At 37.4% G+C, this 121,896-nt stretch overlaps 1 protein-coding gene across 2 annotated transcripts; it reads left to right on the forward strand.

Annotated features, from left to right (window-relative positions):
- Nucleotides 1-21,120: 21,120 nt before the first annotated feature.
- Nucleotides 21,121-117,517, forward strand: LOC115627258 (acetylcholine receptor subunit alpha-like). 2 transcript variants are annotated; one of them, XM_030522885.1, is made up of 11 exons: nt 21,121-21,175; nt 74,414-74,708; nt 76,567-76,747; nt 84,255-84,370; nt 97,537-97,705; nt 105,489-105,625; nt 108,170-108,316; nt 109,617-109,709; nt 109,777-110,161; nt 110,288-110,860; nt 117,317-117,517. In XM_030522885.1, exons 1-11 carry the CDS (start codon nt 21,121-21,123, stop codon nt 117,515-117,517), a joined length of 2,352 nt encoding a protein of 783 aa, XP_030378745.1. The 2 variants fall into 2 exon arrangements, with proteins under 2 accessions (XP_030378745.1, XP_030378746.1); XM_030522886.1 differs by having other exon boundaries at nt 109,777-110,143; nt 110,279-110,860.
- Nucleotides 117,518-121,896: the final 4,379 nt, after the last annotated feature.

A 121,896-nucleotide genomic window follows, 5' to 3' on the forward strand; every position in this document is an offset into this window, starting at 1 on the left:
GATATTCTTAGGAGTGTTCTGTATAGTTTATTTCTTTATAAAAGGTAGTTTATGGATTGAAGTAATGATGCCGACGAGTTAGCGGATATGTGTTGCCTACACAAGACAATTTCCATGTCCGGACTAACGGCCAGGAAGTTTGTGAGATGAAGAATAACGACTAATGTGTTTTGAAGACGGTTTTGTGAAGGAAAGAAGAAGAGTGGAGCAATGTAATCGAAAATAAAATAAATGATTATTTTTTTAAATAGAAGCGAATGAAAGTATCATCATTGCTGTACAATAAAGTTTCTATATATCATGTGTGAATCGACTATGGAGAAGCTCCACTGTACATACATAACGGGTTTTATTTTGTTTTAATCAAATAAAATCAACATAAATAATTATAAGGCATTTGGTAGGCCAGAGGCGTTTCAAGGATACGCTCTAAATTTTCTGCCGCTACTGCTGTTCTTATTGTTCTCCATATTGTTGTTGTAGCTGTCGTTGTTGCTATTTTTGTTGTTGCATGTAGTAGGCGGTCAGCCAAATGACAGAGCTGTTGTTGTTGTTGTTGTTGCTGCTGCTGCTGCTGGTGCTGGTGCTGCTGTTTTTGGCGCTAATGCTGCCGTTGATGATAAGGCGGTTTGGCGCGCATTGAAATGGACATGATGGCTGATGTTGTTGCCTTTGTTGTTGTTGTTGTTGTTTATGCTGTCGACTTTGCGGCAAAGTTGATGTTGACGTCCATGACACGCTCTTGGCATCTGCACATAAAGAGCAGAACTGATTACAGTCGCACATACATACGTATGTACATAAAACACAATCATCATAAAACATTTGCGTATTCATTGCTTTTCCAAATACTCGTATAAAATTGTGAAATTATCCAAGCGCTGCTCTTTAGCTTAACTTGACTTGTTCATACTTTTTCGATTTATTCTCCATATTTTTCTTTGCCAAATGAATAAGCTAGACACGAATTTTATGTAAATATTTCGTGTTTACCAACCAAATAGTTTATCTGAGTAACAGTAACAGTGAAAAATGTACAATAATTTTTGGCGAAATTTGCAAATAAGCGGAAATCACGAAATACAAATATTATGCATTTAAACAATATATTTGTTGCCTGTAAAATATTTAGATAAATGTAATAAAAATAAATTTATTTTAAATTTCAATATTTGCAATTCAATCTAGCACCACAGAATTTCTGTTTCCAACGCTTTGTGTTGTTCTTTAATTATAATTTTGGAATAATTTGTTACGTGGCTATGTGAATGGCAGACGTCGCATGCCAATGTTTAAATTTGAAATTTAGGAACACTTTCAAAACAATGCAACTGAAGTGTGGTTCATCATAGTTACCATTATTTTCTATCCCGAAAGAAATAGGCGCTTAGCAAACTTTTCACTGCAAAGAGCAATTTTTAATCTCTGAGATATTTGTTAAAAAAAGAAACCTCTAATAACATTATGGTTTCTAAGACCACTGTGGCTTGTAGCCTCTGTATAATAATATTATTTTTTTTTATAAATTTTTGTTCCTTTTGAGATATTTCTGGATCATTTAATAACTATTTATTGAAGTAACAAGTAGAATAAGCAGGCAACTTTAATCGAATAAAGAAAGTGTGTAGACGTTTTGATACTTTTTTTGCATATTGCTTATAAAAATTTATTAAGTATTGGATCAGAAATCCTCGAAATCCAGGAAATCTCCAAAAGCGTGTATTAATCAATTATTGAAATATATTGTTAGACAAATGAGAGATGCAAGAGCGATTGGTATTATTGAATTGCTTAAAATTCCGGCAACTGTAAGCCCCCGCCGTCGAATTGAATTCGGAATAAACGCTATGCTGGATCAGATGCGCTTTTTTCTTTCTGTCAGAATGAGCATTAAACTACCCTTTATAGTTCAAACACAGGGTATTATGACATTTGTTCTTTTTAATTTTTTTTTTTGTTGCCTTTTTTGCCATTGGCAGTGCTATGAATAGTCATTTGTATTATGTAGATATGAATGGGTCCGTTGATGTCAAGCAACTGTCTAGTTAGAGAGACAATAGAGCCTGCCTCAAATGGGCGGCAGCGGGCTTTGGTGGCGGCATATCCCAAAAGCACAGCACATCCATTATAAATTGAATCAAGTGACGCTGGCTGCGTCAAATAGCAGCCGCCATGACAGGAAGTTGCGCGCTGACAGGAAGTGACCCAAACACACACACACACACACACACACCGATGCACAGAGGCCAAACGCATGTTACAAGTGCACACACTCGTGTGCGAGTATATGTGTGCTTAGCAAATTGTTTTAATTATAATGAAAATTTTGTATAGCAATTTTTGTTTCAAGGTAGTTTATTTGTTAGTGCCTGCCGACGCAGGCACGTTAATGTAAAACAAAAAGTTTTTAGTTGAACTTCCGGCGGAACGAGCAAACCAGGCAAGCAACGATGGGGCGGCTGAAGGCTCTGCTCTGTGTGGGAGCTATGTGGCTTCTAAACTATGCTGTTTAACTATACATATAGTATATAACTACTTGTATACATATATGTGGATCCGTGGGGGTGTGTGCGTGTGTGGACAACTTTTTTTAAACAAGCCAATTCCGAAAAGTTCGAATTTGGTTATAAGATCTAGTTATATTTTTTGTAATTAAGTAACTAAGTAACTTAGCTAGAGATAAACCAAATGAACTATCTTTAATGCATAAGCTAAACGGTGTTGAATAGCTCAATTAAAGAGTTTGATAAATTACATATACGTTCATATTAAAAAATATATTAATTTGTTAACATGATACCTTAACCGTTTTTATCAAACATTTCAATTAACTATTTAAAATTTGATGAATTTTTAATAATTCTTTTCTTTTATTTTCCAATCTTTTGGGGGTTGAATTATTAAATTCTGAGTGTTTACAATCGGTTCATATTTACCTTAACCCATTTTATCAAAAATTTCAATGATTTATTATTATTGATCAATTTAAAATTTGAAAAATGTCTAATAATTGTTTTATTTTACACCTTTTGTCTTTACCTGAACCCTTTTCAATAACTATTTAACATTTGATGAATTTCTAATATTTTTTTTATGACACCCTTTTGGGGGTTAAATTTCTGAATTCTTAGTCTTACCTCAACCCTTTTTCTTAAGCATTTTAAAGAACTATTTGAAATTTGATGAATTTCTAATAATTTTTTTTTTTCTTGAACACATTTCAAAGGATTATTTATAATTTGATGAATTTCAAATAATTGTTTTATTATTTTATTTTATTTTATTTTATTATTTTTGTATTATTATTTTTTATTATTTTTGAGGTTGAATCCCGAATAATTTCGTCTTTTAAAACAGTTAAGAGTTATTTTTTTGAATTAGCATTGCAATAAACAATACATAAAGTGTTTTAATAAACAAAGTATTTCACAGAAGTGGATATTCTTATATCTTTGATCTGGTTCAACGCAGTTCTAGAGAGTTCGGAGCAGACAGAGTGGCACTTTGTGCAACGCGTAGGTCGTGTGGGATGTCCAGCACAAAATGACAATGAGAGTGGCAATTATTTAACTTGATTTATTTGCGTCACACACTCCCACACACGCACATAAGCACATATGAGTATATACACCCACATGGAGACTCTCCGCAAGTGTTTACAACGGCATAATGAAGCGGCGGCGAGCAATTTAATTAGAGCAAGGCCCTAGGAGGGCGCACAAGCCGTCCAGTTGTTATTCAGTGCCTTTCAGTGCCCTCTCGAAAGGCCTCTGCACTTTATTTAGTACCTGGACAACGTTTAAATGACAAAGCAAACGAGCCAAGCTCAAGTGCTGGCCGCTACATACAAACAAGCACACAAGCACACAAACACACTCACAAGCAACAAGATCAACAGCAGCGGCAAAAACAACAAAGAAAGCATCATGAAGCGCCAGCTAAGTACGCGCGGGGCTCGCTCATTTATTTATGATGGGAGTACGGGGGGAGTACCACCCAACGCTGGAATGCTGGAGTGCTGGAGTGGTGATGGTCATGCTAACTAGAATTGGATGTCTGTGCAAAATTACGATTGATTCAATGAACTAGTTTCACGAATGCATTATTGGGCTATAGATTGAGGGATACATAAAAGTGAAATTTATCGACAATTACAGGCCAGCCATCAACAACGTGAAAGTGCTAAGCTGGGCAAGTCTCGTGAAAGGCTTCGAAGTGAGTTCCTGGCTGTTCTTGGAGTAGTTTTTCTCCACAAGATCGTTAGACTCCTCTCCTGCTCTCTTAGATCGACTTAATTTTTTTAGTTCCTTATAGCAACAGGGCATTATTTTCCATTCATCTTGCTTAAGCGCATCTACTTTCTCCAGAACTCTCTCTCTCTCTCTCTCTCTCTCTCTCTCTCTCTCTCTCTATTCTATAAGAACTGTTCTCTTGAGCTACCTCCGAGAAATCTCTAACCACTTACCGCTGTGAGTCGGGGTACAGCTTGCTGGACTGGCAATAAAATGTCTCTCACCGGTTTGGAGATTTTGTTTTTTCTCTTTTTTTTAATTATGTTAATTAGCTCTAAACTAGAATTTAGTTTTACTCGAATAATATTTGGAATAGAGAAATATTCCCCCAACGTGTCGAAGGCGTTAATAGACACATATTTTGAAGGCTTTCTTAGCTTTTAAGTTGAAATTGTAACGAAATATTTTATTACATCTGGTTAGTTATATAAATATTGCCATTTTGGCAATTTAATAAAATAAAATAAAGTGTCGAATTATCAAGTATGTCAGAAGCGATTGGCTTTCTCAGGCCTTGGTTTAGGATAACAGCAAAACAAAATAGGGGTGGTTATATTTAGAAATTAGTGAAAAGAATTCGATGTCTTTATTCGATTACATTACTTATTATTTTAATCGCCGATTCGATATAATTTCCTCTGTTATTCCTCACAGACTTATCATTTGCAATGGATTACGTTCATGCTTAATAGTTTTTTAAAAAAGCTATGCGAGACATTTAAGTAAATTCAGAGGCGTATGCCACGCCTTCTTTTGTAGTCAATTTACGCATCTCTGGCTCTTTTCGATTCCAGTTAAAAGTTCTGAACTCTAATTGGATAGAAGTGAAGAAAAGAAAACTGTGCTCAGCCAAGGGCCAGCAGCAGTTGTAGTAGTAATTATTTAAATGATAATTACTACGCCGTACTAGTTCGCCAAATGAATTCCATGTATTTGTTGGGCATTGCGAACCACAGTTCGCGCAAAACTGAAACTGGAAACTGGAGTGGCGCATAAATGTTGCTCGCTGAAGCGCTCGTCACGTTGCCCGACAAGCAGTCAAGTGGCCCTCGCGTTTGTCAATATTAAAAAAAAAAAGGAGAGAAGAAAGCATGCAGAAGTACAAAAAAAGAAATGGGAGGAAAAGAACGGTAAGCTGCAAAATGGAAAATGGGAAATAGAAATAAAAACGTGAGCTGAAAAAAGTGCAGCCTGTTTATGGGCGCAGCTCATAGCGCACAGAGCGATAACAACTTCCACTTGAGTGAGCGCGCGTCCAGCGTTGGCCAAGCGGAAATGAGTTGAGCAGTAAAATTTCAGCTGGCCTCATCATAACAGTCATGAAAAACGCATTAAATAATTGTAAGCAGCAACAACAACAGCAACAGCAACAAAAAGAAAACTGCAATGTGCGGCGTCGGGGACGGCGACGGCGGCGTTTTATAAACGTTTATAAAAAGGACGCGATGGCGCTCCATTCATTTGGCCTCAAGCGGCGCACACTTGAAGTTGTCATCATTTCAGTTTTCCCCGTCATGGCCACTTGAGAGCCTCTGCTCTGTCCCGAAACCCCGCCACCCTCTGCCACACCAGCCTGACTATTTATGAACGTTACTAGGCGGCTGGTGGCACTAATTGAAGTGCATAGCAAATGAGTTGTGACAAGTTGCCAGTAATTTTGCGTTAAGTAAGAACAGCTTATTGAAAGCCGCGCGCCACGCTGCGTATGAGCAATAAATTGTACAAAAAAAATAAATGGCATATCAGCTGAAAAGTAGGCAACAGAACACGCACAACAAAATGCCAACAAATCACAACCGGGCAGACAGGCAACAGCTGCGACCGAAATCACAAGTGCCAAGTGCCAAGTGAAGCCAACAACTGACAGACCCACACACGGACGAACAGACGGACAGACGGGCAGACAGACAGACAGACAGACAGACAGACAGGCAGACAAACAAAGAGACAGACAGACTGACAGACAAACCGACAGTCACTCGGAAGGCAAAAGTCAAGCGGTTGCTGCCGGCCGAGATTGAATTGGTTTCGGTTACTTCGTCGCCCTCGGGTAGGTGTAGGCTTCAGATCCAGCCTCGGGCAGCTGTCACGTGTGCGTCGTGTCTATTGCATGGTCTGCTGAAAAAGAGTTTCACAGTTCCGTCAAGGTCTTTGTCAAGCAGTGGAACGCATATACTACTCGTATGTGTATGTAACACAGAGCACGATTCAATTCCCTGTGCCTTAAGGTAAAAGCGGATTTATGTTGCAAACGATTCACCAGAGAACTCTCAATCACCTGTTCAGCATGATGGAACGATTTTTTATAACTATGTATAACCATCTGGCTGTCTCAATGCAAACGAGTAGATATTGAAGAGAGTAAGGGGAGATCCTAAAGTTTATGTTTCCATTTTATAAAACCCAAGCATGGTATGTATTTATAGTTTCTAAAAAAGATTCACATAATCGCATACGTTTCCAATCTCAGTTGAATTTGATTTTCCAAAGTCCTAAGTTGCTTATGATTTCCATCTTTCTCTACTCAGGTTGTGTTTATTCTGATTTTCATGTGTTTTATCCTACATTATCCTACATGCACAAAATAATTGTAAGTGGTTGCGTTATCTAAGTTCTGCCTTACTTTTGTGAACGCTCTTTCCATTACTACCGATTCCCTACGCATGCAGTTCTATTTGGAGAAACGTTTATTATTATTATTATTTATATTCTTTATTAGAGCAAGAAGACATTCGAATAATAATATTGGTTAGTATTTTATATAGTCGTAATTACTTTTCCGATTGGCTGTAAAAAAGTCAAGTGTATTATAAAAAAATTAGCTCAAGGAATTCATTTAAAGATAAGCAATTGAACAATATTGCATTAGCTTATAAACACAGTGAGTTCTGTTAATAAACAAAAGTTTTACTAGTTCATGAGCAACACTAATACTTAGTCAGGGATTTATTTATATATATGTAAACAGCTTAAAGAATTTTTGTTGTTTTTTTTGTGTTCAATCGAAAAGAAATTTATTTAATTACATATGGTTAAAATATGTTATATATGTTTCCACGAAAAAACGAGCTTTAAATCTCAATTATAATCAAAAGCTAAATTAAATTAGTTTCATCCGAAAATTAACTGGTCTTTGCAAAGAGAAGCATCATTTTTTTGGTAAAATTTCAAATGTTTCTATTAATTTAAGATGTAAGCTTAGCTTTAGAATATAGTATGTGCGTGATTGATTGTTTATCAAATGTTCTCATGAGTATTGAGTGTTAAATAACAAATATACAAGTATGTGCACAGCTGCTTGAAATTATCCACTGGCTGTATTGTTTTTAGGCATAACATGTCGAACGAGACATTTCCAATAGCTTGACTGACGCCATGACCTTTCCGCTCTTAGCCTCAATCAAAATCTCTAGCTGTGCTTTGATTCGAATGAGCTGTTAAATGGGTTGGCTCGCCTGGTCCCAAATGATCACTACAAACACAAACTGACAAGTTATTGGCAAGTGAATTTAAATTTAAGGGCGTCGTCAATTGCGTTTTAGAGGGGAGGTATTTCTTTTGCCCCCCAAAGTATTACATTCCTGCCAGTCGCACCTGTCGTGTATTCAGTCAGTTTAGTGAGTTAGCGATGACGAGCTGGGAAATTGGCAGAGCACAACAGGAACAGCGACAGCATCAGAGCCAGACACAGACAGAAAAGAGACTGAGACTGAGACAGAGACAGAGGCCATAAAAATGCACAGAAAACTTAACTGGGCTACTAACCAGAAACCGACAAAAAATAAGAGCAAACTATGTGAACGGGGCCAAGGGGGTTAGAAGGCGCTGCTCAAATGAATGGCTGGCGAAGGTAAAAGGGACGATGACGACTAGGACATGGACGAGGACGTCTAACAGGCGACGACTGGGCAGCATTGAGAATTCGCCAAGTAGCGAAAAGACGCTGGAAAGAAAGTGCAAAATGCTGACAAGGACAAACACACACACACTTATACACACTCACGCAGACATACAGCCAGAAGCAATCGAAAAGGCAGCCAAGTTGTGAAAATAGACAATGAGCCAAATAGCAAAGCCAAAGGGGAAGCCAAAACGCAAAGAAAGCAATGCGTAAAGCGGATGGCGCAAGCCAAAAGGATAAGAGCACAAAAATGCGAATGAAAAAATGACAAACAAAAAATAAAGAAAAAATGTTTAAGACATAGCAACGCAACGCAATGCAAGGCGCAGGACGCAGAACGCAGAGCGCCAGTAACAAGACACAAGGACAGTGGCAGACGTTTTTGGGTGTAGGCGTGGGCAATGACAATGTGCTCTAAAAGTGCTGGGTGCTGGCTGCTGGCTGATGGGTGGTGGTGTGTGAGTAGGTGGGTGTGGTTGGGTGGTTGGCTCCGGTGGGTCCGTGTGACAGAATCGCGCGCGTCACGTTGTGTTTAGCATAAGTAAAGGGCACAGTGAAATGCTGATTTTGATGTTAAATGTCATATGCATGATGCTGACAAAGATGGCAATGAGCAGGTCCAACAAAAACGTGCCAAGAAACACCAAAGAGAAAGGGAGAGGGGGCGAGAAAGGGAACTGGGGAGCGGGAGAAAAGCAAAGGTATGCGACAGCATCAAGAAGTGCCTAAATGAGTTATATAGCGATTAAGCGATAAACACCTTCAGTCTCGAGGCAGCACTTGCCTAAGCAACGGAGTGGAAATTGATTTTATGTTAAATAAGAGCACAATTTTCCACTGCTTAGCCAACAATGTTCAATCCAATTGTCTTGAAAGTTGGCTTAAAAATTATTGAAATATGCTTCTAGTCGTTAATCCAAACCCATTGTTCCATTCCAAATGTAACAAGATTTCATTTTACATAAGTCAGTCCTTCGTAAACCTTTCATTTGAACAAACATATGTCTGTTTAACTAAAACGCAGCCGTCGTAACTCTCTTTTCTTTACGTTTCTTGGTCATTTCTTTTTGATATAGCTCATCACTGATTTGTGAGTCCACAAACATTTGGTCAACAAAAATATAAGCTAAAGTACACGATTTAACATATATTTGCATTAATTGGGTAGATGTTGCTGGCTCAAGATACCGGACTGGCTAAAGAATCTTCTCCCACCGGGTCTGAGATTCCAATTTTTTTCTTTCCCTTCCTTCTTTTGTACACATTTTTTTATTTTTTAAATTAGCTTTTAAGTAATTCTTAGCTTCTTTTCTCTGTTAAGTTTTTTTGCTTTTTATTTCGTAGATCTATAACCACACTTGGCTGAGCGTCGGGGCATAACTATCCAAGAGTCAAATAATGTTCTTCCACCGAATCGGAGGCGTTTATTAGATATTATTTTTGATTTATTTAGATATCTCCTACTTAGGGCTTCCTAGCTTGAAAGGCTTTTTTATAACTTTTATATTGTGTCCCTGTGTCGACAGTCATTGTTTGTTTATATAAGAACTATAATTAAATACAAATATAACGGCACTCCAAAATAGTGAGTAGCATGTTTCCAACTCTTTCCTCAGCAGCAGACTGTGTTACCGACTTTAAACAAAATTGACGCTTCCATATTCGCAGATTGTTGAACATTTTCGTTTTCAACACGGTCTCAAATCTGTAGGTGAAGTAAAAGTTAATGCGAACATAATATAAGATGTAGGCCAACAGCTGGGAAAATAACGAAAGCCTACATATATGGCAGCAATTTGCTTGCAATTTTGAACTTAAATATCAAGGGAAAGCTAAGCTGTATTAGCAACCAAATGTATAATAATTTTAATGAAAATTTCAAAATAAAACGCATACATAATAAGATTAGCTTTTCAATTGATTATTTTCCAAACAAAAAAAATTTTCCTCACTTCTCGGAAAATTATTCTCAACAGCTGCAAGCTAAAGTAGAATTGAAGGAGAAAGGCAAAAATCATGATTTAATCATATCATGAATAATTGCAACTAAGCTGCAGTGCATGTGTGAGTGTGTGTGTGTGTGTGCATGTGTGTGTGAGTGTGTTGTGTGTGTGGGATGCCAGCCAATAATGCTGCTCAATTTGATATATACAAGTAGATGCTGATGTGAATGATTATGTTGATGATGCAGGCACTTCAAATTGATGACAAAGACAGACACACACACACACACACAGACACAGACACAGACCCAGACAGATACAGACACATACATATGCAGAGACCATAGAGCAAACATTCAAGAGCCAGACAACAGCAAAGCCCTACTCTGATCGGGCCAATAGCTATGGCAAGTCTAAGGCCAATAGCCGAGACCAGCCCACGACCAGCAACTAGAAATGCAAAGCACATTGTTAACCCCACTTCATTGAGAATGCTAATCGCACTCATTACACGAAATATGCATGTAATAATAGCAAAATCAGCAGCCGCAGCAGCAGCGACTTCACAACAACAACTACAACAATAATAGGAAAAGCAAAGACAACAACAAAAGTGAAAACGCGCGGCAGCTGCTGCTGAGCATGCGAATGAGTCTGACAGCGAGATTGTGGCCATCGCTCCAAGTGTGAGTCATACACTTGGAGAAAAGGAAAAAACAAACATTTCAAAACATATTCCCACTCTGCCGTAAAGCTGTTCATTATTATTTACTATACTTTTGTAATTTACCAAACAATGCGCTTTTCAAGAAATTCACATTTTCATGAACAACTGCAAGTTATATGATAGTCTTTGAATTGAAATGGCTTGGAATATGGCTAGGAATATGGCTTGGAATATGGCTTGGAATATGGCTTGGAATATCTATGGGCACTAAGGTTCTCCAGTACCTTATGGTCGAACTCTTAGTTCTACTTTGAAAAGAAGAATTTCAATTTACCAAACAATGCGCTTTTTACGAAATTTACATTTTCATGAACAACTAAAAATTATATTAGTCTTTAAATTGAAATGGCTGGTAATATGGCTTGGAATATGGCTAGGAATATGGCTTGGAATATGGCTTGGAATATCTATGGGCACTAAGGTTCTCCAGTACCTTATGGTCGAACTCTTAGTTCTACTTTGAAAAGAAGAATTTCAATTTACCAAACAATGCGCTTTTTACGAAATTCACATTTTCATGAACAACTGCAAATTATATGATAGTCTTTGAATTGAAAGGTTCAGTAAATGCTAATGGCTTGGGAATATCTAGGGCATTTCTGGTCGTCTTATAATCCCAAGAGAACATCCAAAGTCCAACTCACACTTTGCAAAGAAGAGGCTTTTTAGATGGAGACAGTAGTTCACACAATCTCCAGAAAGACGCTTCTGTGCTACTGTCCTGCACTTTCTAGAAAGAGAACCCAGTATTGAAGAAACAGGTATATTGATTCCAGAATATAGTTCCGGGGCTTGACATAGCTCAACGAGCTGTAAGTAATCCTATTCGTTTCGAATCACGGCGCTTCCATCATCGCATAAAGCATGATTTCAAAATGACTGACCAGTTTATGAATTTTGTAACGGTGGTCTTATGCCTGATAAATGTCAATCTGTCGAGTTTTGCAAAAGAAAAGATAGATATTTGTAGTTCCAAAATGTGGGCTTAAAGAAATCGTCAGACACAAATGGCCATCAAATTTCGCTAGTGAATGGACGACTCTGTGCAATGGTTAGTGGAGATGGCGACTTAGGCAATTGTAACAAATTTTCTTCAGTGCATTGATGCCATAGTGTGTGTGTGTGTGTGTGCGATTATGCTTGTATTTGTCTTTGTGTGCTCGTCCATGTCCAAATCCATGTGCATGGCTTTGTGTCGCTCTGCCTTGCCTTGCCTTGCCTTGGCTTGCCTTGGCTTTCCATGGTTTGGTATGGTTTGCCTTGGTCATGAGCTGAGGTCGTGTCACTGCCAGCCAGTAGCAACAGCAATGGCAACAGGAACAGTAGCAACAACAGCAACAACAACAACAACAATAGCAGCAACAGCATTGCTGAGAACACTGTTCGTGTGTTTGGCTGACATGCCGCGAGCGCCGCCTAATGAGCGCCCATAATGAGCGACGATGGCGATGGCGATGGCGATGGCGACGACGACGACGATGATGGCGCTGGCGATGGCGCTGGCGATTGTGATGGAAACGACGACGACGTGCGTTGTCTGTCCAAGGCATTGCGATAACTATTATTGTTGTTACTGTTAGTACTGTTGCTGTTGCAGTTGTTGTTGCCACGTTGCTCGTCTGGCCCTGAGGCTTGCAAGTGTTTCCTGCTGTGCTAACGGAAGTTGTCAGCTTTACCGCCGCCACGTCAACGAGAAACGAACAACAACAACAACAACAACAGCAACAGCAGCAAAAAATTGAATATAAAAAATATAAAAAAACAAAAAAAAATAGAGGCAAAATCGAAATCCTGCATTTTGCAGCAACACTCAAAAGCCAAGCCCGAGCCTCTTGCAATGCATTTAATATGAAAAGGCATGGCTCGGACGACAGAAAGGGGAAGCGAAAAGCTTTTGCTGTCAAAAAGCGTTTGCAGCTCGACTGCTGACTACTGGAATGAATACCGAATACGAGTATACTGAAGGAATATTCAGCAGATTCAGATCCTGCACTCGCTCTCTCACTCAATCTCTGGCGCTGGTGCTGGCTTGTTTGAGCAGTCGAGCGAATGTTGCAATCGAGCGACAAGGACAATGGCCAACAACAGGACCATTGAGCTACTACAAAGCAATGCGAAGTGTGTCTTAAACGCTGTCAACGTTGGCTTTTTTGCTTCAAGTGCCACATGCCGCAGGCTCCCTCTCTCTCTCTATAGATATATAGTGTGCATGCATAACTATGCGTGTGTGTGTGTGTGTGCCACAGTTTTGGGTGCTGCGCGAGTGTGCGGCTCTTTAAATTGACACTTGGCATCTTTTGTTGCATCAAAAACGTGTCGTCGTCACCATTCGCTGCCACACACCTGCCAACCTGCGCTGTCCCGTCTCCATCTCTGTCTCTGGCGCTGTCTCTGGCGCTGTTGTGGGCCGCTGCGGGCGTCTTTTAAATATTTGACAGCACGGTCGACTCGCCGACTGACTACCTGACTCGATGCTGGCTGGCTGTACTGGGCTGTGGCTGGGCTAGCTGGGCTGACTTCTCCCCAGGCGCACACATGACATTTTCTCAAATTACTTCCGAAAACCTTTTCACGCCTTTTTACGCGCCGCTCAAGCGACCGCACCACCGTCCCGCCGTCCGTCCCACCATCACCATCACCAGCACACATTTTTTATGCGGTACATATTTCATACACTCTACATAATGAGGCATTATGAGTTTGTCATGCAACTTTTAACCGTCTTAGCTGCATGATTAAATTATTAAAATAATGTTTAAGAAGCAACAAAGATTTTCAAATATTACTTCTAGTCCGTAATAAGAGAACAAAAGGCTTTAGTGACAACAGACAAAAATAATATAATGTGGGCTAAATCGCGTAATTTGGCGAAGTCGTTGAGCTCCAGGGGGGAAGTTTTACCAAATTGCACCCACTCAGATAATCCTTTACGAGTTCATTTAGGCAATAAGTTAAACTTTTTGTGTTGGAGGCGAAGCAAAACGTCGGACAGTCTGAATGAAAACTTTCAATTGTATCACCAATGTGTCAGCTTGAGTGTCGAGTAAGTGTTTGTTCAAAACATTTATTTTATTTCAATATTGTGATGAACAACTTTTAGGTTGAAACCTGAAACAATTTCCGTTCTACCTAGTCGTTCAGCATGTAGAAGGAAATCATTCCTCTAATGAAACGGCATCAGATCTTAATACTCACTGACATTTTCCAATATCGAAGGCCAGGAAAAACAATGCGTCCGCTCATTCCACCGACTAGTTATTGTTTGAAAAATACACACATTTTTTTCAAATCAAAACAAATGTCCTAATATTTCTCAAAACTATAAGCAATAATTCTTATCACACGCGTCGCAAAGCAAAACAAATGTACATTTTAATAAATAGTGTTCCACTATCGATAGCTTAAACAAAAATAACTATCAAGGTCCTTCCTTAGTTCTTCACTGGGACTCTGTTTCTTCATTTCCAAAGTGTGAACTCTACGTCTTAACTCTACGCTCCCATTGTGTAACTCTGATGCATCAGAGTTGCGGTTCCTCACGCTTTTTATTCAACCTAATGGCCCTTCCTCGGAAATCTATTTAAAAATTTATATTCTTTACTAAGAACTTACAAAATTGAAGTCCAAAATTGTGCAAATTTAAATTATTCCATTTGGGATTCGTTGATTGGTTAGCACAAAACATATTTAATTTTCTTTGGGGGCGTAGATATTTAATGATTTATATTTGAAGAGAAATTAAACTAAATAAAAAAATATAAATAAATATTTACTTTCTCTTATAAAGTAAGTAAGATCGAGAAAAACATACTAAAATCCTTTCGCTAGTTCCCCAAATCATTTTAATTATTTGTTGCTTATTTATATTTGTTCGCCTCTAGGAATGGGAGTAACTGATTTGTGGTTCGAGTTTGAATTATAAAAACATCAATTGCTTTTCAGCTTTAGTTCTCACAAATCTGTGATTAACTTGAAATCGAAATATGAAGGGGGGAAAGACTGTAATTTCTGCAGAACTGGATAAATTATAGGATTAAATATAATAATATATAAATTCAACACATGCAGCAGATCAGCTTCAATCAAGGTATCACATTTCAATACAGTTGATATGTCTGTTAATCCTGTTAAATACGTTTCTTGAATATGAATTTGAGTCTGAAGGTAAGGAGCTTTTATTTGAAAGGATCAGATCAATCTAAGCTTAACTAACATTATTTAAGAAATGTAAAATTTTCACTACAGAGAGCAGAAATTGAAGCTTTAGAAAAAGAGCATTTCAGCCACGGCAACATCGAGGTTTCCTCTCTTTTTTTTGTTTCTACCTTTTGAAGGTTTGTGCGCGCTTCCGGCGCAATTTTTTTTTTTATATTTGTTGTTGTTGTTTTTTCTGCTGTGCCATTCAGCCAAACGCAATTATATTTTTCGGTAAGTTAAAGCTGTTGTGAACATTTTTGCTTTCGCCTTCGTCGCCCTCTTTAAAACGTATTTGTGTGTGTGTGTGTGTTTGCTAAGTTATTGTTGTTGTTTTTGTTGTTGCTAAGATGGCGATGGCAATGGCACAAATGCGAATTATAATTAAATTTTTGCGAACATCAAGTGCACAAAACATTTTCTACATAATTTGCCAAATGTTGTTAGAGGAAGAGGGAGCTCCTTGAGAGAGACTCTCTGGAACCACTTCCCTGCAACAGCATTCATAATTGAGATGTTTTATAAAATTTAAATTGTAACGAAACGCATATTTATTCAACTGCCATGCACTGTAAAGATGACCCTAATTGGTTTAGGCATAAATCTAGAAGACTTTGTGCGCTGCTTAAGTGCTACGATTAGAAAATTTCGATAGACCCACAAGAAATGGACAGCTGACTACGATTTGCACATATTTCAACGTTATCCGTTATTATTAATTTGACATACTAATATACTTTAATTATTTTATTTTAATGACAATGTGTCATATTTAAGACGTGTCACTTTTTTAAAACTTAATCAATTTACTTTTCGTTTATTTGATTATTTAAAAAGTCTAGTATTTTATAAGAAATTGTTTATATTTTATTAAACAGGCTTACTTCTACCTAATGTGGCAGCTTAATCCAGATGTGCATTAAAGAGAAATGCAAGAATTGTGCGTACGGAACATCTATAGGATTGCACTTGAATCTAATATTTAAATTTTTTCAAATTACTATAGAATATAAAGTATAATTGAAGATTATGATGCAATTTATAAAGATGGAAGCTCGTGGGAAGATCCTGTGACTGATACTTTTCAATCTTCTCTTGCTTGGCCTAGAAGCAATTGTCTCCAAGGTGTTTCTCATAGCTTGCTGCCTTTCTTGTCTTTTATGACATCACCAGTCTTAGGAATAAAGGGAGCCTTGCATAACCTTTAAAGTGAATTGCATTTAATTTAAAATAGATTTACAAATTTTGTTATCTAAAAGACAATTTAGGCCCAATTTTGTTATAAATATTGGTGCGCAACCATCGACGACGGAATACATTATCTTTATCTAATCTTGTGTTAAAAAATAATGCATTAATCAGCAATAACCAAAAGGTATTTCAAGTTAAAAATTGTTTTTCATTTACATCTCTTGGGAGTTCCACAATTCAAATGCTTTTCGTGCAATGAAACGTGGTATCGGAGAATTGATGGATCACTACGTTACACATAAAAAGCAACAATTATAACAGTATTTTTCATTCTGCTTTGTTCTCACAAATCTTGTATGGAAATCTATTGCCATTCCATTATCGAACGCTTTAAAGAGCTTTTGCGCTCTATCGGCCAACTTTAGGCGACATTTGTCAGGTTTTCAGGTTTTAAATGATTTCAACACGTTGTGGTGTGACTCAGTAGCCAAATTGCACTGCATTTTGGTTTATAAATTGCCAGTTTTAAACTGTGTTGCCTGCTTTTAGGCGTACGCTCTAGCTTGCCATTTATGCAGAATGCAGAAATTGGTCGAGTTGCATGCATAATTAGCAACAAAATTTCGTATTTGCAGTCAAGCAAAGCTCCGAATTTCATTGCCTACCTTGTGGCGACACACACACACACACAAGCACACACGCACATGCATAAATATGCCAACATAGATAGATATACATATGTATATGTCTATATCTGCTGTACGAACACGTGAACATGCTTTGTGTTGGTCCGTTAACGCAAATTAAATAAAATGCAATTTGCTCAATTATTTGTCATGTTTGCCTACAAATTTAAGTTCACAGACACACACACACACACACACACACGCACACAAATTGTTAAGTTATGGTTTTCAAATCCACATACAGCGCCGCTCAACTGAATAGAAATTTGTAATTTAATGCATTGAGAATGAACATCGTCGAGGCAACGTTTTGTAAATTATTTTGATTCCCTCAAAAAAATGACCGCATATTGTCATTTACAAACAAACCTGTCAAATTTATTCCACAAATCAATGCTATAGAAAAAGACAATTTCCTATTCAATTTAATTTCCATAGGTTAGTTGAAAAGTTCACAAATATGTGTGCTATATATTTGCCTGTCTGATCGTCTTCGAACCTCCGACTTTCGTTCTTGATTACTGAAAACATCTTTGGAAAATGATCTCCCTGACCCTAAAATTTGGCCTGTAGTGGTAATTTACTTAATCTTTCGATTTCTTTCTAAGAATCTTTTAATCTTTTTCAATTCTGTTTGAATGTACGAGCATGTTTTCTCGAGAGAGTGCCTAGAAAATTATGATCTAAATTTAGATAATTTTCTTTTGGCAAAATGTTGAACCTATTCAGTTAAGCTACACTGTATTTCAGAACATTCATTTGTGTATAGCTTGTGTGTGTTGGTTTATTTTTTGCAATAATTTGGCTCATAAAGCGGCTCAGTTTAAATTGCACAACCAACTTTTATGGCCTTCACAAGCTGCCACTATCAGCTTCTGCACATAGTGCTTTACTTTTCAGTGATAAATCGATATAAAGTCCATATAACATTTCAAAAATCAATTGTGACAATTGCCTGGCATTTTCTCAAAACAAATCAGTTCAAACATTTTTAGAACTATTTACAATTAAATGATAACTGAAAGAAGGTTATCTGCCCAAATTGAACTATTACCAAATTTTGTTTAAAAGAAAGGCAGAAAAGGCACAAAGTTGTTTAAATATGTAACCTTTTTCTTTTCTAAAATATCACATTTGTATTGGTATTCGGGATTCTTCACTTTTTAAATCGATAAAATATTGAAATATAGTCAGATAATATTATTATTGTATTTATTGTAAAGTAGGAATGTTTTTCATATACAATTACAATTTCTGCTTCTTTATAATCGATGTATCTTTGAATTATAAAATGTTTATGAACCAAAAATAGAAGACTACTTTAGACTCAATCGATTTACTGAATTATTTGCAGCTATTTATATATTTTTTAGACTGTTTCTGAATCACATTTTAAAAGTGAAATACTATTTTATTATTTTGTTGAAATTAAATTGCAAAACGGTATTTTTAAAAAAATTGTATTTTTTTTAGTTTAAAATAAAATAGTGGAAGAGTGGAAACTGATTTATTTTATATTTTATTTTTTGACTATTTTTAAAGCGCATTTTGAAAAGAAATGATTATTCTATTGTTTTGTTTGAAAAGCAACTAAAAGTTGATTAAACATTGAAATAGAGTTTTTTTTAGATTGCAATTAAAAAGTAGGAGCTGATGTATTTTCTAAATTACTTGCAGTTGCTTATAAATTTCAGAGACTATTTCTGAAGCGCATTTTAATAAGAATTGATTATTCTGATCCTTTTTTAGAAAAGCAACTAAAAGTCTTTAAAACGTTGAACTGGAATTAAAAAATATTGCAAACTTCAAAGATGTTCTATAAATGTCAAATGGTATTCTTCAAAAATTGGTGCCATTTTAGATTCAAATTCAAATAGTAGTGTAGGAGTAGAAACTGGAGAGCCCCACAAATAGTAGTGCAGGTAATTGAAACTGCACCAAAGCCGTTTATAATCCTATATAGACTGTTTATTGCTGCGCCGAGTTGTTGTTTGAATGCGAAATGTGCGCAGTATTTTAAATTGCATTGTTATTAAGAGAGCGCAATTGTAGTTTTGATTTGACAAAATTAAAATTGTATTGTCGCTGCACTTTAATTGGCAGTGACAGCCAATCAGAGAAGGCGGAAAAGCCAGTACACAAAGCCATGGCAACAGTGATGCGTGTTTGGCATCCCAGAAATGTCTTAACAAAGTCAACTTGAGTTATTAATTAAATTAACAGACAGCCAGAGTGAAAGCCACAGCTCCTAAGCCATTGTAAGCAACAAAAGCTGCTTACGCAAAAACTTTGACCCAGAAACCCATCCCGAAGCCAGCCCGCTATCCCCAAGCCATCCATCCATCCCATCCTATCCATCCCATCCCCCACTCCAATCCGCAAGGATTGGTCAGCACGCAAAGCCGTGTGTAAATCTAAAGGCGCTTTTGAAATGAAAATGAATTTCGTTAAATTAGCAATTAAAATGCACGAAGGAGAGAATTCATTAAATGATTATGCGTTGGACGCAAATTTTTATGAACATTTTTTCGCTCAGCCATATTTTTTGATATATATATTTTTTTTACAATTTAATTTCGTTCAAAGGCGCAGCCCCGCACCCCCCCCCCCCCTTCCCAGGAAACGTAAAATGATAATTAAAGAGAATTTACATTTCTAAAAGACTTAAACAAAAAAAAACAGCAACAACAACAGGAGCAACGGTCAAAGAAAACGGCGCAAAGCAGCAAAAACCGCTCGGATTTGAAAGTTTCTTTATACTTGTTATAGCTGTTGTTGTTGTTTTTGTTGTTGTTGTTGTTGTTGTTGCTGCTGCTGTTCTTGCCACGATACTTGTGGTTGCGCACAATCTTGTTAAAAACTTGGACACAATTTTGTTTTTGTTTTTGCGTGTTCTTTTGCTTTTTGTCTCAGTTTTTGTATTTAATTTTTTGCGCTCCTTCTGTGGAATAAAAAAATATATATTTAAACAAACACTAATTAAATCTGCAACATCGCCTCTAAACTCACTCGCTCTTTGCCTGTTTGCTTACTTTTTGCAGAACTGTGACGATGAATGCTCGGCACAAAACTGACTGGCAAATTAAATGAACCAAAGCGGAGTGCGTGAAGCCATACAGAGAAGTTGGAAAGCGGGAAAACCGGGAAAAGCAGGAAACGCGGCAAAAGCGGCAGCAGATGCGGCGATATAGCAGCGCTCAGGCACCAAAACATTTAAAGAATTTTAATCGAAAACTGCCAAGAAACCAATATATATATTATATACATACATGCATACACAATAAAATATAAAAATATATATATATATATAGAGAGAGAAAGAGAGAGAGAATATATATATATATATGTATAGAAAATAAAACTATATACACGTAAATAGAAATGCGCTCATATATATGTCTGTCTAACTAATTCCAATGTTATAACATAATTGTCGCAAGCAAGTTTTTATCACACTACGAGCATATTCGAAACGCAAACTCAAATAGAGGATCGATGGAAATAATTCTAGGTATATGTATATATACATATTTTTAAAAGGAATCAACTCAACTCAATGGGCAATGATGACGCATTTGTAGCGAGAAACTATGTGGAAACTAATAGTATTTGCAATAAATATGTAAATAGAAGCTGCCAGCTGCATCACAACAACACCAACAACAACGCCAAAAACAACGACGACAACCACAGCAACAGCAACAGCAACAACAATAATAATTATTTTACTGAAGAAAGCAACGACTTCAAAGCAACAATAACAGCCCAAGCAACTGAAATGAATGTAACGCACAATAACAATAATAATAATAACAACAACAACAACAACAGCATCAGCAACAAACAAAGAGGTAGCAAGAGCAGCAAACAGCAACGCCTTAAATGTTGCAGTAAGCAACAACACCAACAACAACAACAACAAGTAGTAGTAATAATTACAACAAATCGAAGCTGCATCTGCGCTTAAGCAGCCCCCACAGCCCCAATTGTTACAACAGCAGAAAACTAACAAAAATAATCAAACCTTAGACGCTGCCAAGGTTGACGTCGCTGCTGTGCCGCTGCCGCTACCGCTGCCATCGCCATTGCCATTGCCGTCGACGCTGACGCCGACGCCGCCGCCATTGCTGCCGCCTTAAACTTACACCCACGCCGAACGTCAAAACAGCGCGCAGAGGGAAATGAGATGAAGTGGTTTCAAGTGACCATAGATATGATTCTTGTGCTTTCATTTATATCCAGTAAGTACACCAAAATACAAGTATCTAACTATCTATTTGCATACTTACAAATGTGTCCATATAGAATAAGTATTATGTACAACTTCCATATCTACTATCGAGAGTGTCGGCCTATTTATCGCAGGCTACCAATTGATATTTCAAATATTATATATATTTATAATTCAAAATGGTGCATTACAAACATACAAATTTCCCTTCTCTATCTACGAGTATGGTATGGTATGGTATTTAGTTTTTTTTTTTTTTTAATATATTTTATCACATTTTAAACAAACATAGCAGCTTTTTTAAAGTGTCCAGCTTACCTTAAATTCAAGGACGTACGCAGGGGGGGCCGTTGCCCCCCCTAGAAGAAAATTTTCCATATAAAGTCGACCACACGTTCATTATTATGACGCACTATTTCGCCTTAAGATGGATCTGCGTTGGATTTGTTGAAGTTTTTTCATCGATCATATGCATAAATTATTTTTTAAATGCATCGGGCATTATTTAATCAAAATTTTAATTTTTTGAAATGAAATATAGAAATTTGTTTTAATCACTGCTTTTACCGTGTCTGAGTTCGATAAAATAGACAAAATGCGATTTTAGATTTTCTAGAATTCACTGCGCTAATCAAACGAATTTCAGATTCCATGAATGTGTAAACATTTTTCCATGTAACTGAATTTTATTTGAAAATGCTTCATGTTTTGTACAAATTGGAAAACTTAGCAGAACCGGTGTTGGACAAAGGCGATCAAGCACTCATTAATACATGTGTATACGAATATGTATGCATGTAATATATACACATTATAACAGCATTTCTGTCCTGTATATTGTATATAAAATATTTTGTGGTAAATAAATTGCTTACAGAAAGCTTCATTTTATTTATGCCGCAACCACTTAAAAGTTGCTCAATCAAAAGCCGCAATTGCCACGCGAGACAATCGCGTACAGACACACAGATTTATATACAGATAGATGTATATATATATATAGATATAGATAGATATATAGATATATAGAGATAGATATATAGATAGATATATATATAGATATATATATAGAGATATATATATATAGATATATATATATATATATATATATATATATATATATATATATATATATATATATATGTGTGTATATATACAAATACACATGCACATATTGCTGTTCACTCAATCAAACGAGGCACTCAAGTGGCCGCTCGTTGAGTAAGTCGCTTTAGGTTCCTAGCACAAAAGAAGGAGCAGCCAAAGTCACAGTCACAGCTACTGTCTCAGTCGCAGTCACTAGCTTCCCAGTTGGTCGGTCAACTATGTATGTGTGTGTGTTGCTATCTGGCTGTGCGACTCTTTATTGCCGCAGATTAATTTGGATTTCCGCAATTGGCGATGCCGTGCCAACAACATAAAAAAAAGACCGGACATACTCGTAGAGACAGACAGAGTGGGACAACAAAATGGTGCGGGGCGTGGCGCTGGAGAGAGGTGAAGAAAATGGACGTCGACACGGCACGGCAGATATACCAAAGCCAGACCAGGCTAGGCAGTCAGACGGACAGACAGACAGACAGACAGACAGACAATTGTATGCCATGTAGGCCGTGCAGAGGCGAAATTGAAAGTGCAAATGATACAAAAACGTGCTAGGCAAGCTTTTGTGGACGTTCGTGCCCACAATCCACACACACACACACACACACATATATATATATATATTTATAGGGCATGGCAATACTCGTAAAGGCCATCTCTTTCTCCACCCCATGTCCATCCCCAACCCCAACCCCAGCCCCACAACCACTCTTGACTTTTCATATCTATGCTGCGTAAATCTCTCGCTTGCGTTGCCACAGATAATGCAACAGACAACAACAATAACAACAGCAACAAGAATAATAGCAACAACAACAGCAGCAAAAGCAATGATGATGACAACGACGACGACGTCGAGGATGAAAGCGAGCCCCACACGGCTTAGCCCGAAAGCGGAATGGTTAGGGCTGTATAACAGATACCAGAGCTTTTGAAAAAGATAACGAAATTAAAAATAATACATACAGCAGACATCAGTTCAGATTATAAAGTATAGTATGGTATAGTTAGCTACACATACAGGTGTACTAAAAGTGTCGCAACCAACATTTAACTTATTATTATTTTCATCCAACACTATACAGCAGATGTAGGTTTTGCTTTTTACAGAGCTAGCCACCCCTTTCGTGATGTAAATTATGGATGATTTATGCGAGCTCTTGATGTTTCAAGGTGCATCATTAGAAAAATATGCTACTGAAGAACACACTACGAATCATAATTATATAGACCAGCTTGAAAATTTTATATTTTATGGAATACTAGCATACTCGCCGCGTCGTTAAAAATGTAGCTTTAGGACGCCTTCCGTACTCAACACAATTTGGATTTATCGGTTTTGAATGCATAATTGTATTTTGTATATAGAGTGAAAACTCTAAAGGGGATACTTAAATACTGTATACACCGATCGAATGTTTTAAAAAAGTGTCCGCCGAAGAGGGAGTCCGGATAAAAGAGATGTCCGTTAAGGGATTGTTTTCATGCTAATTGGTCTATTTGTCCGCTGTTAACTGCATTCAATATTTTCATATTGAAACAAAACAAAAATGTAAGGAAAATCGAAAAAATCATGGAAATTCATAGAGTAATTTATGGGAAAAACCAAAATGCTTAAAAAAAAATGAGAAAAATCGAAAAAAAGTTCTGTTTATCCAATCATTACGAAACTACACAGTATCAGCCATTGGACCATTTTAAAAATTGCCACAAAAAATTGTCTAAAATCTATTGTTTGTAGAAAATCTCGCTAGTTGTAGCTAACAAATTTAGTTTAAGATGAGTTAATATTTGAATAACATAGAATACTTTGCAATTAATTACTTCGTTTACTACAAATGATTTAAACTTTCCTTAGGACATGTTTCTATTTCATTTGATTTAACCGAATTCTTGGCTCAAATCACTAATGGTTTATGTACAGCCCACGAATATTCTTCTGTAACTAAGACTATATTCATATCTAATTATTAATTTAAATATATAATATATTGTCTGCAATAAACAAACCGTTTTGTTGTTGATTATAGTCTTCTGCAAATAAAAACACTTCTAACACTTTTTTTGAGTGTGTGTGCGTTTTTTTCTGGTTATCTCTTGTAAATGGTCTTAAACAGTCCAGGGTATTCAAAAATATATCTATATGATCTCTGTTTGAGTTGTAAGTAATAGATTGATATTTGATTGTTTATCTGCAAGTGTGTTTTTCAACAATGTCTTCGATGATTTAATATTTCTTTTCTGTTTTTATTTTCCTTGCTTCTTCGAAATTAGAGTACCTACATAGTTATACCTTGAACTGCTCCCCCCATCTCCTTATATAAGGTGATATAATAGTAGAAACGCAACCAATTTGCCTTCAAAACCTACACCTTTTCCATGTCGTACTTTTGTGTCCATTGGGCTTAAATATACATTCATTTTAGAAAATAGTGCCAGATGCAGTCCAATTTGCATTATTCTTTGGCCGTATTAATGCTAGAGGAGGTAGAACTGCAAGTGGTTTCAGGATTTTGAAAACTACCCTCAATGCTTTGCAACTCTTAAATACTCATTACAATTAAAGTGCAATAAATAATGAGTATAATATTAATGACAAAATAATAAAGAAAGCCACACCCTGACTAACCACACCATACAATACACAAAAAAGGTATCGGATCAGTGAAATCCCGTAAGCCCCAAAAAAGGTGCACAAAGCCAAAGACAAACAACTTTGCCAAATCATTAATATTCTTGACCAAAAGTTTCTGTGGGCGCTGCCTAAAGAAAATTTGTCATTTCCCTTGAATCCAAACTCAATTGCGGATTAGGAAAGTTTCCAAACAATGAAAATATACAAACGATGTGATGCATTTCGTAAAAACCCCATCAGAGTCAGACAAGTAAGAAACGGCAAATGATGAGTGATGCATAATTGAAGAGCAACATGAAAATGCAGTAATTGTAAAAGTATAAATAATTCAGCACAAATATCAAATAAAAAGTATCAAGTTTTGAAAAGGTACCGATACTATTAGAGAATTCCTCTACAAATTATAGAATATGTTAAACGAATATTACAAAGAACGAAAAAATTAACAATAGTATTTCATCAATAATAGAAAAAACCCACATTAATCATTTATGTTCATATATATAATGCATCATTACTCTAATTATAAGTAAAATAATGTTTTGCGTTGAAAAGCAAGTTAATTGCAATTTGATTATGAATTTTGTATTAAAAATACAACAGTTTTAACTTTAGTCGTTTACTAAACACTTTGAAACCGAAAACCTCTTTTTATTCACGAATTTTAATTCGAAAATATTGCTTGGAAAATATGTTGCACAAGTGTTATGAAAAAAGTGATGTGCCAAAGATTTAATCCATAAATGTGGAGTTCGATTTTAGTATTCAAACTGTATTGTAAGCAAAGAAACAAAGAGAAAAAAAGATATATTCTAATAATATTAATAATAATAATATCTAATAAAAATTACGTCGATTCCTTCGCTTTTAAAAAAAAGTTCATAAACTCAATCATTTTTGTATAAATAGACTAGTTAGCTATGTTTTCCATTTTTTATTTTATACAATTGTGCTTCGAACTCTTCTCCATTATTCTCAGTCGAATTGAAAGTACATTTAATTAAATGTGGCCCCGGTTTTCAGATGAGTAAAGTATTTCATGGTCTATTTTACATTCAAGTGCAATTATTTTGTGCGAAGCGGCATTATCGATACTCGCCTAAATCCATTGAGGGTAACTGCAAAATAAAAACATTCGATATTAATTTTAATTTTACGTTCGAATTCAGCCAACAAAAACAATTAAGGACTATTTCAGAATATTAGCAACCTAACGCGCACAAAGTGGAACTGTAAAAAATCATACCTCCAGTATAAAGATAAAAAAAAAAACTAAAGCTAAAACTAAAACTAAAAACAAAAACTAGCTTAGCTTTCTGTTGCTTTTCTTGGCATTTCAAAGAGTTTAAAGGGAGAACAAATTCTGGTCAAAAGCTTAGACGACCCTCGGCGTGTGAAGCGATGGTTTCTCGGCACTCGTTCAAATGTTGCATGAAATAGACGTCGCGTGGGTCTCTTGGTCTGTGCAATGGTCTCTGGCTTTAACTTTAAATGCTGATGCCGTGCTCTCAACTCAACGACAACTTTTTGTATACGAGTATACGAGCATTTTTCAAAACGGGCAAAAGTAGCACAAGGCATTTGAAAAGCGGCTCCCACACCCACACAACCACACACATTACACAACCATACACCCGCACCCGCACCCACATCTCCAGCACAGCTTCTGACACTGCAACACTTGCCTAAGGCGGCGATTGTGGTTGGTGGGCTGTGTGGGGCCAGTGTGGGGCATCTATTCCGCTGCCGAGTGTTGTTTGGCTATTTGGTTTTCATGCTTTATGCGCCTCGTTGTCCATGTCACGGCATCTGGCCGCACGTCAAGGCCAAGCATTTAATGGCCCGACAATATTTGAGCCGCCTCCGACTAGAAATGAAAGAAGGATCGTGAGTGGCAGCAAGTAAATGAGGAGTTTATTTCTTATCGCCATGGAAAACTTTTGTAAAGAAAGAAGTCTTGAATTCTTAGTTATCTCTGTAACAAACTAGAACTTAAGTTGATAATGTCTAAATAGCAGACCAATATACGTGTATAATTGGGATCTCATTATAATGTGTTGGGCCAAGATATGATGATATCTTCTTTCTCATCTCTGTAACACACTAGAACTTGAGTCAATAATGTCTGAATAGTAAACCAATATACATATAATTGGGATCTCATTATAATGTGTTGGTCCAACATTTGAGACGATATATTATCATCTTTTTTGATCACTGTAACAAACTAGAACTTCAGTCAACAATGTCGGAATAGTAAACCGATATATAATTGGGATCTCTTTATAATGTAACATATAATGATATCTTCTTTCTCATCTCTGCAACAAAATGAACTTTAAGAAGATCTCAATAAAGCTGTCAATAATATCGAAATCTTATCAAGCAGCGTTGACCGAACATTTGATGACCCCGAAGCTCAGCTTCAGTTTGCTGATTTGAATTCTTTTACGTGACTTTGGCGGCCAAGCGGTTAAATTGTCATCACTATTGAAAGCCAAAGATGTGTGCCGCCTGTTTGGCTGTTTATTTGTCATTCATTTGGATTCGATTTTCGAACATTTAGCGTTTATAGCGCTGGCATTATATTACGATTTTTTAATGCTGAGCAGCGAAGCGGCACTGAGCATTAGCCAATCGCTAATTGCAGCAGCTGCCGACTAGGCCGAATGTGCCATCATTTCCCCATCAATCACAAATGGCTCTTGTCTCTTTGTCTCCGCCATTGCTTTCCTTGTTGTTGTTGCTCTTGTTGTTGCCGTTGCCGTTGCCGTTGCACGCAATGGCGCACTTAATTATGCAATTAGGCCATTATCAGCGCACGTTTCTCAAACCATAAAAGTCAAAGACGACCGTGACGACGACGAGGACGACGAGGACGACGCAACATAAAGGCCATTGATGTTCTGATTCTGATTTAAGTTGCCTGACCGGCAAGCCTTTTTCCACAGATACAAACACAGATACAGACATAGACATAAACACACAGAGATCTGGTAAGGCACAAAAGGGCGCCATATTTATGGCCGTTTGTGTTTTACTTTCCGACTCATTCGCTGTGCTGGCCGTGAGCTGCCGATGGCGATGGCGTGCAAATAAAAATTCAAAAGTAAACATAAATCGTAAAGTTTTTTTTCTTCATTTCTATATAAGTGTGTGTGTGTGCGTGCGCTTGTGTGTGTGTGTGTGTGTGACTGGCTGACTGGCTGGCAACGTCGCTCTTTGCCTTAAACAAGCATCGAATTTCTTTCGATTTAAAAAACCATAAATTGCAAACATGAAAAGCCCGCAAGGGGCAAGCAGCAAGAGTGCAGAAGCATTTGGGCAATAGTTGGCTTTGAAATGGAGGGCCAACGTACACACACACACACACACACACACAAACACACGCATATACAAACACCCATGCACAGCAGCAGCTGCGACGGCGACGACGATGGCGGCGGTAACGCAATTTTTCATGTCATCATTTTTGGTTTGCAAGCAGACAGCAAAGCAGCCTCAGCAGCAGCAGCAGCAGAAGCAGCAAACATAAATAAATAGCAGCGAAGCACATCATACGCACACACACACACGCGCACACACACATAAGCACACACAACCATAAACAGACACAGACGCATACATTAAAATGAGCAGAAATGCAGCAATGGCCGATGCAGGCAGAAACGCAGTCGACTGCCACGCTCCAGTTTTCGTTTTTGTGGCCATTAAAACGAGCTGCACAAACACACACACACACACACACACACATACTCTTACACACACAGCACAAATACATTCATGCATCAATGTACAGTAATAACTCAGCAAACAGCAAATCAAACGTGCGAGCAATACTTTTCTGCTTGCCAACAACCTGGACTTTATATCGCGGAAGTATTTTATTTTTGTTAATTTTTTCTATTTACATATTTCTGTTAATTTACTCATTTATTTAGTTTATGGAATAGTATGTAAACGAAATCAAAAGAAGAAGCCGTTAACTGCTTATTTTATTTTAAGTAAGTCGTTAAATCGAGCAGCGCTCAACACTTTTCTGTTTGGCGCAGGAAGTTTAGGACTTTTATTTTTTATGGCATTTTTTAACATTTTATTTCGCGTATATTTCTATTATTTTAGGTTGGGGAATTCTTTTTAAATAATATAAATAAGAAGTACTGTTTTTTGCAGATTTGACCTGCTTTCCCGTGAGAGCTTAACGTTCTTTTCCTGTAATGTTTCTTTAATTTACTTATTTTTGTAATTTTAAAATTTAATACTTGCTTTCGATATTTAAAGTTTATAATCGATGTCAGGACTTCTTAGTGTAATACTTATCATAAAATAGCATTATTCAATATCGTTGTCACGATAAACTACTGATATAGTAGCGTATACATCAGCCCAGAATGCGATCTGAACCCTAGATTGTGGCTGTGGACATTAGTTTCAACTTTTCTGAAAAATTACAATTTCTTATAAATAATGCCAATACTTAGGTTTTTTATGTTATAGATTTAATGGTAACATTTCCCAAAGAAAGTCTAATACTTATGAAGCTTAAATGCATTCCCTGATTCCATTCTGATCTTCGACTAACACTTTCCTATTTTCTTCACGGAAGAGCCGTTCGTTTTTTATTTAAATAAACAATTCAGTTTAATTTTATTTTATTTTTTATGTTTTCACACTTACAGATTCCTTTTTCTTTATAATTTTTCAATTGATATAACCACATCGAATTAAAAGAGGCAGCAATTATTCATATACTTGTACTATATATCTTTTATTTCAAGTCAAATCAACCAGTAAACTGTAATCATTAGAGCGGACTACTATAGTTTTCTAGTATATGCGGCGAAGTAGAAATATTTTGAGAAAGTTCAACTTTTGTCATAAAGTAAATTGTATTATAGTTTTCATGAATAAATCATGATGTTGTGCAAATAAATAGGAAAGAGTTATGGAAGCTTATTTGTTTTCATTATTTTTGCATGTTTTGTTGAACGAATTGGAGTCCCACTTGCCGCATTTACTGTACACACTCGGTGGCACTTACTGGCCGCTCTGTCTTTATCGCACGCGACAACTGTGTATGTGTGTCTGTGTGTGTGTGTATGTGTACTTTTATACTACATTTTTAACTACTTTATCTACTACTAATGTGTAGACTTGGTCGTCGTTGTCGTCATCGTTGGCAGTGCCACTAACTTCAGCTCATTTCAGCTAATGCAGCAGGCCGACTCGCCTCGCCTTGCCCCGCCTTGCCGCTCCTTTTTGCCACAGCTGTGGCACTTACGCGGCACTAATATGGCCAAGCAAAGTGCTGTGGCACTTCTCACAAAAACTGGGCGTATTGACACGCCCGTTTTTTGCAGTGCGACAAATTTACTGCAGCGTCTGCGACTGTGACTGCGACTGCGTCATCATCGTCTGCGCCTCCTTGATGGCACATCTCCCACTTTTTCTTCTCCGAGTACTTAGTCTGGTCTGGTCTGGTCTGTTCGGGTAGGGTCGGGTTGAGCCGGGCCGGGCCGGGCCGGGTCTGGTTTGGTCTCGCCTGAGCTCTGCATTTCAAATGCGTTGCAGCTGTTGCTGCAGCCCGAGGCCTCAAATACCGAACACATAGCACACAGCAGACAGCGCCCGAATTTGGGTCGCCGCTGCAATTTTTGGCATGAATCATGACCGCACAATGTCTATGCTCGACTTAACACACACACACACACACACACACACACACACACACAGTCGCACGCACACTAGCACAAATAAATATCAACATAAATTGCTCATAATGGCAATCGCTCTCTTCGAACTCATCATTTCACTGGAATTACTATTGGCAGCCAGAGACTTAACTATTTCTCCTGGCTCGCCAACTTCTGACCAGCTAAATAAACTAAGCTAACTCATTGGTACGATTGTAGACTTGTCTCATTATATGCAGAGTAAGTGTATTACAAACCGTATATTGCCTCGTCATTTTAAATAGCTGCCATGGGACCGATAAGTATAAAAAGTACTCCCAGTATGCTGACATACGTATTTGATAATGCAGAATCGTAACTGGTATACCAAAGAATTAAGAATTAAGAATTTTTCATAGTGCCCTATTTATGTAATGTCTTTGAATTCAGGCCTATTGTATATTTTGAATGGCTTTTATAGGAACAATCAATCGTTTTTGTTTAGAACGATATCAACCCCGAAGTTGGTATTTATGGGTCTTTTTAAATTGCCTCAGAACAAACTGAAATTTCATTAAGATCGGCTAACTATATAATATAGCTGACGTTAAAGCGAGCGACGCAGAGATCAGATTTAAAAGTAATACAAACTTTTCCATTTGATATCATAGTCATCATATAATTTAGATACCATTACAAAACGTAACAATTCATCAAAATATGTAATCTCTAACACCTAAGTAGCTGCCATTTAAATTCTTGATACAACAAAATTGATTTCTGTTGAATGTCTGTAGCGGGGAAGAGTATTCAAAAGTCGGTCTGGCACAGCTTACACGTGCTACTCGTCTTCTTTTACAAGTAATGCAGAATTGAAGTGCACAATAAAAATGGAAAATGTACCCATAATCCACTCGGAAATCGATGTTACACAGAAAACAAAAATGAAAACAAAAAACAATGAACATTTATAAATGTTCGCTTTGTAATAACTTGATTGAAAAGCGCCTTCTGTGGTCGTAATAATTTTAATTAGATTTTTATATTCAAATAAAACCATAGACTGAATTGTTGTTTGCTAGATTATGAGAAGAAGGATATTTACATAATCTTTTATTATAATTCATAATGATACTCTCGCGATTTACAAATGTCTTAATCAGGAAAGTGCTTGATAAGTTAAGCAAAACCGAAGCATTATGGATTGAGCATGGGTTGTAGATTAATAAAAATACATTCGTTCGATTCATTCAAAACAACAACAATATTCAGATACGCATATCAAGGTACTTTTCGAAGCTATTCATATTCTTAATTAAGGTAACAAACCTTAGCATGTAAATCACACTTAACTCTCATTTTCTGGCTGTACCCACAGTATATCTCACAACAATCAATAAATTTGTATATTTTTGAAATGTTTTCGAATGCTTTATCGAATTGTTTTTAAAATTGTATAACAATATTATAATGAAATTACTCAGGGGAAAATATGCATATTCATTTGCAGATATAAAAACAATGAGAAGTGCAAAAACCTTTTAATATTTAAAGTCTAGAAAAACATTAGAATATTGTTAGCCTGCATACATTATCGTATATCTGCACTAAAAATCAAAAATGGGTTAAATGTGAAATGATTAAATATTTACTTTTTGAATAATTGTGCTTTTTAAATAGTTGTGCCTTAGCATTCCCGAAATCCATACATAAGATTAAAGTCGAGTGTTCCTTAATCAATTGTATTTTTAATTAATGCATAAAGAAGGAGAATCGATCAAGTGGTTTTCTTTTAAGAACGTTTTATTGAAACGATTGAAACTAAGAAACTCCAATGCAGAAATTGTATATCTACACAGATATGGGAAATTAAAATAAAATTCAAGTTTGCTTCGACGCTTATTTGCTCATTTGGCGAGATCTGCAATTTCTCGTTGCCTTGCAAGGACTACATATCTGAAAAGGCAAACAACGAGAGGGAATAACATTTAGAAAATGCAGTTACTTATACAGTTGAAGTGCTGTGTTTGGAACAGACAGGAACTGATTGTGTCGTTACTACTTAGGTTATAAAATACTTTTTCTACAAGTATATGCTTGTTTGATCTTTAGAGCACTCACTCTATGTGGATAAGGGCATAAGTAGTATGTCTGTATGTCTGTTTGTCTGTTTGTCTGTCTGCGCGCTGTCAACAATTCTTATTAACATTTTGCTGAAAACAGCAGCAGCACCCACACGGCTTGGTCTCCAATTCAGTGTGCTTTTATTTTGTGCAGCGTTGCATTCATTCCATTCATCGACTGCAATTGTTACTGCAAATTGCAGAACAATGCACACACACACACACACACACACACATTGCTGCTGATGGTGGTGTTGGTGGTGGTGCTGTGGGTGAAGGCAACCGCATTCCCAGACACCAAATTTAGCGAGTGTGCAGCAAATGGGCAGAAACTAAAAAATAAAATAGAGAGAAAATAGTAAATATAATGCTTGAAGGGATGTGGCAAACACACACACACACACACACACAGACACAGAGACACAATTGCGGTAGTAGTTGGAAAAATTGTTACTGGCATTGGCTGTAAATTTGGCGAAAGTGAAAATAAGTGAAAAGCCGAAAGCTGCCAGCGAAAGTTTTTCTAGCGCTTTCCAAATTGGCGGCCTGCTTTTGTCATTGAGTTTTTGATCCGAGAGCGAGGCAGCGAAGGCGCTTCCTTCGACTTTCACGGTCAAATTCAAATTACTGTTCGCTCATGTGTGCGTATATATGTGTGTGTGTGGGTGTAGCTATGTGCGTATGCGTGTGTGTGTGTGTGTGCAAGTAGTTGCATAAAGTTTCTCTGGCTGGTGCTCAGTTTGTTAGCCGAGTTTGTAAAAGGCCATCAAAAACTTTGAGTATTTTATGCGCGCTTAAGCACACGCTTTTTGCTGCTCTCTCTGTCTCTCTCTCTCTGTGTGTGTATATGTGTGTGTGTATATGTGTGCGTGTGTATGTGTGTGCCAAGCATTTTAACCTTTAATAAACTTTTCAAATGCATGATTGATGTTGTTTGCCAACCGCTGAACCACCGCGTCCGCTCTCAAACTTTTGCAATATTTGCGCGCATTTTGTAAACGACTCGTGTCCGCATTGCCAGCGCACTAATTGTTGTTTGAGAATCCGCCACATAGTACTTAGACACACACACACACACCCATATATAGAATTGCGGTCGATAGCAAAAAGAATTTAAAAAATGTACCACAGCTTAAAACAGCAACATCTTCTTTCCTCTTTGCTCTACTTGTTGTGTGTGTTTTTTTTTTTCGAATTTATGAAGAAAACAAATGCAATAACATTAATAGAAATCGGACCGGACATGAACGTGCCTGATTGATTGATAAATTTATTTAATTTATTTACTGATTTATTTGCTTTGCTTTTATTATTACTGCATACAAGGGAATAGACTACAATACAAATTATATTATTACTATTATTATTATTACTATTAATTCACGACTTTTGCAATAAGTCACGAAATCGGGGAGTCCAACAACTATTTGGTTTGCATTTAGAAGCATTTAGAAGTGCGTGGTAACCTAGAAAAAGTCAAATATCCAGAATGATTTTCGTTTAAAAAGAATTTAATCTACTTTTAAGCTGAATATTCAACGACTTTTCGAGAAATTTTTAATTGAAATCAAAATGTGTAATTATAGTACACACTTCATCGACTACAAATTTATTTTCAGTTTTCTTTTTTCATTGTCTACTTTTGCTTAGAATTTCATCCAAATCGACCACTTCTAAGAAAATGTATTAACGAAACAATTTCACTCCAGTACTACGCCCACAAACTGCAGCATTAAATTCGCTCTTCTTCTTCTTCTTTTCCCTTCTGCTAAGGGCGCATATAACTCATTGACGGAAATTTGTCTGTCGGGCTTGCTCGACTGTAGCGTTCTCTCTTAATAATTTAATTTAATTTAATTTCTATAATTATTCCACAACCATCTACAGAGTATTTTAAAGTCGAGACACTCGACATTTTCTCGTTACATTTCTATTTACAAAAGAAAAATCCCATACAAATAATGAATATTTAAAATATAAATAAATAAATAATATATGAGCCAAAGTCTAGATCGAAGTGTAAGAAAAAAAGGTGGCTTACAACTTAAGGTCCAAAAATGTCCAATACAAATAAAGAATATTAAAAATATAAATAAAAAGAAAATAGTTTATTAAATATAAAACGAAAATATTGAAAACTATTTAATAATAATAAATAAAAAGAACTGAGCTGTGTTCCCCGCACACGCTGGCCTTCACAATACAGAACAATCGTCTGTTGTCAGGGATTTGCTGAAGAAATTCAAAGCCTACTGAAACAAGCTACAACATTGTTTTAACGAGTTATCGATACAAATTCGATAATCTGCTTACATTCGAAAAGTGTGGCCCAGCCCTTTTATTTTATTGGTATTATTTAATATTCATAATAATCTTTTCTTCTATTATCTACTCACAATGAATAAATAAATAAATAAATAAATATGGGTCTAATATAAGCATATACAGTAGCTTTTCTTAAAATGCTGATCATTTGTAGTATGCCCAACTATTAGCATTGATTTAGTGTTTGTGCTTCGAAATGGCAAAAACCTGCAAACAGTTATATTCTCAAGTCCTAGCAAATGATTCCAGAAAAGATAATAGCCAATAATAGCGACAATAAAATTTATCGATTTTTTTGAAAAACTCGTATATGTGTTTTGAAGAGCAGCAAGCTACGTTTCTAATGTCCATAGATTTTACATCCGTTAGCTCTCAGGACAAAAGCAAATAATTTAAAGTTTGAAATTGTGAAAATATCATCGTCCCGCTACGAGAGTGGAAAACTTGCTCCAATATGCCAAACAGTAAGCGTGGGAGTTCTAGTGAAAAGCGTTCGGCTATTCCAGCTAAGAATGCGCGTCGTTGCTATAATTCTACGAAGGTTGAAGATGAGAACAACAACAATGTTTTGCCAATCAAGAAAGGTAAATGTATTTGTCTGCGTCCAGCTAAGAGCTATAAGTGCAGCGTTTGTCAGCACCATTTTCATGGCCGACTCACCTTGAAGTGTCCACAACACCCTCAAGAGATATTTTTGATGGATTTTCGCGAATGCCCATACTGTGAGGCTCCCCAGTCAGACATCAATTTAATATCTATAAGTAAAGAGGAAATTCGACGCTTAGAGAACGCCAAAGCCGGCATTTATGAGGATGAGCCGTAGAGTTTGAAAATTATTTGTACATCTACTTCAATGAACACACACAACAGACACCTTTTATTACAACTATTATCTATAAATAAACGCCACATTCAATGAAATTAAAATGTAAGCACTTACTATGCTGATTTATCTCTTATTGCTTATGATAAAGAAGTTGGGCAGAGAAGGAAGGAATTGGATCGTTCTCAAAGAAAAACGATTTACTATAAATGATAATTTTAACTTATAATAGTGAGTATTACATTTTCTGCTTTAGATTTTGAAAAACCTGCAAATAAAATAAAATTCACAATAAAAGAAATACTTAGTATAAATAATAAATAAAATTATAAACAATAAATAATCTACTGAGATTATTCATTATTACTTTTGCTTCAAAGGCGGATACAAATTTACTTTATTTGCATAGGTTTGAAAACTTCGACTCGCAAGTGGGCAAAAAATCGGACACAAAGCAGACTTAACTTATCTTCAAATCAACACAATTTTCAGATGCTCTCTATTAATGATAGAGAATTGAAAGGAGTCGTGAATCCATTCAACAACCTCTGTACATCAACTGTCACGAGCTGTTCATTTAATTGTTTATTCAAGCCAAATAGTTTTAATCGGTTTTCAAATGAATTTAAAGTAATTCTTTGATAAACATCGCTTTGACCGACAAGTCATATGTATTTTCGTGGCTTTAAACGTGAAAACAATTCTGGTTGGTTGGTGGTACTCGTATTGTTAGGACCACAGCTGTAGATACCGCCAAACCACACATTATAAAATGCACAACCCAATGTCGATTTCAATTTATTTTTGTAGTTGTTGCAGTTGTTATAGTTGTTGTTTCGCATTATATGGCATCGACAAAAATTGCATTACACAGCCCTTGTTTTGCGTTTCTGCGAACGCAAATTGCATTTCCCATTACATTTTGCGTGCATTTTTACGAACGAAACAATTTTGATTTGTTTTAGTTGCGAGAGTTGCAACAAAAGCGCATTGCATTGGCGTCCTCGCACACAATCGGCCGTAAATAGAGGCGTGCCATTCTAAACCCAAATGCATTCAATGGTCATAGGAAATTAGGTTACTTCCCAACCCCTCTTGCCCACCAACCCCACTACGCCCAATAGCCAGGGGTGTAGCCTATCTAAACAGAACAAAAACTGTGCTCTTGGAATAGATTTTTAGGCAGCGTGCATTTATTTTTCGTCACTTTTTTCCATGTACTTCTTACTTCTTCGGACACCTTTCCGAATATAATTACAAAGTAGAGTTCCTTAAAAAATGAATTTCAAAAAAGTGTTAAAAATAATTTATAATCAAATTGATATTGCTGGCTTGGGGTCAAGGCTCGTAAAGCTGCAGTTTTTTCCTCATCAACAGACTTTTCTCTCGATTCCTGCCCGAGCCGGTTGTAAATTATAGTGCTGGCTAGTGCAAAAACTTAGCTCCTTTTCGAGACACACTGTTTCAATTTCAATTTATTGTACATGTTTATCTAAATGGAAAAAAAAGGAATCACATTAAGTGATTATCTAAAAACTTGAACATTGGAAAGGTTGTTAAATTTTGGTAAAATATAAGTCTTCTTTTTATGTTTGTTTTAGTTTCGATTTTATTAAGCAATTCAAATGAACGATCGTTCTGAAAAACGCACCCACTCCGATTCATTAGCCTTTTGGCGTTCTAGAAGCCGAGTAGGAAGAGATTTAAAAATTAAAACGTTTCCATGCCGACTAGTTGTGCGGTTTTGAATCGTGTTTATTCCAATTTGAAGACAATTATCAATAGATTTAATGAAATTTAATTATCACAACAACAACAAATGTTTATAAGCATAATAAATAGTAATATTCAGGTGGTGCTATGAAAACAATTTCCTAGCCTGCATCAGCAATCAAGAACTTTCGGTAACGTGCTTTTCTGTTTTTCCGACTAATTTTTGGGCTTTTCTGATTATTCATTTCGAACAGACCGTAATGCTTTATTTTTGCAAATAAAAATAGAGCAAGAGTAGGAACAGATCACTCTAAGAAGCCAGCTGTTAATCCCGTTACTGTAAAAAATGGAACCTTTTATATTGTGAGAGCGAAAACGATAGTTCCAAATCATAAGAGAAACATATCTTTTTGCGTAGGAACAACAACAACTTTGTACTTTTATTCAAACTATACATGTAATAAATAATTAAAATCGAAGCCAAACACCAACGCATTTCAATTCTGAATATTTTGTTTAGGAAATATAGAATGCAGAGCAGGGCCGATTTTCTCTGAAACTTATGCTCGTTTTAGAGAAGAATGTTGAGACACAATAGTTGCCTATTTGAATTGTTTATATATAAAGAGAATTTGTTTTTGAAAAGACATTTAATGTCTGCCCGATAGTTTGTTGCCTTATAATGCTAGTCATTCAGTCCGAAATTTTGCTGCTGAATATGTTGGTAGAAGCGTCTTGTCTTTTTGCATTATTTTGCACTTTAAACTTTGACCGCATTTTTGAACATTTAAAACCAACAAAAATGGAATAAAAACCGTTGCTTTGTGTAACACATTTAACGCGAAATAAGGCGGATTCTTCTCATTTTCCACAGCACACTAATTAATAGTTTTACGAACGCTGAAAACAAATGCTCCTCTGTGGAGGTGGAGGTGGAGGTGGATGGGGAGTGAGGGTTGGTGGTTTGGGGGAGGGGTGAGGGGTGAGGGGGGATGCTGGCTACGCCCATGCCCGTGGCCATGTGTTTTGATAAATGAAGTTGTGTTGTCGCAACGGCAACGCCAGCGACAAATGTAGAGAATGCAGAAAATGCGGAGGCAACATTAACAGCCAGTTGGCCAGGCCAAGTGTTGCTTGTTATGCCAGCCAAATGAGCCAGTGAGCCAGTCAGCCAGTTAGCCAGCCAACTAGCAGTCAACTGGTCGCACCCCCTCCTTAATGGTGGGAGGAGGGGGCAGTGCCATGCGACACTTGCATTTTTAAGCCACAGAGAGGGAGAGAGGGAGAGAGATAGAGAACAACAACGCGCAATGCTGGAGGAAAGTGGAAAAAATTACGCGCCAACGACGGAAGTATGACAAACCGCAAAGGAAAGCGACGATGGCAAAGATGTAGACCTTGGCAACAACAGCAATAACAACAACCACAAGCAGTGGCGATGACGATGGCAATGGCAAGCAGCGGAGTGACTTGAACGGAAATGACAAAAACGAGCTGCGGCGAAATGAAATGCCACGATGAGGGGGCAGCTGAGTGCGTTAGACTGATGGGCAGGGGGCAGGGGGGGAGGGGTGTGGGACGGGGTGGACGCTGTCGGCTTACGCTACAGCGTCAGCGCTTTTCCTGCAGCTGAAAATTGCATTTATCTTCAACTTGAGCTTCCTTTCTTTCCTTTTTTCCCCCCTTTTGCCCCTTTTTTCTTGTCCTGCTGCAAGTGTTGTTCCTTTTTTCTGCTTTTCTGCTTCTTCTCTGTTCTTTTTGTGAGTGTTGCTGCTCTCGTCCTTTATTTGGCTTGTTTATTTATTTACTTCTTTTTTACTGTGCCATTTTTCACACGCAGCAACGTTCACACACACACACCGATACATCGACACACCCACGCACAGCTATAAAAAATGCCACAAGCGAGCGTCTGAAAAATGTTGCAGCTCTTAGGCTGAGTTTATACTGTGTGTGTGTGGATGTCACTCTGTGTTTTTCTTGTTGTTGTTGGCGTTGCTATCAATGTCGCAATCGGCGCCTAGCACGCTGCTATTACCGCTCATGCATCAGCGTCAGGGTCGCAGCAACGCTCGAGGGCCCCACACGATTGCCAACGCCCACCAACCCTTCCACTTACTCACCCAGCTTGGCAGAGGCACTTGGAATGGTATGTCGAGATTGAGAATGCTTGGACTATATACTTATATATACGTATGTACATACTTGTATTTATATAATCAAATTATGGTGAGCTACTAAAAACTTCAAAGATACGAAAATTTAGTTGCGATAAACAAATTAGAGTCCTCGACTCACCGGCGAGTGTGGTTAGAAAAGTCAAAGTACAGAAGCTTTTAATGAGAAAGTTCGTTTAAAAGCAGGTGAGAAAAATCGTTGTACTTTTAACATTAAATGCAAAAAGGATTTGGAAATAAACAGTTGAAACGAAAAGAGGAAAAAGGAACTGAACAACAGAAGAGTCAGCAAACAACCAACATTTAGCCAATGATGGAAGATTAATATGCCAAGGCCTGCTTTGAGTGGAGTAGGAAATGCAAGTTGGTTTGTGTGTGTGGTTCTTGCAGATCAATAAAAAACAATTAGTTTTTATCTTGGCTAGAGGCTAACTTTGTTAAAACAACCACAATGCAAACTTAGTTTTAAACGTTGCCAACAATTTGAAACTCATTTCAAATTTGACATACCTGCGATTCCTTTTATCCGATTGTTGTAAGGCATTTATGACAAATTGTGTGAACCTAATCGGATTATGTGCAGGCGCGTTTCGAAATTGTTAACTTTTATTCATTTAACAAATGCAATTAAAACATTTAAAAATCGTAAAAAACGCACATGAAAATTTCTGTAAGGCACTGCTGGAATTTATTTTTTTATGAACTCTATATCTCTTTTATCTCATCTTTATTTCGAAAAATGGGAAATCTTTACAACGTTCTTTTTATACCCTGTACCCGTAGGGTAAAAAGGGTATATTAGGTTTGTGCAAAGTATGTAACATGCAGAAGGAAGCATCTCCGACCCCATAAAGTATATATATTCTGAATCAGCATGACGAGAGAAATCGATCTAGACATGTCCGTCCGTCCGTCCGTCTGTCCGTCTGTCCGTCTGGATGAACGCGAGGATCTCAGAAACTATAAAAGCTAGAATAACCAAAGTTGGCATCCAGATTCTCCTAGGTCCGAGAAAGGACGAGTTTATTTTATTTTTTGGAATTTTCCCCCCCTTCCCCCGCTACAGAATTTCGTCAATAGCGTCCACATTTCAAATGCTACCTAAACTAACATATAATTTATATATAATTGTCTACTGTTGTTTAAAAGTTTATTCAATTCGGTCAATTCTAAGAAAAGTTATTAGCGAAAGAAATTCTCGCCAGTACAACCCCCACAAACTGCAGCAACAAGTTCGCTCTTCTTCTTCCTCTTTTTGCTGCTGCTATGGGCGCATATAACTCAGTGACGCAAGTTTACATGGGTACAGGGTATTACACTGTCGGGCTTGCTCGACTGTAGCGTTCTCTCTTGTTTTGATTTCTTTTCATCATTTGAGACTTATTAGAGAAACTTTTTGCAATCCAGTCAAGCAATTAAAACTGAATAAGAATTGCTTTGTTCATTAAGTTGCGGATATGTTTCTAACACACCTAAACAAGTTGAGAAATTATTATTTTCTCATTACGTTTGTTTGCAAATATTTCTTTTTTTGCAACTAAAGCAGAACATTGTTTTCGCGAACAAAGCAAATCGAATTTTTAGGAAATTGGCAACAATAGAGAAAACCAAAAACCAAATAATCGGCGCTGATTCACACATCAACCAACACTCGCATCCACTTTAGTGTATCCTTTATCAGTGTGGAAAATGAGAAACTTCAAGGACTCGCCCACACTCGCCCAGATGCGCCTTACAAGGAAACGAGCGATTCAGGCAGCTGCTTAATACTTTCTTTTCCATGTTTCCGGTATTTTCGCTGTTGTTGTTGTTGTTGTTGTTGTTGCTGTTGTTGCATTGATGTCTTATGCATGTGCACGTTTCCTTTTGTCACGTTAACCTTTGCATAATTCGATGGCAGCGACAGCAGAAACTTCCCGAACGATGTAATGTACGCAATTTCAGCGCCTGACGCGTGCCCTGAATGCGTTGCAATAACGGTAGAAGCAGAAGATTATGAAGGGGAAGCAGGAGGAGAAGAAGAAGAAGAGCAATGGCAACAACAACAACAACAATAATAGCTATTGTGAGAATGATTACTAAAGCAGAAAATGTCGTTTGCCAGTTAACTTCTATAATTTAATTTGATTTGAGCTCATTTCGTTAGCATACTTTTATGGGCAGCCGGAAATTTGTTACAACACACACACACACACATACACATATATGTGCGTGCGTGTGTTTGTGTGGGTTAAAAGTTAAGCTCAAAACAGCTTGCACACTTGCATTAAAACCAAACATGTTCTGACCAACAAGAGCTGTAGCCAAATGCTGTTGTGAAATGCATACCAACTGACAGGCAGACAGCCAGCCAGGCAGACAGCCAGCTAGGCAGCCAACCAACCAACCAACCAACCAACCAAGGCAGCCAGGCAGCTAGGCAGTCGGGCAGCCACGGCTGAGGCACTCAGTGTGCTCCTTTAGGGCCTCATGCATATTCAAAGAGCATTTCATGAACTCATAAGCACGCCACTCACTCATTTTGGAGCTTTTAGGCTGGGCGATATGGATATACCTGGGTGTTTGGCCGAAACTTGTTGTGTGCATGAATAAAGCAAATCAAGCCAAAGGCGCTGGCTAGCTGACAGGTGTAGCTCCTCGTCCTCCTCCTTCTCCTTGTTCTCCTTCTTCTCCTCCTTCTCACCCTCTTCATCGTCCAGAACCATTGTTGTTGTCAGCATTGTTGTTCTCGCTGCTGTCACAGTTAGTTGCACTGTGGGTCTAGCTAGCGAAGCAGTCTCGTATAGTTGCGGTTCCAATTGTCATAACCTCTACCTCAACTGACACACACACTCACACACACACACACAAATTTATAACACACATATCAATTGTGTGTTTCGGTTTGGTTTGCAAATGCTTTACAGGTTGGCTGCGTCTTGCTTTGCCTTTTGAATTGAAACCAGCATCCAGCCCGGACTCTAATTGTCCTCCCAATTGTCTTAACTTTTAAAGACATGTTCGCTTTGCGATATTCCGACTATTTTCGATTGCCTTATCAGCTCTAATACTTACTTACTCATCACAAAATATGATAGCCAAGAAAAAGCATATAAACAGCAATGCGCATTTTTCCCCATTCGTTACACAATGTTTGTAATTTATAAGTACACGTATAAGACAAATGAACAATTTATTTGTACTATTCAAATATTGCTCATTAAAATTCCCCCACCGATTCAGATTCGTTATTAGATATTTTTGTCATTTCTATAGACTTTTTTATTCTTTAGTTTTTTTATACCCTGTACCCAAAGGGTACAAGGGTATATTAGTTTTGTGCGAGTGCACATGGAACACACAGAAGGAGGCTTGGTAGACCCCACAAAGTATATATATTCTTGATCAGCATGACAAGCCGAGTCGATATAGCCATGTCCGTCTGTCCGTCTGTCCGTCTGTCTGTCCGTCTGTCTGTCCGTCTGTCTGTCCGTCTGTCTGTCCGTCTGTCTGTCTGTATGAACGCAAGGATCTCCGAAAGTATAAGAGCTAGAATAACCAAACTTGGTATACAGATTCTCCTGAGACCGAGAAAGGACGAGTTTGTTAATTTTTTCTGATCCCCCCCCCCACTCCCCCCCTATTAAAGATTTTCTATAACTCCCGTAATTCTTAGAATTTTGAAATAAAATTTGGTAGTCACATTTGGTTAGTAATTATATATCCATATACCAAGTTTCATTATGATAGAATGATCGGAAAGAAAGTTATAGCCATATAACCAGGCCCAATGCAAACATACATACATATGTACAAGTACACAAACACGCATAAGGCACGATTCTGATGTAAATGTAAATGTATGTATGCATGCATGGAATATTTTATATTTAATTAGTTAATATTTAGTTAATTAATTAAATTAATTTAGTTAATTAATTAAATTAAATTAATTAATTAATTTAATTACTTTTTTGTGGGGTGGTACAGGGTATTTAAGAGTTGAGCCTGCTCGACTTTAGCATTCCTTTCTTGTTTTAGTTTAATATTTCCGGTAAATACATATATATATTTTTTAACATCGACAGCTTTCTTTGTAAATAAATATATATATTTTAACGACATGTTATGGCAGTCAAATCGCCCAAAGGGCGTCAACTGCACTTTCGACAACGAAGGAATTTTCGGGGTTCTTTAACTTTTTAACTCTGCTTTTTAACTTCATAAAAATTGGTTTCTAAAATTTTAACTCAATTTCATTTATATTTATATTTTCATGGGAAATAATCCTTTCCTAATGGATAACTTTACCCAATGCTTCTGTGAACTAAATATCCATTTTAAAAAGTAGACACACTAAACAGTTTATTGCTGAAAATTACTTGCTCACTGCATCATAATTTTGCGAATTATGTATTATTTATAATAATGAAAAGTATTTACCAAAAAAATGTAGCACTTTCTTTTGTATTGTACTAGAAAATATTTACATTTTACATTTTCAAAGCCATGAATCTGAAATCAAGATAAATTGGCCACCAAATAAACTTAATTTGTTGTATAGTAGAGATGTCGAAAAGATTAGTATTTAGATCAATTCGAAATTGATGCAATTTCCATCATTTTTGAAGATATGGAAAGCTAACACTGACAATAATTCGCAGCTAAAAATATTTACCGAGCTTTTCCCAAACAAAACGAATGCAATTGCAAATCGTTTTCCATTTTATTTGCCACACAACATGCAATAAATTTCGATCTTGAAATTAATTTTGAATCTTCAACAATTTTAATTTTAAACGCGCCTAAAACAAAAACTTCTTTTTAAAAACTTAGGAAAATATATATGCATATATATATGTGTGTTGGCAGGAGAAGTTTCTTACCAGTAATATTAAGAATAAAATAAATTGTAAACATAAATAATTAGCAAATGATTTACTTTTGATTTTAGACGCGCATAATCAAAACATTTAAAACCTAATTAAAGAATCAAATTTTTAAAAACGAAAATTTGCCAGAATTTCACTTCCCAAAAATCATATATAAATCGGAAACGGAAATGGTAATTATTGGGCGTTTATTCGGAACTAGCCATTACTTAAAATTAAATCAAATTAAATTAAATAAATTCTATGCTGTATTGCTCCATTTTGAGGTTAGGATCGCGTCTCTTTATTTAGGACTCAAAAAATATATATGCGTGTGTATTTATGAGAAGTTTGAAGCAAACGCAGCGTGTCTGGGCATGCTTTATGTTTTATGTTTATTGATCGATAATGGCGCAGAAAAAACATAAAAATGTCACATCAAATGCGTGAAGAGGGGGCGTGGCAAGTGTCAAAAGCAGCAGAACAGGAGCAGGATAGGGAGAAGGAGAGGGAGAGAGAGAAGGGATGTGCCATGCAATCATAAATTGTGTTGCCAAACAATTACGAGCATTATTGGTTTGATATTGAAAGCAGCACGCTCGCACACTGACACATGCATGTACGAGTACAACGTGTCCTGAAAGGATTTGATGTGCTGCTGTTGGAACTGCAGAGGCCGTTGTTTGCTGCCGGGACTGGGGCTGAGGCTGGGACTGGGGCTGGGACTGCCTTTGAACGCCAAACCATTTGCGTATAAAATGAAATATGAATAACGCAATAAAAACGTCTTTTAGATGTGCGCGCCAACGGTCGATAAGCAGCAACGGCAACAGCACAAATTTGCATCTCACAGATACTCTCGCACCCGCACGCACACATTGACATGCGAATGATGCCACACACTCAGACACACACACACACACACGCTCCTACTTATGTACATCCACATGACTGCCTGCGTATAGAGTGACAGTTACATTTGTCATTGCGCGCGCGTGCAATTGTTGTTGTTGTAGTTGTTGTTGCTGGTGGCATTTCTTACCATCTCGCATCTGTCAGATACTTTACGTCCGATATGCTGCAACTCATTTTGGTGTACAGCAATTTTTATGCACCACAGCAACAACCATTGCACGCTGTCTGCGCACACTGGTTCCAAATACAACAAACAACAAATGAATTGCTAGAGAGTCCGACCTAGCTGTTGGCTATAACTTCCCCTAGACACAAAAAAAAAAAAACCAACGAAATTGAATTAAAAATTTAATAGAATTACGATTGGACCAACCACTGAGGGGGTGTAGGAATAAAAACACAATCTGGACGTGCTAAGAGCTTAGGGGAATACCAATTGATTGTTTATTCTACCTCTTACACTTACCGAGATCCTTGTGTTCACACAGATGACTCGTCTCAAAAATATTTATCTGCACTTCTTCGCACCTAACTATCATGCCCTTTTACCCTTTAGATACAGGGTATACTCGATATTCAATATTGTTCTCCAAACGAGAGGAAATGGCAAACTGCACCTAATTTTAAAGAGCAATCGATTAGTGACAACAACAAATACTTGTGAAACGTTCTGGCAATCACTTTTGTTCTCATCGGTCGGATGCTATATTGAAATAATTTACTTCGAATTAATTACATTTAATTTAATTAGGTAAATTTATTTAATATTGGTGTGTAAGATGGGACAACTGTTTATTCAAAATAATCACATTTTCTGAATTACTACGTCCATTTTTATTTTAAAACACTTTTAATAAAGAAAAATGTAATCATATTAACAGTATAAATTGCTTCATTACTAGCCGGTTTTGGTTTCAAAGCTCTCTCTCGAGAATAGAAGGAGTTAAAACAAGTTTCTTTTCGTCTCAGACCAATGTTTTTCCTTAAACTGTATCTAGTTTAGGCTAAGCTTGAGACTTAAAGGATTTAAGCTTGCTTTTTGTTCTTGAAGTTATGTAGCTTTAATTGGGCTCAAGCTCAGACTAAACGTTATCAAATCAAGATTTCCGAGATTTAAAACAAAGTCGAACTTTCGACTATATTTAAGGAATCTCACAAAGTGAGTTCGTTCCTAAAAAAATGTCAAAGTTATCACAAAATTAAATAACTGCCGAACCTAGGACAGATCTTAAATGAAGATTAAAGATTTACAAAAAAAATTATACTTTTATACTTATACTTTGTTTAAGGATTTTTGAGGTGACCATACTGTTGTCCCTTTACTGAATCAAGTACAATATGGTTTACAAATTTTCACAATACTTTAATTCGTTTAATATAATACGACTTGAAATGAACATTTATTGCAATTTATAGGAAAATTAGGGTGTCTTGGGCAAATAATTTTCACGTAAATGTATTTACTTATTTTTTATATTTATTTAAAGTAATACCCGAAGAAGATTTCGATAGTAGAAAATGCAGAATGCCTATGGATTTTTTTAAAGGTACTTTTTATTTCTCGTGTTTTTCCTAATCTTGACAAGTTTGTGGAAAAATAATTGGATAGTCCGACTATAGGTTTTTAGATGAAGCCTTCAAATAAATATTGATGAAATTTTAAAATGACTTTTTTAAAAAAAGTTCTTTTGGTAGCGGTTCTGTCACTCAGGGCGTTCCAACCTCCCGACCCATTAGGGTCAATTCAATATACATTAGATTCGAAATTATTTTGATTGTAGAAAGTGCCCTTAAATTTCTGGCCTTGGGATCAGTGTGCTGTGTCAGTGCGAGAGTGGCAGCTCCATTTGTATTTGATTATCAAAGCGCGAATGTCTTTTCTGTGCGAGTTGCGAGCTGCAAGTTGATACAAATTTGTATACGAGTTGCAGTTGCAGTTGCAGTTGCAGTTGCAATTGCCGTTGCCGTTGCCATTGCCTCTTCCCAGTGCCACTGCCTGCATCTGACTGTGACTGTGACTGTGTAAGTGTGTAGCTGTGGGTGTGGATGTATGTGCATCTTTTACCGAAATCTTGCGCATGACGCTTTGCATTTAACAAATGTACATGCATCTATAGTAGACGTGTATATACATACATATGCGTGTAAGTACATATTATGTGGCATCTTTGTTTGCTCATATCAGCAAATTTGCGGAGCATCGGAGCTTGGCAGGAGCTTACGAGCAACTCGTGTTGTGACACCAAAGTAGAGAAAAACCCACTAACAACACTTCGAACAACGTATTTACAGCCACAGAGTTATTTTAAGCAAATAATTGGAAATGAGCATGCGACGAGTGCGAGGCAGACTCCGCTCATTTAAGTCCCAGTCACTGAAAATATTTAAATCAAGTTTTGAAAGCGCTACCATTAGTGGTATAGCATAGCAGGTGTCTGTATTGATAGCTACCACTTTCAAGTTATGGACGATTATGTCTATTTAGGAACCAACATCAACACCTATATACAGTTGAAGAGTAGATTAGTTCAACAAGCCCTCCACAAGCTCCTTAGGCATAGGCATTAACAACATCAGATGCTGCCTTATCTGGGGGTTTTCAAGGGAAAGATCCGCAGCAAAACGTTCACAGAGATTTCCAAACACGGATGAACCATGGTTAAGTCATGTTGTCCGTTCCAACTAAGAGTGTATTTTGGCCAACACAGAAATCAGCGATCGTGTCTTCGCTGGAAACCCTAGTTGCCACTGGCGATCATTTCTTAACGCGGCTAAAATCAACAATTGGTTGTAATGCCCACAACAACAAAAAATAAGAGAATAGGTTCAGTGCATCGTATTTATTTATTATATTTTATTTATCAAGCTCTATTCCAGAAATTTTCTTACATTTTTCATATTTACAATGAAATATTTTTTTTAATTAACACAACCATATAATTCAACATTCAACCGCAAGCATCACTATGGCAGGAATAATAGCTTTAATGTTTTAAATTACATTCAGTTTGTGTTAAGTTCTACCAATCGGTTCTAAACTTAATGACAGTTGATAAGCTTTTATTCTGAATTCGCAAAATCCGTCTGGGCTGGCAAGCTGATATTTAGTTTAACAAAAATGTTGAACGATTCGAAAAACTTTTATACCAGTGAGCTCTACAAATCAATGAGCAACGATTGTGTGTGGGTTTTAATTACTGAGAAAATATTAGTACATGTAATTTAAAGCTAATAACGAACTAACGCTTCTTTTCTCTACCGGTTTCAACAATCGAGTGACTTAGAAAACGGCATTTTTATCTTGATATCTTACCTTTCTGTATTACTTATTGGCGTTCGTTTTATGGCTTTAGTTTTTGTTTAATATAAATAAATAACCATCAATGGAATACTCAATAAAATAAATCAGCACAAATCAACTTAAGCATGCAGTTTATAAATTCGGAAAGCCTTATTTAATTCACCAACAATATCTAGGGCCACAGAATATTGTCAGAGGAAGACATTACTATATAAGTAGTATTCAAAAATCATGCGATAATTGATTGATTGATATGAACATGCGATAAATGTGTCTTGGAAGATTTGGCCGATGCGAGTCTCGTGTAGTATCATAAACGCAAGCTTCGATGTTGAAATGAAATTTCCCTAAAGTACGCGTACTTACGAGTATGTACGTACGGTATGTGTGTGTGTGTGTTTATGTGTGTGAGTGCGTGTGGGTCGCCATTGCCTTGCCAAATGAGGGCCTGTGCGCTGTCATTAATGATAAGTGGCTCAAATTTGCGATAATTTCACAGCTTGCATGCATTTAGTACCTTCTCCCCAATCTCCACCCATCTCCACCCCACACCTCTGGGCATCCTGTGATTGCCCATCTGTCTTCGAGAGCGTGCGATATGGCTGAGCATTTAAAAGCCACAAAATGCGCGACATGTCAAACGGTAAAAACAAATCAATTTGCCATAATCATCGAGCGACATACGCATAAGGAAGGCTTGTGACTTGCCTCGAGTCGCCTCGCCTTCCAAGGCTCGCAAGACGACGACGATGGCACTGAAGGACTAAATGAATGACTGAATGAATGCCTGAATGGCTGACTGACTGAATGGTTGAATGGTTGAATGGCTGAGTGAGTGAGTGGCAGGCGAGTGTGAGCAGACATGCGTATACACTCAGTGCAATTTGGTGCCAATATAGCAGACACGAGCACTTCAAACCCATACGAGGGCTACTCGAGAAATGCCAGAATTTCTCGGGAGGAAGTGCCGAAGACACTTGACCCTTAACATCAATATCATTGGAATAATAAAGCTGAGAAAGTAGCATGCAACTTAAGTGGAAAATAATTCAAAAACAGACGTATGTATGGAGAAATTAAAATATTTGGCAGACAAAAGCAAATTTGTATAAAGAAAAACTTAACTGACCTTTTCTCTGATCTACATTTAATTCATTTTGATTTCCATTACAAATCAATTCTTGAATTACTGTGCTTGCTTTAATTTTTCGAATACTCTATAGGAAAGATTCAGCGAAAAAGTGTTTTACCATACTTGTATATAGATTTTGGATCGATAGGAATGGACTGTGTTGAAATTTGTAAATTCATCAGACAATTATTTTATTGTTTTTATTAAGCACCTGTTCAGTTATTTATTTACTGTTATTTTTCGATAATCTATTTTTAATTCTCATCATCATTTGGACTGAAAATCCTTTGATCCGTGATCGACGCTAAGTTCTAAACTTGTAGAAAATGTATTTAAATCCTATAACAACAAGACCAATAGATGCAAAGAAAACATTCACTATTAATTTAAATTTAAAATTTAAATTTATAAACCCGGGAAATTTCTTTAGCCTTCAGGCATTTCAATTATTGTAGATTGAACATTTCAGATTTGAATTATAAAGTTTACTTAAATGTTTTTGTTTAAATGGTATAACAAATTGATATTTGTAAATGCTTAGCCATAGTCATAATTACCTAGCTTTTTTTAAATCTTGAAAATCTTCATACTCTCCTGTGGCAGACAATATTTCTAGTTGTAGACTGTTCTAGTTCCATAGCCCAACCGTTGCTAAAACCTTTCCAGATGCCGCGTTTTTAAAAAGATACGTATGTTAATAAGTTTTTAAAAATAGAAAAATAAATAATTTATCGGCAGAGAAAGCGACCAATAATGTCAATTTTTGTGTTGTTTTAACACTTTAATAAAATATGTCCTTTTCTATCTAAAAAAATTGACTTATCCGTGAAACATTTTTATTTCCCTTTAAGACCATAGTTTTCAGATCTCTTCTGAATAAAATGTAGCTTGCGCAATGATATTCAACTGACCTCAGAAGATTTCCTCAATCTAGTTTTTTATTTATTGCCTTTTATAGATTTATACATTTTTGATACTTAGAGATGTTAGGTTTATTTATTAGTTGTTATATTTGAATTTATTGATTTGTTGTAACATTTCTCTAACTTGTTCGTGCCTCTTGTTATTATTTTGTTATATAAATACTATTTTTCTTGCTCTTAACAATTGCTTAAATTCACATAAAATCTGTGTAAACTTTTCCTATTTATTTTGAATGTCTTTATTTTGTTGGCATACAATAATTTATTTTATGGACACTATTTTCGTGCAGATGCCATATCGAAAAGTGCAATCCAATCTGTTTGTGATTGAATCACAAATACGAGTCTATACTATTAAGGGCTTATTAATTGTGAGCGATTGGTTGCATCGTATTTTTATCGATAACATTACTGCTGGCTTTTAATACTCTACTTGTGCTATTAAGTTCTATCAAAGCAGACCTCTGTCTATGTCTGCTCACATACTAGTATATATTGGCATATTGGGCGCTCGTTGCGTATCTTCAACGAATTGGCCGCTTCCGTCCGCCCGCCCTTCCTCATTGCCTCCCCTCTCCATCCATGCCATTCCATCCGTGGTGGCAGCAACTGCCACTGCAGCGACACGAATTCGCAATTAAGTGATTTTATGGTCGCGTATTTCAATTTATTGCCAATCGAACGTTGCCAGCGAGTGCGTGCGAATGTGTCGCCATCAATCCGGGCGACTGGAGAGACTGGAGAGACTGGGGCGGCTGGGGGCGACAAGCAGGGACGGGGCCTTCATTGGCCTTCGGCGTCGCTTGTTCGCGGTTGGCGTTGCTGTTGTTGTTGTGGCAATGCTTTGGGTACTGCTCCACTGACTGACTGACTGACTAACTGACTGCCCCACCGACCGACATGTGCTGTTAAAATTACTGCTTTTTTGACGCAGAGCGCACATTTTTTAACATTAAACGAAACGATATTAAATTTATGACACACACACACACGCACATAGTAACTGGCAACGACTTGCAATAGACGTCAGTTTGTCAATGGCTGCACTTCCGCTTCCTGCGTCCGCTTTGTGTGCGTATGTGTGTGTGTGTGTGTGCTTTATCTTGTCAGCCCCAACGATGACAACGATGGCGCTGACAACGACGCGACGACGACTTGATTACGTTGTAGCGTTGAGCGCTAATTCGCGCAATCATGCAACCGCACAACTGTCTCCAATCCCGCCCTGCCTCTGGCCACACCACCCAACCACCCTACCACAAGCATCCGACAGCTGCCACTAGTAAAGTGTAAGCTGCTTTGGCAGCTTCCGTTATGCCATTCATAAAAATGGCACCACCAGAAGCAGCGCCGGCAAAGGGCGTGCATCGCATTTATGCTAAAAGTATTTCATGTTTTCCGAGTATCAATGATAGCAGTCTTCTCACACACACATCCACACACCGACACACACCGACGCACACGCACACACAGACGCACTTGGCGCAATTTGAATGCAAAAGCGGTAGAAGAGTGGCAGTGGCAGTGGCAGTAGAGTCTAAGAGTGGGCGTGCGGCGTGCGGCGTCTTTCCAACAACAACAAACAAGTTCAATATGTGTACACACGCCTGCCACTGCCTCGTTAGAAATGCGTTAACCATGTGTGTGTGTCTAAATTTTTATTTGTATTTGTGTAAAAAGTACTTAGGAGCAACACGACTTACAAGAATTTCACAACATTTTCACATTCTACAATTTTGCACTCAAAAAATTGCTGGGCGTATGAGAAAATATTGCCTAAAAAATGTGCCGAGTCAAGTCAAGCAGTTTGGTGTTGAAGACGTCAAGGACTTGGTTCATATATATTCTCAAACAAAACCCGCCATAGCTTCTGTGGCTTTAACTTGTATATTCTTTAAAGTAGTGCTCAACTAAGTAGGTATAAATTGGGTTTATATTACTGTATAATTGCTATCAATTATGCAACTTACTTACTCATTAACAAAGTTTTATTAGTCTTGTAAGCTGAGACATACAATAATATTTTGTTCCCTGGAGTGAAAACTGGAAAAGCTCAGGGCGGCCTAAGATTCGTACTACATAGTTATATTCGTTAGTTATATTGATTTCGGGACTTTCTCTATACTATATTATTAACAATTCCAACCACGATTGTGCTAGTCTGATTCCTAATCGCCCTAGCCTTACCAGCTCCTCTTGTTACCCATCGCCTCTGCTTACCTTAAGTTGAGTGCTCGACTACCGTCGACTGAAGACCGCCCCAAGCTTTCCTGTCGATCATAAATCCTTCTACTTAGCTTTTTCCTAGTTGCTGCGTTTTCTTTAGCGGTATTTCGTTTCTGGATTCAAGTCGCATGTCTAGCTGTGGCTCCCTGATTGCTTCGCTGTTATTTCCTGCACTCTTTTAACACACTTTTCTATTTCCAAAAAGTGTTAAATCAATCCAACATCCTACATAATCTAAATATTGTCTATTTTCTGATAGGCCAGTTAACAAACTAACCATTTAGTATCTGAATTATAATTCGATTATCCACATATTTTCCAAGTTGAAGACAATAAAATTGTTTGTTTTATAATCTAGCAGATCAGCAAATAATGTTTCATTCACTTAACCATTAAAATCTAAAAACTATATAAAAGATAATTGAAAAATTACACTTGCATTAATACAACAAAAAATAAATTGTTTAAATACAATTTTATAAAAATACTCTGCTCCAAAGTTTATCTATGTTGTTAGATTTTTAGCCAATAAATGGTATGCGATTTTCTTATTCTAGTTGAGACAAGTCCCCATTGTAGTCAGTTAAATGTAAAATAAATAAAATATAAGTACTGGTCGACAAAGGTTTATTATAATACAAGTGTTTGCCATTTTTGAAACAAAACTCACAATTCATTATTACGCTTTATCTATATCCTTATTTCACTTACTTTAGTTTCTAAATAGCAAATACCAAGAGAATGAGAAAGAAATTTTTTAAGCAAGATGAATTGACACCGAGGGGTTTGTTAAAGGCTTCTCTGCTAGAAAGTCTCTTCTCTGTCGGTATACGGTTCACAAATTCATTTTATTTCGTTCAGTTATAAACTTCATTCATTCTTCATAATTCTCTCTAGTTCTGGTAGGAAACGATCAACTGCATTTTTTTTTTTAACAAACAGTTTCTACAGATTTTTTTCGAAATAAACCGCACAACTAACAAAATCTGTAAAATGGATTAGGATTTCAAAGTGTGCGAAGCTCGTAAAGAAAAAAAGGTCATATCCAGGTATTTTTAGCAAAAACACCTAAAGCGTTATTAATGAATTTCCAATCTGTTGTTTTTAATGATTAAATAATAGAATAGAATTGGGATTAATTAAAGAAACTCTGTCGCTGTGTCATAAAAATTGCTATAACTTCAATCGCTACTATGTGTCTCCTGTGAGGAAAAGATGAGAATTAATTGTCCACAAATAATTTATCTATTTTATTTATCTATGTATAATATAATATTAGATATGCTTTTTTATACATTATTATTTATTTAAATTCCGTATGGGATCAGCGAAGCTTGTTGGTGTGCTTTTTTGATATTATAATGTGTTTAATAGCTATTTTATATTACATATTAAATGGTTTGCTTCGGGCGCCCTTCCTGTCAATTCTCGCTCTCTATTTTTCGTTTTGCCCCCCTTTAACAGTTTTCATGTGTATGTGTGTGTGGGTGTGTGTGTGCGTTAAAATGTTTCCGACATTTCCTACTTCCGTTTGAGTTCTCATCTCGCCTTACACTCTGCAACCGGCAGTGGCGCACATTAGCGAGCGTTCGCGCAAATCCCATCACCCCCGGCAGGCTCCCACTTACCTCCCTCCTCCCCCGACTCGGCTCCAGCAGTCAAGCAAGGCTCTCCCGCAACGCACGCCACTGTCATTAGAAAGTTTCATGGCTTTTCATATTGACGCTAAAGCATTTTCTTTGGCCCAACGTCCAACATTTTGACACATTGGCTAACGGGCGAGGAGGCCCCTCCTTCTAAATTGGCAGCGCACAACTCTTGGCTTGTCTTCCTTCTGACATATGGCTATAAAAAATGATGATGAGGATCATGCACGTGCTTACGCTCAATTCATCAGACGACACACCTACAGGAGAACGGGAAAGCGACACAAATGGCGACTATGGCGGCGAACGCGATGGCGCCAACTGCCGTTGGACGTGTTCCAGCAAATGGCGGCAATTCAGCTGTGCATGTGACTGGGTGTGTGTGTGTGTGTGAATGGGAGTGTATGTGGTGGGTGTGAGTGTATAAAATGATACTCGTTTGAGCATTTAAGCTCAGACACATTTACAATGATGGACACACACACACAGACACAAACACACAAACAATAGGATCCATGTCAGATTCACGATAGAAGTGTAAAACATCCACTAGAAACCAGATTCCCTGAGATGCTTTTGTAAAACAATTCAAATCAATTAACGCCACACACATTGAAGTTTGAAGTGAAGTGCGGACAATTGAATCTGTTGATTTGATAAACAACGGAAGAGACTCGCCACTACTGGCCAATCTATTATGCATAAACATGCTTAGCTTAATAAACTGTCTGGCAAAATTCAAACGCCAAATAAATTAGTTAGTTAGATAATAGAAATGTGGCTCGTAAGGAACTGTCAATGCAAATATTTTCTTCTTCTCATGTGTAACATTCTAATTTGAACAAAATACATTTTCAGGCTCACAATAACGAGAGAGAGTATCAAATCTGTTTCAACGTGTATGTAAACCAATTAATTCATATATAGAAACGGCAAAGTATTAATATCAAAGCATTTAAGCTTCAAATGCATTGTTTTCTCGTTTATAATAAGCGCACAAGTTAACCAATTAGACTCACTCAGAAATAAATGTATAAAGTTTGCAATTTAATAAGCTTAGAGGCACAGCAGGTTAAATGCATATCAACAAAATACAATTGATTAGCCCTGAACGAAATTATTTGCACCAACAGTATTCCAACGATTTCAACTAGTTTCTATAGTTAAGGTTTTAATGAATTTCAAATGAAGAAAATTTGCAAATATTTACAAAACTGCTTATCATAAAATATTACAAATTATCACTTAGCTATGCATAAAAAAGCCATGAGATAAGCTTATCAATACAGCTGTAGAATATAATTATACTTGTAGTTAGGTAAGGATTAGTTTAAAAGAATAAAATGCTCGTAAATGTTGGGCAACTGTCTAAAGAGAACTTTCAGATGATTTTACACGCATAATATATATTGGCAGCCAATATCTCACAAATTTCTCTTTAGCACCAAGTTTGAACAACATACTAGACATTTATTATAACACAATATCTATAAAAAGAAAACAATGAATGAGTATGTAGTTTTATTCATAATACTCAGCCCTGAACGGGGGGAAGTCGCAATAAAAACATTTACAGATTAAAATGATATTCTCTTCTTTTAAGTAAGCATTAGCTTTTCAGCTAAAAAAGAAATGTATTTCATTTCTGTTGATTGGTTCTTCTCTTCAATCTCAATAATTTTGGTTAGGGAATAATTGTATTTACATAAATATTTAGCAAAGAGTAGAACCTAAAAGTCGCACCAACTCGAATCTTGAATACTCCTATGCACCCTTTTGCACGTTCTAGCCAAACAACTTGAATGAATGTTGCTGTACCAATCATTCATTTGGCAGCTATACTATACTATATATGTCTAAAACGATTGCTATTGTCATGCTGATCATAGAGTCTGCTACGACTGTTTTTGCCTGCCCCACACACCTGCCGTTTTGACTTTTTACTATTCCCCCTCTGACCCTTCCAATACCTTTCAACTGAAGTCAACACCAAATAAACTTGTATCCTTTACAATTTGAAATATGATTACAAGTATTTCTCACTTATCTACTTGTTAACTTGCAATTATGGGTATGTACGAGTATTATATTTATGTTAAAGTGCAACAATTTAAATGAAATATTAATACTCAGCATGTGTGTTGCATTCGTTTTGAAACGCTTTAATTATTTAAATAATAAAATCTCTTCTGCTGAGACACCGAGCCTGATAAATTATTAATTCAAATACAACAAAAACGAAAAACAATTAAGTTTTGACAAAATAAATGTATTGGAAATGAAAAGAATTTGTTTCTCTTTGAGTATTTAACACCTTTATGGCATCTGTATTTAGTATTCCAGCATTTAATAATCATTTAAGTGAAAATGTGGGCTGATGCCCGCTCTGTTTAACCCTTGGAATTCCTCGATGTGGTTTCATTGCCCATTTTTGTGAGCTCTCAAGAGAAAATAATAATAGTGAAAAAAAGATAGTGCATTATTATTAATCTAGTTTTCGTCAAGTCTCCCTTAAAATGTTTTCATCAAATTAGGGTTTTCTTTGTTATTTTCTCATTTAATATTTGATAATAATTTAAGCTACACTGTACATATTCATATCTCAAAGGGAAAGACATTGGTCTAAAATCTGCTATTTATATTAAACTAGTTTTAGGCAAATAAAAAAATAATTAATTATTAAGCCAGCCATGAAAAAATGTGCAGAACAAAACTATATCCGCGCTTCTTTATGGGCAAACCTGCACTTCTTTTGTTACTTAATAAGGATGTATTCTAATCAGGATACAGATCCTAAGATATACAATTCTAAGTATAACACAAACTTACAAAATACGAACTACAAGAGATCAAAAAGCAACGACGGATTTATGCGCAGAGTAAACAAAACTGTACACTTTTTAATGCAGAATGTTAGCTAAAGCCAATTTACAAATTAAATTAAACAAACTATACCTATACGAGTTTCTAAAGATTTATGGAAAATATATGTGCTATTTAGCGTTAAGCTTATAAATGATTTAATGAATTTTGTTTACATATTCGTCAATAGCTGGCTAAAAATGTACAAACATATTTTGTTGCTAACTCTTTTGATAAAATAATTATTGACTTGTCGAATTGCTCAGCAGTCACTTATTTGGCTTTATGTCTTCGAACACAGCCCCCCTCATTAACTTAATATGGCACCAAGAACATGCCACATGAGGTAGCAATGGTTGGTCCTTTCTCTCTCTCTGTGCAACTCCTCCATTATCTATTATAATAGGCAGCTAACAGCAAAAATTAATCAGTGACTTATACTCGTACATAGTATAACAATTTTTTTTTTTTTATTGCTGAGCTTGCAAATGTAGTCGCTGTAATTTGTTCTTCTAAAATAATAAACGCCACATCAGATTTGCTGCCTTTTTTCCTTTTTTTCTTCTTTTTGATGCCAACCCGCATTATCTCGCATTCAGATGAGCAGGAGTCGTTAACTGTAGCATGAAAATGAATAACTCGGAATAGGCACAATCAATTAATGCAATCGTGCAACACAAATTTGAATATTTTTCGAGTGCTCAGTCAAACAACTCATAAAATCCCACGACCCGACTATCGTTTTTGATATTGGCAGTGGCAGTGGCTGTGGCTGTGGCTGTGGCTGAGGCTGTGGCTACGGCTATGGCTGTCGAGGCCGTGACTGTCGCCAACTGCTACGCAATGAGCCGGAAACCGGCATAGGTCAGCATTTTCGATGCGCACCCTCCGATTCATTCAAGAGCAGCAAAAATATTCATATTTTTTCTGCGTCGCACGCTCTTTTTATGACCTGTGCCCATAAAACAGTCCACCAAAAAGCAACATAAAAAAAGAAAGAAACGAAACGAAAGCAAAGCAAAGCAAAGCAAAGAAAGGGTACATCAATGTTGGGGAAATGTGTGAAAGGTGGTTTTGTAGCGACATTGTGCCTGTTTTCTGACTAAATCCAACTCGTTGTCCACTTGACAGCAGAGCTTCAATATGTTGCCACACATGTGCATAGCTTTAAAACCCAAATAGTAAGTGGAAAGTGAAGTTTTGTTTTTGAGAATAGCAGATATATAATGTCCCGTATAATGGCTTGTTAAAATTTGTTTATTAAGCTTTTTTAAAAAAACTGAATCGGGTTCTTCACTTAAACCATTCCAATTTTTTCCATTACCCCATTTCATTACTAAATAAAACGAGTTGGCTAGTTTCAGAAATAGCTGTGACATTATATTAAATAATAATGGAAAATCAACATTCCAGCTCTGTAGTCTTCCTCTCACAAATTGCTGCTGCTAGCTGAAACAGAGATAGCCCTTAGAAAATCACGTGAGTCCCCAATCCCCAACCGTTTCAATATGTTCCGGGTCATAAAGAGAGTCTGCTACCTACTCTGAGGCTTAATGACTTTAAAATGTAAATAAAGAAGGATCTCGTATATAAATATGCCATAGGCTGAACATAGCAGCCTAACCACCTTAGCATTTATGGAAATGTTCAGCTGCGGTTTTTCTACCACTGCGAACATTCTCAGAGCAATTGTAGAGCATCGAGTTCTCAGAAATTGAAATGAGGAAGAGAAAATTAAATACGACTAGTGTTTATTTGGCCTTTGTAAAGGCGTTTATAATTTAAAGTCTAGCTGAACAAAAGCCACTTTTTTTTAAATATTTTTCGAACTATTAGAATTCGTTTTGTATGTGCACATGCATTAGATACGTAAGCTCATTTCTGAAATGCGAAAATTTATAAAAGTTATGTATTCCAGATTTGAATTAACTAAATAAGGTTTATTTAAAATCTGATAATAATATGAATTTCAAACGGAATATTCGAATTGATAATTGCCGACGTGATGGCCGACTCATTGGTCCACTAACTATGCCAGGCATACGCCTTTGCCAGCACTAGTTTAGAATTTATTATTCACCATTAAATCAGTTTACTTGCCACATAAAAAGCAACGTTCGTCGATTTACAAATAGTCAACATAATTAAATAGGCACTTCCACTAATGTTGCCACGAAATGCGAAAAAATATCCCATTACGGTTATTTATTTCACAGTCACAAACACAATGTAGACTAATCATTAATTAATAGCAAATAAATATTTTCAAAAAATCGCAAATCTCGGATGTCATTTTAATAGAAAAAAAAAAAACGTTAATAGTATTTTTTTGTGACTACTAATTATAGGAAGCAGATTTTGTTAAAGTTGCGTTTGTATTGCTGTGATTTAAATGCCTGTAATTGTATATGTTTTGCCATTATTTTTTACAAATGATGGGAAACCACGCCATGCAATTATATGTGTTGGTAGTAATTTTATTATAATAAATGTATAGATAGTGTGTAATTTTGGGTCTACTTTCAATTGGTATTTGTAAACTGTCTCCCCTCCCCGACTAGCTCCCTACCTAACTACGTTTTTTCTCACAAATTAAAGTCCAGATCTGTGGACTACACTCCACAACTAGGTTTCTGTCCAATGAACTAAAGCCGAGATCTGAGCAGTTCCATTTCAACACTCATGCTGTAGCAATAAATTGCAATCTTCCTCTGCATGGTTCGCCTTAAAGTTTTTAGAAGAAAAATCTGATCTCAATCTGATCTGCATCGAAATCATACGTATATTTTTTGAATGGTTTATATCGCGAGAACATTCATATGTCTGCCATACGTGGGCTCACAAATAAGTTCATTTACCGCACCCTCTTACTTCTAATATTCCCAGAAGCTATTAAACCAAGATGCCCAAAACATTAAACACCTAATTTTTTTTTTCTCCAAAATTAAATCGTCCTGTGAATGCGAATGGCCTGCCATTAAATTATGTAGAAAAATTTAACAATTTGTTGAAACAATCTAAATTCGTTTACACGAACATTATTGCTAATGGCGTGAAAATCAAGTGAAACCCGCATAGTAGCTGTTCGTTTTTGGCACGTTTCTGCATTTTGTTTTGTTTATGCCGCTTACGTATGTATACTTTTGTATATTTCTGTGTCCGCAAAGTGTTTGCTTTTGTTTATGGCCATGTTTGGGTTTGCTTGTATTTTGCAATGCGCCAATATTGACACTGACCTGCCAAATGGCTATACACCGCAGTCGCAGTCACCAGCACAGTTGCACCTTGCCCGAGGCAATGCCAATGAGGTCCAGTACGGTGCATTGCATCGTCGCACCCCAACGCGCACGCATTCCAAACGCATGAGAACGGCAGCAAAACAACAACAACAACAAGAGTAACACTACAAATTCTGACTGCAGAATTCAGTTAACACAGTTCACAAAAATGCGATTCGTTTTGTTAGGCTTGTCCCCTCGTTCCCACACATCCTTCATGCTCCATTCTCCATCATCCATCCTTTCAGCCCACACAATGCTTCTGGCCACTTGGCCACTTGCATGGTGGCGTAACGTGGTGTGGTGTGGCGTGGCGTGGCGTGGCATTCTTGTCGGCTACATATTCTTTATTATTTATACGTTTCGTTGCACGCTGCTGGGATTTGCTGTTAACTGCCTCCAACACTTTTGACTGACCACTTTGCTCTCCACTTCTCTAGCTCTTCAGCCTCTTTCCCATTGCCACTGCCACAGCCACTGCAAATAATTGTTTGTAAATTTTGAAGCGTTTAAAAAGTTACACCAAAAAACGTTGCATACCCTAAGGGGCACCGATTGCACAGTGCTTTCGAAGGAAAATTACTGTTTTTTGTTTCAATAAAACACAACTCTCGACAGCGGAACTAATTCCAGCTATTTAGAAATGAATACTAACATAAAAAAACACACGTAAATATAAATTTTTTCACGTTTTTTTTTATATTTTTATCATCGACTTTTTACCACAGTGTATTTTAGTAGGTAAGTGTAAAGTGTGCACATTTTAATTTCGAGTTTAATTTTAAAATATTAAATTTAATGTGCTACGATATTAAATCACAGTGGTTACGAGAACGTGGGTTTCATTACCGCTAAAAACTATTTGTTTTTACTTATAAAATATAAATATATAAATAGTTTTTAATAATGATTGTTTTCTATATGAATATTATATATATTTATTTATTTTATAGCACATTTTTAGTAGCAAGTAATTTAGAAATATTTTTAGTTATTATAAATAGTGACATTTTCCGCTTTTAAAAGCTTAGATCAATACTAATATTAAAAGTAAAGAACATCTGATTGAATGCACTTACTTCCCGCATTCTTAACGACCATACGTGTATATGTCAAGGACGTAAAACCAACTAGGAATTCTAGCCAATGAATGTCACATTTTAGATTTGAAAATATTTGAATTAACTATTAAAAATATCAAAATGTAATATATTTCTAGTATTTTTAAATCAACTACAAAAAACTTCAAATTCAAGTTAGGAAAAATATATAAACTAACTATGAAATATAACAAGTTTAACTATTTGTTATTTGAAGTGGGCTCATATTAAAATTAAATTGAGAATGACACATTTTAATGATAAAGATTTGACTTCAATATGAGAATATTCATTTTTACTATATCATTTTTTTTTTTAGTATACATTTACTATAATACTCCATTGCCGCCTCCAATGAATAACAAATAGAGACTACAAATACAGAAAATAATTATTATTATGAATATACCCGTTTTTGGATAGTTTCCAGCATTGCCTGAAAAGGCACTCTCACATTCCTGAGTTCTGGCTTAAGATATTCTTATATACACATTATATCTACACCTTAACTTTTGGTTTGCATGCACTTTTGCGATAGACCGGGCGCACTGTGCCGCGTTACGTTTGTTTTTCAATGCCGTTCAATCGGCGCTCGGGCAACTCGACAACCGGACAGCTCGACAACTTGACAATGCGGCAGTTTAAAGTGTGGTACCTGAACTTTTTGCCACTCTCATCGTCATCGTCGTAGTTGTAGTCGTCGCCACAGTCGCGTCTGTGGCATTTGTTTGCAATTTTTTTCGCACCGGTTCTCTCGTTGTTGCACTGTACTGCTGCTACTGACGCTTGTAAACATGCTCCACACAACTTACAACTGGTAAACATGCATTGGAGCAACAACAGCAACAGCAACAACAACAACAACAACAAGCAGAAGGCGCCAAAAGAGCAGCAAAGAAAACAAAACGAAAAAAAAAAAAGAAAGCGAAAGGATGCGGCTTGGCCTTGTCTGTGAGTTGCTCCTGAGCTGCCTGCCCGCCTTGGGCTGCCGTTATTGTTCTTATTGAATTTATGGCGTTGTTTACACAAAAATTGCATGACATTGCAGTTGAGTAAACAGCCACCAATACACCTGCACACAAACGCACACACACACAGACAGACAGACAGACAGGCAACCGGATGTGCAACACACGCAACATCTCACGAACAAACAAAAAAAATAAAAATAAAAATTCGAACGCAACTCACTCGAGCATGTCGAAATTCCTTTGACAAAAGAACTATCGGAATTGTGTTCAAAATTTGTTCAAAATTTGTTCAAAATGACAAAGTTATGATGGCCACTGGCTACCTACTCGACCATATATATGTATATTTATAGCCACATCGCGACAATCTTCTAGCAAACTTTTAAGCATTTAAGCTTAAATACCTTAAATCTAGCACAAATGGCATAGCGTCGCTTAAAGAAATGCGAACTTTTCAGCTGTTCGATTGAGGATCAATATTAAGAATAAACAACACACTCGATGCAATCTGATTTAATATTGCAACTATCTATAAAAAGCGGAGCATTTGTTAGAAATATATAAGTATTCCCCCGTCCAACAAACAATCTCTTTAATTTCTGATTCTTTGCATACCTCTCAACTGCTGTTTATTGCTGCCTGCAAGCACCTTCTTCTATTTATATGCGCTGATCTATCATTCATCAAGTCAGTCACAAATAAACACGCCTCTAAATATATATGAGGGAATTGCATATTATGTTCGAACTATCATTCAATCGTTATAATATGGTTAGCAACAATATTTGTTTATGACAATATTGAAGTGTCCAACAAAGAAAGTTTCTATCACATTTCGAAAGGAATTAATAATTTAAAACTTGTGTGTTAAATGTCTAGTCTAATTAATTTTCAAGTAAGCGATTATTTTTTTATCAATCTAATATACCATAGTATATTATTCTGTATACTATTGAAAAGCTTTAACAAACGGCTTGAATCAACAATAATTATAACACTAACATGATTTCACTTCACTTGATTCGCTATCTACAAATGATTGCAATTTTAATACTTTTCCCATTCCTATATCCTACTATTCTTTTTAAACTAACTTTTGATAAACGAATTAGGAAGGGAAAAAAGACACCAAAACTATTTAAATATAAAGAACAAAGCGATCGAACAAGTTAAACATTTAATAAAATAAAAGTGAAAGAACAACAGAGCTTATTTATTAAAACAAGCTACGAAATCGGAAATAAATTGAAATCGAAGCGGAAATATGTACATATGTACAATTTAAAGCTCCACCCACTCGAACTAGTTCCAAATAAGGGGCCAACCTTGTACGAAAGCACTATTAACCAATATCATTAGCAGCAAGCTAAGGAACGGTTCGAGGGCACACGAAGCTCAAACAAAATTCGCAGGCCACTCTGGCCTAAGTGCTTGCCTGGTTGCCTACTGGAAATCAATTCTCATTTGCATGCTGGCCTTGCAAATGGATAAATGGGCAACTACATAAATGCCAAAGGCGTGCCAATTGCAGCAACTCTGCCGCTTTTGCTGCTGTTGTTGCTGCTTCATGGCCATCATCATAAGAGTTCTGATAAGGACGATGTTGGCGGGCGCGATTATGATTTCGAGAACGTGCAAAATCATTTGCATTTACTTCATTTGCTTGCGCATAAATTTGCGATGAAAACGAACACGAAAATGAAAATGAGAATGAGAATGAAAATGAGAAAGAAAATGAAGTGCAGGCGCGCCTGCAATTATGCAGCGGCCGCTTTAAACTAACCAAAAAGGTCAACAATGGGGCAGCGGTGGAGCGCCGGCGGCGCTCGCTCAAAAAGCCAGCAAAAATGTTGCCACAGCTGTGCAACGCCGCAAAGTATGCAACGCTTAACTGACGTCGAGTTGGTAGCCGAGTTAAGCGTTCAGTTGGCTTGGCCTTTTGTTCGCACTGTGAACTCACCTTGGCTTAGCACACTCTTGTGTGTATTTCCTTTTGCCACCGCCACTCCTGTAGTTGTTGTTGTTGTTTTCCCATTTTTTGTGTACCTATTTTTTTATGCATTTCACTTTCGGACGCACTTCGCATTTGTCTCGCGGCGTTGGTGCGCAACAAAAGGCAAAAAGGCAAAAAAAAAAAAAAAACACGGCTGAGGCAATGAATGCACCGACAAAATTTTATTTTTTTTATTCTTATTTTATTGTCCACAATGCATGAACGCAACCAACGCACGAGGCCAAGTGCAGCTGCCAGCCACTCTGGCTGCCTGGCTGCCTGGTTGCCTGGCTGTCTGAATGGATAGCTGCCCCAATAGCCCACATCCTCACTCACTGCTACATATAATTAAAAGCAATGTGGCGCACGCTGCGTATACGTAATGTGTATTAATTAATGTGCAAGCGCGGGCGCACTCGCTTCGCGCACTCAAGCCCATTGCCAAGAGTCAACTAATCAAAGTCACTGATTTATAAAACGCTGATGTGTGTGTGTGTGTTCGTGTGAGTGTATGTGTGTGTGCTAACAACAAGTAATTACAGTGAAATCTCTCCACTGGACACTGCAGTTCACTGAAAGCGTATATTTAAAATGCATCTGTTTTACGAAACTCCATAGCAAATAATTGCATGTGGAAAACAGAAAAATTAGGATACAAAAGCAGAACATGTTTAAAAATTAAAAGTTTATAAAACGTTTGGAAACACCAAAATTACAAACACTTTTAATGTGGTATGCTGTTTCCATTGTGCTGCTTTGCGAATAAAAACAATCTTAAATGACATTTTTGAGCTGCTTTATATTGTCATACGGCTTTGAATATATTTGAGCAGAGTATCCGCCAAAGATCGCCTATGGTATTACGGTTGGACCACTGCAGTAAAGGTGTTTAAAACATGTTTTCAAATTGACAGTTCTTTGTCAGAAATAAACAAAAATAAATTACTAATTGTGTTGTTCTTAAGAAAGACCTTATAAAAGGTTTATTATTTGAATGGAAAAACTCCTTTGTATTATCTTGTTCTAATGTCGAATGATGACCAGAACATTTCTCAGACAATGCCTTAACTCCATTATCCAGCAGTTCTTTATACTTGTATGCTCATTTCATTCGGCCGCCATGATTTTGCTGGGGAATCTAGGTGATACATCTCTTCAATATTTATGGTGGCCATCAATTCTTCTTCGCCCTCGAATTCTTCTTACCAGTTTCCGGTACATCTTTGTGCCGTTGCAGCAGTCGTAATGAAGCCAGATATTTCCACATAACTTAGTCCACTGTCGTGCATTATTATTTACTGCACACGCTTTCAAGTGACAGTCCGCACTAGTTTCGCCTTTATTTCCCAGCAGCAGCTCATGGTCCGCTTATTAATTGCCTGGCAACGTCATAATTAGTTTGCAACGGTAATGCGATGCCGATTTATGATAGCTTGGCTTACTCCCCTTATCCTGCAACGCGCTTCATCCAATTAAGTTATGATCTCGTCTTTCTTTAGCTTTGTACAATTAGTTGCCCACTTTTTATTGTATTGTTAGATGAACAAAACAGACATATTTGTTGACTTTAAAGCAGACATATAATTATTCTGTAAAGAATTATTTAGTCGCTTATAGTTATGTAATAATGGAACTACAAGTGAGGTGGATGGAAGAGTGCTTTACAAATGCACCACAATTATAAAATTACGAAAACAGAGAGCTATTTTTGCACATAATATTCCTTGACCTTGAATGACCGATAAATGGCTTTATTCGAAAAGAACCCGACATGTCGTATCGATATTTGCAATCGAATTGAATTGTCTGAAGAAAGAAATTATGGTAGATGTAGATAGACGTTTGATTGTAAAGTTTGAAGACTCTGCGTTTAATATTTAATATTGAATGACCGATAAGTGGCTTTATTCGAAAAGAACCCGACATGTCGTATCGATATTTGCAATCGAATTGAATTGTCTGAAGAAAGAAATTATGGTAGATGTAGATAGACGTTTGATTGTAAGGTTTGAAGACTCTGCGTTTAATATTTATTCATTAGTGATCGGTGAGTATTCATCGTCATATGAAACAATACTCTCATTAAAAGGATCTTAGTCCAACCCATATCAAAGCTAAGCTAGATTCTATTCGGTGGAAGCCTGCTCCTTCGTTTACAACAGTAAAAAATTGGGTCCGGAAAGTGCTGTACCTCGAAAATTTTGGAAATGACAAAGTTGTGTGCAAGATGCGTGCCGTTCTCACGTATTTGGGGAAAAAAGATAGTGTTGTTTTATCAAGACAATCAATCAATGAGTTGAAGCTCGAATTGCGTCTTCACAAAACCTGCTCGCCAGATTTAACACCTCTGGAGTATTTCTTTTTTAAAGATGTTTCGGTGGTAAAAGATTTGCCAACAACGATGAGGAGCAATCTGCGGTTGATTAGCTATTTTGAGAAACGCGACAAATTACTTGTTGGAAATGGAAAATTACAAACTAAATAAAATAATAATAAAAATAAAACTCTAAATGTACAAGTAACATAAACCTACAATAATTTATACCTCTAAGCAGATGCTATATCTTGCACTGTAAGCTATTAGTTGGGCAGCAAATTCACAAATATTTATGTGTAGAAACCCAATATATTTTCACAAATCCTTATATATTTCTTTTATTCCTTTCTTATTATTAATTTCTTATTACAAATTAAGTTTGATATTAAATTGTCAAACGTTGTTTTATGCGACGATGGAGGAAGTTTCATTTAAGATATTGGTTTTATTTTTAAACTAGAATATGAAAATAATTTATAGGTAAATAAAATATGCATAGTTTGCCTGAAATATTGGCAAACTACAGTCTCTTTTTGACCATTCTTCAAAAAATTTTATAGCGACGTAAGCTCTCAAGGTCGATTTACATTAAATTCCTTCATAATCATGCTTCGATGAAGCAGCTAAAGTGAATTAAAAGTGGCATAGTCAACCATATTGTTTGTTTTAGAAATAATGTTGAAGGACCCTTCAGGGTTCGAAAAATGTTTTCCAAATTACACAATTATTTTAAGTATGTACAGTTTATTTAACACACAACCATACAAGTATATCTAATCGTGGCAGAGGAGAAAGAAAAGTCAGGACAATGCCGACAAATTCACAAAAAAGTTAAACTGCAGTTAGATGGATTTTCTAACTAAATAAAGAAGTTTAGAAAACTTTCAACATTAATTGCCGTTATTTGTTTTCAGCTAGTTTTTTTCTCTTTGATATTTCGATGCAAATCGTTTTATTTTTGTGACACTCCAAACATCGGTCATTTGGATTTTTCATAAAAATCAAGAGTTATAAACGTAAATCTTAAACAACTGCTAAACCGCTATAAGTAAGTAAGTAAAGTAAGTTTCAATTTACATCTCAATAGTAAATTTATGAATTTTATAATTTATAACTCAATCTACAAATGATTTGTTGGCTTAGTTCATCAAACAATTAGTTGAACTCTTTAGCTATGCTTCTTGTTGGGGGCCAGATTAAGGTTCCATCACACTTAAGCATCTTTGATTGAAATGTGAAAAGGGTAATCAAATGAGGTGCAAATAAACTGTTTCTTCTATTTTTTGTAATATACAAGTATAACTTCATCCTTAAGAACCAATTTAATAAAGCTTGCAAATTTGTATGAAAAATCGCAGCTTCGATGTCATACGAGTACATCACTAACGCAATTGTGTATTCGTATTTGAGTTCTAAATAAACTGATTTCACTGTACGAGTATTTCTGTTTTATAAGTTGACCTCCGCACACTCGCATGTGCCATGTCCATGTTTCCTGTCATTCCATGGGTGTGTGTATTTGTGCGTGTGTGTGTGTGTGAGTGTGTGTGTGTGTGTGTGCCCGCACATACATCGAAATTGCATTTAGGTAAGCTGAGCCAACCGCATCGCAGAGCCAAAGTGAACAAAACAGGGCAACAGTGAACAGTGCCAAAGAGTGCGAGAAATCCTAATTAGAGCGAGTTTTCCCTTCCATGACCCGCAAACCACTGCCCCACTGTTCCACTGCCCCCCACCATCAACACCAACACCAACACCATCCTCCACTTCATCACCATCATCAACAGCTCCTGTTCCACACCACCTACCCCTCACCCCACCCCTCCCCGCCCCCTGGCGCATTGCCTTTTGCATTTAGTTTGCTGCAATTCGAGTATCGCACAAATGGAAATTTAATTGCCAGGCTAGGCCGGCGTTTGCCGCTTTATCATTTAACACTCCCAACCGCAACAGCAACAACTACAGCTTCATACATTTACCGTTGATTTGATTCATTTGGCTTCAACACTGGAATGCTGGACGCAACGAAATGCGAAACGTGTTCATAAACAGACAAACAGACTAAAAACATTAACATGCGCATATACTTATGTTTTTATTTATACATACACACATGCACATGTGTGTGTGTGTGCATTTATACAATATTTCATACATGTGTGCGGGCATTTACCGTTACAATAAACACATTTTGCTGGCAACGGCCACAAGGCGCAAAATTCAACCCCCCCTGGACGAATAATTTCTACCCTCACCAAAAATCTTCAAGGAGTCTTTTCAAAACCAAAATAAGCTTCATTTAATTAAATTGGAAATTTATATTGCAAATAGAGAGAATATTTTAAGAGATTACAAACTCTAGGCAATTTACAGCGCTTACGTAAGCGAATAATAACAACAACAAAAACTGATAAGGAAGCGCAAATAATTGCATTTAAATAAATTATAAAACTTAATATATGTATATATAAAATAATAAAACAAAAACTTTCCGGAACATTTTTTGATTGCAAATGCGAAAAAACAAACTTTTAAATCAATTTCCCGTTTAAGTGTATTTTTGAAAGGAATAACAAAAAGTAAGCAGGATTCTGAAACTGAAATGCTTCGGAAAAAGTTGTACAGAGTTTAAAACCAAACTTAATATAGAATGCGTGCGGTAGGTCGACTGCTATCTAATCAAATATCATTTAATTTTGACGGGATGTCGAGACAATACAAGTATGTACCTAACTAACGCAGTTTCAAAGTTCTTTTTAAAAAGTCCTCTTTATATTTGTTTACTTTAAACGCAAAAATGACAAAAGAAAGCTTTAATGTATGGCGCTTCCTTAAGCAAATATTTCAAAAAAATATATGTATTATAACATTGAAAACATAATAACGAAATAATTGAAATATAATGGGTTTTCGCAAATATTCCCTGAAAATATACTATAATACTAAAAAGAGAGCATACTTTAGTTCAAAAATGTTATTAAAAATTATTTAAAAATATATAGTATAGTAGTATATAGTATGTCTTTATAATCGCAATATCACGTGGGCGCTACAAATATAATCCGCAAATTAAAATGCCCGCAGTGTAGAGTGTGAAGAGAAGCAAGTGAGAAAAAAGAAACAAAAACGCACGCAAAGCAATCATAAAATGTGCTTTTGGTAACCTTAATGCGATTGTCAAGCCACATGTGTGTGTGTGTGTGTGTGTGTGTGTGTGTGTGTGTGTTAGTGTGCGTGTTTACGGTTGTGGCGAATGTAGTCGATTAACGAAACTCACACACACACAGGCACACACACACACACACACCTGTGCAGGGGAAGGTGTGCGACACATTTGTTTAGTTGGGCTCATATAAAACATATGCCTGGCACGTCGGCGGCAACAAAAGCGGCCGCAACGACGCAAAGGTCCGTTTAACTTAACGTTTCCCACGCGTACGCTTCCAGCCGCCTTCATCGCAGTCGCCCTCGTTACCACAACAACAACAACAACCACACACGTGCATTAAGTGATGTGGGGGAGGTGCTGGGCGGTGGATGGTGGGTGGAGCGAGTTAACGCCAGAGAAGTAGCCAAAGGACAACGTGTCTCTCTCATGGATGCTACTTAAACTCTTGTTGTTTCATTCCTTTAAGCGGATACTCCCTCCCCCATATACAACATTAACGCCGATCTTGATGCCCGCTCAACAGTTTTCTGAGATAGATGGGCACAACTGTAAAGTGACAATTAAGAGAGATCAGCACGTGTGATAGCCGAATGAGAAATGGCCAGCAACATAAATACTTAGTTAGTGTAGGCTTTATCAGATACTCGTACTCGCAACCAGTGGTAATTTTTTCTCTGAATCAAAGCTACAACAGAAGACTTAACAACGTTTTCAGATTATGTTCAGCATGCAAACGATGCGTTCAATTAAATACAACGCTCGGAACGTTGGAGAGACAATTAACATCAAGTGTTGGGGAAAAACTGCTCTGAGCAAAAAAGCAATAGAACTGGATTGCATTTTAAATATTTTGGTGGATATGTTAGACATGAGAAGATATTTTATTGTTAACGATTTTCATATAAACTGAGTTTTCGGCCATTTTTCTGTATCCTTCCAATATAGTCAAACAACATTTTAAATTCCGTATAAATTGAAGTATTAATCACTTGTGGTGTCTGCATTTTATGTCTCCTTCTGATTGAGTGAAACAAAATTTTAAAAATCCTTATAAACTAAAATTTCACCCACTTTTGGATTGCATTTTTTTATAATGCATTGTGGGTCTCCTTCTAATAGAGTCAAACAAAATTTTAAAAATCCTTATGAACTGAAATGTTACCCACTTTTGGGTAGAATTTTTTACAATGTTGGTGTCTTTAGTAATACAGGAAAAAAATAATCCAAAAATGTTGTACAAAAAACATATGAGGAATTCTTAGGCAGCTTTTAAAAAATCCGACGGGCTTAATGAAAGTCTCATGCTTTATCTTTTGTTAATACATTTTCCGTTACATTTATTTTCTATGCATCAAATACTTTCTGGCAGTTTTTATAAGTTTCTTAAATTACAGCATCTATTTAATATTATTCCTTCAATGCAAAACGGATAAAATACACACAACAATCTCTTAACACATTTAATTCAATGACATCGATTGACTAACATATGCATTTGTTTAATTAATTATTTACCATTACTTCACATCAAAGGAATTCGTTTGTTAAACCGATAGCCTTGACTCGAATGTTTCAATGTTTCCTTCACACCACTCATTCACGAGTAAGTCACGTTTTTCCGCGATTTGTACTGATTTAATTAATTCTCTACTTAACACGAGTTGACTTTCTATAGTGTTTTTGTATAGTCCTTGTGGGGTCCTTGAAGCTAGCGGGCGGGTGAGGGGGCTGCACTCAAATACTAGAGTGTTGACATGCAACCATCAATCGAACGCTCCTTTCATACTACTACCATGAGGGAAACAAAACTCTACTTACAACGGCTAAAGACACGTTGTTGTCGCAGTTGACTTTAAAAGTCGCCTTTGACTGAACAGTTCCACGTTTTTCGTACCACCTAACCCCCACTCCCCTCGCCCCCTCACTCCTTGCAATCATTTTTGCCGCTCCGTGGCCGCAATGAGCAGAGGGACGACCACCTGCTGTAAATGTGCGAAAATTGCAGAGCTGTTAATGATGCAGGAAATGAGTTAATGCGCCATCAATGGCAATGCCAGTAGCAACAGCTACAACAACAACAGCAAGAACAACAAGAATAACAACAGCAACAAGGACAAAAGGACAAAAGGACGCAACGAAGCGGCAGCAGCGATATTGTGAGCAATATTGAATGTGCCTTCCAGGCTGGCTACTGGCTGGCTGCCTGCCATCATCATCGCCATCCTTCCTTCCTAACTACCTTGCTTCCTTGCCGCTACCATCTCGACGCATCGTTCCCTTCATCGTGGGCCGCATGCAAAGCTCAATCCAAAGCTCCGGCGGCTTGGCTGCCATGCCAAGCAATTGATTGGCATTGCCCAAGAGCTGGGTGAGAGTGCCGAGAGCTGGGCTCAGTACTGCTGTAAAATGTTGCCAATGCCATTAAGCGCGCGCTCTAATCAGCTTATCATTATTACGTGAACGACAGGACGCAGGACGAGGCAGGATGGATGGGACGGGGACGGGGACGGGGATGACAGCACAATAAAACTGCTTGTAGCAGCCAAAGCGCATTAAAATAGTTAAACAGCGACTCTAGTGAGGGAGTGGGGTGGGGGAGGGCATTAGACATAGACAATAACACCAGAAATGGCAATGAGCAGAACACAATGTTGACTGGAGACAAAATAAATCAATTAAAAGATTTACCACACACACACACACACAACCACCCATTCGTAGTATATGCTATGCATGTTATAGGCACGCACATGTATATATGTATATATATATACGCTTCTATATGTGTTTGTTCATGCTAGTATGTGCGCATTGGGACAAACGAAAAGCCAACAGCCAAGCTAATTAGCAGCGTCGAGCAAATTGGTCAGCGCAAGGAAGTGAGAAGTGCACTGAGAGAAAAGGCGCAAAGGTTACACAATCTTTATAGAGAATACAAGACATATGTATAGATTTCGAAAGTCTCATATTCATGCTATTCCATCAATAATATTCAATTAATGCAAAAATACTGCTTATTCTATTCTAATAATATTATTCAACTTCAAAGTTTTGACTAGTAATCGCTATGGGCTGTAAGGATCGCTTCTTATTTTACGCTGTTCAGGTTAAGTCATCTAAGCCTTCATAGTATCTCCTCAATTGTGTACTTTAATTGAAATTTTCCAAATATTGTGCACAATTTCACCCCAGTTGGAGGTTAAATTTTCCAAAGCCAAACATTCATTTCCGATTGGGTCAGCCAGCTTAGAAGTCTCTGGAGAACAAAAAAATTGACTTGATTTTGAGGGTTGCATTAGCATCTAACACCAAATTAAACCGTAATCTTAAGCTACTGGAGTGAGCTCGTTTTAAACAATAAGCTCATTGTATTCGCTCTTAATGAGATTACGATCAAATTTGTGATATTACACTAACCGAAATCTGAGGGTATTCTGCAATTCTACAATTGTTGATACGGATATATATACACAATATCTGTTAATGGCACTGTTATCGCCGGCGCTTTGTTTTCTTTATTCAATATTTGGTGGTTGGAGGTTGATTTATAAATATATAGACATTTTGTTCACATTTGAATAGTGTGAATTGCATATTGATATCAGAAATTTCCAGCTAAAATAGTTCATGAATTTCTACAATATTTATTTGTTTAAGATTTAAATATAGCCAATAACTTTGAGAAAACATATTCATGACAGACATCTGGTTTTCCTGAGTGTAAGCAGTGGGTGGGCACATGGTGGCACATACATACGTTCAGGCTGCGACAGCATAGATTAGGCGGTCAAGCATATTGTACATTTTATCGGCATATCATTAATTTAATGTCGCACATTAATTGTCGTTGTGCATACGCAGCGTTGTGCGGCGAAAGATAAAACGTGCGTTCGCCGAATAGTATGCGCTTGACTAACAATTATGGCAGCTATATTACATGAGACACTAATCCCCACAATCCACTCTCTATATCTGTATCTTCTTCTGCTTTAGGCAGCACAGCGAATCCGGATGCCAAACGTCTGTACGACGATCTTTTGAGCAATTACAACAAACTGGTGAGACCCGTCGTCAATGTCACCGATGCGCTCACGGTGCGGATCAAGCTCAAGCTCTCGCAACTGATTGATGTCAATCTGAAGAATCAAATAATGACCACAAATCTATGGGTGGAACAATCATGGTACGACTACAAGCTCAAATGGGAGCCCAAAGAATATGGCGGCGTTGAGATGTTGCATGTGCCATCCGATCACATTTGGCGGCCGGACATTGTACTCTACAACAAGTAAGTGGATATACTAGATAGCTTAATCTGCGGTCAGACAGGCAAATAATTTGCACACCAACTCGTTCAAGAACGTGTTTTAAATAGAAGTAACATAATAAATGAACTCAAAACTCTACAAAGTTTGTGTGCAAACTATTTGCCTGCCAGACCATAACCTTAAATATTTCATATTTAAAATTTGGTAGCTCGAAAATGCCTCTTTTTAATGACACTTTCATAATTACCTAGGATCTGTGATATATAGTGGAAAGAAAATGGAAAGTCGAAATATTTGTAACGCTTTTAAATGATGTTACATTTTCTTGATATTGGAAACTAAGCATTTGATTTATCTTATTTGCGAAGTTATATTTGTAAAAAAAAGCGGTTCCTCAGCTTTAAAATTATAACTCTAATTATATGCTCATTAATAATTACCAAGCAATGGCAATTAGAATGTCTTTCTTTCTCAAAAACAACAGCGATTTCGAAATGTTGTCAAACAACCCCTATAAAGCAAAACTTAATTAATGAGATATATAATACATACACAGCCCTACAATCGATTAGCTCCCTCCCTCTAGTCTGTCTAAATAATTATGGATCATGCCCAAAATGTGTATACCCTGTATTCGAAGGGGTAACAAATCATGATAACTTTTTGTTTTTAAATATACATATCTAAACTAATGCTCGATATTTATAAGCTTGAATTAATACCCAATGATACTATAATGTTGTATCAACATCGGTACACAATGTAATATATCAGTCATTACAACAATTTCGAAATCAGTCTTAGTACTTAACCCCTTTCTGTTTATTTCTATATCGTACCGAAAACTGATTTTAAGAAGCTCTGTATAGTTCCTCACCATAATTTAAAGATTTCGCGTTAAATCGATAAATTATGCGATATAGCTGCCATAGGAATGATTGGTTTTGTTGAAATTTAAAAGCTGTTGTAGGGAAAAGAACGATTGCAGAGGACTTAAGAGACAGGCACTTAAAAAAAGTCTTAACCTCTAAGAGTAGGCCAATTTTTTGTGTTGCTATTTAATTTCAAGGTACTTATTATTCGCCTAATTTGACAAATTTTCAATTCAATTAAGCAAATGTGGGAACCGAAAAAGCGTTAAATTAATCCGAAACGCATCAAATATAAAAAAAAAACAAACAAAAGTGTTTGCCATTTGAATTGTTAACACAATTCTATAAAAACGCTTCAAGGAAGCACGCAAAATATTCCGATTTATTTCACATTTCGCTTGAGGGTTTTGCCCTTGGCTGGTTTTCATGTCGCTTAAATGCCTTAGGAGTGGCAACAAACAAAATTATAAATTAAATCACATTTAATACCCTGTATAATAAATTAGTATGTTACATTTTAAATTTATTCTTAGTGTGTTATGTTAACAATATTGTAAACTGTCTGTTGTGAAGTTCCACAGACAAGGTTCTGTAAAAAAGCAGACACTTTTATTTCGATTGCAACTCTAAAAATGTGCAGGAAGGCACGTCAAGCTGGTTTAAAGTTAATCAACTAAATCACATGAATATTAGATTCGCTTAATGCCGTTTCATCAGGAAACGTTATTTTTTGGTTTTGTTATTTTATTTCAATAGTTTGTAGAGCCGAAATAAAGAACATGGTTTTTCATTTTGATGCTCTTTGAAGAACAACTTTGTGAGTAAATGAAAACAATATTTAAAAACTTGTTTATATGCATATCGATTTTATTGCCTACAGTTTCTACGGTTTTTATGGTTAACACCAATTCACCAATTTGTTGGCAATACAAAACTCTGAAAAAAGGATATAAACATTAGAAATTGTCATAAAAAAATGTTTCCTTTCATATTTTTTTTTATGTAGTGCCGATGGAAACTTTGAGGTGACTCTGGCCACCAAAGCCACTTTGAACTATACGGGGCGCGTCGAATGGAGACCACCGGCCATTTATAAGAGCTCCTGTGAAATTGATGTTGAATATTTTCCATTTGATGAGCAAACCTGCGTGATGAAGTTCGGCAGCTGGACCTACGATGGTTTTCAGGTAAGTGAATGAATGGGCTCTAGAACACAATTATGTACATTCCCTTCACCCCCCCCAACCCGCAACCCCCCACTCACATCTAACGCCTGAACTACTCCCATCTAATGCCACAGAACCATAAACCTATGTCAATAAGTTGGTTCGGTGCTAGAAGAAGCGACTTATTTCCACATTAACAAATTGCGCATTTCGGAGCTGTCTTACGACCTACGCCATACGCCGTACGCCGTACAGAGTCCTCTTTTATGTTAGTGGCCATAAAACGGAATTCGCTCATAATTCGTCGCCCTCGCATATAATTTCTCTCATTTTACGGCCGTCATACGTCTTCTGGTGTCTTCTGTAACCCGCCGCTGGGCGCTTAGGCCCACACGTGCGGTCCACACACTTTTCCACAGGAATACATATATACATAAATACACACACACACATACACACAATGAAGGGAGTTCATAAAAATGTCTCTGGCGGTTTGGCAGCAAACATCGCATGGCCCAAATGTCGGCACACAGCAATAAGACCAGCCACCCAAATGGACTACGGTTGACAAATACGTTAGGCTTCACACCTGGTAGCCAAGGAAGTCTCCAGTCGCCCACACCTGCCCCTGCTCGCACAAAAGATAACTTTGTGGCAGTGGCAACATGAAATGTGCAATGGCAAATAGCAAATAGCAGATGGCAGATGGCAGATGGCAAATGGCAGATGCTAAATGACAACACAAAAGCATGCAACAAAGCATCGCCATCGACAGCCTTCGGCAATGCTCCAATTCTGCAATCCTCCACTCCTGCAATCCTTCAATCCTGCTTTGTGCCGTTCCACAACACCGACTTGCCAGCTAATGAAGTGGCATTATCTGGCATTAGTTCTCCAGCATCGTTACCCAGCAATTTCAGGCAAATGAGTTAGCCAATGACTTGCAATTCGCACCTCTCCCCCTCCCCCTTCCCCCTTCCCCCTCTTTCCCACCCCCCGCTCATCTTGCTGCGCCATCGCCTGCAAATGCATTTCAAGGATCAGCGAGCTAAATGCACGTTGGTTGCATTACGGCGCCCAAATGAGGGCGTTTCCCATACCTAACTTTAGACGCCGTTTGGACAAATGAAATGTGAACATAAATCTGACAAGCAAAAACGTGGATGTTGTTCTTACAATAATACTATATAGTTTTATTGAAAAAAAAATGAACAATTAAATTCGTCATCTTTTTCTGGTAAAGCATTTGCACCCTAAAGCAGCATCATCTTTTAAAGACCCATCTCTTTATTAAATTGTAAGTTTTCGCAGTTTGTATTCCATTTCCTATTTACGACTTACTTTCCACTATTTTCTTCGACCTTAATCAAGTATAGTTCCAATCAATTAACCTGTTGCAAAGCAACTATTTAAACTAAAGATTTCTTCTGCCGTTTTATTGACGACAATCCAATTTTAAATCCCGAAGAAAGGAGTATCACGGACCTGATTTTCTTGCGCATTTCTTTGGCTACAATCCTCTCTGGTTGACTCCATGTATTATGTATGTTGTATGCTGCAGTCCATTGATTGAAAGCACCGCCAACTAACTACTGAAGCGATTAATTCTTCAGCCCACTCCATTGTGGGCTGTGCCCATGAAAATATCTCATCCTTTCGTCCTGCTCGGTCCACATGATTCTAGTGATTGTGGTTCTACTTCCCAATGCTGTCCAATACTTTAATACAAAAATGTATGCTTCTTTACAACCGTAAATATTATTTCTTGCCACAATTGCTTTCTAAATGGCGAGGCATAGTCTGCTGGCTATTGACGCAAATGGAAAAATATGTATATATGTATGTACATATATACGAATAGTATGTAAACAGCAAACAAGTCAATAAACTTTTGCGAAATGGCCCTTTAAATGCTCATTCATTTCTGCCAAAACATTGCACAAAAATCCGTGCACTAAAATAAGAATATAAGTTACACAAACATGTGCTGATTGTACCACAATGCGTATACGTAATACTTGAACATTAGTATCGTATTCGAATTGAGCTCTTCATGTACGAATGACTTGCAGAAACTAATTGACTTATGTCTGCAGATGTATTTGAATTGAAACTCGAGAAACAGATAGATATACTCGTACTCATATGAAAGGGAAAAAGTCAGTGCAGTAAACTTTTTTTCCAGCTTCGAATCTGGCACTCGCATGAAACTCAATTTTATGAATTACTTCCTATACGGTACTAAATAGTATATAAAACATATATATATATATATATAGATATATATATATATATATATATATATATGATATATATATATAGAGATAGATAGATATATATATATATATATAATATATATATATATATATATATATATATATATATATATATATATATATATATATATATATATAGTGTAATGTATAAAAATGTACAGGGTGCCTTTTACGCTACAGTTTGATGTTTGGTTTCAAGTAACTCTTTAATGCATGATGATGATTCTTTTCTTTCTAAATTATGTATGATAGCTGATAATAAAGGCGTAACACTTTATTACCAAAATTATTTCACAGAAAAATATTAATGTAGGATAAGAATAGGATACGGACTGGGTTTGGTTTATTTATACAAGTACACAAGAATTGGCCTTCACAAATTCGCATCTTAGAAAGGAGCTGCTCTGTGGATTCAATTTTTCAATTAAGGCAGAAAGTAGTTTTCCTATGTGTCGGCACAGGGCCCAAAGAACGCAATACCAACTATTTTATTCTATTCAGTAAACAATTATTTTGAGTGTAACAATTCCAGCACCATCAAATATTTACGAAATGAAAAAAATACAAAGGTTTCAACAATATTAAGTGAAATTAACGAAACAACATTATTAATTAACAAATTTTAAAAAGAAAAAACAAAACAAAAAATTTTGGGTATACAAATAATGTTGCAAAATCAAATAGTTCGATCCATGAAAATTGGCAGTGTTGTTTATATGATTTCTTTTCGATATTTTCTTCAACAATTAATTGTTTGGACAAACTGGAGGCTTTCTATTGCAGCCACTATAATATACCCGTACATAGTAGTGCAATCCAGGGAAATGGCTTGGATAGACTGACTTGGGTATGTCGATTCGGCTCGTCACACTGATCTTTATTGTACGACGCCACTGGACTATAAAAAGCACTCTGTCTTATATACTCGTTATTATGTATGTATGTATGCATGTTGCGATGGTCTGATTTATGTATTTATGTATATCTTCATATAGTTGTGTAGTATGCTTGTGTGCGTGTATTATATGGCAAGTAAATTTGTTTTCAAGTTAAATTAAATTTATGCTGCATACGCTCAGGCGCTCAACTTTTTATTAACCCCTCCACCACCACCAACACACCACCCCCCCCCCCCTCCCACCCACGCACAGAAGAAGTTGATAAACTTATATGCAAATTTACATTCAGTTGTGCTCTCTAGCAAATGCATTCCAAATTAAAGCCAAAGCTCAAATTGTATTATTCTGTATTCTTTGCTCCCTACCTACAGCCCTCTCCCCCCTGCTCCCAACTCTTCCATGGCCGGTCTATATCCGACTCTGTGCTTTTTTGTGGCATCGCCACAGGCGCAAAGTTTGCTATTAACTTTCATGGTCGCCTGAACAACTGAGGAGCACAACAGCACTACACAACTAATTGTCAAACGCCAAGCAAAAGGCGATGGTCGTCGGTCGACCTGTCTGCCTGAAATCGAGTCTGGGTTAGGGATGGATGGATGGAAAGCAAAATATGAAATCGGTTGGAAACATCGGTTGCAAAACCTACTAAGAAATTGAAAATAGAAAAAAGCAAAGAAACAGATTTTCAATTGGAAAACTTCCAGCCACCGAATGTTAGCTTCTTCAAGAATGTCAGCATATACTGGGTACTGGGTCTCCATTATTTAATGTCAACTACTATTATCGGAAGTAATGGGCAAGTTGTAATGCATTGACAATATTTATTTATTTATTTCATCGACAAACAATGCAGTCGATGTAAACGAAAAAAGAAAACCATAAAAAGAAACAATACAATCAATCTGAATATACAACGAACTTCAAAACGAATAGAGTACTAAAGTCGTGTCAACACCGTTGTAATGCAAGCTACAGTCATTTAACTAAAATCAAATAGTTTACAAATGTTGATAAAGCTTCAGATGATATTTTTTCATTTTATTTTTATTTATTAAGGAGAAGGTTAACCATTAATTCTTAACCTAGATGATATTCATATTATTGTTCAAGATATGCTTATAAACAAAAAAGCTTTAGCGATTGAGCTTGATTTCCGCACTCTTCGGCTACAGAATGTACAGAAGAAAGAGCATCGATGAATTGTGTTAAAAAATTTAAAAAATATTAAATCATCGATGGCTAATATATCGATGTCCTTTCTTACATCACTAGTCTAAGTTGCTGCCTGAGTGTTGCCGTTGCCTGCCTCCCTCCCTGTCTGTCTGTCTGTCTGTCTGACTGTCAATGTGGCCCAACATGTTCATTAACTTACTTGCGGCCACACTAGTTTTGGCCTTCACTGCTGCACGCACACAATCACAAATATACATATGTAACATACGATGAGTATACATATCTATTTAGTTTCTGTCGACATCGGGCGACCGCCATCGCTCACATTTTGTCACCGCACTAATTTGCTAAAAAGCCAAGCTCATTTAATATTAACAAGTGAGGCGCTGCAACATTTGACACGCACAGCAGCCAGACGAGGACACACGTTGCTTACATTGTTGTTGAAGTTGTAGTTGTTGTTGTTGCTGTTGTTGTAGTTGTCGTCACTGCCAGCGGCATTGAGGCTCAGCATCAGCTTTTATTGTACAAGTAGTTGTTGTTGTAATTGTTATGTTTGCCTATCAACGCCTCATTGTTTGGCATCTTTTGTGGTGCGCATAAATCAACCACAATAAGCGAGCGATATCAACAAGCCAGCCATTTCATAAAATATTTATAAACTTTACTATGTAGGGGCGGGGCGGGGCGGTGCGGGGAGGGGGACAGGGAAGTAGGATGCTAAGCGAACAGCTGAGACTGCACTGTTCGTACTTTATTGTTATTTTTTTTTTACATTTTTTTTGTTGTTCATTCAATTGAAATGCTGGCTGGCTGGATGGCTGACTGGTAGGGCCCAGCCAAGCCCAGCACGGCCCGGCTTCTAAAATGTGTGACTGTCTGTTTGGCTGCTCCAAATCGTTGTTGTGTGTGTGGCACATGTCCCTGGGAATGCTCACTCACACGCTGTCGGAAATATTTCAGTAAATCGTAACTTCCTTATAGTGAAATTTCCGCTACCACTTAAAATAACAATTTCCGCCTCAACAGTTTCACTTACACATTTACTGCCAGCAGTTTCCACAGCCAGGTGTGCACACACACATCCCCCCACTCCCTTCACTCCTCTCACTCGCTCTCTCTCTCTCTCTCTCTCCAATGTGTTCACATGCTGTTGTCGTTCACTGACTGCCTGATTATTATTATTGTTGTTGCCCGTTCATGTTGAAAGCGTCTTTAGTTAATTTCCTAATTTTATGTCACAACGACGCACGCACGCGCGTGTGTTTTATGTGTGTGTGTAAGGCCAAGGACATAGACGCAATTTTCACACTTGACTTCCGTAGCCTGGCAAATGCCAACACGCCCCTTGGCCACCGCCCCCGCCCCAGCCCACGGCCAGAGCCGCACAAATCGAATTAACGTCACTTTTCAAATTTCACGCTTTTTCTAGTTTCGCACGCCGCCCTTGTTGTGTGCCTTTGAAGCTCGTTCAGCTGTGAACGCGGTGCCCCAAAATGTTGCTAAAGGCAGCTTTGGCATCAAATGCCAGGCAACATGAGACACAAACAAACACACACACACACACACAGAGGCGGCACTCTGGCAGATTTTGAAGCATCAACATATGAACATATGAAGCGCTTACGAGTCGATGAAGAGCGACCCCAACTGGCTAATCAAGCTGCTCGCTTTGGTTCAACTCAACCAGCGCGTGTTAAGCCAATTTTTGTGAACAAAGCAAAAAACCGAATATGACGAAAAAAGTGGAAGCAAACTGCAAAAGTGACATGTAATTGAAGCACTCCAAAACGTCCGAAGCGAAGCGAAACGAAACGAAACAAAACGATACGAAGGCGTTCACTACCTGCCTGCCTGCCTGCCACATCAGGTGTGTGTGTGTGTGTGTATGTGTGTGTGTGAATTTGTGGCACACCAATTGCAGACGATGCCAGTGTACTATGGAAAATAATATAACATATCGCCGATCAAGAGAACTTCCCTTGATCCTTGATATCTTTGTCTGTTATCTTGGCTTCTGGTATGCAGTTGTGGATTGAAGATCTGCCTTCAAAATTGACCCTCCTGCTAGAAAACGAATGCGTACACACATTTTGAATTAGAGCTTCAGACGAAGGGAAGCAGCGTAGGCGCAGGGATAAGCTGTAGATTGCAGATGTGTTAAAAGTAAATCCTGTTGCTTATAAAAGAATCCGTGCATTCATTTTGAATGAAAGCTGTAGCCGACAGGAAAAGGCGAAGCTTTAGATTGAAAATCTGCATGAAAAGTGAATCCGTTTGCTTAGAAATGAATTCATGCACTCGTTTTGCATCGAAACTTTAGCCGCTGTATCAACTTGTATCTATATAAATATATGTTATTTATTTATAATTAAATATAAGTCGTTTTTTCTGCACTAATTTAAAATGAATTTTGCACTGAATTAGATAAAGCTATTAAAAATGCATTCACATTATTGACTCGCATTGGCCACAGTGCGATGCACTTTGGTGTGCTATTGAGTTGCCAGGACGACTGATTCTGCTACTGCTCCTGGTCCTAGTGCTGCTACTGCTGCTGCTACTGCTTCTGCTTGTGCTGGCTGTCAGCTGCACTCGTGCCGAACTAAACAAAACGATGGTGACGTTGATGGCCGGCAGGCAGCTGCAAACTGAAACTGAAATTGAAGTGCGGCAAGTGGAGCGGGAACTGTACCGCAGCGGCAGCCTGTCCGTCTGTCTGCCGGTCCGCCTGTCTGCCCGCATCCTCTTTAGCTCTGCTCTGCTCTGCTTCGCTGCTGTGTCAAGTGAGATTTTCGAGAGCCAGCTGACGTTGTTGGCAGTCAAGCCGCCCAGCTGAGGCCCGAAAATTCCAGTTTCCTCTCCAGAATACACAAAAAAAACAAAAACGAAAAAAAGAAACTCTGAAAACTGAAAAGGTACAGCAAGAGTCCACAAAAAAAAAAAATAGAGTAATAAGAATAGCACTGCAACCCGATTATGTGCACTGTCAACGTACGACCAGTAATTGTCTAATCAGTGCTAACACTGCCCCCTCCTCCCGTTCTAAGAAATCACATGCCCCTCTCACCAAACCCGTATCCGTACCCGTACCCGCACCCGGAACCCGGAACCCGAACCGAACCCCAACCCCAACCACTAAGTCTGCCTCAATTACTCAAAGTTCTGTGCTCTTTACAGGTGGATCTGCGTCACATCGATGAACTGAACGGCACCAATGTGGTCGAAGTGGGCGTGGATTTGTCCGAGTTCTACACATCTGTCGAATGGGATATCCTCGAAGTTCCTGCAGTGCGGTAAGTGCAAAATCCTGCTCTTCAACTTTGTCTGCCTTTGCTCGTAAGCTGCAAAATGCTGCCAAAAATGTTGGAAACAGTCAACAGCAATATGCCATTGACAACTTTTGGCTGCTCCTTTAATGTCAGTTGTTGTTGTTTTTGTTGCTTATGTTGTTGGTGTTACTGATGTTCTTACTTGTCATTCATATGCGAGTTTTTGGCAAAACACAAGCACAAATCTTCCTCTAGTACATTTTTACAGGTCAAGGATGCCGAATGCGTTCGTGCGCGTCTATGTGTGTGTCTCTGTGTGTCTCTGTGTGCCTGTGTGTGTGTGTGTGTATGTGTGTGTCTGTGTGGGCGTAGATGGGCGTGGTCGACTACGTCTTTTAGCCTAACGCTAATATTTACACTTGCCTCGCTCTCTCTCTCAATTTCTACATGTGCGAGTGCGTGCCAACTTTTTAAATTAAAAAACTTTTCAAGCAATCCAAAAGGCAAAAGCCGCTCAACCTGCGCCGCCTGGTCAAACGCATGAGTCTCTCTGTCTGTCTGTCTCTTCAAAGCCCAAAGCAAACGAGTCGACTTCGAGAGCTCTGTGCGCATCCGACTCCTATGTACTCTATTAAACATAGCCAGTAGCCATATGGCACATCTACTCGCATAACAACTCTCTACAATCCATTGTAAATCTGGTAAAGTATACTGAAGCCACTGACAAATCTACTTGTATGTAAGCAGATGGAAGAGTCTCCGATCGATTAAGAAAGTTTATGCATACATATATTCTTAATGAGACAAATCGATCTGTTTATCTGTTTAAATGAGCAACTGGATTTCAGAAATGGCTGAGCCAGCATGCTTTGAACGATTCGTCTTATCATGCTGATCAAGAATATACTGCAAGGTGCTTTCCATTTGAATCTAGCGCCCCCTGGTGGCGCTATCTATATGTCGAATCTGGTGCGTTAGAATCTGCTATCTTTATCGATTGTCCAGTGAGAATTTCATGACATTTCATCGATTGGAAATGAAGTTATTGCAGTTATTTAAGTGTCAGTATGTTTGTGTTATCGGTGCGAAAATGAGCTTCGAACAAAGAGCCAACATTAAATTTTGTTTTAAAATTGGTAAAACTTTTACCGAAACGTTTCAATTGATGGAACAAGTTTATGGCGATGATTGCCTATCCCGTAGCAAGTGCACGAGTGGTTTCAACGTTTTCAAAGTGGTCGTGAGGACATAAATGACGATCAACGTTCGTGATCACCGAAAATTCCATCGAAACTGTGCGTGAATTCGTCAAAAATCAGCCGAAATTATCATTGAAATTGATGGAAATGGAATTGAACATCTCCAAAACATCGATTTATCGCATTTTGACCGAAAGGTGTGTGCACGGTTTGTTCCGCACAAATTGACTGACGACCAAAAAATGCTCAGAATCGATCGACGCTTGTGACCGATTATTTGATCAAAAATCACATTTTAACCATTAACCACTCGCCGTATTCCCCTGACATTTGTTCTGTTTTTTTTTTTAAAAAGTTATGTTTACTTTGGAAAGCACCTTGTATATACCCTTTGTGGACCCTGCCATGCCTTCTTATGCATATGTACATACATATGTATGTATGTATGTAGTTGTTACAAGTTTTGTACGATTTTACAATATGCATTCACACTTCGGTTTCAGGGTATAATGACACAACAGAATGCGGCAGAGTTGCTTAATTGCATAGCCCCGCTCCTCTCCCTCACCATCCTCCTCCAGCCCCAGCTCCAGCTCCCTCCCTCTCGCACAGTCGCACGCTTGTGTGCGCACATCAGTAACGGTAATTTACACAATGAAAGAGAGCGAGTGAACGAGCAAGGCGTTGGCATCTCTTCAAAAAATATAAAAGTGGCCGGTGGGCGGGTATTTAGAGGGGGAGCGCGGGGGAGCCTGGGGGCGTGCCAGTAATGCGTTTAGGCAGTTAAAGCAAAGCTCAAAGAGTTTCGTTTCTTCGCTCACGAAATGTGCCAAAAAAGTTACAGACATAACGGTTTGTTGACTATCAGCTAGCTGGGTGCGAGCTCTCCACATTTTAGAAGGCAAATTAATAAGCAAACTCTTTCTCGCTCCCCCACACACACACACACACACACACTCTGTGGAAAAATACGCACATGACTTTAAAGCTTAAAACAAAATACCCGTTATACTAAACAAAAGCCCAATAGTTTTTGGATAAGGAGACTCTGGGGATACACTTTAGTCGACACAAAGTGGCCAAAAAGGACATTTTATGACGGTTCCTAGACTTTTCTGCAATTACAATAAATAGTTTAACGGTATGCTTAAACGTGCACAAAAACCAACCCTAACCCCCTTTTTTAACCAGGTGCCACTAACTTATCGTTTTTGATTTGGGAACAGAAACTAAGCCCATAAACAGCCCTGATTTATAGCACGTCGTATCCTCTCCACTGTTTGAAAAATAAATCATCTCAAAGAAACAAGGTCCACTCAATTTTGATTTTCAATGCGTTGAAAAAAAGCCAAGCCCAATAAAAAACTGACATTAATTTTATATGTTTGTAAACAAAAAAATTTTGTTACCTTAAAAAATGCTTTGTTTGGAGGCCATAACTAAATATTAGCAGCATTAATAAGTTAATCTTAAGAATCTGACTAAGTATAAACATCGATATGTAAAAAACCAATTAATTTACAATTACATTACAAATTACAAAAATTGCAGAAAGAGCAACATTAAAATTTTTATTTAGCAACCGAGACCTCCAAGACTGTTCCAAAATTGAAAGTATTTGCAAACATTTTCCTCCACTAAGAACCAAAGTCTCAGTTATTTAAAGAGTCTTATGTACATAATTTCTTTACACATCATCTCGAGAACCAATCGGGATAGATGAAGCCTCCTAGAGGCTAAGGCCGTATATGTACATATTTTTCATTGTTTTAGTTAATCCACACTGTTTGTTATTCAGATGGTTTCCATAATTCCTTAGATATATTTTTTTGTTAGTAATATGTGAATAATTTCTTAGGTATCAATTACTTAACAAATGAAACTATCAACCAACTAGCACACTAACTAGCGCTATTTACCAATAGCTCTTTATTAGTTAGTTCACTAGCTATTACTAGTATTCAACTTAATGTTTGTTAAAAACTACCTTCTGGAAGTGTTTGGAAAGCGTTGAATAGCATTCTCCCCCTTAGTATAATTGCCTTTTTTCCCCCATTTAAATTGAATTCAAAATTGCATAAATGCATAAATAAGTCAGGATAAGAAGTCTAATAAATTTGAAACAACAAATCATATATTTTTGAAAAACTAATTCTTAAAGCAGTCCACATGTATTCCATTAAAGTCCATACAATTTGTTAGCGTAAACACTGATCCATCCCATGCTATAAAGAAATGTTATTATTCCTAAGATAGAGATATTTTTCACACTTCACAACAGCATAAAGTCCTTATATTCACATACAATATACATACATATATGTATACATACTATACATCTCTATTTTTATGAGGTACTATCGCATAAAAGTGTACCTAATTTTATATGCCTACTTACGTGTTTTGCGAAGGTCTGACTGTTTGTCCACCTAAGTGTTAAAGTAATTTTATAGTCAAGAAAAAAGAAACCGAAGCGAGTTTAACAACAAAATAAAATTTCGAGCCAAATGCAATAAAAGAAGAAATACGAAGGCAACGCAGCCTCCAACATAAAATAGAAGCAGAAAACATGAAACAGGAGCTGCCACAATCACAATCCTGTTTTTCTTATTTCCCTTCTCCTTTTCGCTGTTATTGTTTTGTGTTGCTAGCGTCGCCGCCATCGCCGCCGTCGCCGTCACGGCACGCACGCCCGCCACAAACATGTCGCGACACGCGTCCGTGAAAGTGTTGTTTATGTGAAGCGGGGAGGGCAGCAAGAGGAGTAGGCATGCAAAGAACAAAGCACAAAGAACGGGCAAATAAAAGAAACTACTGTACGGCACTTTGCTCACCTGCTGAGAGTGCAAAGTGCAAACGCGTGGGTAGCAAGCCAAGTTTTTGCAGACCCGCTCCCGAACCCGAACCCGTACCCGGGCTAATGTCAAATGTCGCGCGACTCGGGTTTCCCTTGAACTATTTCGAAGGTGCGTATGTGTTGCTTTTTCGCCTTGGGGCCCATGGAAAAGGGAGGGGCACGGGGAGGAGGTTGAGGCAAGCCAACAACGCAAGTGGGCAATAAATCAGCGCCAACTTTTGCCAAGCAAGGCCAACAACAATAACAACAGACGGTACGCGATGGCTCCGGCAATGGTAACATTATCTGTCTTGCTCCCGCACACTCTCTTCAACCTCATAATTTCACGATTGAAACGACAGTAAAGAGCCAGTAAAGTAATCTTTTAAAAACAAAAGTCACCATAGAGGATATCTGAAAAAACAATGCTAGCATTCTTTGGTCAGACTGGCAAATAATTTACACACAAATTTGTTACTCGTATACCAAAGCGAATTTTGTTTGAACTCAAACTATTTGCAGGCATAATCATATTTGTATATCGAATTTATATTGGAATCCAAAAGTGATTAACCCCCCAGTTCAATATCGACAAAATAAATATATTAAATAGGTGTACATTAATGGAGCTATAACAACAAGAATAAATCAACAAATTAACAAATTACAAACGACCGTTTATGTTCATAACACAGTTACAAAATAAATACAACAACATAAGTACAAGTACAACAAATTAACAAATTACTCGATTTTCAAGGTGAAGTAGAATATGAGTCAGAAAGGAACTAAAATTCATAAATAGGATTTCTCTGGCACTTTTCAATTCTTAGGCATGTGCTTTAGTTATACTGGACTATAAAATATTTTAGAAGAAGTGGCAAGTTGCAGGATTTGCTGAAATTATTGGATTATGCGCTTTTAAAAACAATTGATTTCCATTTATAGTTAATCTGTATTATATACAGATATATTATATATACTCCCACATTACTAAAATATACATTCTCGTATGTTCTTTTTTTTAAATTTTGTTTTATAGACAAACAGAAAATTAAAATAACAAATTAATCTTTAAATACTTAAATAAAAAAAATATAAAATATAATTAAAAGCGGCGAAGGGGAAGGGGAAGGTTTATTAGCCAGTCCAATGAAGTCCGTCTGAAGTCGTTTATCGACTCACCATTTGAGATACGCTTAGCGATTTTTCTTTCTTTCTTAACTGATTAATGAAATAAATTGACCGACAATAATTAATTTGTCAGTTCCTTTTTGGCGGATTGCGAAACTGTATAGTATATATGAATATATATCCACTATATGGAAAGGACACACACGCTAATGCAAACATTGAATCGATATAAGCCGAAGCGTATGGTATGAATGAATAAATCAACTTTTTAGGTTAACTCAATGAATGGGATTCAGACTCGACTTCAATTGAGCCACATTTCGAATTTTTTTCACAAAATTGAATCGAAAGGACATTTACCATGCCATCCTGTTCCGCCTATAACTGGATCGAAATTCAATTTTTTTTAAACTCTGTATGCATTTATTTTATGCATTTCTGATTTCAGCTGCCGCTTGACGAAATTTTTGTTTTTTTTTTTGTTAAGACCTTTGCGCGGATTTGTGCAGGTTCGGGCAGGTGTGGCGACTATTTTAGGTCAACGACATGGCCTTCCCTCAACACCCCAGCCCCTCCACCTCCATCACACACACACACATACTCCCTTTGGTTGTGGTGGTCGCGCATCAGTGTCAATCAACGCCAATTGTCTGCCAACTCGGATTGTTGTAGCTTTCGCACACTTTGAGTTTTTTACGAACGAACGAAAGGCGTACGTGCTGCGTCTGCCGCGTGCCACGCCCCAAACTAGCTGGGCAGGAGTTGGGGGAGTGGGGGAGTGGCGGAGTGGGGAGATACGGAGGTTGTCGACCGACCGGGCGCAGTTAATTTAACTGTCGATGCGCATTACGAGTGAATCCTACGCGAGCCTAACTGTTATCCACGTTTGGGTTCAAGTCGATGCGGAATGTGGGCGAACGCGTGTGCTGCGTGCTGGGTGCTGGGTGCTTGGTGCTGCGTACTGGGTGCTGGTTGTAGGTGGGCGTGGTGAAGTGGAGTGAAGTGGATTGAGAAGTGACGAGGGGGGGTGCGGCAGCATGGGAAAATTGCGCTACGTGCTGTGAATTATGTTGCAGCATTTTAGGCGCAGCCGATGGCAGACAATAAAATGCGAGCGAGCGCGTTGCCTGTTTGCGGAATGTGTCACGCACTTGTGGCATAATTTACTGCGACGCAACGCGGCACACACATACACACACACACACACACACGTAACTCCTGCTGCTACTGCTGTCAACTTTTTTAATTCCTGCGAATGACTTGAGCCTTGCGCTTTGCTTTCCTTACCACTCCACTCCAATCCACTCCACTCCGTTCCGTTCCTCTCCTTTGTCACCATACGAGTATACGCACACACTTGCCCAAAACTGTAAGCCATTTAGCTTTGAAACGAAGTTTGCAACACTTTGCCAAACACGCCTATACCCCTCCTCTTGCCCTCCCCCTCACATTTCCATTCAAGTAAATGACTTACATTTATTTCTTTCAACTAAAATATTCTCGCACTCGTAATGCGTTTCACCTGACTCGCAGCTAATACCTTTTGCCACATTCCTGTTTGCAAATTTTCAGGGCAGAAGTTCAAGTAACATGTTTTCCACATCAACAACTTCCCTTATTTTTTTCAATTAATTTTAAAATCAAATGTGATATTTTGTTGTTGTTTGTTAGACCTAAGAATGTATGGCGTACGAAATGAGGGGCGTGGTAATGCAAATTATTATGCCCTTTATACTTATATCTATCTAGCTAACCCCAAATAGTTTGAGAGATAAAGTCATGATTTGGTAGTATATGCTTTAATATATACATCGATCTGATAAGTACTCTTTGTAGCTTATTAATTTTTAAATTTAAAGGCAAATTAAATCGGTCCAAATAATTTTCACTTTATTTATTTATATTTAAATATTAAAAATCACGTTCTTGATAAACTTAAAAAAATCAAGTAATTATTTAAAATTGTACTTCTTCTTAGCCAAAATATTATCACATTAATACCAAATTTATATTCGCAGTCAACATTTTGTTTAGTTTATTCGAAATAAGGTTTATTTTACCACGACTTTATGAACGGGCTATAATGACTGATAGATAGACTTGATAAACCAACCTGGAAGTGGAAGATAGGCTCTAGAGCTTACGAGCAATTTTAAGCTTTTAAGTTTTTTAATTTTTACAAATCTGGAAAAACTTATGCTTTTCTTCTACTTTTATTAGATCTTATACTTTTTATAATTTCAATAATTTATGAAATGTTTAATATCTTAGAACCTACATTATAATAATCCAGAAGAGCAGCTTTGGTCACCGAATTACACTCGCGCGACCTTACGAAACTGAGATGGTCTAGAAACAGAAAATAAATCAACCGCAGTCAGCATTATTATCTACTGTAGACCAGTGGCGGCTTACTTAATAAAAATATTTTAAAAATCAAACTGAAGCAGTTAAAAGTTGTTGTTAAATACAACATTTTTTATGGATTTTTTATGAGGAATGATTTAAATGAAAATCATTTTTGTGCTCATAAATTATTTGTAAACATTTATAGCTTAAGTGTAGTTTTGTTAGCAATAATTTCCAAACTCGTATGTAGTATGTATTTATTATTTCTCTTTCAAAAATGTTAAAAATTATTCATCATTTTTATTGCACATTCTATGTTGTGAATTATTTGGCTTGCAGTGTACTTGAAAGTCGTCGTTATTATAGCAATTTGGCTTATCTGCTGTTTAATTGTTGGACTGCGGCGTGTCGCATCGCGTCGCGTCGCGTCACATCGCATCGCATGGCTTCGCGTTGTGCGAATTAACACGCAAAGCACATACACACACACACACACACACACAGAGAGAGAGAGAGAAAGTCAGGAGCCGACACCGCCATGGCCTTTTGCCATTGCCCTCCCGGACAAAGTGTTTGGCCCTAGGCAGCTATTGCTTTTACTTTTATTTGATTGCTTGATTACAGAGCGCATTTCACTGCCGCCCTCCACAGCCCTCCCACCCGCGAGCGTCCCATCAGCATCTTCAGCGGGCTGTCACGGCCCCGGCTCAGCCCAGCTTAGCATGACCCAGCTCATTGATTAAAACCATAATTAAGAAACTTTCAAGTGCTGATGGTGATGGTGGTTCTGTTGCTTCTGGTGGTTATGGTGGTGGTGATGGCCAATGCACATTTACTTCTTCATCCACAGTATATTCACAGAGGTGTGACCTCGTCTTGAAACTTCGTCCGTCACTCCGATGGGCGCTGGAGATGCTTTTTCAAGTCATGCAGTGGAGCGTGCTTATGTAGTTATTAAAATTCTATTACTTACTTGGATATTCGCCGCTCGCCATTCGTCTACCCACCTACATACCTACTACCGACCTACATACCATTGCCTATCGAGCCTGGAGCCTGCTGTTGGCACTGATTTCAGTTGCCTTTTTGCTAAATTGCAAACGAAATCGAAGAGAAGCGCAAACGAAATCGGACAAAATCGGTTTTTTTTCTTATTTTTTTTTTAATAAAATACAAGTATATATAAAGAAGCAGAACTCAAAAGCGAACTTAGCACAAAGTTGTTGGAATCAATCAAGCATTGGACCCTTTTCGACTTGACTAGGTGGCAATGGGTCGGTCCATGCCCAATGGCTCTGGTCGTCCCGTCTCGTCGCAGTTTTCGCTTTGAAAAGCAGCGCATCTCGTTTTTCGGCTCGTCTCGGCTTTTTCCTTTATGTGTGTGGCTCTTTCGTTTTTTATGTTGCCAATCATTTTTTATTTATGCGTTTTGTTCTTTGACTAACAGGGGGCGTTCATGAGTGGGTCTCTCTAGTGAGTGTGTGAATGCCTGTAAGTGTGTGTGTGTGTGCTGGTGTGTGTGTGTGTGTGCTGCCAATCAGCGTTTGGCCATTTCGGTTGCTCAGCTGACCGACTCAGCTGACCGTACAGACGGCGTTCAAGTTGAAATACACTTTATGGCTCGCACTTTTGAATTCTATTTTCTTTCTTCTTATTCTTGCGCTTGTTCTTCCAATCTTAGTGATTTTTTTTCTTCCCGCTTTGCCTCGCTTTGTGTTTGAGCATTTGCCTGGCATTTGATTTGGTCTTTTTATTACGCATACGCCGCGTTGTACGCCAGACAAAGCATTGATGAATTGTTGCCGGCGCGTTCGAGTCAAATCAACTATAGTTTGCTGCCAGCATCATAAGCAACGCACTGTGGATCAGATTATGATTGTAACTGTATAACTTGTAGACAAATATGCCTTCGCTTTAAAGCATGCGTAACTTGCTTATGTGTTCTTTCATCGCCAACTATCGAAGACTGCTGAATTTTGCATTCCTCTTATAGAGAGTATAATATCAAGACTCTCGAACACTTATAATATAAAGAAATATAAATAAAAAACAAGCATTAGTTTATATTTCTTCTTTTGTTTGGCACAATTATTTACGGTGACAGGAGAGAGAAAAAGAAAAACAAAGAAGTAATTATTTTTATTTACTTTATTTTATTACGAAAAAGAATAAAATCTATATAATATAGTAGAGAACTTAAGCTTAATAAAACTTAAGAAATAAAAAATCCTATAAAAATAACAAAAATATCTAATAACGAATCCTACTCGGTTTTTATTTGCCGAACTGCCAGCTGTGCCCCGATTCACAGCAGAGAGTAGTCAGATACGTTATTAGATCTAACAATAACGAAATGGAGATAAAAAAAAGATAGCATTAGAAGATGCAAAGAATTATGATTAGATAAAAAAAGAAAAAATTTTAATTAAATATAATATAATATAATTAAATAATAAAAAATAATTAATTAAATATAATTAATGGCTAAATAGTATGACTCAAATCCTTCAACTAATTTAATGCCTAACTACACACTCTCACTGTTTGCGAAATCCGAACAGCTTGTAGCAACCTTCCTGTTCTGCAGAAGTAATGAATAATTTAAAAAACATTGGCTCTCAGAACTTTAAAAGAAAACTAAGAAAACATTCCAATCGCTGGTTAATTTACTATTTAATTTTTTTAATATATCCATTTTTAATCATTTTTTTAATTATACAAATTTCAAAAAGTGTTAATGAAAAAGTTCGGCTGAACTGCTCTTATCGCTTGGAATTTAATGAAATTTCTCCTTTCAACCAGAACCAGGCCCACTGTGCGGCATTGGCGTCGGTGTGTCCCGTGCCTAAACACACGCCAGCAATCGCATGAATGTGTGTGTGTGTGTGTGAGTGTGCATGTCTGCGCGTGTTGCCTCTGCCTATTTTATGATTTATTGTATGTTTTTCTCTGCTAGTATTTACCCTCATTCACGTTGATGATGCGACCGTTGGTATCAGGACCAATAGCGGGAACAAACTAACCGGCCCGTCATTGAGCTTATTACACTGACCTTTACACACACACACACACACACACAATCACACACATACACATGTATTGGCAATCCAACAATGATGCCAAAGCAAAAATTTGCCAAACTGTTATGGAAGTTTTTGTAGCACACTTAAAGCCATTGTGAAGTTCAATGATTTGTTGCTAGTTGTTTATGTGCCGGAATAAAGATGTCTTACTCTCTCCCTTAGTCTTCCTCGATCTCTCTCGCTTTGTCGCCTTTCCCCCTGGGACATTTTTCTAGCTTTTTTCTTACAGAAGCGAAAAAAGCACAACTTTTCGTCTGTGTTTGTTATGTGAAATAAGCGAAAATATTTGTCAATCTCTCACACCCGCTCTCTTCGTGGATTTTTCAGTGTTTTTAGTTAGTTTTTGCTTATGCAGGCAATTCAAATTCAATTTCTATATCGATTGAAATCCGTTTTGTTTCTCGTATCTCTAATCTAAAGAGATCTTAATTGCACTTTATCTGGCAAGTTCTCTGGTCACCCTCTCTCTCTCTCTCTCTCTATCTCTTCACTTTCTCTCTCTATCTTTGTTGTGTACTTTTGTGTACCATAATGGCACTCTCAAGATCTATCCAAATATTCTCCTGTTCTTTTTTTGTATATTTTATGTTCATCCACACATTATTTTATGTACTGGTATATATAAGTATTCATTGCTTCCCCCATTTCTCTTCCCCTAGTAGTCTTCATATTTTTAACGTATACATTTCTCAATTTCTCTGTAACGTTTCTTTGCTGTGCTGTCTCCGTTCTTTGACAACTGTTTCTTTCGCTCTTTCTTGTAACCTTTGCATTTTTCTCTAATTTTTTCTTTCTGCTTCATGCACTTCCCTTTTCTGTTCTCTGCTTTTGAGTTGTTTCCACTCTTTGGTAAATTTTTGCAGAGCTCTTTGTACAACTTTTTCCGTTTCTCTCATCCTCTTGTCTTCTTGACTCATGAATATACCTTTCTATTCTTTAACTCTCGTACACAATTCTGTTAAGTTATTTTCAGTCATTGTTTACTCTCAGTCTTCTCCAAACATTTAGATTTCTATCAACCTTACTTGTATTTTTTTTTTCTTACATTCCTCTCGACCATTATCCATTTTACGTATATATAGTATGTATCTCCTCTTTTGAGTTGGCTGAACTCTCTGGGAACTATTTTTGCTTTCTATAATGCTTGCGTTCTCTCCATCCTTTTCTTCGTTGAGGTGTCTCCACTCTTTCGTAACTATATCTTTTATTTTTTCTCCTACCCTTTGCATTTTTCTCAATCTTTTCATTTTAACTGGCAAATCCAATTGCCTGCAAATTATATTTTATTGCTGCGGCCTGAGTGAAAAGGCTGCCACAGCAGCCATCAAAACTACCCACAAGATGGCGGCTCATTTCGGTCCGGTCCGGTCCGGCCGCTCCAGTCCAGTCCAGTCTAGTCCGGACCCTATTGGCCTCTGCCTTCCTCTTCCCCACCACCCGCGTTACAGGCTGTTTTGATATGCTTGGCACTTATCGTTAGGTTACTTTTTGTTGTTGTTGTTGTTTCTTGGCCTGCTTCTTATTTCAATTTTTTTCCTTCTGCATGTTTCACTGCCTATTGCCACATGCTTCATTTCTATTTGTTTGTTTGTATGTGAGTGTATGTGTGTGTGTGTGTGTGTGTGCTAGAAAGTCAACTGCCACAAACAGTTAGTTGCCTGGCGGCCACCAATTCCGCCGTCGCCACCAGCATGTCTCCCCCGCCCCCTCCTCCTCCCATCCCTTTGGCAGCACACCGCACCGCAGTGTACGAACAAACACAGTTGTTTATTATTTATTTACAATATTTTCTTATTCAAAATGAAGCCGCAAGGTCTTGGAATTATTGATGGCAGATATACCCAGAGGGAGAGAGAGAAGGAAAGAGAAAGCCAACATATCAGGCTATCCTTCCTGCTCCCTGCCCCCCTTATACCATTCCCCAAAACTTCTGGTACCCCTTTGCTGCACACGCGTCCAAAACATTTGGCCGAGGGCAATATTTTTCTGCAGCTCTGCCGTGCGCTCCAGTTTGAAGTGCGGTCAAAAAGTTCGATTCGATTTATACATTTTTCTTCTTGCGGCCAAGGAAAATGGCAAAGGCAACCAGCAAGGACTCTGGGACAGCACAGCAACAACAACAACAGATAGCTGCAAAAATACCACACACAACAAAATATATACATATATATATATATATTTTTGAAAAAAAAGAACCACAAATTATTATTAACTTTTCCATTAGGCTGTAAGAATGACGACGACTCAAAGCGACGGCAACTTCATGGACTGTCAAGTTCATTAGCCAGGAATTTGCATTAAAATTTCACGATGGCCAACGGTTCAAGAGGCACTGAGCAAACAGTTTGACAGCCACAGCTGAGCTTCAAGCTTGTTGGCAAATATGTACGATAAATTTTATGAATTTATTTATCATGTTGCACGATGGTGATGATTTATGTGATTGGCAACTGACACATATTTATCAGTGTGTGTGTATTTGTCTGAATGTTTGTGTGATAAATGATTAAATATTTGCATATATTCTATATCCATCTAGTATCTCTCACTAATTTGTTATCCATATTTGTCTCTTGTCCCGCCCAACAGCAACGAAAAGTTCTACACATGCTGCGATGAACCATATCTGGACATCACATTCAACATCACAATGCGCCGGAAGACTCTCTTCTACACAGTCAACCTAATCATACCCTGCATGGGCATCAGCTTCCTCACAATTTTGGTGTTCTACTTGCCCTCGGACAGTGGCGAAAAGGTAATTCCCCATTTCCCATTCACATACAAATGCTAATAACAGGCATTGCTTTTCACATTTTTCGCTACATTTTTCATTCCAAACTTTATTTTTTTTTAAATTCTGATGACTTTTTTGAGCAAACAAATGCATTTGTATCCAAATTATTATTAAAACGATTCTCTTTCTTAACTTAATGTTAAATATTAAACGCAAAAGCAGGGGTATCCATATACAATTTAAATCAGAATGACAGAACGAACGAGTCGAGAAACTGAAGAATGCAATTTTTGCGACATTTAAATGAGATGCACAAATAATGAATATATAAATATAGGCGCTGCAAAAAAAAAAAAAAAACAATATTAATAAAACACACAATGTGCACGTCAGTTAAATTTATTGCAGAGCCAAATGAATTCAGTTAATTTATTTTAATTTAAAATCTGCTAAAAACAACTTTGTTTTAAATAAAACATCGACAATTATAAATTCAACTCTGCACATGCATTTAAAATGCGAACACTGTGGAAAGCCATGCAAGTACAGTTCCACTTTCTTTTCTCCCACAATATTTAAGAATACAGAGATTTGATTTGTGCCAACGAATGGAGAAAAAGATTTAAAAAAAAAACAGACCCTGTCAGTAATAATTTCATAGTTTCTCACTTTGCATTTAAAAACTAAAGAAATGTCAAAACCGCAAAAGGTTCAAGCGTCGCACCGAGGTGCCAACGAAAACAAAAAGTGTAACTTTATCCGCCCTTAGAATGCGATTTTCATTAGGTTTGGTTTCCTAAGACTCGTATATTATATCCATGATCCACCAATGCTTATACACACACGAGTATTTCGATTTTGTCTCTCATATTTCTCTCATTAAACAGAACAACTACAGTTAAAATAAAGGGTATAATATAACACTTTTAACCGTTTCTTAAATAATTAAATTTATTTATATTTATTATTATTATTATATATTATGTATGATAATATAATTAAGCAATATATAATTTAACAACAATAGTAACCTCCAACTGCAATGAAGCCTTCGCTGCGTCTTGCAACACAACTGAATTGGAAAACGAACTATTCAGTTATTCGTACGCCCCCTAACTTGTAATTGAAATTAAAATGAATAATCGACATGTCTACTATAACATAATTGGCAAGGGGAGAAAAGACATTTTTGGATGCTCACAAAATAATTCGGAGGAAAACAAAAGATCATTTAATTATTGGTATTGCCCTCTTGTGGATCTATTTTCGCCCACTTACTACCAAATGCAGATTTCAAGGATTCCTTGGATTGCTAATTCAGTGCTTCCTCACCTTTTTCTCCACTAGGTCTATAGTGTGCTGAGTTGGAGTTTTAAGCTGCCATTCATTTATCAGAAATGTTTTGAGTTGTATTGTGTTTCGAATATTTCCGGCCATTGTCTGTTGGAACAAACATTTCTTTGTGGCACTTGCACAAAAATTGGCTTCCAAAATATTATTTTACACATGCTTCTCTATTTCGTTGTCAACCAAACCATTACATTTCCTGCACAATGCTTGACGTTGAACATGAGGGTTTTCTATTTCATGGCTTCATTTGTTTTTCGCAGGAATTTTAAAGGACCTTCGTACACACAAACTCGGCAAAAAAAATGGTTAATTAAAACCAGTACATAGTTTGGCAAATACTAGCTTTTTATTTAAACATTGGAAATTAGTTCTACGTAATTGCGAATTTATTTATTTATTTATGGCATGATAGCTTTTCGAATTTGTGGCCTTCCTGTTTGTTGAGGTTTTGTGTCGTCGCCTTAAAAATAATGTCAAGCTTTATTTACTTAATTAGTGGGGCAGCCAGAACACGAAAATTCTATTAGTGTCTATATTGCGAAAAGAATTTATTTCTTGAACTATCTGTCATCTGCAATTTTCTACAGCTTGTTGCTGGTTGGCTAAATAAACGAAAATTTATTTATAATTTATTAAAGCAATATTCTGCTACCAATATGGCAGCTTATGAAGAATACAAGAGTTGTTCATAATATACCTTTATAGGACACACTTAAATCTATGTATATATACAATGCTATATTAAGAATATTTTTAAATTAAATATGAAGTAAAACATTTAGAAAACGTTTTTCGAAATGCTTGCCCTGAACAAAAAAAGTTATAACAGCATTTCATGAAAAAGTTTTCCCTCTCTCGAGGTAGTATTTCTGAGAATTTTGCAGACAAATGCAGACAATGAATTGTGGCCTAAAGTCTGTCCTTTCGATTGCAGAGTTATAATAAAGGCTCCGAAACCCTTAACCAGAGTTAGCTTTTAAGTGTAGTCAAAAAAAAAGCTAGTTCTTAAATCGCGAAAGTCTAGGCAAAGCATGGAATAGCATAATGCTTTTATTATTGCTTTGTTCTGTGCTCTACACTCAAAAAAAGTGCACTTTAGCGCACTTACTTGGTGTCGGGGGAAACACTTTATAGGCAAATAAGTTTCTCTGATCTCTATTGCATTCAAAAGTTAGAGCATAAATGGTTCGATTTCTGTTGAATTGGACTGACATGCTTCCTGTTTCGCTTTCGAAATCAATTGCCATAATTTATGTGCCAGCCAGCGCGACCCAATGTGCTTTTAATTAAAAAGCAAAGGCAAAACTGTGTACGAGTATGAAGAATAAAAATGATGTGCATACAAGTGAAATATATGCATAATAATTTCACACACCAATGAAAATGAAAATGCATTTTGGACTTTTTTCCAGCGCCATGCCCCTCTGTATCCCATCGTTTTTTGTTGTGGATGGCAAGTTTGAGTAAATAAAATTACATGCATGTTGTGCTTAATTTAATGCACACACACACGCATACACACGCACACACACACACACACACACACACGAATGCAGCACAGCAGCAGACACCGCACATTGTGAAAATGGTTGCAGTTTCGCTTTGCGTTTTTCCAATTATGCACAGTTTTTATTTTCAATTTTTATGCCTTGCGCTCTGCGGTTCATTTGGGACCGGGTAGGTAGGTAGTGGGGTAGGGGACTGTAGAAGCCGATGGCCGGCGTACGGGCGTACGGTGAGGGGGGAAATGAATGAAAAGAAATAAAGGCGGCATAAATGCATAAATATTTACACAACGCCGTCGGAATTATGAATAAATTATGGACAATTTTCAAAATAAATAAAATGCGCAAATAATTTGCGCTAGCGGTTTGTGTCTGCACATACTGCCCATACATCATATATACATATATAGTATATTTTATGTGATGCCTAATTTGTACAATAAATATTGACAGCGTACAATTGAATGCTGATGGCTGCAGCAACACGAACGCGTTCGATGGGCGACAAAAAACGCTAGAAAAACGCGTGACCACACATGCGAATGCGTGCATTACATTTTACATTCAGTTGCATTGTTGTTCTTGCTTTTATTACACACGCATCTACGCATCTGTGCACTCAAATACTTGCGCCTAAAAGCAGGCAACAAGAATGGTCTACGAGAGACTTGCACGTTCCTGGCTTTTAACAGTGTCCATACGAGTGCACGCATGGCCCAGAATACACACTTATTGCCAAACAATTGCCAGTCATTTGCAGTGATCGACACTAAACAGCTGTAAAAAACACGAACATACACACACTCATCAAAAAAAAAAACGAGGAAGAGAGAAAAAAAGAGCTGTAGAAAGGGAGCGTGCTCTTTGATTTTGCATTCAACTGTCTTTTTATTGTGGAAACAATTTTTGTTATTTCAATTCAATTTATTCGCTTTTCTTAAAAACATTATGCATTTGCAGGTCAGGTAAGGATATCTGAATACTAAGAGTACAAGAAGCTTAGCCTTTTCTACTTAATTAAGCTAAATGGAGAAATATAAAAAGTTAAACAATTGACCGCTCCAAGCACCAAAAATTATTTCCCAAAAAATTACAACGCTTAATGAATACTAAACTAACTGAATGCAAGTTTTTTATTATTTCTAAATTATATATTATTTATATTTAATGCTTAGGCAAGCAATCCTTTCTGTACTAATTCAACACATCAACCCAAGCTGAGGTTTGATCTGAAAAGGTACATTTTGTTTTCTATGCTAAGACGAAAGTTTCTATTTATAAATGGGTATAAAACACGAACTAATATATTTGGTTTCTTACTGATAAATTATGTTTTACCTCTCATAGTTAGTCCGCGTGAAAATAGTGTAGCCTACTTTCCAGCGGACAGTACTTTAAATCGCCTTTGATGTCACATGCAGGCGCGTCGATGCATTTAACATTAATCACACAACACACCATTACCTAAACAATGCGCTGCACCCGCACACGCACATCGAGGGCTGTTCAATAAATATTGGGCAGAACAATAACGTAACATAACACACACCTTAGAGTAACGCATTTCAGCTGCTTTTTTCTGGCTAATGGCTAATATAAGGAGCACTATGCAAAAAAAAAAAAAAAAAAACTCTGTCTACACCCACCGTATAGCACCGATATGGCCTTTATGGTTAACAGAGTTATAAGCGAGTATAGGTACTGCAATACGTGCGCGGCACTACCCTTCAGTTAAACCTAAATTTGTTCACCGTGTAAGATCAGATTGAAAGGCACACAAGTTGATATAGCGATAGGTTAGTGAAGCGCCGTAATATACTACTTTCTGCCAGAACATTACGAAGGTTAAAACGACTAGGGTTTGCCAAGGCGGTTAGATAACAATAAGCCCCCACTTGGGCTAGTTTCCCAACTTGTATTGTTAAGGTGCTTAATCTTATGCTTATGTTAAAAAAAAAAAGGCTTATTTTTCATGCACAATTTCTTACCTATCTATAGATTCTACAGAATCTGTACACTTTGTCACATAGCTGTCGTAGGAAGGATTGGTACAGAAACAACTTTCCTCCCTTTCTAGAATCAAACGAAGCCTAGGAGTATACCATGGTCGATGTGTGTGAGAACTATATATGCTGTTCAGGCCTCGTCCTATGCCATAAGCGTACAAATTGTGATTGTGGCTCCCTGACTTTAGAATGTCAATGTGTCAGCGAGCTTTGTTACCTTAATTAGCCCACACTAATCGGTTTACATTTGCAAAACTCTAGCTAATTATCATAAAGTCATTAGGCATCAAATTTATGCAATACATACAAACACCTAAACCCCCACCCACACATACATATCTACATGTAGTATATACAGGTATAGAGAGAGAGAGCGAGATACAAGCCATTTGTCTAAGTCAATTATGTGCTGCCGCCTTTGGCTGAACATTAATCGCCAACAAAGCTCAACAACTCAAATCGCGCGTCTCATTTTCGACATTTAATTACTTTTTGCACACACTTCATTACAAGCGGATTTGGCGTGCATTCACATACAGGCACACCTGCCCTACACACACACACACACAGCCACATACACACACACCCAGACACACACATGCTTAGAAGCAGAAACAGAAACAAAAACATAAAAGTCGCCCACCTGCCGCTTAGCACTTACAGCTTGGCAACAACATATACGATCTGTTATTATATAGAAGTGGCGGATGTATGTGTGTGTTTGTGTGTGTGTGTGTGTGTGTGTGCACGAGAATGTGAGACTGCAAGGATGTGTGTGGCTGTCCGCTTCAGCCACAAATCATATCGAGTTTGGTTTATTGCGCGCCCATCGCACACAGTCTCTGATGTTTTTATGAACTTGGCGGCGCGCACCAGCTTTTAAATTTATACTCTCGTAATATTCGTATTATATATGCCCAGTGCCAGTTTTTTTTTTTCCTTCCTTCCTTCTTTACATGTGTGCGATATGGCATGCAGTGACCGAGATCCTTTGGCATTATTTATGCGCCTGCATATTCACATTTGTAGTCTTAGCAAACTAATGATTTGTTTAGATAAAATATATAGCGCGCAGAACACTTTAAGTTGCCGTGAGGGGAAAAGAGTTCTTGAGCTACTCTTAAGCTATTTTAACAACAGTTTTTTATTGGTTTGGCGAACAAATTTATTGCGTAACAAATGTATATAATTATTAATATATATTAAATTTCATTTAAATCCAAAGAATTCAAAAGTACTATACACAAAAAGAAACTTAGAACAAGTGATTAAAATACAAGTACATGTTCAAGAAATGAAGCATCCAATTTCTACCACTCGTCGACTATCGAGTCGATATTCAAGTCCTGAAGCGTCCTTTATTGCTTTCCATCGTATAAGCTTTGTGAGAAATCATGCTTCAAATGTTTTGAAGTAGATCAGGTTTCGAAAAGAAATAAGACATGCAAGTGCAGCCACAAGTTTTGTGAGAAATAAATAAATATTAAAATAAAAACAGATCCGAAAATAAAAAAGGCATCCGATTACTGCCACTTGTTTAGTCGATATTCTGTCCTTAATCGTTGCTTTCATATAAGCTTCGCAAGAAATGAGCCCGATTTCTTTTCGCCGCTTTTTAAAATTCTATTTCTTTTAAAAATTACTAAAATGGCTTTAACGCATTATTTTGCTTCAAAAATCTAATAGTTCTTTCGACATATGAATATTAGAAATTTTATATGTTAGATTATGGCTTGCAAAACCAAGTCTGACTAAAATTAGTAAATCGCTGCGAATAAAATTTGTTCAACGTATAAATTTAAACATGGTTTACTAAGATAAATGAAATTACAGGAAGTATTTGAAAAGAATGGTACAATATTATAGACATTGGCTTTGTTGAGAAAGAGGAATGTTTTTTTGGGGTTATCTGGGGTAGGATAGGAGATAAAGTTAACAAAAAAGTTAATTAAAGAAACTCTGTAATGAGTTTTTTTTTTCTTGATTACTCCCGACAACAATTCGAAGGTGACACAAAATATTTATTTGCAAAAGCAAAGCCATCCTAAATAAAAATTTAAATTAGCTTTCAAGAAGATTGTGTACGCGTATTTCTAAACTGCATTCGTATTTATTTGTAGAAAGCTTTATGCTAACTTTTTTCTTTTGGAGAATCTGTGAAGAGCTACTTACTAAAGACATCTAATTTACATACGACTATTATTTGTTCAGCCTTAAAGTTGATTGTGTTTTTGTAAATTGTTTGACTATATTTGTATTTAATTTTTGAAGGCTTGCTCTTTTGAAGCATCTGTGAAAAGCTGCTTGAAGAAATCTAATTTAAATAACACTATTATTTTCTCTACGAATAAAACCACAATCCAATGTTCAGAGCTTGTATATTTTGCAGAATTTTATTTAAATTGTACATATATTTTGAGATTTTCTTTTTTGTCCTTTTTTTGTTCAAGAACGTACATACTAGCCTGTCTAAATTGAAAGAATGTTACACTTCATTTAATCAAATTCATCACATTATAACAGCATCCTCGCAACAGCAACATCACCAACAACAACAACAAGAACAACAACAACAACAATCCAACATCCTTAGCATACCGAAAGCATCTATTTTTTCGCTGTTTAGTTGTGTACCTTTCATTATTTTCATCTCGCGTTAACTTTATCGCTCGACTGCCAACCGATCTACTTCATTTCCTGTATCCTCCACCCACACACCCACACGCCAATACACCAACACACCCACAACTAGCAAAACGTTGCAAATGAACTTGACTCGAACAGACGTTCGAGTTTCCCGTATCTGTGTCTATATCTGTAGCTGTAACTGTAACTGTGTCTGAATCAGAATCTGATGTTGTTTCTGTTTCTGTTTCTATTTCTTCCTTTTTCGTCTGCGTCTGTGTCTGCATTTTGTGCAACCGTGGCGCCATCTTTTCGCAGGTCTCATTAAGCATATCCATTCTGCTGTCGCTGACTGTGTTCTTCCTGCTGCTGGCGGAAATCATTCCGCCCACATCGCTGGTGGTGCCACTGCTTGGCAAGTTTGTGCTCTTCACCATGATACTGGATACGTTCAGGTGAGTCTGATGCGCCATCTTCCGTATTCTGTATTCTCTATTAAATGTGCCGTGCGACATGCGTTCGATTTGCGTGCCAACTGCCAACTGATAAGGCAGCACCTTCTCCCCCATCCGACTCACCGTTTCTAACTCCCTCCTGTCAACTGACGTGTGTGTGTGTGTGTCTGAGTGTATGCGACATTTTTTCTTTATTGTGCTGCTACGAGAAGGAAACGGAAACAAAAAATAAAACTTTGCCCATTTTTTCCCTTTTTTAGGTACGTGTATATTTATTTATGTGTGTGTGTGTGTGTGTAGGTGAGCCGCATGCTCGCTCAGTTTAAATTTGGCCCCATTGCGATGACACTCAACGCATTTGGCCACACGCCCAGACTCTAATTCAGACTGAGGCTCAGGCTCAGACACAGACGCCTAATGACTGTGCGAGTACAGTGAGAAAATATGTGTGTTAGTTCTCTATTTGTATTCAATTAGTAATGAAACCATTTTGGTGTCTGAATAACGATGGTTTTACAAAAGTCGTTCTTTGGAAACTTTACAATTCCAAAATAGGTTCGTAATTAGCTGACAATAGTAGAATCGAACTGAAATTTTTACATATATAGTATAGCCGGTCTATGTATTGCTGAACGACTAGAGCTGACGGGCTGATAATTTGTAATCAAAATCGTGTAACGTTTGTACTATAAACAATTGATTGGAAAATATTGCTTTCTGAACAATACAGTCTCATAAAGAGGCTCACAATCTTTTTTAAAACAGCTGATTGATTACACACAAGTAATAAAGGCATGTAATCGAACAGCAAGTTACCGGAAGCCAACTTAAACAATCTGTATCTGATGCAAAATATCTGACGTTGTAACGAGAGAACTTGTGATTCAACTTACCAGCCAAAGCCATTCTAAAAACAGGACGATCTGCGGTAACTAACCAATAAAATATACAAAATGTCTTGTTAAGTGAAAGTTCTTATTTGATGGATATAAGAATTGGATCATGAACATAAGGACATGTAATCAGAATAGCAAAGTGCCTTATAAAAGACCGCAAAAACAAATAGAAAAGCAAACTTAACCAATATTTCAGCACAAAAGAAACCTGTTTTAAATCAGCAGTACGTATCTGATGCAAAATATCTGACGTTTTAACGAGATAGCGTTTCATTTTATTTGCCAGTCAAAGCTACAGAAATAAACTTCACTTTAAAAATCGTACGATCTGCGGTAACTAACAAAACAAATATAAACAACTGTCTTTTTAAGTGAGAGTTTTAATTCGATGGATATAAGAATTGGATCATGAACATGAAGACATGTAATCAGAATACCAAAATGCGTAAAAAAATGACCACAAAACAAATAGAAAAGCAAACTTAAGTGATGTTTTGTGACCAAAATCGTCCTATAAATCAGGACTGTGTATCTGACGCAACAAATCTGACTTTAAAATAAGTAAACAAACTCCGCTCCAACAATCGGATCTGCGTAAACTAAGTAAATGAACGCAAATTTGTCTCGAGTGAGAGCTATTTTTGAACTCTACGAAGATAAGAATTATGCAAAAAGAGTGGCGAATTATAGCAACATTAAATAAAGCGACGGCTTTTAGCAACACTAACTACCAATGTCCCCCTCACTAGTAATTGCTACATTTTCTCAAAAAGCATCTTATCAAGAAAATGTATTTTTAGAAATCTGTTAAATAAATCACAAAATCGTCTATTAATTAGAAAGCGTTTCAACATAATAAGCTTAGATTCGTTGAATGCCACACAATTTCAATCTCATTGGTCTGGCGCATGATACTCAACGTTAATCCGATTAGATGGCCATCATTTTGTCAGTGTAGACGGCGAGAGATAGGACTGGAAGTCAAACTTCATAAATGGCCAACAATTTACAGCAATTTGCCACGCCCACACATGATGGCCGAGCTGAGGGCAGTGGCGCAATGGCCGCTTAATTATTTGTAAACAAAAGAGAGCGCGACGTTGTCCGGAAGAATGGGCAAGTTGCCCAATGGCCGGCCGACCCAAATGGACACCAGCATATGCCCGGGCGCAGAGGCTCAATTGTTGCACTCGCCACCATCCATAGATGGGACCCGCAATGCCGCAGCACCGCAACGTCTTCATTTGTGGAACGGTGGCAGACGCAACAGGAGTCGCCGGCCGCATCAATGATGTAATTAAGCTGCCAGGGCTGGGGACGAAATTGGGACCGCTCGTTTGTTCTGTTGTCCTGTTGGGCACTCGTTGTCAATGCGTCCTTCCGACCTTCGACCCCTCCTCCCCCTCCTCCTCCTCCTTATCGCTCTCTCCCTCAATCCCTCTCTGGCTCTCTCTCTCCCTCCCTCTGCCTGTCTGTCTGTCTATTCATTCGCCTCTGCCTGTCTGCTAATTAGTCGTGGGTGTGTGTGTGTCGCTATGTGTGTAAGTTTCAAAGTTAATTACCCAGGCCATGAAGAGGACGCACTTAATCACACGGCAACTCAATGGCAAAGCATAGGTTGAGCCCTAACCATTCCTTTTGCCCACAGCATCTGCGTGACGGTCCTGGTCCTCAACATACACTTTCGCTCGCCACAAACACACACCATGGCGCCCTGGGTGCGCACCGTTTTCATCAATCAGCTGCCGCGTTTTCTGGTCATGAGACGCCCGCTCTATCCGATCAGCGAGATGATGTAAGTATATCCGAACCCTATCCCTACACGGCCAACTCATCAACTCAGTTTGTCTCAGCGGCAAAATAAATCATTGGATTCTTGAAGTTACATTCACCAAAAAAAAAAAAAAAGAAATAAAAAAGTTTCACTTCTTTCGTTTGTCGGGGGGTTATTCAATTATTTCCAATTATAGCATACATACGCATCAATAACAAGAAGTCTGTGGAAAATTGTAATAAAGTTAAGTCTGCAACGAAGATGTTCCTAATCTAGTATAGCATAGTATTAGGGTTGTTGATAATCTAAAGAAATGTAGATGTACATTAATTTTATAAATTTTTTCAGAATTTTTACAGATTCCTTTCAAGCAAAAAAAAAATGTGCGTGCCAGAAATGGAGCTTAATGGCTTTTTTAAATAATTTAATTTGATTGATTTTTATTAAGATTGGTGAGGAGAGCCTTTATAATAATTCACCAATAATCGTTAGATAATCTAAAATTTACTTAAAAAGAATGACTAGAAAATTGATTCAAAACTATTATGAATAGCTAGAAAATGGCTAGAAAAACAATTATAAGAAGCTATAGAAAGTGTTAAAATTCCGCTAAAAACCCGCCAGAAAATATATAGAAAATCCACTAAAAATAGCAGAAAAATCCCGCTCGAAAATTGCTTAAAAACCGGCATGAATAGCTAGATAATGGCTAGAAAAACAATTATAAGAAGTTAGGGAGAGGGTAGAAAATCCGCTAAAAATCCGCCAGAAAATATCTAGAAAAATCACTTAAATCAATCAAATACCAAGATATAGAAACCCCGCTAGCAAATAGCTAGAAACTCCGCTGATAAATATTCCTGGAAAACCACTAGGTAGACATAAATGAGCAGAAGCGAAATCAACTGCTGACGATTGCGGGTTTTTTTTTGTGAAGCAATATGTTTTCGAAATATGACCGATAGGAGAACACCAAGTTTGTTTAAATTTCAGATTGTACCGTTAGGTTCATAACACAGCTGATTTTTTTGTTTACATTCATAATTACAACTTTGCCAGCTGGTCTACTTGCTGTTCATTTATGTGCGCCTGTTACCGTGCTATTGGTTTCGTCACAGAAAAGGTTGCCGATCCAGCATTCAAGAAGAAGAAGTTTCACTTCAAAATTGAGTCACATTTACGCCTATGGCGAAAGCTAATATCTTCGTTATCTAGTATTTCACCAACATAAATAGATGGCTGGTCAGGCACTACGTCTAAATACTAGTGTTAGCCTCACATGCTAGTTATAGTGACTAAATAATTTGTTTGATATTTGCAGCAAATCCTCGCGCCGCCTAATGGTGCGCACTTGCAATGGACTCGAACTGAGGGATCAAATACCACCGTTGCCACCGCCTGTGGCTCTGTCGCGGTAAGTACCCCAAGTGGGAGGGGGGGGATGAGGAGCTGTGTTTGTAAGTGAATTATAAAATTTGCAGCATGCATCACAGTCCGAAGACAACATCGCGCAGCACATCGCCACACCTGCAACACAGAGTACATAACCTCAATCTGATGGATGAGCTGGGGGGCGGTCTTATTGGTGTCGGCGGCGGCGGCGTTGGCGGCGGTTGTGGCGCCTCCACCATAACTGGCCACCTGAGCTCGCTCTATCCGCCGACCATATCGACGGTGAATCAACAAACTTCGACCACCTCCTCGCTGATCGATGCCCAGTATCACAATCAGTATCAGCAGACCGGTGGTTCACTGCTCGATCATCCACTGACGCCAACCAAGTTCCGTCAGATGACCTCGACGTCGAGTCAGACAGGAAATGGTGGCGGTGGCGTTGGCGTTGGCGGAGTTGCTGGTGGAGGCAATGCCGGCTATCATTATTATGCACATGGCGCCGGCGGCGGCAAATCCTCTTCGACCACCACGTTGCATCAGTCGCAGCAACAGCAACAACAACTACAACAACTACAACAACAGCATCAGGCCAGCCAGGCCTCCTCCTATCATCTGTACAGGCAGCAATCGACCTCGTCGGCAAATTTCTCACCGCTGCCCCAGCACGCGCATCAGCACCACGCGTCGACAACCACCTGCGACCTGCTTGGCAGCAACAATCCCAATGTGATAAAGTCAACGACGACCGTTAATTCGGTGGCCACCGCATCAACTTTGGCGGACTCCTGCTGCAGCGGCACCATACAGATCCATCAGGGCATGGGTGCCGGCGTTGCCTGTCAATCCTCTGAGTTGCTTCACGGCGCTGGACGCGCCACAACCTCAGCCGCAGCAGCGGCGGCGGCGGCGGCAGCAGCTGCAGCAGCGGCGGCAAATGCCAGCAGCTCAACGGCAGCGGGTGGCAGCCTCTCGACGCCGCCACCACCACCGCCGCCAGCGTCCGCGGCCTGTGATATACTGCCCGCCTGTCAGCGCGAGGGCGGACCGCATTGCTGCTCCGGTCGTGGAACGGTGCGCCAACGCTGGCACACCTGTCCCGAGCTACACAAGGCCATGGATGGCGTCACGTACATAGCGGATCAGACGCGCAAGGAGGAGGAAAGCACACGGGTAAGTGCCGAAAGAATAAAGCACCTGATCCAACATTTCCATTGCGAGACCCCTGAACTCAAACGATTTTAGTTTTTATTACTATTCTACTATTTCTACAAAATATAATGCACACTTCTTCTACTACTTGTATATAAAGGTTAAAGCTCGATTCGATTCGATCTGAAAATCTAATGCAATATTATTGCTTCCAACAGTCAGATATGTAATATGATATACGCGAGATATATGTCTGCAAAGTCCTTACTGATCAAAAATTTGCACACAAACTCTCTAACTATATCTGGAATACAACGTTATTTTATTCAAAACCTAGAATTGTTATTCTAGGTATATTTTGAAAGCTGTTTGAAACAGCCTTTTAAGGCCCACTAGTGAAATGAATTTGATGGCAATTCCGCCAAATTTAAAAGAAATGCGGAATAAGAAAGGGTCCTCTTGTATTAAAATCTTTCTATATTTCGAATACATTTTGGTACTAAATTATAACACACATTTAGAACTTATAAGCATATCTTAACGATAATTAGTGAACATTTTTAAAAAGAAGCGGAATTAGGAATTTAACTTTAGTATAAAACAAAACCAATAACTATCCTGTATATCCAAAGAAGTTTAGGAGTTACTTTTAAATTTCTGTGCAAATTATTTGCATATCTGACCATAATCTTAAGGGAATTCCAGAGATTCAGAGATAAAATTCACTTAATTGATGTAAACCGCACCAACACACTGGATCAACCGAATGGGTGTGAAATATGCGGGCAGGTTGTGGTAAAGGACATGTCACGCGGCCTTGACAGCAGGCGATGGTTACGGTTAACTATATCAGGAATACAATGTTACTTTTTTCAAAACCAATAACAATTCTAAGTATATTTTGAAAGCTGTTTGAAACAGACTTTTAAGGCCCACTAGTGAAATGAATTTAAAAGAAATGCGGAATTAGAAAGGGCCCTCTTGTATTAAAATCTTTCTATATTTTAAGATAAGCGGAATTAGTTAATATAACTTTAGTATAAAACAAAACCAATAGCAATCCTGTATATCCCAAGAAGCTTAGGAGTTACTTTTAAATTTCTGTGCAAATTATTTGCATGTCTGACCATAATCTTAAGGGAATTCCCTCAAATTTCATGGGGAAACAGATTTGGGAAAAGATCCAGGATACAATTCACTTAATTGATGTAAACCGCACCAACCACGCTGGATCATCTGAATGGGTGCGCGATATGCGGGCAGGGGTGGCGGCAGGTTGTGGTAAAGGACATGTCACGTGGCCTTGAACTGACAACAGGCGACGGTTACGGTTACAGTTGCGTTGATGCTGACTCTGATTCTGATTCTGACGGCGAAGGCGACGCACGACAAACGACAAACGCTTGAAAATCAGGCCAAGTGGCTGCCATGGCGGCGTCGACGCTTTTATCGATTGATGTGCGGCTGTAGGCGCTGCTCTCTCGCTTACATAATTTCATGGGCAAAGCCGCTTATCATTGCCACAGCTTAGTGTTCTGTTCTGCTCTGTTCAGTTCTCAACGCTGGCGGCTGATCCCCGGGGCGGAAGTGGAGCGCGCCCCTGGGCGGCCATGTTAATAAGATGCTGTTCGGCTCGATTCGTTTCGTCACCCCATCCTCAACCACCCCGCCTGTCCTGCGATGGCAATCAAAAGCGCAATAAATTAGAGCGGCCTTAGCTTAGATTTATTAAAACGTCAATAATCGATGAGCGGCCGCGGGGTAACACCTAGCCAGAAGGGAAACACTATAAAACGCAAGTGTGCGAACGATACAAAGACATACTATGTGTGGAGAAAGAGAGAGAGAGAGAGGGGGGAACAGAGAAAAAGATGGCTCCAAAGGAAACGGCTGGACATGTCACTCAACGCCGTCGACACAAAGAACTGACTAGCCATCAGTGGCTGGTGCCGGCGACGTCTTCATCGCATGTTGCCGCTGATGAGGTTCCCATTAGAGATGAACAATACATTAGCCTACAACTAACTAGGTATAACTATTCTAATTTATCTTCGCTGCAAATATTTTTAATAGCACACAATTAAGTTTTGTTGGCAGTTTAAGGGACACTTTCAACTTTAATTTATTCACTTTTCTTAAAACTTTATGTATTTACAAGTGAAATAAAGAGATCTTAATGTTAAGAGCACAGACAGCTTACCTTTATCTACTTAAGTGAACCAAATGGAGAAATGTAAAAGCTAACAACTATTGAGAGTGGAAACCGGGAAAAATCATATAAAAAATATCCAGAATTAATGGACACTTTGTTGTTTAAACATTTTATGATAATACATCATCTTAAAAAATAGTTTGAAGGACTATTTTTTAACCAACATTTGTAACATTTTATTAAAAGCTATCAATCTTATGAGTTATAATTTCAATTTTTATTAAATAATCGATAATAATACAATCATCTTTAGAGACAATTTATTGCCATTTATTTTATTTTTTTTATTCCAAAAATGTTTGAAAGCTATTTTTTGATATGAACGCATTATCTTTGCAGTCAGCGAGAGTGAGAGAGAGATTTTTAAGATGTCGAATAATTGCTTGACACATAACAAATTTATTTTCAAATCAAATATTCAATGTAGTTATTATATCATCTTTAAAGATAATATTGAGGAACAGCTTCTCACAAAATATTACTAAACAGCTTTTTGCCAAATATTGGTATACTTTCGATATTAATAAGGTTACATGTTGTTTGTGTGAGAAGTGAACACGAATATTCAACCAAAAGCTCACTTCAAAGCAAGGAATTCTTGTGACAAAATCGCAGATGAGATATAGACATCGCACATCTCTAGTCGCTGCTGCTTTTACGTATGATGATGATTTTGTCCATACGTTTACGCCGTCTGCCGTCTTGCCCTTTTGTTGACCTTCGTTGCCCGCCACCAGCCAACAGCCAACAACAACAGCAACCGAAATAGCAACAACAATAACTAAAACATGTGCTGCTATTGCAGCTACAGAGCTACAGAGCATATGTATAGAATAGGTATACTTCTATCGCACAGTGGCCCATTCGGGGGGCTTTCGTGGACAACTACCAACGAGCCAACCATAGTTTGGACGGTTTCATTGTTCCAGAAACGGTAAAATGGCTTCCACTTTCCTTATTTTCATTGGTTTTTTATAATTCCATAGTGTTGATCTTTAAACATGATTCAAACATCATCTAGAGATATGCCCCCCATGTTAAATATCTTTGCTTTGAAGAAGAGTAAGAGATAATTGCCATTCATGGTTATTTCTCTTATTTGCATTTCATGGGTCTTTATTCTTTATGTTATTTGGACTTTGATTAAATGGCGATTACTGGTGGACAATTCAAACTTAAAGATAATACTTCAACATAGTGTACTCGTCTATATGTAGTCTATAACTTTAAGTACAAGTAGTATCATAAAGTCATTTTCTCGATATTTTCTTTAATAATATTTTCCCCACTTCATGTATAATTCGTACAAAGTTTGCATTTTTATTCGGAATATTAGACATATGCCACGATAGCAACGAAATTAATTCTCCTATTCCCCCAAAGCACCGCATAAAGGTAAAGGACGTTATTTGTTTAGAAACAGAACTTTGAGAGTTTTAGTTTCTACATTCCGAACTAGGATCGCCATATTAATTTCCCAACTTAATACTATGTATTTAGTTAATATTTTGAGAGTCCCTAGTGAAATTCATTTTCAATTGAAGTTTAAAAAATGTGAAAAACCATAAAAGCTTTTAAACCTTAAACTTCAATAAATAAATAATTAAGGAAATTTATTTATTTATTACTCCATTTGAAAACGCCAGTTTAGGCGAATTAAGATCTCAACATTTTTGCGATTACTCAAAGGATTAACAAAAAGCTTTTAATGAAATCATCACTCTATCCAAAAGCTATTTCTAATTTTAAAAGAATCTTCAGAATCTGAAAATATAAGACTTTTCTTAACCACCAAGGTATTTCAATTGACATTTTTTCAACACCATTCTTCTGTTAAATTATTTCATAGAAACTAGGAAGAGTGCTTTCCCAGGCTTTAACTTAAGAATAGTTCTGTCTGAGAAGAGATTGTATTTTTTGCCGCTTTCAATGCGAAAACCGACCACTGTGCACCAATTTGGTGTTCGCTGTCGTCATTTTTCCATTGTCCATTGTCCATTGTCTGTTGCCGGTTGTTGGTAGAAAGATGGAGCTGGCAGCTGCTCTCTGACCGTTTTGGGTACGCATTTTATGTTTTCATGCGCCTAGTTGGACAATACAGCACATGTGTGCCTCTGCATAGACACACACGCACACACACACACACACAAACATTCATACACACTTATGAGCATGTGTGTCTGTGTGTGTGATTGTGAGACGCTTATGGCTGCTGTCAAGGAATTGCGTCGCGCCACGCCACGCTGCGCGTAGCAGTCGCACAAAAGTTTTAATGACTTTTCATGCGCCTCATGAACAGAGCAGAACTGACTAGAGACAGACCAGATACAGGGACGAAGATGGAGACGGAGGCAATGTCCAGCGGGTCCAACGAGCAGCACCAGCCATCAGGCACCAGCACTAGAACCAACACCAACACCAACATCCACACCAGCTCGAAGTCCGAGTCGAAGTCGATTGGCAAGCGGCGCACTTTTGTAGTTTCTGTCAGGCCATGGATGGACATAATGAATGTCTTGTGGCGCACAAAATGCCAATGAAAGTATTTTATTAAAATTACGCACACACTCAATCATTATTGGAATGTCATGCTGAGCTTAGGCAGAGCACAAAACACGTCTAGGGAGGATTGGAATGGCCTCGAGTGCTGTGGCCGTTGGTCTAGTGTCTAGTGCCTTCGGCATTTACATTAAGTGCGTCTAATGTGCTCGAAGTGGCTGCCACGCCCATAAGCAAACAACTCCCCAAATGTGTGTGTGTGTGTAAGGACATCAATGTGTGTGTGGTGGGAGTTGAGGAGTTGGGCTTTGAACAGCTGTTAACTGCTGAGGACTTGCAGCATAAGGATACCTGATACCCATGCATGCAGAGACAGAGACTGGCTTGGTTGAATGGCATTCGATTGCTTGAAAGAATTCGAGAAACTCACATCAATCGCCAATCGCAAGTACAACTATGAGAGATGAAATTCAACTTGTTTGTCCGACGTCAGACGAAATGCACTAAAAACCATACCAAGTGGGGTGCCAATTCTGTAAAAAGGGAGGCAAGTCATAGTTAATTGATGTATGGGGTGAACAATCGACCAAGCCTCTGAAGCACTCTCCACAGAGTGTGGCATTAAATGCCCACAAATATGTCGAAAGCAAATGAATTGTGAAATTGAAATGTTTTCGACACACAAAGCTACCGTCATTTCCTTCTCCACAATCATTTGGAAGACGAGAAAAACTTTCACAATGAGGGATTTGATGGAATGAATCACACGCATGAATGTACCAACTTTTTAAATCCTATTTAAGAGCCCCATTATATTGCATATCCATCAGCATGCAAAGTTGAATCTGTCCGTCCAACCAGTGCGGCTTACACCACTTTGTTGTCTAAGTATGCTTGCTTAAAGATATCTGAAATGAATTCATGGACGTCAAGAATTGATTCACATCGAACTAAAGCCATTTATCTTCGAACATTGAACAACTTCCTAATGAAGAAACTTCAACAAAAATGGTGACAAGACAACAAAGAAATTCTCACATTTTGCTGAAATATTTTGTTAAGGAAGAAAGTAATGCTAGCTTTCTTATTCTCATTTGTTTGATGAGATCTCCGAGTGAAAGGCAAAACGACTTTGCTCGGTCGATTGCTCCTAAGGTATTAAAGGATCGTCAACTTTTCTCTATTTATCTCTGAAAATCTGTTGTCTATAATTGCGCCTTTTCTCTGCCACTCTCTTTACATGTTTTAATATAGAATAGAGAAACTATTGGCACCTATTTTTCAGTCTTATCGTCTTGAAAATCTCTTCTCATTTTCCATGCCCTCCTTGCAACTTGCTTTCTCCGTAGTTCTCATTCGTTTCATATCTCTTCTGTTCTACAAGCCTTCTTTTTGTGACCATTCTCTCTGTTCTCTTGTCAGCCCAACTTCTTCTTCTTCATTGCTATAATGGAAATCTTTTTCTTCCTCTCCTAAGCTTTTGGTTTTTTTCTCCCTCCATCTTTCCATAAATGTTCTCTTTTCGCTTTTTTTGCCCTCTTGCAACTCTCTTTCTCCCTATTTCCCATTCCTTGAACCTCACTTCTTTTTCTCTAAGTGACCATTCTCTGTGCTCGCTGGATATTGGATATCTCCATTGCCGTCATATGCTTATCTAATCTCCATCTCTGCCTCTCTCTTCTCCACCAATTCTATATACTTGTATAGTAAGAGAACTGCTTTTTAATCATCGCTCTCTTTCTCTGTCTTTTATTCTTAATGTGCAGGTTAAAGAGGACTGGAAGTATGTGGCCATGGTGCTAGATCGTCTCTTCCTCTGGATCTTCACAATAGCCGTGGTCGTCGGCACTGCCGGCATTATCCTGCAAGCGCCCACACTCTACGACACCCGCGTCCCCATCGACATCAAGTTGTCGGAAATCGCATCGACGACGGCCAAACCAAATGTGGCACGACCCGTGTTGTAAGTCTTTTTAAAAAAAAAAAAACCGCTGGAGTCCGCAAGTGGAACAGCAACAGAGACAGAAACAGGACCCGAAAAAAAGGAGCAGGAGTTGGCAAGCAAGGTGAGCGGGCAACTCCTGCATATTAGTACTAACATATAAAGATAACAGAATTATAAATTATAGTTTGTACTAACAACAACAACAACAGCAACACACAGACAGTCTGACAAGCAAAATACGTGCAACATAAATCGCATTTGTTTTTCTATTGTGGAATTTGTTCTCTATTTAAATTTTAATTGTTTTTTTTTTGTTTGTTTTTTTTTTCTTTGGTCGTGTACGACAGAGCAACACAAACAGTATAATTATCTTAATACAAGACGAAGAGAAAATAACAACAACAAAAACAACAGTAACAGCAACTTGTTCCAACAAACAAACAAACAAACAAATCTAACTAACTATAAGTAAGAATAACTGTATTGTTATATACTTAACATAACTGTACACTAATGTTAAATGCAAATGGTTTTTTTTTCTCAGTCTAGGCATATTTAACAAAAGAAAAAAAGGTACACTAACTAACTGAGGCTAAGAGTAAGCTATAAAAACCAAAAAAAACAAAAACAAAAGCAAGCAACAAATTATAAGCAAACAGAAAACGTAATGAGAAAATATTTCAAAAATATTTATGCATAGCAAAAACAAATTGTATTTGAAAAGAAACAAAAAAAAAAAACAAGAAAAACAACAACAACAACAACAGAGATAAACGAAGTGGGAAGAAGAGGAAAAACTAGTGAAATTAATTAACAAGCAGCAATTAGCATTAAACAAATGAAGTTAGCTAAGTATCATATACATGTGTGTGTGTGTTGTGCGTCTGTGTCTATGTGTGTGAATGGAAAATAGAAACAAAAAAAAAACAAATCACTTTTTTTCATGTGCGAGTGTTTGTCTATGTGTGTGTTTATGAACGCTCAAGTTGTAAATGAGGCATACGAAATTATGCAACAAAAAAAAAAAAAAACAGAGCCCCCGTCAACGTGTTGTGAACTGCCAGCAAATAATTAATAGATACTCGTACTCGCAAATACATGCAAGTACCCCCTAGAACAGTGTGTGGCAATTCACTTTGCGGTTTAACGAATTTCACAGTTACGAACTACAAGTAGATAGGGAAAATGTCCGAGGTGCTTTTTAAATTCGCCACAGCCAAGATAAAAATGTCTCCCTTCCATAATCTCTCCTGGCTTGAATATGTCGGGAGCTACTTGTCTGCTATAAACCCTTCACTGTGTCTTACAACAAAACTTTAGTACTAACTTGTTAAAGTTATCTTTACTTATTTAGTATTTTGTCAACCACACACGAGTGATGCAAAACCATTAAATATGACTACAACATTCTCAATATGCGATTTGATTCCCAGGCTTTAGAAGTAAACAAGTTATTCACACAAAACTATTTATAATTCCTATAATATAGTGATCTGACACTGTCGTTCTCAACATATTATCTGTGTCCGTCGAAAAGAGGTGTCCAAAGCTCCAAAGCTATGAATTCGTCTTGTCACGCTGATCATATAAAATATAAATAGTTTGTACCTATAACACGTGATCTATCATTCTTCCAATTGAGTTTTACAAACCTATATTCAGTATATAGTGAGAACAAATTAACGAAGAAAAGTGTAATTTCAAATATATATAGGCAAAAGGAGGAAATGAGTTTGAAATGAAGAAAGACTTACCATTATCTTGGGCAGAAAAAGAAACAAAATACACATTGTATTTATTTTCGTCCTTTTCTTACACTTTGAATTTTTGTCTAACCTTCAGCATTTTTCACGCAGCCGGTTGGGGTATGTCAGAAGCTTCTAAATACTAAGTTTGCAACTACTGAGCAGCTTAGTAGTATTTTTTTCGACAGTCATATACCAATCAGCTTTTGAGCACTTGCCATTCTGGGAATATAAGCGGATTTCAAACCGTTTCTTTCACATTTGTCAAATGTTTCTAATACGTTTACTTATAAAGGCGATTACATTTTATTTAAATGTAAAAAATCAATAGCTTACTATTTCAAAGGATAACAAATTCACGTCAAAACCCAAAGCACAAAATCGTTTAATATAATACAAACCAAATTTGAATAATTTCTATTTATGGATTGCGGCCTTAAAACAAAAACCATAATAGTAATCCTCATTCATGCTTTGGTTTTTTTTTCAACAATTTTTTCTGCTGCTTGGAATATGGCTAAAAATAATATATAGAAACAAATTGAAACACTAAAGCCTTTAAAATTGTATTTAATGTGGTATGTAGTGTAAAGTGAATTGGAATATGTAAACCAAGATTTTGAACGCAATATGTGTTTCCTCTCCAAAGCTTTAAAGTCCACAGATAGTCATAATTTGCAACAACCTTATCAACATTAAGAATGCAATTAAACAAAATTAACGCGAAACAGCTTTGTGTACAATTTCAAACTCAACTAAAGTCACAATAGAATGAAATATTTATGTACTATTAGTAAGTAGAAAAAATGCAAAAATGTTTCAAACTTTGGTTGAATTCCGCGCTGAAATTGTTGACATTTTATGTCTCATAAAACAATAGACAGCACAATGATGAAAACCTCGTCAATCCCTAATATGCTTAAAATAAATCATAAAACCTTTCTATCCCAACTTCTCTATGCAATGCTTCAGAAATTCTTGCTTGCAAATAATGTTGGAATCATAGATGCAATCCTAAGTAGTTCTCACTTATTGCACTCATTGCAAAAAGGTTATGGATTATGGTAAGATGTAAAATCCAATAAAGCATTAGTATGATTTAAACATGATTGGCAGTTGGTGGTCAGTGCCGGTCGTCGACGACTCTGCAGTTGCCAGCTCTACTGGGTAGTGTACATATGTATGTATTTGCGTGTGTTGTGTGTGTGGCTTGCACGTGTTTGTGCATAGCTGATAATTATTATTTGATATGCACACATACATGCATGTACGAGTGTGTGTACTGCATATAGTATATGACTATAAATATAAATACATACATATATGCAGAGGCAATAGTTGGAATTCAATTAAAGTGCTCTCGACATCATGCTCTCTAAATTGGTCGCGCGTTTTTTGTCGCGCAATTAATGCGCTGGCGACGCGCGCGCGTTTCAAATGCGGTTGCCATTTATTTTACATGCATTTTATTTAATTTTTTGTTTTTTCTGCTTGCGTTTTGTCATTTTGCACGCTTGCTGCATAATTTATGCTAATTTATGCTCACACAATTCCCAACTAACACACACATACATATTTTCGCACATACGTGTTTACACACACGTGCGCCAAAGCGTTTTACACGCCAACAAATTACCAAAATTATGTCAAACTGCTAAACTACTGAAAAGTCGCGCCGCAAACGATCCCCTTACTCCATCCGTACCGCACCGCACCCTACCGCCTACTTGGCGCTATGCTTTATTTTATGCTTTTGCATTAATTTCATAGCTTTATTTCCGTGGCTGACTGCCTGGCTGTCTTGCTGTCTTGCTGTCTTACTGGTTGGCTGGCTGGCTTGCAAGCCAAGCTGGCAGCTCGGAAGCCTGGAAGCTGGCTAGCAAGCAAGCAAGCAAGCGAGCGAGCATATCTGCATTTCACGTTTAACGTTATTTTATTACAAAACATTTGAAAAGGGCCATAAAAGCAAATGCTGCACTAGAATGTCCTTGAGCATCGGGACAATGGTGTGGCACCAGCAGCACTAGGCAGCAGTAAGCAGCAATCGCGTCAGCCCAACAGCAGCCACAAAATTTCCCCCAACAACAGCATTCTGTTAAACGCCATTCTTTTAACAGCAGATGCCGAAGCTGGCATACTCTTCCTCTTCTGTAATAACAGCAACATTAATATACATTTTGAATATTGATTATCCGCTTGCAGCATCTTTAATATACTACTTATCCATTTTGGAAAAGTCCATGGTGGCTGCTTTGTTGCGGGATTTTGATCATTTCAATATTTTAATTGTAAAAATCAGAAAAATTCAGCATTAAAATTGTTTTAGATATTCGCTTATTTCAATTCAAATCAATTCCAAAAACTAAATAAAAACTGTTGTAAATATCCGAATATTTAATATTCAATATAAAATATAAACAAAAGGCTAACAATCAAATAAACTAGTAATACTCACATTTTGTGCAAAAAATTGTCCAAATCATTTTTTGGTACCTTTTAAAAAAATGTGGTAACAAAATTGTTGTATGTATTCCACTATATATCATATATTTGATAGGCATTGCTTTTAAATCTAGGGGTCAATATATATATATAACTATATATTCTATCCTAGCTACAATTTGAATAATTTAACATTTTGTTGAAGGTTTTCATG

The sequence above is a fragment of the Scaptodrosophila lebanonensis genome, unplaced genomic scaffold (assembly GCF_003285725.1).
Source record: "Scaptodrosophila lebanonensis strain 11010-0011.00,11010-0021.00 unplaced genomic scaffold, SlebRS2 tig00000092-arrow-pilon, whole genome shotgun sequence".
Classification (NCBI taxonomy): domain Eukaryota; kingdom Metazoa; phylum Arthropoda; class Insecta; order Diptera; family Drosophilidae; genus Scaptodrosophila; species Scaptodrosophila lebanonensis.

Bases quoted from the DNA above. Each gene is read 5' to 3' on its own strand.
- LOC115627258 (XM_030522885.1), top strand. From the start codon at position 21,121: ATGAAGTGGTTTCAAGTGACCATAGATATGATTCTTGTGCTTTCATTT. The intron at 74,709-76,566 runs GTAAGTGGATAT...TTTTTTATGTAG, and splicing joins GACATTGTACTCTACAACAA to TGCCGATGGAAACTTTGAGG. The intron at 105,626-108,169 runs GTGAGTCTGATG...TTTTGCCCACAG, and splicing joins ATGATACTGGATACGTTCAG to CATCTGCGTGACGGTCCTGG.